The sequence below is a fragment of the Fundulus heteroclitus genome, unplaced genomic scaffold, assembly GCF_011125445.2.
Source record: "Fundulus heteroclitus isolate FHET01 unplaced genomic scaffold, MU-UCD_Fhet_4.1 scaffold_367, whole genome shotgun sequence".
Taxonomy (NCBI): Eukaryota; Metazoa; Chordata; class Actinopteri; order Cyprinodontiformes; family Fundulidae; genus Fundulus; species Fundulus heteroclitus.
The window spans coordinates 1-124,400 of NW_023396778.1; the positions used below are offsets into that span (position 1 = coordinate 1).

Genomic DNA, 124,400 nt, shown 5'->3' on the forward strand with positions numbered 1-124,400 from the left:
AGGGTCTTGTTAAAATACAATAAAAGAAATAAAAAAAACTAAAACTAAACAAATAAAAAGCATAGGGTCATATGTAAGCTGATAGAGGAAGCTAAACTACAACATTTGTCTAATAAAAAATAAAATTTCTTTTAGCCCAGCCGCTAATTACCAGCTTTTTATTTGATGCCCTGTTTTCAGCGCTGGTGATTTGTGTCTCAGGTTTATTGTCGTTCACAAACTAATATGAAAAAAAAAAAAACTTTAACCACCAAGACATCTATAGGCATCTATATGATGCAATAGGGCATCTGCATTTATTATCAAAAAGCACAACTATCAGTAAGTTTACATTATCAAGTGATGATGAAGTCCCCATAATCACAGTTTTGTCCTTCCATGGACTTTTTTGTTTTATAAAAACAGACAATATTAGACAATTTAGACAGGTATCTGCATCCCTTCATGCTGATGGAGGGCAACCGCAGTCCCAGTGGAGTTTAACTCACCACACAGTTGACGTCCATACCGGCCTCCAACAGGGTCTGGACCGTGCTGTGGTGCCCGTTTCGTGCGGCCAGGTGAAGCGGAGTGTGGAGGCGGGTGTGGCTCGTCATGAGGTTTGGGTGAGTGCTCACCAACATGCGCACCACCTGTGCAACAAAAAAAACAAAACACAAATATTCCTGCTAAAAAAAAAGCCAAACTTCTTCTTGGTTCTGAAAGAATTGTTTTAAAACCACATACCACACTGTGTTGTGTCACAACAATTACGTTACAATCACCTTGAGGTTACCGCCTATTGCACAATATCATCTCAGAATATCTAATTGCACATTGCTGTAAACGAAGCCTCAAATCATCATTGTTTAATAAGCACCTTGCTATTTGATTATCTGTTATTTGTGACTTTTATGAACGCTAAAAAAAATGTAACCCTTGTTCATTGCCTGTTTGTCACTTTTTGCCTTCATTGTGTGTAATGTGAACCAGAGTAGCCAAAGACAAATAAAATATTCTTGATTCTTGATTAGTATTTGACTGCAGTTCTGAATACTTCATGGTGCTATTGATTACCCATGTATCCAATTATAAAGAGACAAAGGGACTCACATGAAGCCCAGTTTTTTTCTCTCTTTCCTCTAAAGTAGCCTGGCCCAGTCTCTTTGTATTTCTTTGATGGAGCCACTGATGGAGCTATAAGGCGCACTTACTTTGATAACTTGGTTTTTGTGTCTTACAAATGTGTACCTGGCTCAAATTTACTGTATTTAGTGGTGCATTTCCTGGACAGAGCAAGAGGAAGGTTAGCGCTGCTTTGTTTGCGAGGAACGTGCTTACTTTTTAATTTAAATATAAATACATATGATAGTGATGTTAAAGACACGTTGCAAAAATCAAGTAGCAGAAATGAAACCCTTTCCAGGTTCATATAAAAACAAATAAAAAAAAAACAAAACCTGAAGTAAAAACCAGCTAGAACAGGCAAAGTCGTGTTCTAACTGGTTCTAACCAGTTCTAACTGGTCTAATACTTTGTAAGTTAGGAACTCACAAAGGATTACCATCCAGAGAAAGTGGCTAAGTGACCTGATCGTTCTCTATATAGACCACAGAGAAGCAGAGGGCTTTTGTTCTGTTGCTGTGCACTGCTGGTCAGCTGGCTAAAGAAATGGCTTATATAAGGATTTTTACAGATTTCCCTCTTTAATTGCTTTCGGCTCGTAGCTGACAACACCAACGATCATGTGGGAATTAGAGAAAGGGCTTGGGATGGTGACTAGTATAAAGATACCAAGGTTTTAAAACGCCATGGCTTAAAAAAAATGCTAAAACAGACCATCAAACCATTTCTACTGGCAGAAAGAAAGCTCATGCCACACATTTCCTCTCGCTTACCAGGCAGAGAAACTAGGTGTTTGAAAATATTAGCAGTCATAAAGAACAGCAGCACACTGACAGTGATGCTGCTTTAGCTATTGTACCAGCTCATTAGCTCGCTATTACTGCAACAGGTAATATTCTTTGCAAACAACAAGTAAATTAACTTCACCTTTTTACATGAACTGCAATAATCAGCATCATAAACTTTACTGGCCAAAATTCTCCTGGGACAGAGATGAGCAGGGTACAGAGACAGAAGCATAAGTTAAATCCTAGAAACCCCCTTTCATACAAGATGAAAAACTTTCTTTTTTTTTGCGTTATCAGCTCAAACACACTGAACTTTGATGTGGATGTGGTTCACTGTTCTTGCATTAAATGTCAGATCAAAATCATCTTCAGTGCTGAGAACTGCAGAACCTGAGGTTGTTTGATCAAATCTGAGGGATTTTTTTTTTATGGCTCTTGAAATGTTCACATTTAAATATGCATGTTTTTCTAAATGAGCCTGTGACAAAGAGAGAGTCTTAGACATAAATTAAACTTTTGCTCAGTGTAAGGTACATCTTCCTTCAGCAGCAAGCTTCCACCACGGGGAGCTCCCTTCATTATAATGCAGAAAGGGGACTACCACGATGCCTTCATAAATTATTATTGCACAAAAGTGCAAACCTGCGTGGCTTGACGGAAGCAACAGTTACCCTACAAAAGAACGAGTGATTGGGTTGAAAACCGCAGACTTTGTGGCAGTTTCAAAAACACACACATCAAACATTTCATTTGAATGTGTTTCTGTGTGTCGTTGCACAATAGTCAACTCACAATTGTAGAAATATTCACAAAATCCAGGTCAAACCTGCTCATACTATAAGGAGGGAGTGCCCATCTCATTCATATATATATATATAACTATTATCATATATATAATATATTATATATATATATAATATATATATATATATATATATAATATATATAATATACTATATAATATGATATATATTATTGATTTATAATTTTTGAGCAGATAAAGTTCCAGACTGGATTAGGAGATGGATGTAGCTTAACACGTGACAATAATGGAGAAAAATACTTTATAATACTTAACTGACCTGTAACAGAGGTCAGCATAGTGACCCTGAACAATTGTTAGAACTGGCTCCCAGTCAAAGCCCAGACAAAAATATAACGTAATCTGTGGCAAGACCTAATAAGAGAACTTCACAGATGCTCACCCAATTTAACTGAGCTAAGGCTATTTTACAAAGAAACAGGAAAATTAACAGTCTGCAGATGTGCAAATTTGGAACAAAGACGAACAAACTTGCAGCTGAACCTGCAGCGAAAGGAGGGTTCTTGCAAAAAATAACAAAAATCTGAAAACCATGAATCCTTTTCCTGTCAACACGGAGCGTCGCAATAATGCACAAAATCCAAAATAAAATACATTTTAGTGGTTGGGAATAAAACCTGAAACAAAAATGCTGCATGAATACTTTTTGAAAAGTGTTGCAGATGTATGGCTGACGGACCGGCCGCCTGTACCCCACCTCGTGCCCAGTGACAGCTGGAGACGGACGGATGTGTATATTTCTCTCTGCAGACCGGCAAAAGTCGGTCTTATTTTTATACAACAGATAAACGTCATTGTGACTGACCTGCAGGCGTCCATAAAGTGCAGCCAGGTCCAGAGGGGTCTCCTGACGGTTGTTTCTCATCATCGGGTCAGTCAGCTCCTGCAGAAGCACAGAGACCACCTCAGTGTGTCCGTACTGTGCTGCACAGTGGAGCGGTGTCTCCCTCTCATGGTTCTGCAGAAGAGAAGGAAAATGTTACAAGAGGGGCAGCGATGGTTATACGAATCATGGGAGCAATGATGGGTGAACAGGGAGACATAGAGGTAGTGGAGCGGATTTAGGGGTGAAAAAGAAAAAGGTCGGGGTACAAGAAATGGACCGTTGGAGGATTAATGGAGCCGGAGACAAGGTTAGAAAGAAAAGGTGCTGATGGTTTGAGAAGAACAGCAAAGAATAGAGATAGGCTTTTTGAAAGAGGACAAGAATAGTTCAGCTGTTGAGCAGGAACACAGAGGATGAAAATACGGTTAGATTTATCTGAGCCCCTATTGACAAAAGGGATTTCAGGCAGATTTTAGCCTCATTTAAGAGCACCTGTCTGCAGTTTCCAAGAAAGCTTTCAAACCATGTTGGATAATTTAGGTTCTCCCAAATGAAAGTATGTACGCCCCCTTAGGATAAAGCATGTTTTTCTTCAGATTTGGCTCAAATTCAACTTTTTCCCTTCAGGTTTGCTGCCATTCAACAGAGCTGATGTACTCTGAAGTCATTTATGATCTTAATTTTAAAAAATCTCAAACAATAAATAGTTCTTAACCAATTAAAACGCATTGTGCAGCTTCATTTAAAATAAGCTTTAAAAAAAATCTGTTTTAATATCTACTCCAAAAAATAGCTGCAACAAACAAGCTATAAAAGGTTTATGAATGGTAATAGTAAAAAGAGACCAAACTTAAACAAAAGCTTAATAGTAATTACCATGACAACCTATCATGATTTAATATTAATATTCACAAATAGATAATTTCCTTTTTTTATTGCCCAATTGTGGATTTTAAAGGTCATGGACAGTCTGAGGATGTCGGACCAAGTCCTCACTCTCTAAAAGGCATCTATCAACCACATTCTTGGTAGGCACCGCAGTGCTGCAGCCCTAAATAAAACTAGTCAGAAAGAGCAAAGGTAGCAGCAAAGTATTTCTAAAAGCATAAATAATAAACCATAAATTGCTTAAATACTGTTCCTGGAGGTTGTAGAAGCAGATGGATGTGAGCCACAGCTCTGCTGGGTTAAGGGTGGCCATGATAAAAAATTACAAACCTTCAGACCCAAATTTGACTGATAAACACAGTGCTTGTGTGTGTCAGTGGGCAAACCTTTTAATCTCGTTTAATTGTGTAGATGTGAACACTCAACACAAAGTTAAACACGTCATTGCTAACTCAGTGCCTCCATTATTACATTTTAAGTGTATAGCGTGTAATAGATAGATAATTCTCCTCTGGGATTGCACTGATGACTGACCTCAGGCCGGTTTATGTTTGTTTATGCTCTAAAGTTATAAAAATCCAGAAAGTAAGCGCAGAGACGGAACGAGCATCACAAATGGGATCCGGGAACCAGACGGACACGAACCGAAGCTATTGCTGGTGCTGCCACTGACCCGTTTGTCCCCGCAGCCTTAAATGGACAATAAAGCTTCGCGCTCGGATCCGCTGTGTCCCACGAGCTCCGCTTGGGATTGGAAAAATGTGATTTCCCCGACAGAAAGGAGAGTGACACAGAGATGAGCTCAGACTCAGCGTGACAGGACACAGATGAAGCAGAACAGGAGGTGAGGAGCGGGGGGGAAAAAAGAGAAAAATCCTCCCTGTGTGCTCTCAGATTGGGCTATATATTTCCATTACGCGCAGTCCGACAGCTTCTCAATATCATCTGGACCTCGGTTCATTGCTGCAGGTTGGCTGCTGAGCAGGAAAGCCCTCAAACGAGCGTGGCATAAATAAAGTTAACGCTGGCAAATCAAACCGGACTCAACTAGCTCTTTTAAAATCAAGAGACCATTTAGGAGAAGACGGATGTGTGGATGCACAGACAGAAATCTGACCAGAGCAGGTGGAGCAGAGAGACCATTTGTTCCAACATCGTCTGCAGTAATGCTGATGGACTGATTCACAGGATGAGCTCAGTCTCTGTAACTTCATCTCATAATCCTGGGAGCTCAGCATTTGCACTCTCACACAAAAGGAGACACGAGTTGTAGAATAAGAGGATGAGAGAAATGAGCATAATTGCTTAAATCCCTTTCCCTCTTGACGCATTTTTGGATTAAAATGGCAAAATGTGAGGGGAAAAAAAAGCTGAAAATCTGTGGCGATTGAGAAGCTGCAGTTAATAAGTGAAAACAACCGTGGGAAATGCAATGTAATATTTTAGATTTTACCTTAAATAAAATAGCCGGTCAGTGCTGGGAAGGTCCCATGTTATCGCAGAACAGGACCTCTAACCATTATGAGGACAGATGGTTTAAGTAAGAATAACTTTTTTATTTTTTATTAAAATATTTTATAGGTATTGTTATTACACACCACAAAACCCAACCTAGCTGTTACAAGAGAGCCTCAAAAATGCATCAATGAAATAAAATGAAATAAATCAAAGTAGAGGGGGAAATAAAATGATAGACAGAAATGTACTTCCATGTATTTTTTTTTTTTTTGCCGTTTTTGCATTTTTGTCGCTCCTAAACGTTTCAGATCAGACAAATTGTTAATCTCAGACCTAAATCCTGCAAAAAAACTGCAGCCTGGGCTGAAGAGAGCATAAATGAGGACTCTGGGCACCCGGCTCTGGAGAGATTACACAAAGACTCTGATGTCCTGCTGGCTAAAACGGCCTGGATAAAGCAGGAACAACAGAGATGCCAAAAGGCACGCGGAGCGTTGCATTAGCATATCGCAGTCCTTCGCTTAACATAAATTAATGCGAACTCCTTTTCAAGAAATCTCCTCGTCTTTGAGCCATTGATTTTAATGTTTATCACCTATTTAGGAAAAAAAAAACGTTTCAAAAACGTACTCAAAGTCTGACTTTGTTTGGATATTAATAATAAGGATTCAGACATCAGAGGGATTTGATTAATGTTGACTGCAGAAAACAAACCATTAATTGTTCTGTCTGGTGAGCAGCTTGCACTTTTAACACTGACCTTCCTGCAGAGTTAAACACAGCTCTGGGTTTAATTACTCAACTGCAAAGTAAATCCAACCACAAATTTTTCTTTTATTAGTTCCTACATAACAGCTCAATTATACCCCTCGACACACACACATAATCTGCTCTCATGTCGCAATAATCACTTAGGGTGGTAATTTGTTTGGATTCACGCGGAGATTAACCCGTTCTTGTTAGCCGAACTTTAATTAGAAAGCCCGCCGCCTTCGGAGCCAGGCTGTGGAGAGCCATATGACTGCCCCCCCTCTTTTTCTTTTAACAGATTACTCATAAGAAAACATCCAACAGCTCAGTGTGACTGTGTGCTTTGGCAGCCGGCGGCGTGGCGGAGGCCTTGCGAAGGAAGGACTTTCCCAGGGTGGGTTTCTCGCAGCAGTAGCATGTGTTCTCAGAGAGTTCACATGTTGATCGTCGGGAAACATATGGTTTCATTTTTGCTGTGTGGTAGCAACATGTGTGCAGGATGGAGCATTGAGTTACCAAGAATGTAAGGTGAATGCATACAAAACAAAAAAAACATTTGGAGAAAAACTAAGCATGGCGCAGTTTAAGACTTCATAAAACGTCACAGAGAGTTGAAACAAAGCTTTACGAATGTGTCCAGAAATGTCAATCACGTCCTGTATGAAACATGGGGTCAAAGGCAGCAAGTTGCAGTTTGCAAACACACTCAGGGACAACATTAAAAAGTCCTAAATAAAATATTTTAAAACCCAATTAAACCTTTTCAACTTGTTCAGAAACTACAAACATGAATAAGTTCATCTGATCTTGGACCAGCCAGAGGTTTGTTCACTGACAGGAGATTCTTTTAACTTTAACTTCAGAACATTCACATAAACATAAACACAACTGTAAACGAAAAGGCAGAGCAGGAAAAGAAGGGATTTGCAGGAAACTCAACTGATTTTCAGCTTGATTCGGATCGATTTGAATGGTGCTAAGCTGGTGGGAAACTCACAAATCACAACACTTATCGGTGCAGATGCTGCTTCAGAGTGAAGACGACACAAAGTTAGCCGTTCTCAGAATCAGTGTGGCGTCTAAAAATTAAGTCAGACAAGGCACAGAAATATAAGACGCTTTTTTTTTTTTTTTCATTTTTACATGTCAAGTATGTCTGCAGTTTTTTCTGGCTGCGAGAGAGAGGAGAGAGCAAGCCGCTCAGCAGATAACAGGAAGGTTAGACAGAGGACAGCAGAGTTACCACCTTTTCTCTTTTTAAGCGTTCATTCTTTGCTGATACGGAAACATTGGCAACCTTTTGGAAATCTCAGAATAGGGTAAGAATCTATATTCTCTAAGGAATAGACACACCCACTGTCGCTTTAGCTATACTATTCTCACTATGCACACTAATTGTCAATGTAAGTTGCTAAACAGTTTAAATGTTACCTACTTACTCATTATAAAACAGCAAAACACAGTTTTACTGCAACTCAGACTCGTGTCCTCTGTTCCAAGTATAAATATTTAATATCCAATCACAGGGTGATGGCAAGAAAAAAAAGTTTTATGGTTGTATTCCTTCCTATTTTCTACTTACTAAATAGGAATTTGGGAAAAAAAATATAGCATTTTTTTTAAATAAATAATTCCTGTATTTTCAACAAGGTTATAATATGAAAGGGATGAAAAGTTTTTCAGCTATTCCAGTTTACTTATCAGGTTTTAAGACACATCCTTCAGACAAGAGACATGAGGTCACATCAAGATGAATTAAAAAAAATCTGATGTGGGGGAAAAAATATAAATATTGAAGTCCCGGCTTGAGCTGTTTTACGCTTAAAAAAAGAAAAATCACAGCAAGTAACTTGTCAGCCTTCAAAACATCCACTTGGCCTCCACAAGCAGAGTGCAAGCCTTCAGTAAACAAGCGATCCGTCGCTATCAATCACTGTCTCTCATGCATATACACTCAGCGTATAGCTAATCCCATTTTCTAGTCAGGCAGCCAGACGCCACCTCTTGCACTCACATGCTCCTGCGATAAACAAAAGCAAGCTGTCAATGGAAACTCCTGGGACCAATTAGGCAATAAGCAGTGAGTTGGAACTGGTCTACCACTAACGCATGACACCCACCAACTTCCAATAACCATGTATTGATTACAGAGTGGAATTAACCTACTTACACAATGCGTTTCCACCATTTTTCATCTACTTCCCCTCCCTTGCATGTAATTCTCCACATTCGTCACATTTGTCTCTCCACAAAGACAAATAAAGTCAAATGTACGACGTGCAAACAAACCTTAAAGGAAAGAAAAAAAAACTATTTTTACTCTCAATATCTGACAACTAAAGTCTAGATGGGTAGGTCATTGCAAACAGGGTAATGCTCTGCCAGTGACTTGCAAACTTTTCATTCTCAATGACGGCTGTGACTGAAAACAAGTATGAACCCAGGCCTGCTCAGGACTGCACACATGACAGGCAGAGAGGAAATGCAGGGCGACGTAAACAAACAAACAGCCCATCAATCATCCTCACTGATTCACACCTACAGACAACATCCTCACAGCAGTACCTGCAACAGCAAGGTCCCTATACATGCATGCACAAACAAAAATACAGGTATTCCAGTTTTAAGAGAAAAAAAAAAAATCACAATTTTAAGACAATTAAACTTCAGGATAGTGATGTACGCAAAGGAAACCTGTGGCTCCAGAGTCAGATGTGGCTCTTTAGAACCTCCGCTATTGCTCTTAATAACTTTCGCCAAAAACGCTAAATAATTGACCAGAGTTTTAGAGTCATTACAAAATGCTAGCTTCAGTAGTGTTTGCTTGTCGTTTTCATGCAATATATGTATAAGATGTCTGCAAAGAATGACACTAATAGTTTAAGGAATATTTATTTTATACAGCTATTTTTTGTCAATAAGATGCAAATGGAGTTTTTTTTTTTTACATATAAAATGTTATTGTCCCATTGCAGAAAATGAAAACAATGTTTTTCTTCAACATAAAAGTCTAGATAAACTTCCAATAATAGGAATTACAAAACAAGCTTTTTTATTTGTGTTTTTTAATGTTGCTTTATGCCTCTAAACCAATTTTGTTTAGCTAGACCAAAAGGATAAAGAGCTCTTAATAGCTTTGTACTTTCCTCTCATGCCTTTTTTTTAATTTATAGTGTAATAAACGTTTTTTCCTGTGTGTCTTGTTTTCTTTAGAGATGCAACGATCCAGTTTTTTTCCGATCCAATCCGATACGGATACCTTAAATGAGCGTATTGGCCGATATCGATACAATCTGATACTACTGTTGAATGAATGAACTGCATACCTTGCCATGTGAGTGAAGGCATCAGGCTTCACATAAACATTGATAAAAAAAAAAAGGTCCGCGTGCTCGTTAGCATGGTGCTTTTGGAGGTGCTCATTTATGTTTGTGGTGTTGGATTCACCAAATTTACCACCGCCCCTCACAACTTTCACGTTGCAGATGTTGCATGTCGCAGTCGGGCTTGCTGGCGTTTCAAGTTTTCAATGTTTCGAAATAGCAGACTTGGCTCGTTTCGGCGCTTGCTGCATGCTGCTGTGTTTGCTCATCGCAAGCTGCTGTGTGCGCGCTCCGTGATGATGTAACCGGCGTTGCAAACATAAAACTGAAGTGGCTAGATCATTGTAACGGTTTTGCTTTGTATGATATTAACAGAATAAAAAGAAACAATGAAAAATGGCTTGGAATGTTGAATCGGCACCATATTTATATCCGATCCAGCTAATTAGTCAATATCGGAGCTGATGTCTGAGCCGGGTATCAGATGGGAACATCTGTAGTTTTATACACTGAAGGTACTCTCGGTCCAGTGGTTCGAATCTTTGCTGCGTCTCTTTCCTAAATGCAATCATTGAATGAACTACTGCTTCCAGTGACTCGTAGAAGGTGCTCCTTACTCAGCGCTTCTGTGTCCGTCTCCTTCCTGGACATAATCACTGACATAGCCACTCCCACCACCAACTTTGTGTACTCTGCTGTTTGTGTCTTTCCTGGAGGGGGCCTCTGATGCCGTCCTATGTGCCTTTGGCTTTCTCTCCAATATGCAGAAATCTGCAAAACTTTAAAACAGCCTTTTTTCCACTATGGGGTCTTGTGCTTAGAGTCTTGACAAAGAGTTATGCAAAGAAAGAACAAAGGAAGGAAAGAAAATTGAAGGCCATGAAATTTAGACAATGGAAAAGGGATTGGAGTTTAGGAATACGACTTTTCTATCCCAGACCTGAAAAATACTAAAATCAAAATCCAGACATTGTGGTTGAATCCATCAAGAGAAATTATTCACTCACGAAACAAAAAAAATAATACACTTTGACAAGAAGGTTTTGCACCGTGTACCACAAACAAGCAGAAATAAAGACAGCGAAAGCCGCAGAGGTCATAGTGGCCGTTTGTTTTGCCTCAGCAGCTTTTACTTGGTGTGGGTCGCATACACAACCACTCTCTCTGCTCTTTGAATCATTGAGTTGGTTAAAAAAAACAACCTAAATTACCCGTGTTCACTTGCTGACAACCCTCTTCATTTCAGGGGCAAGGTGCATCGTTTCTCATTGCAAACAATTACAGCAACAGCTCTCAGAGGAAAACGATTTGGCTAATGGTGACAGAGGAAACCGGGGTCATTAGTTAGGGTAAATAACCCCCCCAATAACCTACAGGGTTCATTACTGCTTTACACTGTCGTCACACACACACACACACACATCCATTTAATGTTTTCCACAACGGTTCTGATTCAGTGCAACTTCTTGCACCAGTGATCCGTGCCGCCGTCAATATGCTGCAAGCGAAGACTGACAGGAAGAGCGCCGGGGAGGAGAAGAAGGTCGTTTTTACGGATAAGGAACGACAGCAGCGGTAGGCTGAGCGCTCCCAGCCGCCTGTCAGAGCGGGATCGCTGGAAGCTGGAAGTGATCAGCTCGCACGGACAGAGGCCACGATAACAGAACCTGCAGCGGCATCGGTTTGCACGCGCCACGAAATACAGCAGAGGAGCTTTATCCGACAGGATAAGACAGTCCCTGTTCCCCCCGAAGCAAGGGCAGAGATAGAACGCAAACGGTGTGGACCGCAGCAGGATAAGGCAGAGAGCAAATGTGCAGCTACTGCAAAAACCAGGACTTACAGAGTCACCGGTGACCTCATGTTTAAAGTGCATGACAAAAAAAATGCAAGAACCAGTGCAGAAACCTAGCAGGCCTTTAGAGTTAAAACCACTGAGACACAAAAAATCTGAACCCCAAACTGAGAAGAGATTCTTATTTGGCCTCCTCAGGAGGGTTGACTTCTGAAAATGTTGACTCAGACCGCCTCCAAAGTCAGCTGTTCCCTTTCTTTATCCAAATAGCACTAACTGGACTTTTAGCTACTGAATTCAGGTTTTTTTTGGGGGGATTACCTGCTGGTTGACACGGCAGTGTGAAGGACGGTGGTGAATGAGGATGCGGACAATGTCCACGTCGCCGCGCCATGCAGCAAGGTGCAGCGGGAAGCAGCCCTTGCTGTCGGCTAGGTTTGCCGACGCCTCGTACTGGAGTAGCTTCAGCACCACGTCCCTGAAGGAACAGACATGATTAACAGATGGCAGAACACAAAGTATTTACATGTGTACGATTTAAAGCATCCTTTTGTAATTTGACTCCCTAATCCCAAAACAAATTTTTTTCTACATGCTTTCAATGATGATAAAATACCTAAAAAAAAAAGCAACAGATTTATAACAATGTTTGTGTTTTTAATGTAGCCTAGATTAGCAACTCTTCTTCCCTAGCTGTTAGTACAAGCTGTCAGTCAAGCTGTATTTCATGGCCAAATTAAAGAAAAACCTTCTTAGTGTTTAAATCTTAGTGTTTAAATCTTAGTGTTTAAAGTCAAATTTAACTCCTTGTTGCATTTCTTCTTTTTAGAAACAGCAACTTAAGAGTTTTAGCAGCATGATATGCTAAAATATTTACGCCCCTTTACCACATTTGGATGCTTTATGACCTTACATAATGTGTTTAATACTTTAGTATGTACAAAGCAATGTTTTGTTGTGTGAGGATCGATTTATCACACAAAATTTTAGCTCCATTCTTTCTACAGACCCTCGGTAGTTTTAGCGTGTTTAAAATGTCACATCCCAAAAGACCCATTTTAAAAGAATAATCTGGTCTTTAAGTATATTTAGTTTGACCAGATCATCCTAGACATATACATCCTATACATGAAGCAATCAAGAAAGTGGCTCAATTTTCTAATAATACTGCTTTTTGCAACAACTACAACAACAAAAAACAGAAATTTTATTTGGTAACTTTTTGAGCTCCTAAGTGGCACTTTCTGCGATTGAGTTTCATATTAATGGGGATCTGGCTGCATTCTTCCCCGATCATCCAAAGAGGATGTGGAGAAATTCTGCGGAGCCTCATTTGCATTGAAAATGTCAGGAGGGAGACAAAAGGGCAAGGCCTCTCCCAGGAGATGCTGAGCGCTTTAATGAACTGCTTGGTTCATTTCTATGTTATTATATTCCCAGATTATTCACTCTGATCGTAGTGACAGGTAAAGAGCAGAATTGCATGTGGAGAAGGTCAGGGTTTTGATGTTTGCATTTAAGCCGCGAGATCCACTAAAAGCCACTTCAATTATCTAAAACAGTTGTAATGACAAATAGAAAAGCTCATTGTATTTTCAAGTCTTAAATCCACTTTATTCTTACAGGAAATTATTTTTTTACACTAGCCAAATGTAAAAAAACAAAAAAAAAAACATCTGCAGCTTTTTGCTGGCAGCCTAGCTTTCATTATGTCTGCAGTTTTACTTCTATCCTTCCCCAGCTGATGTAAAGGAGCGGACAGCCTCACAGCTAATCCAAACTGTGTTTTCTGAGCAATCCCAACTAGATTGTGCACACAGGCCAATTTACCAGGAATGATGTTGACTTAAAGGAGCAGGGGAATTTGCTACTCTTTAAACCAGATATATATATGTACCGTGTATTAAAAAAACAGGGCCTTTGTTTGGGCAGTAGTATAAAGCTTGGTACTCATCATTACTCTAGACCTTTTGAATTGAGAAAGCTTCCTGGAGAGGAAGCGAAACAAGTCCAGTTGCTTTGTTTTTTACTTTTTTTGGAATGACCATGACCTGGATGACTGAGAATCTTCACCAGCTTAAAAAAAACACACCAATTTCTCACTGTTTAAGGTTAGATCAGGAGTAATTAAACATCTCAAACACACTGGTCCCTAATGCGATACCACAGGAAAATCAGGAGAAATCTGAGGACCTCTACAGATCTGGTTCAATCTTGGTTATCCCAGATGCCTGAAGGGCCGATGTCCATCTGTTCAAACAATAGAGACGTATAAACAACATAGGGACATCCAGGCTGTGTGGTTCAGGAAGGGGATGGGCTGTGTGTCCCAGAGATGAGAGCCTCTCGGTGTGAAACGTGTGGATCTCCTGCAGAGCAAAAGCCAAAGACGACGAGGAGATGCTTGATGAAGCTGGGAAGAGAGTGCCATCGCCCACTGTGCAACAAGTCCTGGTCCGACATGGGCAGAAAGGCCATTTGGAGAGGAAGAAGCCATTACTCCATAATAACAAGAAAAGCCAGACTCCAGTTTGCAAATGAGCACAGGAACAATGACCTGAGTGTTTGGCCATAATGACTGTTACTGTTTGGAGGGAAAAGGAGTACAACTTTAATATACAGAGGTGGCAGCATCATGTTGTGGGGGTGCTTTTGCTCTAGGAGGGACTGGTGCACTTCACCAAGTATATGGCGTAATGTACGAAGAACATCATGTTGAAACAATAAAGCAAAAATCTCAAAACACGAGGCAGAAGGTTAAAGCTTGCGCACAAATAGGTCGTCCAAATGGTCAATAACCCTAATTACACAGGCAAATTTATTTATAACATGGCTTAAGGACAGTAAGGTCAGTGTTTTAAGGTGGGAATCACAAACCCCAGAGTCTCAGTCGTATTTGTGGAAACACAGCCCACAAACCCGACCCCGTTTCCCCAGGTCTCTCAGCAGGAATGAGCTGAAATCCCAACAAACTACTTTGGGAAGCTTGTAGAAGAATGCCAAAAACGTTTCACCAATTCTATATGGCTTAAAAACAAAACTACTGAGGAAATGTAAGTAAACTTCTGAATTTGCAAAAAGCCCCAATAATTCTCTAATTAATCTAGAATTTAGCAAATAGTAATAATTTAGCTAATTCCAACTAACCTAAAATTGTAAATGTTACGTCGGGCTTAAAGTCGAACAATAGGAACAAAAAACAAAAAAACACAGTCAGTAACTTTTATACATATATCGTTCCTTGGTTTCAAGTACACAGGTACAACTAAAATAATTTAATATTGTGAATCTCATTAAGATTCATAACAGAGTGAAATATTTCAACCCTTTAGTTTTTGTGATTTCAAATGTTAAGTCTCACATATAACGAAAACCAGAATTCAGCACCCCAGATGATTCTCCAATATACAGAAGATTTGAATAGTGTGCAAAAGCTAAATATTGGAAACTCATGGTGTCAGTCTGGGTCAGTAGGCGACACGATCCGTGAGAAAACGGCGTACTTGACTGAAGTTCAACAGACCGTCACTGACCCCGCCATAAGGAGAGCAGGCCACAGCTAAACAAGCTGGCTCTTCCCAAAGTGCTGTCTCCAAGCACGTTCACAGAAGGTTGAGTGGAAGGAAAAAGTGTGGTGGGAACAGGGGCACCAGCAACAGGGATAATCCAACATGTGGACTACAAGCCACTCCTGAACCAGCGACAATGTCAGAAGCATCTAACATGGGCTTGGAGGAAAAAGAATTGGACTGTTTCTCAGTGATCTAAAGTTTCCTTCAGGATGAAAATGGTGAAAGTGAAATCAAGGTCCCAAAGTCTGGAGGGAGAGTGGAGAAGCACAGGATCCACGTTGCTTCAAGTCCAGAGCAAACTGGTGTGACCAGAACCCCGCAGAGAATCTATGAAGCTTTGTCAGGAGGAAGATGAGAAACACCAGAACCAACAATGCAGACGACCCCAATGCTGCTTTCAAAGCAACCTGGACACCTCAGCAGAACTCAGCAGAACCACCGGCGGATCTCCTCCATTCATTCTAGTTTTTGGATACACTGAATGTTGAGTTTTTATTATTGGTAAATCATAATCATCAAAATTACAAGAAGTTTCACTTTCTGAAATGGGTGAATCAAAAACATTGAGCCTTTGCTTGTCATCCAAACTTTCTTTTATTAAACTGTTTATTAGTTTTATTAGTTGACGTTCTGCTTCTGCACCCGTCTGACTAACACCCAACATAAAGCAGATAAAGAAGCAGAATGCAGGCCTCATCAATTTATCTTTCCTTACGCTGTCCCTGTCTGACAGGAAAAAAAAAAAATCTAAAATCTTGTCTCTTCAGACGATCGAAGAAGAGAAAATGTCTTTCTTACCTGTGTCCGTTGAGCGAAGCGTGATGTAAAGGTGTGTATCCTGAGCTGTCTGTGCAGTTCACGTTTACGCCCTTCCACATGCTGCAGGGGACACAAATGCATCGCAGTTAATAACAAACCAGAGTGACATTTGGATTGCAGACAAACTACAGGTGGACAGTTTCAGGTCTTGGCTCAAAACAAGAACCAGGAAGGAATGAAGAAAGGAAGAGGGAAGGACAAGGATAGAAAGGAGACAAGGGCCGTTTCTCAATTCACGAGAACGCGAGTCCGTACTCGCGTTCTCGTCAAGTCTGTTCTCGGTAAGAACACAGGAAGATCGGACTTGACGAGAACGCGAGCACGCAGCACGCACTGTGTATTGGAACAGAAGCGTACTCGTGACGTTGTGAGACGCACAATTCTTTAGCATTTCATTTGCATTCCAAACCATTTATACACTACACCACAATAAATCTTATTGATTTTTTTTTCAAAAACATTTCTAATTTTTAAAACGCCTAAAAAAATCTATTTTTTTTTAACAGAACTGTGGGTATAAAAGCAGCAGTCGCGGGAATTTCTTTGTTGGGAGTTGTGCTGCTCGTAGTTGGAGCGTCGATTAAGACTTGCAAATAAATCATTCCTTTGTGGAAATAAAATGAGCAATAGGCGCGCTATTGCTGTTGCTTTGGCCGTTAGTCACATTTACCAGCAGGCTGCACAACGGGCGGCGCAGTTGAGGAGGCAAATACGAACCAGGAGGAGATTGATGCGGCAGAGGAGGCTCAAAAGGCAGGCTTTGCTCGCCCACCTGTTCTAACTGGTAGGCATTTTAAGATTGACAGCCTGTTTTCAACTTTTATCTTTACAAAAACAAACAAAAAAAAACATTGAGGATTGTATTAAACACGTGAGCAGGTTGTAATTGTGACTATTGCTCAATGAAGAAAAAGACAATTTTAACATTAGTAAAAGTATGTCAGTAGTGTTAAGCCATTTCATTTGCACTTATTGACCATTCCAGCATTGAATATTTAGAAAGGACGAGTCATTTCTATGTCTGCCCACCCTTACAGTGATTAATCTTTAAATTATGTGCAGTAAGTTCAGCTCATTCTTTAAGTGAAATGTTAAAAATACCAGAGAAGGGAAGCGAGTTGTTACATTTACTATATATGACTAGTTTTACAGCACTGTACATTTTACTTTTTATTTCTTGAGAACTATATTAATCTGCATGTTAAGCAGGTATAGTTTTATGGTGTGAAAAGGTGAGAACTAAAAAAAACAAACAAATTTGGTAACATTTGGACTTTTTTATTTACAGGAAGAAAAAGCAACAAAATATGTGAGGATAAACACCTCGGTACCAATCCTCCAACTATTTTTTAATGAAGGAGACCTGAGACCAGCCTTCAGGCTAAACAGGTCCACCATCGTCCTCCTCCTTCAGCTGCTGCCCATCCAGAAGGTCCATGGATGGCCACAGGAGATAGAGGTGCTGGTGACCCTCTGCTGGCTGGCCGACGTTTGCCCCAAAAGTAATCGCCGCCTGCTGCATCCTTCACAATATTAGTATAAAGGCAGGGGACCAGCTGGACATGGAGGACGAGGAGGTTGATCCAGAGGAGGATGGCCATCCAGCGGCTCCAGCTGGCTGCATGTTTAAGTGAACATGACTACACCTGACCTAATGTAGATCAGTTGGAGTCCTGTTCACATGCTGCTTCATTTCTTTTTTTTTTCACCACCTGGAAAAATACATAAAATAATGCATAAATTAATTTCTATTCCAACTATTTTTAATTGTAAGTTTATAGGCATTGTCTATTTGTATAAGATCTTAATGAGTTATTTCTTTGTTTTAAACCATGTTAGTAACTGTTAATAATTTGTTGAATATATTACACCTTCATTCTTTTCCAAAGATTAAACATTTGTATAAAATAAATGTCTGGTTTTTCATATACTATTATTACTATTATTTTCTTTCCCTCTTTCTCCTCTCAATTATTCGTGTCCTGACTCAGAATAAACTCACTTAGATAGGAAAACATTTGTAGAATGTATTTATTTATTTATTTTATATGCTGCTGCCGTCCTAGGGAGACAATTACAATTTATTCCAGCAAGTATTGAGTTAATAAAGCAACACACGTCAGTCAGATAAACACAAAACAAATAAATCATAACCAGCGATATTATGCACACTACTTTTTTTAATTACGCACTAACTCTGTAAACAGGACACATAGGGAAGCTTAAAAGTATAATGTTCTCGCCTCAAACGATCTGAAAAGGTACTTTTGAACAACAATAGCAGCAGAAAAGGGAATTTTTAACTTACCGCTGTGAGCTCTGTTTGCGCTGTCTTGAATCAAGCTGCGGCCGCGGTGCATTCTGGGCAAGCGGTCAGTCTGAAGAACGCACAAGTCTGCTCTGATGCATGCTCGATAAAGAGGGCGGGCGAGAACAACATCCGGGGAATTCGGCGCGTTCTCGATTTGGCGTTCTCATCATTGGAACAGTCCTCGGGCTGAGGCTGATGACGTGTCACGAGTACACGAGTACACGAGAACGCTCAAGAACGCATATTGAGAAACGGCCAAGGTACGAAAACAAGGAAGGAAGGTGTTAAGGTTGGTAGGAAGGAGGAGTCAATGAAAAAAAGAATGGGGGCAAGGAAGGACAGAAGGATGGGAGACAGAACGCAAGGATACTAGGACAAAAGGAAAAGTGTATCAGGAAGAAAGGAAAGATGGAGCAAAGCAAAGAAGGAAGACAGATGAGGAAGGAAGGATCCAAGGAAGGACACAAGAAGGGGGGAAAGTGCATAAGGGAGTAAGGAAGAAAAGAATAAAGGAGTAAAGGGGGGAAATATATATTGGGAAAATTATCGTTTTTATATATTTATCCAGACCTTACAAAACACACAAATCACATTCCAAAGATTTCCATACTCTAAATATACCCTGACTATAATTCATAAAAATAAATCATAGAAGCAGCTAACATTTTTTGTTGAAATATACATATTTCTCAGCATAAACCAATTTCTGCAAACTGTTTGTTTCTAAATATATCAAAGTTAGATGTGTACTTGGACACTAAAAAGTGACAATTTCTCACCTTCCCACGTTTTTTTTTGGGGGGGGGGGGGGTTTGTCAATAAGGAGTTTATTGCATTACTTTGTGTATTTAAAAAAAACTTGATAGCAACTCTGTATGGAGTCTTTATATATTCTTTTAATGTAAGGGTTGCGACACAAGCGTTTTTACTACTTCGACAGCTTGAGCATGCAGATAAAACCTAACCTGACAACAGCCAGGTTAGATAAAACCCCCACCAAACATAATCTGATCCCATTCACTGGAGACGTACTTGTGTCATGATAAACGGCTGAAGGAGCTACGAGCAGGAACCCCTGGAGCAGCAGGAGGTGCTGTAATCCAAATTCTGATTTAAAATCAACAGATGCAGACAGGCGTCTGCGATAAACACAGAAGACTCAAACCCTGGAACTGCTTGGCGGACAATTACAAACGAGGAGCAGCTGCGAGGCAATCAGAACAGGGCTGTGAAGCAGGAAGTCAAGCAGGAGGATCCGGATTTCAAAATAAAACACAATCTCCCTTTACAACACGACGTTCTCCAAACAGAGAACCAGGAAATTTGGATTAGCTAATTTGCTGCCAGAGCAGCTGCTGGGCTGTGTTGCCAGTTTGCTACCTGTCAAAGAAAGCAGCAGAAAAAGCTCCTGAAACTGAGAAATAGCCTCAGAAACAGAAAGCAAATACATGAATAAATGTATTTACATACAGCCCAGGATCAAATACTAAAGCTGGATTTTTACATTTTTAAAATACTTATAAAATCTGTGGCTATCTGGGGCTGAAAGCCAATAATATGAAAAATATTTATATCTGTAATAATTTCAATAAAATAAAACAAGACATAGACACAATAAACAAACAAAATGTGTTTAATGATATTTAAATATGTAAAAAAAAATGCCATAAAAAATTATAATATTAAACAAATTTGTATCACTGTCTAACTAGAATATATATATATATAATTGCTTAAGTCTTTGTTTTATTTAGTAATGTCATAATTTTGCTGTGCATCATGTATTTATCTCCAGCCTCGAGAATCAAAGTCAGTGGGAGGAGCTATCTCTGCTACAGGCCGCGTGATTGGTCTGCAGGTTGCAGCAGTTAACCAATAACAAGTCAGGGTCTCAATGACAGAAATAATATACAAATAAATAATTTATTGACGGATTGTTTTAAATATTTAAATCCACAATATATATATATATATATATATATATATATATATATATATATATATATATATATATATATATATATATATATATATATATATATGTGTGTGTGTGTGTGTGTGTGTGTGTGTGTGTATACACTATTTTTAATGTTACCAAAGAATGAAATAAAAAATGTATTTACTAATTTAATAACTTCATAACGAATACTATAAGATTCATGACTCCACCATCTGATTGATGGAGTGGAAACCAAACACCTGCTTTATCTAAAAGATAAACCCTCAGGAAAAAGACATTTTTACTCACTTCGTGTTAACAAATGTAATTTTAAACTCTGAATTCAGATTCCCACACAGATTCTATTTTTAGTGGGTAAAATATGTTTCTTTCAAGGCAGAAACTAAAGCAGCCAGAGATTAGTTTAATAGCAGAACATTGTTTACAGCTATCTATGCCCTCCTATTTACGCTTTTCTTTGCTGCCCAGCTTTTTGGATGCTTTCACAGATATTTTCATGCTTTATCTTTGGAGATGAGCTCAAAGTATTTGAGGTTAGAAGGCCTCCTTGCCATCACCCTAATCTTCAGCTCCACAGATTCTAGATCAGATCCAAGTCCGGACTCCGACTGCGTCACTGCTTATCACTTCCCGACAGAGGAAACATTTTGTTCTATTAAGAAATTACTTTAAACCGAAATCTGACAGGGAAATGGATCATTTTGAGCTAAACTGCTTTTAATTTATCAACTGAGAACTTCAACTTCTGAGGCCCTGAGCGCCATCAGGACTGATTTGCTTCTGTTGGTATTTCTTGGACTAATGGTAAAATAAGTGTTGTGAAAAAAAAAACAGTTCTGGCATTTCTTCAGACAGAAAATCCTTTTACAGCTGAATTTATGTTTTCCTGTTTTTCTGTCAAATCTTAATGCAATCTGTGAAAAAGCGGTTCTATCCCTGACTCCACCTCTTAGTTTCTGTTCAATACGCTCTCAGTGAGCATATTTTTTTTACCATTTATTGACACCACAGAGCCACTCTTTGTGTGTGTGTGTTGATTTTAAGCCAGCAGGATAAAGAAAAGCTTATTTGAAGGAGGTCATTTATTGGGTTTACAACAAAGGAGGCAGCTGAAGCCGGCAGTACTGTTTGTCACTCTGGACAGTTTCTATTTTTATTGGATATTTCTACTGTGTTTATCTCTATATCCATCCATTAGGGACAAATAAAGGATTATTCTATTCTACTGTGAAACTAAGCAAAATAAAATATTCCAAAACTTGCTGATTGGTTTAGTTTAGGCTGAATTTAACCCGCATTTATACAGACAAATATGCCGATTAATCGTCAAATGAAAGGATAATTTGGATTAAAAGCAGGGGATAGAACAGGTGCAGCATTCCTGAGTGAGTTGCCCCTCACACAAAAAGCTGGATTCAGAGGTATTTAATGTTCAGATTAATCAATGCTGCTCCGCCCAATCCTTTCAGCTCTCACCTACAGTACGGTCATGATGGAGCCGACGCAGACTCCAGGGGAGAAGGAAGGAAAACAAGACGGGAGATAAAAATAAAGAAAAAATCTGTTCTAAAAATGTCCGCAGCCAAATAAAAAAACTCAATGTGTCATCGTTCATGAGCATGGTTGTATTGTTTTTGTGAAAAAGAGGGGCAACAAAATGGACTTTAGGGGTTTTGTTATGTTGCAGCTGCTGTCTATAACTTATGGCCTTGAGCAGCCAGTCAGCAACCAGCCTGTGCAGCAGTTCATCAGCCTCTCCCTCACACCTCACCGACAGACGAGCGCAGCAGTCACACCCTGATCTGTTGCACAGCCGCGCTTTGTGAGAACAAGTCTGAACCTTGTTTGCAGGCCCCGGAGAAAAAGGCAGCGCTCACCGATGTGTTTTGTTGACAAACCACTCCCGTGTGGTGGAGGCTGCTGGGAATGTGGGACATAACATTAGCTGGTAGATATTTATTCCAGTCATTTAGACTTTTTTTTTTTCCTGATAGACTGCAAGTAGATATGTGAAAAAGTTGTGTTATACTGACTATACTTTGGTGCTTCCACACTTGACCAGCAGTCTGATACATTAGATCAGGGGTGTCAAAATCATTTCTATATTGGGCCACTTTGGTGTCATTAAGTCATTAAAAGGGCCGGTTGCACGTGTATAGATGATGCTTTTGATTTAATAATTTCATTCCAGTTAAAAGATGTAAAAGAAAGTTACAGTAATCTAAACATAGCACCATTAGGCCCAGTTTAACAGATTATCTGCAAAAGAAAAGTAGATTTTAGGGGTAGTTCATCATTTTTTCTCTTTTTGGACATTTATGGGTTGTTTTAATGTGTTGTGGAAAAACTGACATCTAGTGGCAGCATGCTGTTACTACACAGTTAAGAAAAAAATATCAACATTTGCTATAGGAGGGACAGCTTTAGTCACTTTAAACAATTTAAAAGGATATATGCCTCTACTTTATGACGATATGCCGTTTTGGCTCTTGAGGGCCGGAAAAATGTCCTTGACGGACCGGATTCGGTCGCGGGCCTTGAGTTTGACACACGTGCATTAGAGGCATGACGGTGACAAACATGGATCGGATACAATTCCTGTGTTTTGATTTAACTGCTGGTGATTGGCTGAAAGATATAAAGGAAATAACTATTTAAAGACATGTACCAATCAATCTGATAGATTTCCTCAATTGGCTTAAAAATCAATGGCATTTGCGCAACCTCTTATTTATTCCCTAGGGAAGCAGAACATCAAAGTTTCATATTTAAAAGTGTCTAAGGAAAAATATAAAAACTAAAGTGTAAAATAGAATGATGCCACAGTTGCATTTAATATATAGGAATTCTGGCACCAGGGATTTTTTAAGGAAATTACAGATGGTGCAGAAACCTTTGGAGAGGTCAAATAAAAATGTCTGACCACCCTAGATCCTGCTGAGAGAAGAAAAGAATCCAAAACACAACTAACTGTCCACGTCATAAAGTAAAATATCACATTGACTGTATAACAGCTCGATGAGTCACTTCCTGATCAATCTGGCTCTCTTATCTCACTCGCTCTGCTCGGCTCCTTTATGTTCCACCTCCAGCAACTCCCATATGCCCTTTGAGACCCTGTCGCCTCTGCATTTTCAGTGGAACCGTGAACCCGAGCAGCCGAGTTTAAACGGAAATAGAAGATTAATCCGAGAGGTTGCTGCAGAGTCTTTTTGGGTTAGTCAGACATGCAGACATAATCCTTCCTAATTAACCTGAGAAATGAGACGGAAAGTCCTTGCTGGTCACCAAACTTTACATTTCTATAACAACTTCAGCAATGACTCTTGTATTAAACCTTGCATATTTCTTAACTCTTTCTTAACTTTTACCAGAGGTTTTTTTTGACTCCATCTTCCAGTCGTTCATCTTTTTATCATGATCACTGAAAGGTAGAAAGGTCAAATACCATAAAAGGCGTCCCAGCAGGTAGAGCAATGCTGCCCTCTGTATGAACCCGTCTTAAGTTGCACTCTGACCGTTTCCCCCCTTTTAACTTGGAACGGCTCTACAATGGTATGGACAAGAAAAAAGATATATAAATGAAAGACTTCACGGTGTGCAATTGAATATCAGAGGGGAGAGAGAAGTTAAGGGTATTCCCATACTGCCATGTTATGAAAAATATATATCATGTATTTTATGGGGATTATATTCTATGGAAATGGATAAAAAAATACACTTTTTCTAGAAAGCACATCCATACCCGCCATGACTTAACCCTTTATACAGCTGCAGCTCATTAGGGGTATTTCTCTGCCCACTTTTCACATCTAGTCGCCAACATTTTTGCCCATTCTCCTTTCAAAATAGCTCAACCTCAGTCAGGTTTGATTGAGAGCATCCGTGTAATGAACACCAGCGTTCAGGTCTTACTACAGATTCACAATTGGATGACTGCCTGGACTTTGACTAGGACATCTTAACACATGAATACGCTTTGATCTAAAAAAAAAAAAAACATCCTGCTGTAGCTCTGGCTGTACACTAACAGGCCAAAAAAAAAACAAGTTTCCGTTCACAATGCCGTTCTTAAAAATTAAACATGAGTTATGTGAATTTAGGATATTTATTGCATGATTAGGCTTTACCTTGAATGATATGCAGCATTTTTTTCAATTTACTTTTAGGTATAGACCACTGCGGAGTAAATATTAAGGAAAAGGAAGAGCTTAAGGTTGAAAGACACCAAACCATCCGATCCTTCTGACCCAACGTTCGTATAGATTTCTTTCCTTTACCTATTGATGGCTTAGAGGCTCCACCTCCCTCTCTGGACCACAGGACTCATGAGATCAAGTATTCACACAATAGTTTGTGCCGCAAAGTCTGCCAGCATAGAACAAGCCGGGCAGTCAACATAAAGCTGCAGTTGCTGCACCTCAAAGAAGACGGCTGTTTAATGTTCTTATCTGTTTGTTGTACTTCTGAGCTCCAACCATGGTTAAGCACACTCTTCATTGAAATGTTTTGTTGATCATTTATTGATGTATGCTTTCTGTGACGGACCTGGTTGGACATTGCGTTCCGTTTACCTTGCGGTTTGGAAGTTTTGTTTTTTATTTTCCCCAAAGCGGATGTGTTTTAGTTTTGCCAACGTGTCTCTCTACCTGTCAGACTCGTGGATTTCCCGTCAAAATGCTGCGTAGCTCCGACCAGGACAGAGCAGCGGGTCTACCTTTGTCGGCGCTACGCTGTACAGCTGCAGAAAACCGCAAGCCTGTCTTTCCCAGTCACTTGGAGCAGATCTAATCGCTGCGCCGTGATTTTCTGTCACATCAGACAGATCGGGGGGTTTGAATGTTTTATGGTTCAAAAGATTTGCGACGATCAAAATCTGAGTTTTGATAGTCAAGTTTGCATACCACAAAAACATGTCATGCTGTTTTTAGAGAGCTACTTTAAAGAAACCAAACTAAGCATGAAAACTCAAGCACCTGATAGTTATGGTCAAAATTAATCTTAAATCGTAACTACACTAGTGGCCCTTTTTTGCAGTATCTAGACAGGAAATGGCCAGGGAGAGAAAGGGAGAAGACATGCAGCAAAGACCCCAAGGTCAGGAATTGAACCCCAGATGACTAATAGCCCTGCATGTGTGGGGCGCCTGCTCTACTTCTACACCACGCGGCCAGAGCCGCCTCAATGAACGGGCTTACCTGGGCTGATGCCCAGGGGCCTTCGTCGTCAGGGGGCGAACCGTTTTAAGGTCACATGATGAGCTAAAAAAAAAAATCAATGTTTGTAACTTGTCAGGCTCTCTGTCTGTCAATCACTAGACATATGTCTAGTGACATGTCTCACTAATTCATGATCCATGAGTTGACCAATCACAACGCGAAGAGCTCGTTTTTAAGCTTTGTACGTCCGCAGTGAATGAGTGACGGTTGTCAACACGTCGGGAAAGAAACGTGAGAGCAGTGCTCGGTAAAAAATTAAAAATAAACTCCTTCGGAGTTTCAAGAATTACTAGAAACTAAACCAAAGCTTACAGAGTTTTTTTTTTTTTTTAAATTGCCCGTGAAGATGATGCTGATGAAGGACAGCCGGTGCAGGTGGAGTCTAAGTTCATGGGAATAGTCGAAATGGGGGAAAAATATTCTTTTCCCTTGTCTAACTTGAGTGAGGAAAGTGCTTCTAATCTAGAGGAATAGTTGCGCATGATGGAGAAATTCTGTTACTTCATTATTAAATATGCTGTAGATTCAGCCTCTCCATCTTTTCCACTGTGGACTCCTGACTGCAGGAGAACAGATTATTTCAGAAGATCTGAATTTCACACAAATTAAAGGGAGAAATAAAGGGACAAATTGACCGTGATCAGGCATGCAGCAAGAAAGAGTCAGATCCCTCCGATTGATAAAATATATATATTCATGGCTTTTTCTGCAAAGAAGACCAGAGAAAAAGCACTTCTAAAAAGGTAAGAGCGCAACCTGAACAGGGTTCAGGTTGTTAAACGTTTTAGTGGTGCACTGATTTAATAGGAATATGCATTTGTTTGTTCCTTTACCCAGAAGATAATGCAAATCTAGTAAAAAGTGAAAAATATTGATGTGCTGGTGGCACAGGGGCAGCACATACAGCCCAGGTACAGAAGCCTTAGTCCACGATGCGGCTGAGCCAGGTTCAACGTAGGTCTGCGGTTCTTAGCCGCATATTTTCCCTCTCCTGTTGTCGCTGTAACAGTGCTGTTACATATGTCTTTTCACATGCATGTAATCTTGTAACCAGATCTCAGGGTATGTGGAGAAAAAGCTTCTACTTTTAAACTGTGTATGGTTTTTCTTCGCAGTTTCTGTTTTATTGGTTGGTTTATTAAATCGTTTAAATTATTCAACACTGATGGTTTGCTGCCATCATCACAGTTTGTGATGCGGTAAACAGGGAAGGTTTTTATGGCAGGGCCTGCCAGACCCTTTAGCCCCGGGGCCTACCAGCAGGTTAAGTAGCCCTAGCCCCATGACGCTGCACATTTCTGCAAAGATTTGACCGCGTTTGCTGTGTCTAGACTGTGGCAGATGAGTGGAGGGATTGTTCTGATTGGAGCTGAATCTCTATTCCAGTTCCTAATGTTTTGCAGGCTGCAAAAGGGTTTATTCAACATTGCCTGCTATTCAGCTTCCCTGTCCCTGCTTAAGAAACTCATTCCCACAGCATAATGCATCCACCAAAAAAAAAGGTTTACTGCGCTCCAGAGGCCTCCATTCATACTGATAAACTCCATACAGTGAGCCATTTAATAATTTGTTGACTTTAAAAGGCAACCGGCTCAATTTTATAAAGGAAATTCCTTTTCACAATAATGTGCTGCTCTGTGTTGGTTTGACGCTTCAAATCACTGTAAAATACGTCAAAGTCTGCAGATGAAACGTGTCAAAATGTGAAGCAGTGTAAATGCAATGAACGCTTTAATGGGGGCACTGTAGCAGTGAATTTCCTCCAACTCTGAGGATGCAAAAGACTCAGCTAAACAAAAAAGGCACAAGTGAGGGTAAACGCATTCAGAAATCAGCAGGAAGGAGCTACAGTAAATGTACTCCTTTAATCTTTAAAAGTGCCATTTCAAAAGACAATCTTTGACGCCTTTCAAGCCTTTCTTATTTTGGTTCGCGCTCCTCATTTAGCGTTTGAGAAGCAACGCTTTTATTCGCAGGTTGTCATTACGGATAGCAAAGCAGGGCCTGTGCTGCAGAAAAGTTCAAGCGACATCAAAGGGGAGAATTCCCATCAAAGGAGGAGGGGGGGGAAAAAATAAGTTGGAACCCTTTGTTGTCGGGCTTCTTTTCAGAAGACGACAAGGTAAGTCAAATTAACCCGTGAACGTGCCGAGGTTCGTGCTTCTGAATAAAAAGGAAATTAAAAGGCACTTTAGGGGGAACAGCGAAATCAAAAAGGGGAACAGATGTGAAACGAGGTGTGTGCCTGTTATCAGAGCACAACAAGGCACGCAGGAAGTGCACTTGCTTCATATCCTGTTTTGAGCGAAAAGCAGAAGAGATACCTGCTGATTAAAAGCAGCGTAGCTAAAGCTCCTAGCTTTGATATGAGCAAACAAGGTGCACACAGACAAGACGTGCGGTTTTCTGTGGAGGGGGCTCTTTGATGTTTGACCCCTCCTCCTCCACCACCGCTCCCACAGAGCCGGTCTGGCCTTAGCGACGCTTCAGGCCACGATCAGGTTAACGCAGGCATGCAAGAGTGTTTTCAGAGCCGGGATCAGCTCAGTCACTGGGAGCCAATCACAGAGCAGCGTGTGAAGACACTCAGATATTTAATTATGTCCTCAAAAGAAAAACTGAATAGATCTAAGTTCCATTTGGCTAAATGTATTAGACACCCTTGCTTTTTGGACAAGTCAGCTGCTTCAAATAAGTTATTAACATTCCCGTCTTATTTTATATAGTCATATTTTCTTTTCTGGTGGCACAAACACATCATGTTTGCACTAAATACTGAAAGTATTTCTTCCAAGGAATATATAACTCAAGAACACCGATACATGTTGGTGTAAAACAGCAAAATCTGCAAAAAAAAATAAAACCTCAATTCAAAACAGTGCAAAGCAAGGCTGCGTTTTTGCATTGTATCCTGTTTTCTATACTGATGTTGGAAAAACAGATGTAATAAGCATACAATGTAGAAAACTGACCAGTAAGCGCTTAGGAACAAAGATGAGCATTAAAGCAATCACTTCCCTAATAGTTGTTTTTCAAAACTGGCTTACAAAAGTGGTGGAAACACAGCTGTCTAAATATTCTGTCAACCACTTATGAAATAAAATACTCATGTAATACAAAAATTTGCAGAACTTGGGTTTATGATTTAAATTCTCAAATAATTACACCTACATTTCAGTGTCTGAGGCACTGTGTCAAAATGGAAAACTAAAAAAAGACAGTTACTTGAACATTTAGTTTGCAGCGCAAGTTTCCTTTCATCCAAAGTGATGTATATATGGTTTGGACTTTGATGTCAACTCAAAACAGTCTATTCTAATGGACCTACTTTAAATATGTGTGCAGATTAGAAAGACGGCATCCTGCCATGAGATGGAAAGATTTATAGGTATAACTAAAGGATGAGCACAACTCTCAAAATAATGCTTCTGTTTCTTCTATTTTTAATCGTGTTTTAGTGTTTTGTTTATATAACTGAAAAAACATTAGAAACATATTTGTTTTTAAACTGAACATAGTTGAAAAGCCTGCATTGTGAATGATTTCTTTGACCTACCAATGTTGATTTGAGCTGCTTTAAATTACTCTAACAACATAAAGCAGAGCGGTAAAGGTTTTCACACCATATGACAAAATGAGTAGAGTTCACATTGGAGCCTCTTTACTATCTATTATCGACTATTATATTAGTAAATAGCATAGCTAGCATTACTTAAACAGCAGTGTCCTTGTGTATAATCTAAAGAATGTAACCAAGATCCAAACTGCTCAATGACAGAAGAAAAACAGAGAGCGACTTCTCTGTACTCTTGTTCAGCCTTCCTGTTATCTGCTTATCATCTTTAGGCGCCCATATTCTTGCAGCAACTTGAGTCGGTAGAGAAAAGCTACATATTTCATGTATTTTCGTGTCATGCCAAGACGGTTTGTTAATCAGGGCGATTGGGCGACGCACTACCAACGAGAGAAAGAGAGAGGAGGGAATTTATAAATTAAACCAATCAATCTGCGTTAGATTGTACGTAGATCTGCTGGATTACTGTCAGGTGTGAGAAGAAGAATGTCCGAGTATGAATAAAGTTTGATATAAAAAAAAAGTTTGAGAAATGTACTGGAGCATTTAAAACCACACCTACAGCAGCAATAGAAGTAGAAATGGGAGAAATGCCATTAGATTTAAGAAGAACAAAACTAGAAATAAATTATTGGCTGAATTTAAAAGGTAATAACTCAGATCATCCAACTTGGGAAATTTTAAATCCATGTTGGGAAAAAGAAAAGAAAGAAATGAGGAGTTTTGGATGGACAATTGAAAACAAAATAAAAGAATTTAAAATAAATGATTTAGAAATTACTCAAACAACACCAATATCAATTCTACCACCATGAATTTTACCAGAAGTGACAGTAGATATGACAATAATGGAAAAGAAACAAGATAAATCCTACATAATGTTAATTGTAAGTCCAAACTCACAAAGCACTGACGGTAAACAGGGTTTACGTAGCTGTCAGTTTACCCATTAGACGGGTCACTTTAGATATCACTGCAACTATTGCCCCCCCTGACACATTTGGCAGGAGCCGCCACTGTGTCACGCTATAAACTGCTTGGCGGGAGGAAGTCTTTACGTCGAGCTGTTTTATATACCGAGCTGATACGTCGAGCCGACAGTCACGAGGACGTATGGCGTCACAGCGATTATCTGCGCTGCAGTGACAGCCGTGTGCCCGGTGAAGAAGAAACGCCACTAGTCGCTCCAACTAGCTCATCGAACTCGTTACTGTCCATTCGCCCGCTTTCGTCCCGCTGCCGGGAGAAGTAGGAACTTGTCACAAGAAATTTAGGCAATAAATGCGCCCAACTATGAAGGCGAAAACGTCCAGAAAGCCTTTCTTGTTTTCTTGCTGCCTAGTTAAACAGTCACAGAAAATACTGCTTCGTTTTTAATAGCTTCCTCTGGCTTGATTTTTAACAACTCACTAAAACTAATAAAAGATACAGTAACTGAGTCAGTCGGTTAGTAGTAGTGTCCACAACAAAGAGTATTACTGAGAGTCTTTCAATGTCCTCCTGCAGCTTCCATCAGTGTAGCCGTGATTGGTGGACTCTAAAAATTGGACCAATTCTTTCCTCTGCAAAAAAATGTATAGTCCCGGCTTTCTTGCAAACTTTGGTTAGGCAACTGCATAAATGAGAAACTATATTTACAGGAAAATGGTTTGTTTTTGCTCAACAGCACTCATCAGCATCTGCTGCTGCATCGTCAGAAAAACTGAAGAGAAAAAACTTTGGTCCTTTTTAAAGCAGAGAATCCTGCCTACTAATTTGGGACTTTAAAGCAAATTTTTTATACTTAGAAGAAAACATTCTTACACTTTCAGACCTGGCTGAGTTTTTATAGTACTTTCTGTGGAGTGAAAAAGCTCAAAGTCAGTATTCCTTTACATAGGGTTCAAAAAGACGTAACTGCCGCTGTTTGTTTCCCATCTTTCTTTTTAGAAACTGGGGAAGGTGCTTTGTAAAATTTCCCAAACAAAGTGGTGCATAATGATGTTAATTTGTTGGAAAAATATTAAAAGATTGCAAATAATAATACCTATGAGGATTTCCTGCACAATTTATAAAGTTCTTTTGTTTATTACTTGTAGAATTAGGCTTGCAAATTGTTTTAACCTTTCAAAGGTCAAAGTGTAGCAGTAAAGCTGCACAAATACACACAGTCCTATTTTTCCTTTCCAGATAAATACAAATTTAATATTAAATTAATTGAAACCATTTTAAGTTACAGATCTAAACAAATTAAACTATTATTATATAATTATTTTCGGAATATCGTTTTTCAAATCTGTATTCCACACATTATTTTTTTATATGATTACAGACGATATTTGGCCCATTACTCTTTGATTCAATTCAGCCACATTGGATTTTTAAATATTTGTTATATTTTTAAGGTTCACCACAGCATCTCAATCAGACTTCAGCCAGGACTCTGACTAGGCTACACTAAAACCTTCAGTTCATTAATTAGTCATTCATTCAGAAGTGGATTTGTGGAGGGCCTTCTGGATTAGTTGTCAATAAAATCTTGGTTTAATTTTGGTATGCCGACCACTCTAGAGAACGGCTCTCGCTGTGGATAACTCTCCCAGAACCGTATAAATGGATTTTAAAAACCCCTTCTAGATAATGGATGCCTATGGGTTTTTTTAATATGTTCTTCAATTTTTTTTTTTGTTATCAGAAAATGATGAGTTGCTTTTTTTTTTTTTATCCTTAGCCTACTTCGTGTTGTCAGGTGGGTCCTGTTTAAGTAATTTTTTTACTCTTACAGGCCTGGCTATAATCAGGGCTGAGTGTGGCTAAATTCTTAACAAAGTAAATTCATAAATTAATGTTATATTTTCAAACAGGGACAAGTTTGCTTTGATAGCCAGCCTCCCCCCACCAAATACATGAAATAATTTTTTGAAAAAGCCTATTTTCTATGTACTCTTTGTTTGATATCAATAAACGATTGATCCTAAACATTTACAAAAAAAAGGCTCTAAAAACCTTATCCAGCTCAGGGAACTCCTCAGGTGTTGCCTTCAGAATGACACCGACCTCCATTTCACGGCCTATTCCCACAACGTCAGAAAGAAAATCCCATTCACACCTTTTCACTGCTGCAGGCAATCCTGCCCTGCTTTCACACGTAGAGGTGTTTCCCCCATCTCCCCAATCTGTCACTGTCTACTGCTCTATTTTTACACCAATTACACTGAGTGAGATAAAAAGGGTGAATTCCTCACTCAGTATTAGACTATAAATTATCCATTCTGAAGAATATTTGCTGAAATTTCACAGACAACACAAAAATCTATATCAAATTGCCATATACTCCTGTTTTACAGTTATTTTCCATATCCATTTCCATCTCTTCAGACATTGATCTCGTGCTCCTGATCTCATTCTGGTGAATCCCATATTTTTCAAACTCATCCTTGCATTACTGCCTCATTTTGTGCTCGACTGCAGCTTGTATCCTTTATACTTCTCTTCAGTTTTGACCCTTTGTTTCCATCTAAGTTGCAAATCTGGTGTGCTGTGTAATAAGGATAACAAAAGATTTCACTTAGATGGGAAAATTGGAAAACAGATTGATTTACTTGTATTTTTAAATTGCAGTGTTCTTATTATTGCAACCCAGGCAGACTTCGAAAAAACATTTGAATGGAAACAGAAGTGAGAGCTAGCTGAGCGAGGCGAAACTAGCCTTAACCTTAAAAGTGAGAAAATAACCTAAATGGTTATATACACTTTTACTGATATTAGACACTTTTGCTAGGGTCGGCGATTTTTCCTGAAGTTTCCCCAACTCTCTTTTTGAATAACTGTATATGCAAGACGGTCTTACCTTGCTCTTCCGCTCTTTAGGGGGATCACTTGAAAAAAATCTCCCAGATACACTCTGGTCTTATTTCTTTCTACTGAGACCTTCATCTTTCTCTCATAAACATGAACAGAGTTTGCTTCCTGCGACTCTCAGCCATGTTCAAAGTATACAGTGAGAGCAGAAGAGCTACAATGAACGGCTAACACTGAAGCTAACTGCTAAGCTAATTGCTAAGCTGACTGGATACATAAACACTGGAAGTGTGTATGTGCAGCCAGCAAGCAGAAATTATCAATGGGTGGATGGATCACAATTCCCTCCAGCTTGGTGCAGGCAACTCAAAAAACTAATTTTTGGTCCTGAAAATCAAAGGCTCAAGATCAGAGCTCAACTTGACTCAGTGGGGTTTAAGGCAACAGAGCATGCAAGGAACCTGAGTGTAGTTTTGGATGTGCATCAAAATTCTGACAACCACGTAAATATTTTTTAGAAAATCCACTTAAAATCATCTTTAAAACTTTGCTAGAACAAAGGATTTCATATGTAAACTGGACACAGATAAATGGTGAATGCTGGCTTAGAGTCCTTATCTACATCTGGAAAACTGATAATTTCAGACTAGTCCTTAAATAACTGATCTGGCTGCCCATTTGTCAAAAATAATCATTTTAACACTATGCCGTTTGTCTATAAAGCAATAAATAGTCTTGGTTCAAAATACTATATATATATATATCTCTGACCTATTGCTACTACTCCAGTGCAATGTGTTTGCCTCTGCAATGCTTTTCCTGTCTCTGAAATGCTATGTTTTCTTCGTTTATTTGTGTATGTACAGCACTTTGAATTGCCTTATTATTGAAAAGTGCTTTATAAATAAACTTGCCTTGCCTTGCCTGAAGGCCTGAGATGTGCAGAAACTGGGACTGAAACCGTTTTGTTTACTGCAGCTTTTTATCAAGCAATATGACTAATAAACAATTTGAGACTTTCAGATCTGGATGTTAACATCTTTTTCTTTCAGTCAATATTTTTATGCTGATGCTTTGTAATTTCTGTCCACTCTTCTTGATCTTTCTTGTAAAGCATAGTTAATTCTATTTTATTGTGTGTGAATGGAACTATATAAATAAACTGGCCTTGCCTTATGGTTTAATGTAATTTTAATGACATCCCAGAGAAAGTGTCCAAGAGTGACTACGGACTTCCCTACCTGTAACAATCACAGCATAATGAAGAACTACCCCTGTTGGTGTACATTGCAAGACAGCTGGCAGAAATAATTATATAATAATTGTGTTTCAGATAGTGAACTTTAAAGTCATTCCAATCAGCTCAAAACAGACTCAAAAATTAATAAATTGAGAGCAATCCAATTTTTGGAATCAGCCACAGTCTAGCTGATGCCTTTACCAATCACATTGCTAAGTCAAAGCACAGGATTAGACCAATCTAAAACATTAAATCAGCCACAAAGTCGGCCCCCTGCTACCAGTGTGGTTATTTAGCTTATGTTGGAGACTCAACTTCAAACTCCAATGAGGATGGCTTTTTCCCCCGTTCAACATATTTGGAATAAACCATTTTTTCTTCTTTTATTAAAGTATCAATAGTATCAGTACGGCAGCCTCGCCTCTGTCAGTCTGCCCCAGGGCAGCTGTAGCTACCAACATAGCTCACCACCGTCAAGGTGTGAATGTGTGTGTGAATGTGTGTGTGAATGGGTGAATGACTGCAGTGTAAAGCGCTTTGGAGGTGGTCAAGACTAGTTAAAGCGCTATACAAGTACAAGCCATTTACCATTTATCATACCATTTCTCAATATTTATTACTTTTGAGCAGTGGTCCAAAACTAAAGTCACTGTAATATGTCCTTAAAAACTAGAAATGCAGTGAATTAGGGGGAAAAAAGAAATGGCTATCAATTTATTTAAAAAAAACAGTAAAAATAACTGACTTTGATAAGGAAAATCATGGCAAATCAAATGTGAGCACACCTCCTAACTGCTTGGAAAAACCTGACCCTGATGACGTATTTGTATGAAATGTTCAATAGGTCAAAAATAAATAATAAATATAAATTAAAAAAAAAAAAGTAAGGTAAATCACTAATCTTTGGGTCAAAATGACTCAAGACATAAAACCTGGAGGGCTATAGGAAAATCCTGCATGGTGTGGAGGTCATAGAATCATTTTGTAAGGGTGTTTTGCTGCAGGAGGGACTGGTGCGCTTCATGAAATAGAAAGCATTATTATTAAAGAAGATTAAGTGCAAACTATGAAGCGTCTCTAAACATCACCCATTGGTTGCAAATGGGTCGTCCAAGTGGACAATGTTGATGAAGTAATGTTAGACACAGCTAGACAAACAATATTCTACATTGTCTTGTTATCCAGTCAATGTGTGTAAATATCTGGGGTTACGCTTTTGCTGGAATGCACCATTATCTATAATTAGATCGGATTCTTCAGCAAGATTATAACCAATCGATGAATCCTAACACAACTTGTAGTTTGGTATCTATTAGCCTGACATAAGACATTTCATATAAGGGGTTGAATAAAAGGGAAGGAAATGAGAGGCAGCAAAACTATGATGCCTCAAATGTGACAAAGTTCTTATCATACAGCATATCAAAGAGCGGAAGAGACATTAAGAGAGCATTAAAACAAAAAGTACAGTCAGTGGAACAGAAAGCACTGCAATGCTTTCATCTAAAGACAGCTGAACACAGTTTCCATGCTTCTGGGTCTTAAACAGTAAGTCACACTGTGTCTCCCCCACCTCCTTAAATAGAGATGGAAACATCCCTCCTCTGCTCTCGGCTGACCTCCTACAGTCTGCACAGCTTCATTTAAATACACAAACCAGCAACAGTGGTTGTGTATGCAGATTTTATTTATTTATTTTAATGAATAAGGGCCTCTGTGAGTAGAACTAGATTATAAATAGCCTTTTTTTGTCCCTCAGTGGGGGAAATCCAGGTCTACCCACAGCAAAGTGAAAAGCCAAGTGGAAGCATGCAGATACACAAAAGTATAAAATATTAAAACAAAAAATGAGGAGAATATAGGACATAAGAAAAAAATACTGTAGATTTATCAAAATTTGCATACTCAGATGTACCACTGAGTAGAGTGTTTAAAACCTGTATTTAAGTATAAAATCAACATTACAACCATTACTGCTCCAAACAAACTCAGTGTTTACATCCCTGTTGGTTTTACGAAGTGTAACGGCTGCTGGGAGGAAGGATCTGCGATAACGTTCCTTTGGGGATCCAGGATGATCTGAGACCCCCATAGTATTACTTTTTTTGTGCATGAGTTTAGTTTCATGGTTATAAATGCTGGTAGACCCAGTAGTAATGCATTCTTAATTTAATACCTTCTTTACAGAAGCTGAATTTTGATTTGAAACACTGCAGAGTACCTATATTGGCAAATATTAGAGATGTCTTCAGGGGAACCAGTTAGTGTGTTTTAATGTTAAACTTTGTGACGTTTATCATCACAGGACAGGTTCTACATAAAATTAATTACTTTTACTATAGTCTGACAATACAATTTGTCATTTTTAAAAGCCGTAATTAAATAGGGGGGAAAAATGTATGGCAACTTTAACCAGTTTATTTTATTGTAACTTAAAAGGAAACTTTTGATTAAATATATGTTGCTTTGGATTTTTTTCTAATTAACACTGTGTAGCACAGTTTATTCCCCCAAAAACAGCTGTATTGCATCCGACTTTTGCAACAACAAAAGAAAAACAGTTACTCTGAACAAATAAAGGTGGTGGATTAGGAGAAAAAGCACCGTATATGCAAGGTTTCACAGAAGGGTCACTCCTCTCGAATTAATCGAACCGGAGAGGAGTTTCAGAAAGAACCACTGCCATTACCGATTTATGCTACAGCTTTCCTAATCAGCCAAAACCTCGAGGAGCGACAAACAATCTTTAAAGGCGTGTGTTTGAGAAGCATGTGTGTCTTCCAGAAGCTATTTTCTTCACAGTAAGTAAGTGACAGAAAGCCTTAGATCTCCACTTAACCGCAGCCAGCCACAAATCCATTTGGCCCGATGTCAACTCAGCATCAGAAGGGGGGGGGGGGTCATCTACTCTAGACGGCTGTCCAAATGGGATCTATACAGTGGACTGAGTCAGTCGATGCACTTATACTGCAGCTCTCCTAGCAAAGTCCCTCTAAATTGACTCAAATAATCTGTCTGTATGGGTAATGAATACATTCAGAGGCGCCTGAACAGCAGCTGCTACCCACTTTTTAAAAGTGGAGGAGCAAACCTATATTTCTACTCCCCTATTTTTTTGATTCAAGGAAATCTGATCACTGCCTGCATTACGACAAATTTACATACTTTGTTATTTCTCATTGTCCTTTCTCCATCCAGAAGCTATTGGTAAATTTCAGGCTCACGCTACTTCAACACTGAGTTGGTTTGATTGATCCAGCTCGCATAAAATTACATTTGACTTAACAGGATCTGGGTGGTAATCTCAAAGATAAAATGAACAAACTATGAATCCAATATTTCAGTGTTTCAAACTTCATGAGGATTCGGGACCTAGTCTTAAAGTCACAGAAGAAGATCACTGTGCCATTGGAGGATGGGTGGATGGGGGGGTTGGATGCTCTGTATTTTCTGAAAATCAGCTCATCCATTATGAAACAAACTAAAAATAATAAAAATAATCTGAAATCTTGGTCTTAATGTTAGGTTTTCTCTGGAATATGCAGAGCCCAGAACTTATAAAATGTGTTTGATTGATCAGTCTCCATTGTGCCCATTTTATTCTTCCCCTTACATGCCCATTTAGAAGACGAGTAGCCAGACATGTGAAAATACATGTGAACACAAAAAAAAAAAGTCCATTCACCCACCCTTTCCCATCTGATTTAGGGGGGAACCGGATCTTCTCTGTCCGGCTCATTCTGAAGGATTCAGTCGTTGTCACTGCAGAGAGGATATATAGTTCCCCTGAGTTCTGGGTCTGCCTGGGAGTTTCCTCCAAGTGGGAGAAACATCCAAGAGGCCTGAACTGACTCCTTTTGACACAAAGAAGCTGTTCTCCAACGTCCTTGCCCTATCTCTAACCCCCAGATTCCCCTTTGCGACTGCTCTGTTTTGTTCACATACAGGACGTCCGACCGACAGAGCAACTACGTTGTTATTTTGATTATTGAGAACGGTTCCACATTCTCTACGACTACTCCCAACGTCTCCGTCAGCGGACCCGCTCTCCGTCGTTCACCGCCATGATACGGAACAAGTCCAATTTTCTCCTCTGTTCTGGTCTGTCTGGCTCCGGACTGGTAAAGCTCCACAATTGTAATTGCAAACAGGAAAAAGAACGTCAACAACCTTCAGTTTGTCTAATTTAAATGGTGTAAATAGAGATCAGCAACCACAAAGTAAATACATTACTTTTATTTTCACAATAAAATTATCCGTTTTAATCACATATCAGATGCAAACCACTGTTTTTGCACCGTATAAGGAAGCAGATTTGTCTTTTCAACATTTAATTTGATGCCCTTCAGCAGTGGAGCACCAGATTCAACCACTTTTATTAGAATATAGGCAGAATATCTCCATTGTGCAACTATACGATGTTACTTGAAATATATCTCTATTTAATATTGGCCAGTCCTATATTAAGCCCTCATTTCCAATCCAAATTTTACCCAAACAAAGATGTTGAAAGCCAGACCTTTTGATAAACCTCTGCTTATTTGCAACCATATTTAGATATCAAAAAACTTCTTCATGTAGCGATTTCTTCACATTTAACTCTTTTTTTTTTACTATATGTTTATCTTGTTTAGACAAGAGATTATTTTCCAATTTTACTAACCCTCCACATCCATCTAGAACAGGATAAAAATAAAAAAGAGTCAACTGAGATGTTTTAAACTCATGACGCCTTCTGAATTTCTTTATATAGGTGTTTTTTTAGTTATGCCCCGCAGGAAGGAGAACCCTGTAAATGCCCTAAGCTTACTGGGGGGACTTCTGTCCTGGGGAAAACCTTGGGTTCTCCTGAATGAGCTAGAGAGTCTCACTGGGGAGACCAATGTCTAGGTTTGTCTTCTGCTGGTACATTCCCAATCTAGCCATGGACAAGTGAAAAACAATGGATGGATCTACTGATTGGTCCGCCAATTGTCAAAAGATAAGAGTTAGGCAAGTTGTTTTGTCCATTTATACATGCAGATACTCTCCAGCAGCAAATAATCAGTTAAAAAGATGGGAAATGTTGTTTTTAAACCTTAGTATATCATTAAGTAAGTCATTTTTGGTTCAATTCCCAAAGTGTCACAGAGGCAAACAAATTGATTTAATATTCTAGATTACATAGTTCCCCCCCCCGGACCTTAACTCCCACTTTAGTCACACGCTTTTCTTTCTTTGGATGTCCCCAGACAAATCTAGCTCTGGATCATCATTTTACAAATTACATACAAGATCATCTTGGCAAATGCATTTTAACACCAGGCTCCTTTTCTGAAATGCACGACACGTAACCGGGTGACCGAGTTGAAGCCAAATATCGCGTGGCAAATTATCAGCGTAGTTACAGTCCTCCACACTCCCATCAGAGAACACAAATTAGCCATGCAGATGCAATGAAAACCACGATAAGACGTGGCCGCTGGGAAAGTCATTATGGTAAAAGTAGGGAGGGAGTGAAACCCAACGCAAAAGCTCCCAGAGACGCATTAAGGAAACAAACGGCTTCAGTAGCAAGTCAAACATTTATTCTCCTGTTTAACTGTTAATAAGAGCTCTGTTGGGTGACGAGCAGATATCCAAGGGAGGTGTTTCTGGCTGCTCTGTGTGTATGTGTGCAACATCAGAGCAGTAGCAGGCAGTCATGGCTATAAAAGGGCTCCTTGAAGACTTTAGCTTACCCAAAAGGCATTTTAAAGCTTCTTTCTGCCACGAGCGCTTCTCAAAATGTCTAAACACAGAGCAGCCGGATCCACGGAGGTCCTCTCAAGGGAGAGATGATCAGTGACACTGGATCATTGCAACAATGCAAGGAAACCCTTCAGTTTCACTCATTGAATCTGGATTATTTAAGAACATTTTAAGGCGATATTAAACCAAAATGAAGCCCTAATTGGAATGTTAAGCATATGATTACACTGTTATACAGATGAAGACGTGTTCTAATAGTTAATCAGTTCATATCATTTTATTTATGCTAAAGAACAGAAATTATGTTATGCTAAAATGTTGAATACAATTATTCATTATAAGAGTTGTGTATTTGTGATATTATCCTTGATAGTGCTACGAAAAAAAGCATTTGCCTTTTTCCAAATTTTCTTCTGTTTTCACTTAAATGTTTAAGATCGTCAAACAAATCCAAACCAAACCCACATGGAGCTGCGTGAAAATCTAATTTCTTACCTTTCCTCTAAATTCTTTGCTTAGATTTAACAAGTCACACCCGTGCCTGAAAACTGCCTGACCAGCAGTGGAAAACAAAAAGCGATAAAGTTAAAACATCTCAATGCAATGCATCATGTCCTGATCTAAAGAAATTCAAGGACAGAGAAACAAAGTCCTTGACATCTATCAGCCTTTGATAAGGGTTGCAAAGACATTTTTAAAGCTTTGGGACTTCAGTGAACCACAGTGAGACATACAGAGAAAACATAGAACAGGGGTGAAACGTTCCAGAAGTGCCCAGCCTAGCAAAATTACTCTAAGAGGTCACAAAAGAACCCAGAACAACATCTAAAGCTCTGCAGGTCTCATTTACCTCAGTTAAGGTCAGAGATAATAATTCAACAATAGAAGGGAGTCTGGGCATAAATGACTTGTGCTATGGGAGCAACATTCCTGAAACTTTGGGGAAATATTCTGTGAAGAAGGGACAAAACTGGATAACTTTAGAGGGTGTGAATCCCACTGCATTTGTTGTTAAAACTATTAAAGTATTGTTAAAGTAATACGGCAAAGAAGAGTAGACCAAAAGTGCACAACATTATGGTCGCTAGCACTGCCACAGGGCATTACGTTTAACGGGCAATTACTTTTGTAACATAGGGGCAGGTCTTACAGATAAAATAAAATTATTTAACATCAAGTGTATTTTTTCATTGTACTGTATAAATCAAAGAGTTCAAAAGACAATGTTAAAAAATAAAACATAAACATCCGCTCACTTGTCCTTGGATTGTGTTTAGCCATGGCAACAGAGCTGTCAAACAGTTGTCCTGGGATGATTCGACAGCGACTGCTGATTCATGCTTTTTTCTTATATTTTCATATCAATGGTAAAAGGACGTGTAAGCAGCGTGCTTGCATGTCAGACAGCTGTGTTTCCTTAAAGCGAAGAGGCGTGGATCATGTTGCCTCCTCTTTACACTGCAGAGACCAGAGGATCACATCTGCAGCAGCAGGAACGTGCAGGTAAACATGAGTCAAGCACACGCCTCAGTCAACTACAGGCACAGTTTCCGGTGTTTTTTCACTCACAGGTTTAAAAAAGAAACAAGAAACATTTACACATTTTGATTTAGGGTCTTGTGTTGTGTTTCTAAATGTCTGGAGGACATTCTGATCACGCTGGTGCAGCATCAGTCTGCAGCTCTGAGTGCAGAGGAGAAACGAGGCAGTGCAATCTTCCCTTGACGTCCAGGACTCCGTGTTATATAATTTCAGCAATCATGCTCGTGTTTCTTTTATGTATGTGGAGATCAATATTAACCTTGGTTTGAAGCAATAAACCCTCTGAATAGCAGTCAGCTGCTGAAGTGCAAAGGAAAAATCTCAAAGTAAGCTGAACCACCAGCAATTTAAATTTAAAACGGTTACTGTTTTAACCTCATTAATACCGGTTCCCCCTACAGCATCTGGACCTCTAGTAATAGAGAAGTCTATATATTTTCTATGACTAAGGACAGACACCAAAAAAATAGTACTGACTAATTTTGAGACTGTTTACAATGGGTTCACAATCTACTTTTGCTAAATTGTATATATTAACGCTAAAAGCAATAGCAGCACTGAAAAAGTTAGTATTTTTGCTTCATAAAAGACATAATTGGACAGCAGACGTGTTCATCAATTACCAAATTAAACACCAATATTTAAAAAACTATATACTAGTATTAGAAACGGGTTATACAGATGGTTGTATGGCCTTTTTCTTCCTTTTCACAAGCCTGTTTACCCAATTTTACAGCAACAATATCAGAAACCTAATACAAATAACTGAACACAGTCCCTAAGCTAAAAGCTAACAGTTTTGCAAACAACTTTGCTAACAAAAAAGGCTATTTTATTAGTTGGTGCTTGTTCAAAGTTATTTAAACTTGTAAATCAATTAGATAAAACAGAGTTGAGAAATAGCGTCGTCCAGCTTTGAACTTGTGATCATTTCACAGGATGGGAAACTGTAAAAATCCGTCATGTTCAAAGAACTAGACGTGACCCGAAGGACTATCAGCAACACATACGCAACGGTAGTAAGATGTTAACAATCCATGGGTTCAAAATATTACTTTGAATGAAGGATTTACTACTTTCACCACAGATGGCTCTAAAGAGACTAGCCTCGTGAGACCATCCTGATCTCGCGAGCTTTCAAGGTTTCACTCGCAGATCAGTCTGGATACTCTCCGTTGAAGAAAATTTGGAGCCGTTCACCAAACGAACGTCCAATCAGCGTTGGCTTTGAGGCGGGTTGAGGTGTGACGCAACGGGAAGCGCGTCAGTTCAGTCTTAACAGCATGGCGGCTTCAGCCGATGAAACTAGCGTTAGCGTGGCTATCGAGCAAGTTTTATCGGAATTACAGAGTATTTCTTTGCTGAGCTAACGAGCCTTTACCTGCAGCAGCAAGAGTAGCTTGGCTTGTGGTTGTGTTTTCGTCGTCGCTCTGTTACGAGCGACGACGAATCTGATTGGTTCATTTGGCCCGTCTATCACCAACATAGGCCAATCAGCTAACTTGTATTTTCGCCCCTTCCCAAAATTACTTCAACGGAAGGTTTCCAGATGGATATGCGGAGCAAATCTATCTGGCGGAGTCAGGTAATAAAGAGACCTCAGTGCCTTCAAACCTACTACAGAAAAAGCTGACCAGAAAAATGGAGACTATTTTTACCTTGTATGACTGAATTATAATGCTGAAAAAGTGTGATTAAAAACGTGACGGCTTACTCTCTGCATAAGATAAGATAAGATAGACTTTATTGATCTCACAGTGAAGAAATTCACTTGTCACATTGGCTCAATAATCAAAGGAAGGTGGCAAAAGGAGGAAAAGGTGCATCATGTATATGCAGCGTGTCCACATATATACAGTGGCTCGAAAAAAAATATATATAAAAAAAGGAAATAAAACACAGATTTAAGATGACTTATGTACATTCAAGGTGACTTATATATAAAAGTAAACTTAAAAAGTGGCTGGTAAATTAAAAAGTATTGCCTCAGTACCAAATTGCTACCCTGACTTTTGTAGACAGTTGCAATAGACGTGGTCTTCAGAAACTAGCTGCTAAACACAATCACTGTAAGCAGGTTCATCAGTTTTTGTCTTTGAATACAAAGTTAAAAGAATGTTAGAATAGAATTAAACTTTATTGCCATTGCACATGTCACAAGTACAAGTAAGGAAATGCAGCTTGCATCCTTCCAGAAGTGCTTCAGTAGTGCACAATAACATTCTAATGATAGTGCTATAGTTGTAAATATAAATGAATAATTATAGGCAGGCTATTAATGTACTATAACTGTATGTATAAATATATACAGGCTATGGGTACAAACTATGAACAGGTACTGAGTAATAAAGGTTATAAACAGACGATAGAGAATAATAAGTATATGAAGAGAATTTACAAACAGGGGTAGATTACCAATACAAAGCAGATAATCTATACAGTATTTACAGTAGTAGTGAGCTAACAGGTAGAAGTGCAGGCGTTTGTAAGTGGTGGTTCAATCTATGTGTTATTGTTCTGTGTATGAGAATACAGTCTCAGGTTAGCGGTTGGTTTAGCGGTTAGCCGTTCATTGTAGCTCCAATGCTCTCACTGTATACTTTGAATATGGCTAACAATCACAAGAAGTCTTACTTCTCTCTACTGAGGCCTTCCTTTTCTTCTCATAAACATAAATGTGGTTTATGTTTATGAGAAGAAAAGGAAGGCCTCAGTAAAAAGAAATAAGACCAGAGTGAATTTGGGAGATATTTTGATGTGAACCCAAGAACAGCATTATATCAATCTTAAACTTTTGAATGGAATTTAATGAAATTGTAACAGATTTCATGATATCAGCATTTATATCGTCATCCAAACGAATCCATATAACATCATATCATGATAAAGCGGGTGATTTACATCTTTATTAATTAGTAGTAGTAGGCAACATATGAAAAAATAATCAGATTACTACAAAAAAATAATCGGAATTGAGCATCAAGACCTGCAGTGTAAATGTAGCCTTACTTTATGTCTGCAAAGCATTAAAAATGTACCGTCTCCAATCAGGCTCAGTCTACGCCCGTTTTGTTTCCGGGACTTAAAAGGTAACTAGGATTGCCGTGTGTGATCAACAAGAAATAGAAACAGGTTAGTTGCAGGTATCAGGGTTTCAGACTTGCTCTAACTTTCAATCACACTGCTCCTTTGGTTTAAAGCCTTCTCCCCAAGATACTAGAGAAATCGCAGAGTAGCCCCTCCTTCGTGTATTGTTGCACACTGTCTGTTAGCTGGATGAGAGGGCAAGAAAGACAAATTGGGATGTTTACGAATTATTTTGTTTAGGCTACTGTCTTTAAAACTACAGTTGGCAAGATGATACGGGCATGTCTGTTTCACAATTTACTGCAAGTTACCTACCCAAGCAGATACACTGACTAATTACCCCAACAATAATGCGGTCAATATATTTTGTTTTTATTCCATTTCTGTGCAATTCTGTGTTTCAAATCAATATGACAACCAATGTACAAATAAGTTTCATATTAAATGTTTTAAAAGCTACCTATCTAAATTACATTTGTTAATAGTTATCTTTCTGTCCTTTCTAGTGACCCGTCGTTTAGATATTGAGGCACTTGTAGTGCTTTTTCAGCATTGCTACTTTAAGGGGGATTTAAGGAGGTTGAATCCTCAGAGATATTCCCCCTTTTAAGTTCAAGATGAAACAAACTGTGCCTGAAGCCACAGCAGAAACGCTTTTTCTCCAGCCATCCCCCTGACAAGCTGTCCCATTGTGACAGCTCATTACTTTGGCCTTATGCACGTGTAAATACCTTCGCAACCTGCAGACGCAGACTTCCACATCTCCTTCAGCTGCTGCTCTCCAACTCCCTTTCATACGTTTCTTTTTATTTTAAATTTAAACAGCAATTCTGTCTTCGGTTGCCAATCACACAAACAGCCAAAAAAGAGCTCATACAGACAAATTAAGGAGTCCGCTGCCAAGTTGTGTTCACACACAGCTGCATGCAATTACCCGCCACAAGAAGGTATTTAAAACATGAGACTCTCTGGCCTGCGTTATTTATCGGATCTATCAAAATAGCTCTTCCATGCATGTCTACAAACCCGCCGAGAGCGGGAGCGTGCGTGTGCGTATGAATCGACGGAGGGTTCGAAGCTCCCATGACTCTGACACAGATAAATACTTGTTTCCTTTCTTCTCGACACCGTCTGGAATCTGAAATCCAGGGAGAGAACCTGAAAAACACGACTCTAAGTGGACAACATCCATCTTCAGCAGCCTTCGCTAAAACCCAGACTCTGGTCCAGATTCGAAAAGAAACGCAAGTCGATCTGGATCCATTCCACGATGGCGATAAGGCCGAAAGAAAAACTTGGTCATCGAGGATTTGAGCTAAGAAATATGGGGCTTTCCAACAATCTAAGTGACGCCTTAATCGGTGCTGCTCTCCGTCTGCCGGTCTGCGGGATGTGAGCAGGTCAGCCGAGGCTTAGCTGTCCCTCAGACCCAAAGCCGTCTGGGGGAGACCTGACCGCAGTGTAGTATGCTGCTTTAACTTGAGTCATTAAAACTTACAGCCTTCAAAGCAAATCCCTTCATTTAGAATCTATGAAAAGCAACCCTTTCTGGGCGTTTTGTCAGCACATGATTAACTGGAACACTGAATAAAATGTTATGAGCCAAATTAAACACGGCATATCAAAAAACAGGGAGGACCAACGTTAGCCTTGCACCTCCCTGTGCAAAGATTCAATTCAATTCAATTTTATTTATATAGCGCCAAATCATGAAACATGTCATCTCAAGGCACTTTACAAAATCAAGTTCAATCATATTATACAGATTGGGTCAGATTATACAGATTGGTCAAAAATGTCCTATATAAGGAAACCAGTTGATTGCTTCAAAGTCCTGACAAGCAGCATTCACTCCTGGGGAAGCGTAGAGCCACAGGAAGAGTCGTCTGCATTGTCCATGGCTTTGCTGCAATCCCTCATACTGAGCAAGCATGAAGCGACAGTGGGAAGAAAAACTCCCCATTAACGGGAAGGAAAACCTCCGGCAGAACCGGGCTCAGTATGAACGGTCATCTGCCTCGACCCACTGGGGTTACAGAAGACAGAGCAGAGACACAACGAGAGAGACAAAAAAGCACAGAAGCAAAGAAGCAAAGATCCTGCGCAGAGTAAGATGTGTTTCACTAAAGACTTTTAAGCAGCTCAAATCAAATACTCTTTAAAGGGACAGTGTGCAACTAATTTGGCTTTTTTACATAGCACAAATCAAGTACTGCTTTTGTAAGTACATATTCTGGCAAAGTCTAATAACATCACATATACTGAAGAAATAATATACGGTGTAACAGCTTGCTTCCACTGTCTGGAACTTGGTATTTCTGGAAGATGAATATCAGCAACGCTCTGATAACATATCTTGCCAGACGTTTTCAGGACAAAAGACATGCCTGAATAAACTCTTTCACAGTACATTGCTTACAACTCTTTTATAAGGATAAGGTTTTATACAGGCACATTTTGTTACACCTGTAGTTGTTTTTTTTATTGATAAAAAAGTCAAATGCCGTTACCTTTTAAAGATTTATTTTTATTTGAAAAAAGGGAATTAGGATAAGCACACAAAGTAAAACAGGAAAGGCAGCTACAGGGACAGCAATGTGTCCAAAACAAATTTCTCCAAGAAAGACATTATTATTATTTTGTAAATAAATTACCTAATATCCTTATGATGTGCAGAGCCATTGTCTCCAGTCTTTATGTTGTTGTAGTCTGACTCATTTTTGAGTGGCATTCGAGCCTTGGCCTGACTTTGATTAACGTATGATCAATTCATTGGATTGGATGAATTACGACACCAAAAGCACTGAATGGCTACAGGCGAAGAGAGCTGAACCTAGAGGAGAATCTTCAGGTTACCAATTAGAAACCAGCATGGAAGCCAAAAGGTTACAGAGACCCACACACATTAATTTACCCAGCGCTCCTGTCTGCTGAAAGAAACTGTGAAGCCCTAAGGGTTTTAGGATAAATCTCTGCCTGAAATTACACATCGGACATAAATCAGGTACAGCTCCATGGTTATAAAGTATAAATGCAAACGTTTGTCCCCTGTGTAACGGTAAGACTTTAAAGAATATTTTTCCCGGTGGAACCACTATTGCACCTGTTACTAAGCCTGATTTATTGGTAATGGAAAAAAAATTCCCAATGTTTCTTTTAAATAAACATTACAACATATCATGAAAACCCTTTTGAAAACCTAGGAAAAGCATCAGATGTCATAGATCCACATCTTGACTATTACTGCAGCAAATCTGGACTGAATCAGTCCAAGTATATATGTTTCTGTTGAAAGGTTGTAGTGGACAATGTGCCAAGCGGAGCTGTAATATTGGCTCAATTTCGCCAAATGTGCCAAAACTGTGCCAAATGCATTTTTCACCTTATAAACTGCAATCTGGTCAAACAAAAGTGCTGGTTTCCATTTCTAGGACTCTTCCTGCATATGGAATAGTCTTTTGTCAACACATTTAGCCCTTTTATCATCAAAATGTACCATTGTGCACAGCATAGTAATAATAAGCACAATTATGCACCTAAACTCTGACTCTTCTAGTTCAAAGATCAGCACTGGTAGCCCTTCATATGACAACACCAATGAAGTGGCTCTCAGTTTCAAAAAGGTTGGTGACCCCTGCATTAAAACCTCCTCGTGTGTGCCGATTAAAAAAACAAAAGTGGTGTTTCATGTTGTTTAGAGGCCGAATTTAAACAAGTCAGGCACCAAAAACAATAACCCAAAAAAAGAAAACAAAACTTACGGATTGAGAACGCTGAAAAATCAAAAGTCTGGCACATTTTATGAGAGAACCGATATATTTACTTTTATTTGATAATTTATGTTTACTGTATTTATGCCTTTTTCTGCTATTCTGTAGGGGGCGGCACCAAGTTCCCCTTACCGACAAGCTGCCACTGCTGGTAAACCAGCCAATACATCAGGAAGAAAAGAGTGGACCTCCGTAATTCCTATTCATCCTTGAGTACAGTTTCCAGTTTTCACACAGAGCTCCTCGTAATCTCAGCCCCTCTCTAAGTCACAATGCTGGAACAGAGCACTGTGTAATTTAGAGTGTGCAGGGTCGTTTAAAAAGCAAAAACAAGGAAGCAGCCCAGTCGTAATGATCACTTCTTGGTCTCTCAGAACTGTGCGCGAGGCATCGAGCGAGCGAGCGAGCGCGGGAAACGCACCGAGCCGGCTGCTCCATCATTTAACTAATCTCCTAACTCACAGAGAGCGAGAGACGCCTCCAAAAAAAGGGGCAGACAAACAAGGGGCAATTACAGGCCGCCGAATAACTCTACGGCCAGCCACACCGATGCAGACTGGAGACAGCGCACACTCAGCACGAGCACGCTGTGTCATTATATATGCAAACAACCCTGCAGTTTTTACACATGCTATAAATACTGTGCATGGAAGACAACGGGGACGTGCAGAGAAGTAACCAGTGAAATGCTGATTGTTTAGGGTTCATAAACATCCAACAACCTCAATAGGTAATTTCTGTACTCCTTCAGCATTTCAACAGCATAAAACCAAAGCAACGTTTTACTTAACACTTCTGCATTAAGACTGCGGTCGTCTGTGCAGACGGTTATGTAATAAAAACAAGAAGAAGAGACAAAGCACGAAGGCTCATGTTTCTCTTGCTAATATCAGTCCCTGAGCGTCAGAAGATTTAGATAGGAGGAGAAATGTACAAGGCCTAAAAAGGTATTTATTGGGCATGCTGACTAACCAGAGCTGGATGTTATCTGCTCTAATATGCAAAGAATGAGTGAAAATCGGCCGTGCGTGAAGAGAAAACCCCAAAGATATGCTTAAAACACACTTTTTAAACAAGTTGCATGTCCCCTCTGATTTTTTTTGTAAACTCTTTCTCATATAAACACAGGCACAGACTAGACCACGTTATGGGAAATGCCCACCCAGGCCCAGTTAGGAGGAAAGAAACAGATGGCAGCATGGGAAACTCCCACAGTGATGTTCTTCTAAAACGATGTACTTTCAAAGTTACTCTTCCACAAGCTTAAGTACTACGGCTGACCTACAGAGAAGAACCCTCAGTATGCAGGAACTGGTTGGCGTGCATGTGTCATTTCTTCCCCTGAAATTTGCATTTTTTTAAAAACTGAAAACCTCTGATCTGTGTAACTGATCCATCTGATATCTTATTCATTACTGACTTCCTGTCCCCTACTTTGTACCCTTTATCTAGCTTTATATCAAAATACTGTTTTAAATGTTTTATGATGGATGAAGTACTCAGTTTTTTTTAATCCAGAAATTCTATTAAATGACAATATTTGATTCATTAGAAAATGTAAAATGACTTACACATTTATGTGTATATAAAAAACATAAATCATCAAAATAACATTAGGGCGGAACTCTAATACCACTGCAGCTTCCTCATAAATACATCGCATTACGATCAGCCTCAACACGCTGGTGATGTTGTTTTATGTAATTTAGCCCTTGAACTCTTAACACCAACCACAAACTTTAATAGATATTTGCAATTTCAAGCAACATAACTAGGTAAAATAGTGCATGATTATGAAAGGGAAAGAAAAACATTGATGGTTTTTAACATTTTCTTTCCCATTAATGATGTAAAAGGAGTGCAACATAATGTATTTAGCCCACTTTGATACCCAAAATAAAATGCAGTGCAACCAATCACCATTGGAAGTCACCTAATTAGCCAACAGAATCCATCTGTATATTTATTTACTCACAGTACAAACACAGCTGTTCTGAGAAGAATCAGCTAGTCGACACATAGTAGGCTTCAAAAAAAAAAAAAAAAATCTCCCTACACCATTTTTAAAAATAATACCATACACACGAGGTTTTTTTAGAAAAGTTTTCATCCACACCAACCCGCAGAAATATGCCACTGACCGTTTTTTTAAATAAGGCAGACGCATAGGGGGCCACGTACCGTAACACTAAAACTTAAAAATACACAAAGACTTTCCCTTTGAGCTAGCTGCTTGACCCTCACTGCCGACTTCAACTTCTTCCAATCGGATTGCCCAAAGTCAACCGAATGGACACGGAGGCAGAGGTTTGGCAGAAATGACAGAGAAAGTCAAGATGGGATTAATCGTTTTAAATGTTTTTGGGTTTTTTTACTGTGTTTGGGCCAAGCTACCCTTTAGTGACCTTTAAAACAATGATATACAGATTTGTTTTGGATGTGTTTTACAGTTATGGCAATAATTTTTTTCATAATGGATTTGTACATCGATGGGACATTAATGTTTGTGTTAGCCGCTATTAGCCTCCATTAATAACCTGCTAGTAACTCCAGTAAATGTGACTACGGCTTGTTTAAACATAATGCTTGTTTTTGTTTCGTTCTGCCATCGTCCGATGGTGCTACGAGCATTAGTACATCATTAATAGGAACACTAATGTTTTGTGTAACTTCAGATTGACTCATCAAGCTAATGTAGACATGGCCGGGACATGCATAGACATAATATAAGAGTAGACGCGTCATTGGGCGGGTTCTGCCTATGCTGCGATGCGTCAGAGCGTCCGCCATCTTAAATGTGGCAAATCTGCAGTTACTCAGTCACTTAAACAGTATCGGAGGGACTTTAATCTCTGAATATACTTTGTATTCATAGTATTTTTTTTTTTTTGTAATATTACAAGTTTATTTTCGTATCCCTTTAGCTTCATTCTCCTGAATTTATTCTCCTAAAGAATACAAATATTTAAAATAATCTAACCTGGCCCTATTACTCCAGGAGTAAAATAATTCTGCAAACTGTGTGTATTCTGGAAATGTTCCCCCTTAATTCTCATGATATGACGTTTTTATCATAACATTATCACTTTTGTGTTTGTTTGTTTATTTTTACTTTATTGACCTAGGACTTTTTTCTCTCATTTTATTAATTTTACCTCTTTAATACTCACCCAAAAAGTCTGTTCCTAAAGGTTCACATGTGACACGGTTTTATGAAATAATGAAGACAACAATGTTTAGATTTAACAAATCGATCCTCATAACATATACACACACAAATATAATATATATATATATATATATATATATATATATATATATATATATATATATATATATATATATATATATATATATATGTGTGTGTGTGTGTGTGTGTGTGTGTGTGTGTGTGTGTGTGTGTGTGTGTATTTATTGCAGCACAGGAATGAGGCATCTTCTCTGATCCACATTCACAATAACAGAACTGAACTTTTTTCTGCCACATACAATATGGCGGTGACGTTGACGTGCGAACCTGCGCCCTATGACGCGTCTACGTATATGATGTCTGTGGGGACATGTGCCTAACATACGTCCGCTACAGCGCCCTCTAGCTTCGAATCTGAATTATTTCCAGGAGAAATGAGTACATTAATAAGAATCTAGTGTCCTAAATTATTGTAAATTATAAATTATTTACTTTAATTTATCAAATTATTCTTTAAAATGTTTTTAACTCAAATAATGTTTTATCTAACCTGGAGTTGCATTGTCAATGGGTTGGACACAGACCAAAGGCTGTTCTAAATTAGTTAAGCTACTTTTACCTCATTCCATATTTTTTTAGATGAACTTTTAGTTCTCTTAGAGCTGCATTTTGTTTTTGTTAATAATTTCTTAAACTTCAAGAGAAGTTGTCACTCATTTATACCATACGTGTGCAGAGTTTACTGTTAAAAGAATGCCAGAGCTGAAATCACCCTTTCAACTATTGTCCTAATATCAGCTGTTTGGGCTGATATTCACTGGACAATACCTACCAGACCAAGAGTTATTTAATAAACATTAAATACCTTAAAACATGCATAATGGCACAACACTACACCCTGCTCTGAGATATCCCCTCCTGTCATGTGGCTGTGTTTATGCCTCCAGGAATGCTGCAAATCACGTAAACAGGCTAATTTTAACTAAAATATGCCCAAAGACAAAGGTCCAATTGAGTCCCTACAGCTAACCCACCCTGCATGATTACAACCCGCTCTCCAGCAACACTTTCACCTCATTAGGAGTTACAAACTGAGAAAATAGGGGGCTAAAAAAAAACTGCACATGCACAACAACAGTTTAAAGAGCACTACTTCACAGCGTTTATAAGCATTAACTGAACACAAGACATGCACTTCTGACCCAGTTGGCTCTAAGTATCGCGCTTCAGAGATCATCTCTAACCCTGTAAACAGTTTGAACACAAAGCTCATTCATGGTGGCAGCTGCTGTTCTCTAGTACAGTTTGCATCGCTCCAGAACATAAAAATAAATGCGTCGTAACATCTTTATATCATATCCTGGAAACAGCCATATGCCTGTAAGCTCCAAACAGTCACCCTCCACAGTACTAAAAGCTAAAATCAGTAAAGTAATTCAGTAAAAAGAATTATGAGAATCAATTCAATTTAGGCAAGGCAAGGCAAATTTATTTATATAGCACAATTCAGTACAAAGACAATGCAAAGTGCTTTACATGATTAAAATATAGCAAAATAAAACAGAATAAGAGCAAGTAGGAATAAAATATAGAAAGAAAATAGAACAAAAAAGTGGTGATTCAGTTAACTAGGACAGTTGAAGGCAATTTTAAACAAATGTGTTTTTAATCTTGATTTAAAAGAACTCAGGCTTTCCGCACTTTTACAGTTTTCTGGAAGTTTGTTCCAGATAAGTGGAGCATAGGAACTAAATGCTGCTTCTCCGTGTTTAGTTCTGGTTCTAGGTATGCAGAGTAGGCTGGAGCCAGAAGACCTTAATGGTCTGGATGGTTTATACGCTGATAACAAGTCTGTGATGTATTTAGGAGCTAAGCCATTTAAGGATTTATAGACTAACAGAAGTATTTTAAAGTCTATTCTCTGAGATATAGGGAGCCAGTGTAAGGACTTTAGAACTGGGGTTATGTGCTCTACTTTCTTAGTCTTAGTGAGGACGCGGGCAGCAGCGTTCTGGATCAGCTGCAGCTGTCTGATCCACTTTTTAGGCAGACCTGTGAAAACACACCGTTGCAGTAATCAATTCGACTAAAAATAAATGCATGGATTAGTTTTTCTAGATCCTGCTGAGACATCAGTCCTTTAATCCTAGAAATGTTCTTCAAGTGATAGAAAGCCGACCTTGTAACTGTCTTTAGATGCTTTTGAAGGTTCAGGTCTGAGTCCATCACTACTCCCAGGTTGCGGGCCTGATTAGTGGTTTTTAGCTGAAGCGACTGAAGCTGTGTGCTAACTTTTGATCTCTCCTCTATTGGTCCAAATATTATTACTTCAGTTTTGTTTTTATTCAATTGGAGAAAATTTTGGCACATCCATGCATTGATTTCTTCTAGGCATTTACTCAGTGCCTGAACTGGTCCATAGTCACCTGGTGACATGGTGATGTAGAGCTGTGTGTCGTCTGCATAGTTATGGTAACTGATGTTGTTATTTTTTATTATCTGGGCTAGAGGGAGCATGTAGATATTGAAGAGGAGGGGACCCAGAATGGACCCTTGGGGAACCCCAAATGGGATTTTTGTCATCTCTGATGTAAAGTTACCTACTGATACAAAAAAGTCCCTGTCCTTTAAGTAGGATTTAAACCAGTGGAGAGCTGTACCAGAGAGGCCGACCCAGTTCTCCAGGCGTTCTAACAGGATGGAGTAATCGACAGTATCAAATGCTGCACTGAGGTCCAATAGTACCAGCACGGTGGTTCTTCCACAGTCTGTATTTATATGGATGTCATTAAACACCTTGATCAGGGCGGTCTCTGTACTGTGGTGAGCACGGAAACCTGACTGGAAAACGTCAAATCGGCTGGTCGTTGTTAAGAAGGTGTTTAATTGTTGAAATACAGCTTTTTCAATAATCTTACTGATAAAGGGGAGGTTTGAGATGGGCCTGTAGTTCTGGAGTAGAAGTTTGTCTAAATTATTTAGTAATAATTTACTACAATGATTTTTCTTTGTCAAACATAAAATACTTTTCAAAGTATGCTATGGATGCTTACTGAGTTTAGTTGATTTTTCGGTCAAGGACAGATCAGTTTAAGCCAAATGTTTACCCATTTTAAATAAGTTTTGTTACACAGAGGTTTCTAAAATATGTCCGTCATAAATATGAATTATATTTCACAGCTAATAGACCTGTGCACATCTTTCTTCTCTTTCATGTAGTTTTAGTAGTAAATTATGTTGCCTTAGGAACTAGTTCGGCAACTCCTTTCCTCACATCTGATAATGTAGCCAATGTTTTCAGAATTACCGCAAATGATACTCAAATGTAGCAGTAATAATCCAATAATAACAATATTTGATCTCATATTTCTATATGCAGATGTTCTGTCTGCACTGACAAAGATGCATTCAATTCAGCATGCCAAATACATGACATGGCATGGGGACTTGGACCTTTGTCTGACTAATCAGGCCAATGAGTTGTCCAAGTGCTCATATGGCAAAAAATAAATAAATAAGTAAATAACCCAAGCAGTGAAATCTCTGCAAAATTAACAAACCCCATTCTGTGGCTTCAAAACTACTAAGATTCAATGCGCTTCATTTCAATACACATGCACCATGGCACAAACAGACACATCTCCACCTCTACAAATATGCATTTCTCACATTCTCCAAATACAGACAGTTTATTCAAGTTCACCTTATTTCTCTCACTCCTTGCACATACAGTATTATGGCTGCCACTGCCTCTGTCATTGAGATTTACAGTGCCTGAGGTTTCAGCCATTCTCCTCACCATTGAGGCTTGAAAGGTATTTACCAAGTGACAATTTTTGATTATGCATCACGTGGTTCAAAATATATGGATTTTAGCTGTAGTATCTGGCAAATGAGGTTGTGTCGCACATGTTTCATCTTGCGGAATTGGTTTTAAAAACCGTGAAACTGGGCATATAGGGAGTAGAATTAGAGCAAAGAGACAGGTCATATTTGTGGAGGAGTTGCAATGCTTGATTGGTGAAGGAAGAAGTAGAACAATGAAAAAGGTATAGGGACTCAGAAAATTTGCAAAAAATTACAAAAATGGTAAATTTGTAAATAGTAGTTAAATTTGCATGAACTCCTTGTAGACCACTGTTTTCGATTAACCTCAAATCCCTTCAGGTCTAAATGGTCACCAATGCATCTTTATTCTACGCAAACCAATACTTGTATTGGAAGCAATTTGCCTCATTGTGTGATCAGTTTTTCCAATTAGCATACTACATAACTACTTTTATAGTTATTTTATATGCTATATTTAAAAGAAAAAATTACCTAACTGTAAGTGAATTGAAGAAGTAAATCTATAATAGTAGCAACAGCAAAAGTCACAACCTTTTGAAGGGACTAGAAATTCACAGATGTGACCGCAAAGTGTATCACAGATCGCATATTCCCTTTAGCCAAGTTTGGGCCAACATAAAACAGATTTTTTTTACATAAAGCAACACATGTTGCTGGGTAAGGAGCAATGTGACAGCTGGTTCAGACTCAGCCACACCCAAAAGATTTAAATACTCATGAGAAGTTCACAATTTTTTTTTTTTTTTTGGCACTAGAGACTTTTATTTGACAGTGAGCTGACAGGAAATGGGGGTTGAGAGAGAAGAGGAAGACATGCAGCAAAGGTCCACAGACTCGAACCTGAGACGGCTCCATCGAGGACTGAAGCCTCCAAACATGGGTCAGGTACTCGAGCTCTGTGATGCCGCCTCACCCCACATATAAATTAAATTAACAGAGTTATTTCAACAGCCCATGCCAAGTTTATTGGATATTTTATCAGTATTTTATATATTTGCCATGTGTTTTTGTCACCTAAACTAATTGTTAAAAGCTCTTCCGGTCACCCATCTACTTAATTATTTTGCAATCACTCCACAAAGACACAATTAAAGTGTCCTACTATGCCCAATTAAAAGCCATTCTCCAGCTTCCACTTCCAGATTCAGTTTCTTTAACTCTTTAACCTTCAGATATTTTAATAATTTCCCTCAGACAGACCAACTTCATCTGCATGTTTCCCCCTACCCATCCACTCCTTTTAAATCCCTTCAACTCTCTCCACCTCAGCTCAAACTATCCCCTCTTCCCTTCTCATTTAAATCCCACAGTCGTCCTCCCTCTGGGTTTCAGCGGCCCTGCAGGGCCTCCAAACCTTCTCCGGTCCGGTCCCTTCTCTTGCTGCCCTTTAAATTAACAACAGAAGGATCGAAGCACAGGGAGCGATTTCCAGCCGAGGCGTCCCTCCTCCACACTGCAGCACACCGATCTCTCCGCACTTACAAAGTGAGATAATGAAAAATGCATACACACACACACACACACGTGCATACTGTACTTTCACAGAATATACAGCATGACCTAGTTTATATGCAGCTCAGGAGAAGACCAGAGAGAAGTGTATGCAGAGGACAAAAGGAAACACTGAGCAGGAATTTCACACACAAAAAAAAAAAAAAACACATAAATCTGAACATGTGAAGTTTTGAACCAACTGCTCTCATATCCCAGGTTCACAATCCATATTAGTGACTGACATGAAACGGCTAAACTAAATACACCCATGTAACTATTAATCGATCACTGGCTGCAGATCTGTCCTCCACAGGGACGGTTAATATCAAGACTGCAGAGGGGTCAACTGGGGTTTAAAAGGTTTTGTACTAAACAGTATAAATACATTAATGGTTAAGATAGTTTTGATTGAATTTTACTGGAAACCTTTGTTGTTGTTTTTTTTAACCAAAGTTTAAAAAGAAAAGTGCAACGCAATGAATTTCAATCTGTAAGTTCTGTGAAATTGGGTTTTGGTTGACTAAGGGGCCCAGAATAAATCGAACAGTCACACGTATTTTCACAGATTGATTTGTTAAAATTTTGAAAACTATTCATCCTTTTCATGCCCTTTCTTAATTATGCACTGCTTGTTGATTTACCACATAAAATCCCAAACAAGTAATTTGACCTAACGTGAAAAAGGTTCACATGTGTGAATATTTTTTCCCCAACTATAAATGATATCTGTGGAAAATTGTCACATATGGCATATATTTCATGTCGACAATCTGAAATTTCAAAGATTCAGGGACATGATAAATTTCTGGCCTGTATCAGCAGAAGCGTGTACATCAGCACTAACTCTTTGCACCAGTGTGTGACACCAGAACTGTTTATCTTAGTATGACATATTTTGACTTTTCCCAGGAAATGTCAAGGAAAAGCACCAGGGGTGCGGACCTGCAGCCGACCTCACTCAAACTGGTTCACTTGCAACAAGATAACAGTGAACAGATCGCCCCTGTAACAGGCGGGAAGTAATTTATGAATTCTGAGTCACTTTTAACCATAGATAACATGATTATTTTCTTGCTCCAACTTTTAACACTTAAGAATTATTGAAGTGATGGCTTATATCCTTTTAAATATGCGCACACTGTCAATTATATTAGGTTAAAACAAACATTTTAAAGGGGACTTAGTGTAATATATTGTGTGAGTTTGGGTCAGTGAGTGTGTACAGGTGGGAAAGTTGAGTAAACATGCACATTTACTCCCATTTTATGACAAGCAATATTATAATATACAACTGTTCTGTTGCTTAGCATGATGTACATTTAGAAATATGTTGTTAAGATGTCTTATTTGTCAAAGATTAAACATCATGGATGGAGCAAGAGGTAGTTGGAAACAAGTTTTAGGCCCCAACAAGGAGAGAGATTGTTTTTGGTTTAAATCTTAACCGTAACGTTGGGACAGAGAAAGGTACCAAGCTCTGGTAAGTAAAACATAAACACTCAAGATGTCCTTTATGAAGCAAAAAACATTTTAATAAACTATACTAAACTAAAATAGACAAAAACATTGATTAAGCAGCAGGAAACCATTCAGTAGGCAATGAATGAGAGAGTAAAATCAGTATCTTGAGCTCATAATGAAATGTAAATAATAAATATTTGAATAAAAATCTAAAGGGAGCAATTAAGAACCCAGAAGAGATCAAACGGTGCCATGTAAAAAATATTTGAAGACTTTGTTGAAAATATTGGAGTAATAAGAGAAGCTCAACTTTTTGGCCGTACAACTAGCAGCATTTCATAAAAAGAACATCACACTGACAGTCAGAAGTGGTGGGTGGCAGCGAGATGGTCTGGGGCTCTCTGCTTCCTTTAAAACCTGGATGATTTCTAATATTTGATAGAACCTTCAATTCTGCTCTCTACCCAAAAAAATAAATAAATAAAAATCCTAAGCTTTTCAAGCCCACACGATCCATGCAGCAGGAGAACGGTCTGAAGCCCACAACACTTTGGACTCAAAGTTTAGACTTAAATTCCATTAAGAAGCTCATGCATGACCTGAAACAGGCTTTTAATGATTAAAACCCCTCCCATATTGCCGAATTAAACGATTCTACAAAGACAAGTGGCCCAAAAATCTGATGAAAAGAAGAGAAACACTCAGTTGATGCCAAACGGGATAATACCACTTATTATAGGGGGACAGGGGGCCTTAACTCTTTCCCTCTGGGCCAGGTTTGTCTGAACGGCTTTTTTTCCCCCCTTGATGGAAATCCTCATTTAAAAACAGTGTTATGTAATGCTTAAGTTATATTTGACTGGTAATATGTTTAGTTTGATGATCTGAAACAAGGAAGCATGACAAAAAAGTCAGGAAAGAAACGAACATGTTTTCACTTATCAAACGGGAACACGACGTTCCTCATCTGATTTGCAATAGTTTTTCTCCCTTGGCTGCAAATCTTGTCTCCAAGCAGCAAATCGGACTTGTACCTAAAATCCCAAACAATAAAAAAATTGGTATTTTGAGGTGTGTGCTGTGTCAAAAATCTGCCGTACAAACCAGCTCAGCCTAATTTGATGCCGACATACACCCCCCCCCCTCTCCAAATAGGGAGTCATGCAGCTGGAAGATCGATGTGTTATTCTCAAGATCATATGCTACACCTCCATTTGCTGCACGTTTGTGACGGCAGACCTCAGCTGCATGCATTAGATTACTTTGTGGTTTCCAGCATAAAGAAGATTCAAACAGGGAATCTGCTGCCTTAAGACAATGTGAGAAATAAACCCTGCTTTACAGCTTTGGGTCATTTAAAGTGGCCAGCGGACGCAGACACGCTCTCTGAAGGACGCCAGCATGCACTAAAAACTGCAACGTCACCATGCAATCTAACACCAGGTCGCAGAAAAAGGTGCATGGCCGAACTATTTATCTGTAACCTCTATAATATTCCAATAAACCAACTTGTACTCTTTACATACTACCAGCCCATTCATTTTAAAGACATTTAACTGTATGATCTCTTAACTATTTAAGAGGAGAAAAATAATCAATACACGGGGGCAGACTTCTTTACCAATGCATTAATTTAAATAAAGTAGAAAGTACTCCTGGGATAGTGGTCATCTGCCTACAGACAGAGCTAACTACCATTCAGTTTGTGTTAATGTCTTTGTTTTCTGCTCCAAAAAAAAAAATCCCCCTGCTTAGATGCTTCTATGTGTAGCTGCTTCGGTGAGGCTGAAGATTTACCCCGGGCTCACATTGAATGCGGTGTGGGTCGCGGTCCTGATCCAGTTCTGGTTTTCCGCAAACACCGACTCACATTGCTCCTATGGAAACAGCGGCCAGCTGCGGCTCAATTGGCGGAAAACGGCGATCGCAAGAACAGAAGTATATGTGATCCTTTCTTTTGCTATCCCTCATAAATTATTAAAAAACAGCCATGGTTTTCAATTTTTAGGGCAGAATTCATTTTTTGTGCGCTTAAATATCCCATTTCATCCTCCAAAAGTCCCTCTGTGACACTAGTCAAGCAAGTTAAGTTGGTGCGGTGATTTTATTCTGAAATTCACCGGAACTTTATCCCATCTAGCGTCCAACGTTTCCTGTTTAGCTTCAGGAGCTTGCATTTGGTGCAGGTACAGCAGCAACTGTACCTGCACCAAATTCAATGTGAGCCCGGTGCTAGTGTGATCTCTTATTTTATTTCCCATAGAAAGTACACCTACCCCACATTAGATGGCTTTGTTTCTTCTAAGGATAAAGGCGTTGCTGCTGTTCTACATTTTCCAACGCCTCTTGTGTTTGGCTGTGTCTCTTTCAAATACGTCTTTATTGCTTTTGAAACTTTTTTTTCCCCTCCTTCCCAAAGAAAATACCTCTGGTATAGTTCTTTTGTGAGTAGCAGCGTTTATTTCCTGGATAAAGGCTTGACAGGGATATTGCCGCCATTAAGTTTTGAGTACTCTTGTGGTTTTTTAAATGTGGGTGTTTTTTTGATATCATGAAGATGAAATAATCAGAGCAGCGATATCACCCCAGTCAACACTGAAGTTTCATCAAAAGGCTCACCACCCATGGAGCAGCAGTTCAGAGTTAAACAACATCTAAATAACACTAAAGGGGTCCACTGATGCGTTGGCTAAAATCTGTCTAAATTCAGAGCAGCAGCGGGAGGATTTATTGGCAGTTTAAAAGCAGTTTAATAAAAGGATTTTTTTTTTATTATGAATATTTACTCACCTCTGTTGTTTACGATCTACCAGAAGAAACCCTGATGTTCTGGTTTATTACAAGCAACTCAGAATGTGTGTCAAAGAGGAAGCTGACATTTTCCTTCAGTGCAATAATCCTGGCGTTTTTAATCACGATTTACAGAATCGAGCTGCTCTTCATAAAACCTTTCCACCACTTGTGTGTTTAGCAGGAAATATTCAGGACTAAATGTGGCCTGGTACAAGACTCAACCTTAAAATTGGGCATCAATGTTTTTTTCTAGCACTCTTTAGGACTACAAGAGTACAAGAAAGCGATCATGAACCATTTGTACTCAGTCAAACAGAGCTTCCACTGTTCTGTGTGGATTCTTTCCATATTAGCAACAAAACAACCCCTAAGCCCACATTCACATGTCCCTCTCCCCCTCTCCATGCCCGATCTCTCTGAACCCGCTACTTCGCCCCCCCCGACGTTGTTTGGGGAGACGAAACGGGCCGTCCAACCTGTCCATGTGCCAGGCTCCGGACTGGCCAGGCAGTCCCATCCGATGCCAAAGATCTGTCAAGCAGAAAGAATGGGATACACAAACACGGTGTATACACATTCATCTGCATGCACTCTATCGCACACACACTAGAGTCCTGGAATATGTGACTCAGCAAGACCCACGTGAGTGCCAAACACTGAAGACGGATGGTATCGCTTAAGTACGCTCTCTCGTTGCCTCTGTAGTCCAATTAGGGCCAATCGTGATTTTCAACACAGACATCGCTTTAAAAAAAAAAAAAATTATGTAAGACTTTTAAGATGTTAGACAAACAGGTCACATCCTAAAGTGAGACTGAGCCAAAACAAATCCTCATCTAGCCAAAAAAAAAACACTTTAGGAAAAACATTAATGTGGAGCAAATCCAACATCTGCAAAGATGGCAGAACAGAGGAACTGGGGCTAAAAACCCTTAAGGGGAAAAAGAAGAATGAACAAAAATGTATAAAATTGATATTTCATGATGGTTAGAGATGCACACAGAAAGTAGGTGGTGTGCAGATTTAAAGGGTACATATGCAAAATCCACCTTTTTTTAGCCCTTAAATACATTTTGTTGAGTACTTTGAGTCTCTAGGAATGTAGAAAATTTTTATTTAGTATGTCCAGGAGCTGCGTAGATATCTTTATATTCTTTTTGGGTTATATTTTTCCAGGCGTTCAGTTTTCTCTGTTGTCTATTAAATATTTTTAACAATTAGGTCACAGTATTTGCAGTGGAGCTGCTAAACAAGGTCATGAACCCCTGGCTTACAGAGTTCAGTTTTTTTCATTTTTTGCTACGATTTTGTAGTCCAAGCTGAACGATGTCGAAGCCACAAGTGGATAAGTCAAAATGTTCGGTTGTTGGGTGTATTTAACCGACAACTTATTACACTGTCGCCCAGCATACTGCAAAAATGGCCGAACAGGGTGAAGTGGAATGCTCTGCGACTTGGATGGGGGCGGGGTGTGAAGTGCCTCCTTTAGATTTAAAGAGACGGCACCAAAACAAGTTGCTCTCAGATGGAGAACAGGGGTTAAAGAAAGTCCACTTTATATAGACCACAATTGAATGATTTCAATTTCTAACGGATTTTATGTTTGACCAGCCCTTGCGAGTTGGAAATTTGCATGATAAATTTGTGGTGGACGCAGTTACTAACTAAAAAGAATACTGAAAATAGCTAATTTTCAGAATTTTTTCTTAATCACTGATGTGTTTTAAGTAGTGTTGCACCAATACCGATACCAGTATCGAACGGGGCCCCGATCCAGCACTAAAATGGTGGTATCGGTATCGGCGAGTACCAACAAATAGGGCACCGATACCATTTTGATGTTTGTATGTCACTTCAACGCAGCCTTCTCTCTCACTAGTATTATACATGTTATATAAGTTCATGAAAGTTGCACTATTTTGGCATTTGAGAGCCAGAACTCAGGTTTTAAAAGACATTATTCGGGGTACCGCGCGCGAGCTATTTTTAGAAACACAACGTCACGATGACGTCACATCACGTGGTACGCAGTGGGGCAAACTCCGGAAACCTGCCGCTGTTTCGCTGTAAAAGAGACGTGCGTTAGCCTAGGTTTTACTCGGTAAACGACTGCTTTTTCCAAATCTAAGACCATGGTTTTTAAACATTGTTGCTATGGAACGTGCAACAGCGACTCGAGGTACGCTGATCGGCCGCATATGAAGGATGTTTTCTTCAAGACTGCCAAGGAGAAATGTGTGCGCTGGGACCGGGGCGGTCGCCCTACACAACAGTTCAACCCGGAAAAAGTTACCAAATTCACGTACATATGTAGCAAGCATTTTGTCGGAGGAAAGGGCACAACCGAAGAACATCCTGACCCAATTCCAGCGACATCAAGTAGTGAACAGGTAAGAGTATTTTGGTGGCCGACATGTTAATAATGAAGCGCCTGCTACCATGACAGCATATAGGCTATCATGGTAGCAGGCGCTAACATGATAGCCTGCTACCAGGATAGCTTACTCAAAAACATTTCAAATGAGACAAACATTAAACATATACCGATTCCTGGACGGTGATTACAAACAAAAAAACGGCCGACGCTGCCATGATCGCCGCGCAGGAAAAAAAAACAAAGCTTACCGTTCATCAACTCGGCCAGTTTTCCAGTCTTTTTAAACCCTCGACACTCAAGCCATCGTTTGAGCTGAAGGTTGGTGTGTTCTTCGACAGTGCGACCAGTAAACCGTGTGCCTGGGACATCGTCTTGCGAAAGTTTAACGGCTGCAAAGTCGGTCATATCCGTTATCCGTGCGTTCTCTCCTGTATGCCCTACCTAAGCGGCAAAAGGGGCGTTGCTCTTGAGACTGTGACGTCACGTGCGCGGTACCGCATTATTAATGTAATTTTTCTGTCTTAGTGTTGCACTAGTATTGTACATGTTATAATTTCACGAATGCTGCACTATTTTGGCCTTTGAGAGCCAAAAGTTTATTCAACTATTGTCACCCATTCCAGGTAGGTAATAAAAAGTTATACTACCCTAAGTAGTATGCAGTTCTTCATATATACACACACATCAATTTCTAACAGATGGTATCGGTATGGTATCGGTATCGGCCAATACTGCACAGCCAGGTATCGGTATGGTATCGGGGCCAAAAAATGTCATCGGCGCAACACTAGTTTTAAGTATAAAGTCAGAAGAATTGGAAACTTTATTTTCTTTGTTATGTTGTGATGTATCTGCTGTTCATTCAGGCAGCAAAACAGCCTGAGAGAGCAAGACTTTGAGTAGATAACAGGAAGTACAGCACAATCCCTGCTTCTTTTTGAACATGCTAGATTTATACATTTTGGCAGCTTAGAAATCTAGGTAAGAAATCTAAATTCTCTATTGAATAAACACAGTGACTGCCATTTTAGTTAAGCTAAAATAACCATGGCTGACATAAGATAAAGTTTGTAATGATTTTGCTTTTGTTCAAAAATATGTTTTTTGTACTGACACTATATAACATCACCTTTGCTCTTATGTGACTAATCACTGCTCACCGCAGGATGGCTAAAAAATAATTATCCGACATTCTTATGTCTTATAGTTCTTAAAATAAAGATCCACCATCACATTCTTATCGGTCTATCTCTGAAAGTGGGTGGATCTTCATCCATCAAACTCCAAAATCAAATTGGGATCGTTTCCTCTCTCCTTTCCGCTCTCATCTTCCTCTTCCTTTCTCACTCCCACTTCATGTTGACCCATGCATTGTGACTAACTCGTCGGCTCTGTAAGGCCTACACTGAGCAGGCGAATGTTCAGCTCTCCCACAATAAACAGCTCAGGGAGCAAGTTTTGTCATTTGATCGGGGTTGTGTTGCTGCTGCATTGAAAGTGTGCCTGTATTAAATGAGTCCCCTCTGTATAGGTGTGCGTTTTGTTGATACGGACGACCTATAATCACAACAGGTATTCAAAGAGCATTGGTGCATAAGTGAAAGATTAGGAATGTAGTTGAAATATGGTGCAATGTTGCATAATGCTGCCATCCATTTAGTTCAAGTGCAACCGTCCTTTAAGTAATATTCTGGATATGTATAAAAAAATTATTTGGAATTCATTGTTGACTTTATTACTAAACATCCTTAAACGAATTAAGTTTTACATAGATTTTTACTTGGACCACGTAGTTTGATTCTTCCATCTACAATCTCAAAACACACTTTTGTCAAATTCATTGATCCTTTTGGAATTCAATTCAATTCAACTTTATATACATAGCGTCAATTCATGATACGTGTCATCTCAAGGCACTTTCCAAAGCCAAATTAAATCAGATTATACAGATTGGTTAAAAAAATACTATCTAAGGTAACCCAACAGATTGCATCAAGTCTTGACAAGCAGCATTCATTCCTCCTCAAGGAGCATAGAGCCACAAGGGGAGTCGTCTGCATTGTTGATGGCTTTGCAGCAATCCCTCATAATGAGCAAGCATGAAGCGACAGTGGAAAGGAAAACTCCCCTTTAACGGGAAGGAAAAACCTCCAGCAGAACCAATCTGAGTAACAGAAAAAAACTAAACTAAAATCTTTTTTATCAGTTTTCATTATCATCATATGCTGTATATAAAGTGCACCTGTTGTCATCACATGTTGGATGGTGTATTTTAAGTATCTGACAGGTAAAACCTTCTCTGTAATCATTAATAATTTTACCTCCTCTGGTGCTTCTCTTTTAATTGGAATCCCACAAGGCTCCAGTTTTGGCCCTCTTGCATTTTTTATGAATTAATAATATTAAATATTTAAAAAAAGTATTTTTGTTTTTCAATGAGCAAAAGACTTAATGCATTTTTCTTTGACGGCAAGGCCAGTTCAGATCTCAGTGCTTTTACTTTTAACCAAAGAATAGTTTAAAAAATTAAGGGTAATAAAGGAAAAGGATAAAGGATTTTACGACTCTGTTCAGGACAAGGTTGTTCAGCTCTGTCTTTTAGCTGAAATTAAGCCTTTTTTTATTATTATTATTATTATCTTGACCTGAAGAAGGCTCTTCATGCTTTTATTAGCTCCGGAGTCAACTATCGTAATGCTCTCTCATCGGTGTCTCCCAGTCACACCTAAATCTCCTGCAACTTGTCCAGAATGCAGCGCCCGTCTTTTAACTAACTCCTCCCGATGTTTGCACATGAAGCCTGTGTTATATTCAGTAAAATGGCTTCCTGTTCCTTTTGAGAATTGATTTTAAACTTTTGCTGTTGACTTTTAAATTTCTTAACAGCCTCACGTCATGCAGGTGTCTACGTTCCTAGGACTAAGCTTACACGCTGGGGTGTCGGTGCCTCTTTGGTGGTGGCATCCACACTCTGGAACCAGCTACCTTTGGACCTTCGTAGCCTTCATAAACCGTGCCTTTATAAACTACATGCATCTTGCACTACTCATCATGACTGTATATTGATTTGCACTCCTGACTGTTACTATTGTAACAACTGTTTACATGCATCTTGCACCACTAACTATGACTCAATATTGATTTGCACTGCTGACTGTTTATTCACAGTACCAATTGTTTACATATACATTTGCAATACCGTACTTTAACTGTAATATGCAATTACCTTCCACTGCACTTAAATAGCTTCTGTCCAAACTTTATTTATTCATTTTATAGTAATAGCTACCTGTATATCATGCTCACAAATCTGCCTATAGTAATAGCCATCTGTACATATATTCATAGTACATGTAAACTGTTATAATAACAATCATCTGTATATTATGCTATTATACATATCTGTAAAACTCTATTCATAGTAATATCCACCTGTATATTATATTTGGTACATATCCAGCTGTAAATTTAGTTCACAATACTAGTTATCTATATATTATACTCATAGGAATAATCTATCAGTAAAATTCTGTTTATAATAGTATCCATCTCTATATTTATTCAGTACATATCCATATCCTGTACTTATGGAACAATTGTTTATCCTGCACTTGCTGCTATTGCACTTCTGGTTAGGCCTAAACTGCATTTCGTTGCCTTGTATCTGTACCTGTGTAATGACAACAAAGTTGAATCTAATCTAATCTAAATTCAAGACACATTTGTTCAAAAAGGATTTTAATGGTCCTTACCACATTCTTTGAAGTTAACTATTTTTGCTTTTTGAATGTTTTTATGATTTTATTGTTATACGCTTTGGTCTCCTCATTTGCATGTTTTAAAGCACTTTATAAACCAATAAATCAACACACATACAGCACGTACAAGTGCAACAAAAATACTGCTGAGGAAGTAAAAAAAAACACTCATCTCAATACTAACTTCCATTCTGACAGCTATAAAGTCACTGGTTTGCGTCTCTTTTGTGCAATTAAACAATCATTCATTCACAACCGGTTTCAGTTTATCTCCAGTGCCTGAATGATCCTCTCAGCTCTTCCTCATTGTTAAATGTTATGGGATAGAATGAGGAAATTACAGTTGTTATCACTTCTTCTGTGACCCAAATTATTAGCTGCTATTGTGCCAACCACAAGAGTAATTATTCATGTTCGACACAACAGCGAGGACCCAAAAGAGGAGGGTGAAAATGTATGATGGAGGGAGGCTATTTGGTGGAAAACTCCATGTTTCATTTTTCCAAGCACAACTGTTACCCAGATGATTCATAATCAACAACAAGAGCTGGCAGAGAAGACTCCTCCATAGCGGATCGATGAAACCCTGAGCTGAGCGGTGATTTTACTCCCACGTGGCCATCAGCACAGTAGGAGGACAGGGAGTGCCCTTTGGTTTGTGAAAGAAGTGCTAAGGACTGTAAGCCTTCTCTTCTGCTATGTACGACCAAGTTTCCTTTTTATATTTACAGATGTAACTAAAGCCTTAATTCAAAATCTTAATCTGGCTTTTTTTTGTCTGGTTAGGGCTTTTTTAAAGCAAATTTCTAACCTTTAGCTTTTAACTGGAAGTCCATTTCTCGGTTGTCAAGAATCTGAATCATCACTAGAAATAAAATAGAGTTATGTTTAAGGATTTTAAAGCAAATATTTACAAATAATAGAATAATACCATGAAAAGGGGGCCGTACATTTTGTAAAACTTAAAATACTCATCATCATAGGCATTCAGAAAGTTTTTATGGGGAAACTTGGTTTAAAATTTTAACACAAATTTATTTTGCTGACAAAACCAGAGAGAAAAAAAACTATTTTTGGTAACAAATCTCATTGCATCCTCACAAACTCAAATATTGCTTTAAAATAGAAACTTACCAATGAACTAATAGGCTATGTAAAAAAAATATATAATTAGCTTAATTACAACTATGGTTTTTAAAAAGAAAAAAATTATACTAATCATATTTTAAAACAAACACACGGAATCGACACAAATCATAGTACAGGAAAAGTTCCAACTATATTATCAGATTTCATGATGTTAGCAAAAGCTACAATATGTTTTCATACAGTTGTCATTCAAATTTTGACCAAACTTTTAAAATGTTGCAAAATATGAAAGAAACAAAGAAAGAAAATGCAAAATAGGCAGTATGTTACTCTGTTTTAGCAGAGGGAGTAATCATTTCAGATTTTTGGTTTTAAATAAAATCTATTCGATCATGTTATACATTTTTAATTTACATAGTTTTTACTGTCATAATGTAAAGCTATGTTACTTTACCACAAATCAATCACAAAAGAGGCATCTATTTAGATTCACAAATCTATTTATAGCACTCAGATTTTCTACTTTTTGCTTCCTGGTTCTTTCAACTCCAAAAGGAACAAGCGAAGCCTCTATAAGCTGTTAGAGCTTAGTTTACTAAAGGGATTAAAATAACAAATCAGCAGCTGATCCTGTTTTTAAAGCAGCAAAAATCCTTAAATTTGGACCTGAAAAACTCAGGCAGTGAAAAAAAAAAGTGTGTCTTCTAATCGGGAGCCTGAAATAAAATTCAAAACACATTTTTTTTAAATATGGAAGTGGCTGTCTAAGGCATCTATTGGTCACATTTAGTTTAGTTTAAGTGATTTTTTGACATGCAGTGGAGGTTCTACATAGAATTACTCCCCGGGCGAAAACCAGCCTTGGTTTGGACTGCAATCCTCTGAGGTTTTATATGATTCAATGCAAACACTTATTACCAACCCAGCCTTGCATCTGCACCTGCCACTGTTTTCTAGGTGGCTCCTCCTCCTCCGTCACCTCCTTCTCTTTCTCCTGTCCCTCCTCTTCACTACTATGACTGGCATTACTCTGTCCCTCTGCAACAACTCCATGACTTCCACTGGATCTGGCCTCCTCAGCTACAACTAACAATAACAGCAACAATGATAAACATTATAGAATGTACATTGTTAGAGCACAAAATAAAAAAATAAAATAAAATAAGGAAAGTGCTAAATACACCAACATAGTAAGGGAATTACTCAACTTATTTCTATTTTTCTTGGGCTTGTAAAAATAGTTAATGTAGAAACACAGGAAATCAGGAAGTAGCCTATATATACACATTTCTCTTTTAAACACAGGCCTGTAATTTCTTTATTTTCCTTGTCAGTCAGTGTAGATTAACACTCATTGTAATTGATAAAGCAGAATAATAATAATACATATAGCTATAGTGTGACCTGAACACATCCTAAACACACGTATATCTGCCAAGTCCGGGATGATACCATGTAGGGACTGTTTGCTAACCTGTAGTCATGTTGCTAGCTCCATTACTGGCCTGGCTGACTGGAATCACGCTAAACTTGGCTCGTCCAGTAGAGGACTGCGGTCCCACAGTTAAAAAGCAGCGTTAAAAAACTTAACTTGGATAATTTTGCGCACAGGCTGCATCCTGAAATACCTGCTTGCCTCTGTGCAGTGTGCATAGCTGCATCTTCTTACAGCAAGCAGGACGCCTGCAGCTGCAAGGGGCGCCAATTCCTCACACAGTGATGTGACAGAATATGGAAAACCACTTTTGGGGCGCAGATTATTTTTTATTTATTTTCTTTTTTTTTAAACTGCTCGTGCCGCCCCCTGTGTGACATACCAGTCGGCTGCCTGGTGCGCCCGTGCCAAAAACCGCTACTGCTGACATGTTAACGGTTCAATAAACGAGATTCTGATTCATCAGCCAGTTCGCTATAGTCACCATGAAACTTAAAAATATAAATAGGATGTTTTTCGTTATTAGCTGCAGCATCAATACTCGTATTCTTTTGTTCTTTTTCAGTTCTTCAAGTAGTGTGTCAAGTCTCCATTTTATTATTTAAAACAGATATGCATTTTGTTATGCAAAAAAACAAAAACAGAACGTTCTTTGCATAAAAATATTTACCATATTTTTTGCCGCACCACACATTTTTGAGAAAATTTAAGGATTTTATGTGTGCCTTATAGATAAATACGGTACACTCGACTATGGAGGGTAAAACATCCGCAGAGGGTCAGCGCTGAGTCCGCCAATCTAGAGTACGCGCCTAGAGTTAGCGCTAGCAACAATAAACCCAGTAAGTTTATTCAATATAAAAGTTACATTTATTTTGGTCTTATGTTAGAAACAGGGCAGTGTCGTCCAACTACTCTGTCCTCCCGACAGAGATGGATAGAGAGCTGTGGACCTGAAGGGACGGAGTGATATTACACACTTGGAAAGAATATTTAGTGTGCCTTATAATCTGGTGCCCCTTATGGTCCAAAACGTACGGTAATATCCACTTTATATAAAAAACAAAAAACGATGGGTCCTTTAAAAAGGGGAAAAATATACAACAAAATCATTTTTTACTGAATGATTCTTTTCATCTTTTCACTTTTTTGGGTACAAAACAATTACTACAAAAATCTGATCAGAATTAATACGTTAAAAAAAGTTCACTTGTGTCAGAGAGAGACACTTTCTCTTATTCTTTTTTACTTTTTTCCCATTGCAAATGATTGTAATGAAAATATTAAATACAAACACAGAGCGTTTAAGTGTTTTCTTCTCCTTTTCAAAAACAAATCAATCAAATCAAAATTAACATATCGGCAAATTCTTAATGCGTGAAGGCAAACGATTTCCCCTTCAGTAGATGAAGTAAAATGTAGATGGTTTTTAAACATTAAAGTAATTAATCTGAAGGGATAGCTTCACGTTTTGTTCAGAAATCCACAAGGAAGAAAGAAGAGCTTTGCAAAGCTTCCAAAATACAGCCTCAGAGGACAAACACACAAAAAAAATAAATCTTGCCTTGGGTAGCAGAGCATCAAAGCATCAAAGTCTTACCCGCAAAATAAATTAGCTGCTCATTAAAGAGGTCAAAACATTTGGGCAGCTATTACACTCTCTAAAGCTAGAAGGGCATTCAAGGAGAAGAGCATTGATCAGGGCAAGCCTGAGGTCTGCACTGCACCCATTATTACCCACCAAACCACAAGTGAAAGCCAGAAGAGTCATCACACAGTTGTTTTTTTCATTGCACAAAATAAACAAATCAAACACCTCTAAGAAGGAGCTAAGGTCCAGAAACAACTTGTTCGATCAATACAACCTCATGGGATATATTTATTTTTAAACCTTTTAATATAAACTTTGGCAGAATCAAAGTACTGCTATATACAAGCTGTGAAAGAGACAGCATTTACAAACTAAAATACTGTCTAAAACTTTTGGTTTCTCCAGTTTATTACTTGGAGCAAACTAAGTTTTTTTTTTTTTTACGTTTTAATTGGTTGGATGTTGGAGTTTTCTCTAAAGATATTTAAACTCTGTACTTTAAAATAGGAATAGCACCACACAAATATAACTATGTTCCAGTTGAAGGTTTTAAAACTAAGTGCCATTTGCTAATTGATTTCCTCCTTAATCAAGGTTGTGACTCATTAGCAACACAAATCAGTTATAAGAGATAACGTAAAAACGAACAAAGGGGCCACCACTACAGCTATAACTATGTTTTATGAACACAGCAGCCATATTGGATTTTCAAACCAGGGTTGCTGAGAAACCTGTGACCTTTTGTGTCAGAGTCAACTTCAGCCACTTAAAAGCACCGATATATGAACTTCTAAGTGCAAACAGAAGGGATCATAACATGCAGTTGGTTAGCCTGGCCTAAGGAAACCACATATTCTTCAAACAAATCTAAAGTTAATTAGATTTATTTACATAAAACATGAAATGGGCCCTTTCAGAAGATTAACTTTCTCCTTTTGGTTCTCCTCCTTCTATATTTTGTATTTCTGTAGAAGGTACCCCTGACCCAACAATTCCATGTTCAGCTGTGCCTCATTCATTCCTAGATAGAGCTGGTAATTGAGCAACTATTGCCAATAACATTGCTTTTATTTCCCAAAGAAGGTACTCCTGAGTCAGCGCTCTTGTGTTCAGCTGGATCTGTTTCCTGGATGGGGCTAAGAGCAGAGCTGCTGCTTCCACCAATGTACTATATCTTTCCTTCATTTCTAATTGAAAGCCACCCTGACCCAGGTTGTCCGTGGTTAGCTGTTTTTCTTACATGAACAAAGCAACCGGGCGAGGCTAATGCTACCATTAACCTATGAGAACCTGTTGTCTTTCTTTCCTGTAGAAAGTGTTCCTGGTACAGGGCATCTGTGTTTATCCATGTTTACTTCCTTGATAAAAATCTAAAAATCCTTAAACAGAGTTATTTCTGCCTTTAAAGTTATCCCTGCATATATTTATAGATAGATAGATAGATAGATAGATAGATAGATAGATAGATAGATAGATAGATAGATAGATAGATAGATAGATAGATAGATAGATAGATAGATAGATAGATAGATAGATAGATAGATAGATAGATAGATAGATAGATAGATAGATAGATAGATAGATAGATAGATAGATAGATAGATAGATAGATAGATAGATAGATAGATAGATAGATAGATAGATAGATAGATAGATAGATAGATAGATAGGCATTAAGTTTGTGTATTTTTTTTGTTTACAATAGAAAGTAGTAGTCCAGTGCTTTTGTGTTTTGCTTTGATTTTTTTTTCCCTGATCACTGGGCTCAGAGCTTTAGTGTTGTTTTTTTGTATAGATAATACTTCACACTGTTTAAAGATTGCTAACAATATAGGAGTGATATACAAATATAAAAAAAAACACAATTATTGTTTAAGACAAACAGGCTGATTATTAAAACAATCAACCAGTATTTGCAATCTAAATCACTAAATTGACAGTAAAAGTTGCATTTGAATGTTGAAAGGGAGACTTTCAGAACTGAGTCCTATGTTTGTGTCATTCTTTTATTAAAATGCATTTTTGTTAAAAAGCTTTTTCCACTTCTGCTCAAAAAGCAACTTATTACACATGGACAAATATGATCCAGTTAAAAATAGAGCTGGTGAGTCATTTTTATTAACAGATTTTTTTTTCCACCCCACTGTTTCCACCGTTTAATTAACTGCAAAGCTATTTAAATAATTTATAGCACATTTATAGCACAACAACGACCCCATATTTGATTAGGTGATAATAAAGGGAGGTTTACATTTAAAAAAAAAATGTACTTTTCAGCTTATAATTACTTTCTATTTTATTAAACAACAACAATAAGTCTCATTTAAAAAGGGTCATAGTCAGTGTCTCAGGCTGGGGGTCAGAAGGAACCGCAGAGGAGGCAGATTTTCTCTGCTACGCGCGAGCATTTCTGCCGCCAGACTGCGATGGGGAGCCTATACAGGGCGAGGCCCACCTGCTGACACCTGCTGGCGCCCGGTTCTGTCCCTGACAGCGACTTCCATGACAGCAACAGACGGTCAGGCGCTGCCTCGCCCGGCTAAGACGCCTCAGGAGGCAGAGCGCAGAGATCCGGGCTGACTGCTCCCGCTGAGAGGAGATGGCATACAACGGTCGCGACATTGTGTATTTGTGTGTGCGTGACCTCGTGTGTTGCAGGGGGGAAAAAAAAAAAAACGCCGCCATGGTATGAAGAACGCTGGTGGGGGGGTAGAACGAGAAAGAGATAGAGTGAAGAAGTGACGGATCATTTGTGAAAAATGGCTGGGACGTCAGTCACTATCAGCATGTCTGTGGCGGCTGTCTGAGCAGCCACAGAACCAGCGATCTGCAGCATAAATTTTAGCTTAGAAGTGAGCAGAAGGACGGGAGCGACTGACATGCTGACAGCGTCGTCTCCCCGTACCCTCTTTCATTGTTCCCTAACCCCGCTGAGACGCGAGATATTCAAAATATTCCAGGCTGAAAAACATCCCATCTTCTCGTCAACAGCAGAAACCTGAAGCCAGATAAGGAGCAACATCCTGTTTTTTTCCTGCAATATTTATAAAGTACAGAAAACCCAGGTTAATCTGCTGAGGGCAGAGTCCGTTAGACACGGCCTGGGGGTGAAGAAAGCCTCCAGGGAGGATAGCCCTTACACAAACAGGCACATCGCTCAGCAACGCAACAGCTGATTGATGGAGGATCAAGCAGAGATTCCCAAACACAACGAAACCATTTAAACCAGAACCATGCAGACAGCTGTACTGTAAAGTAAAAATAAGTAACTTTTCTTGAAATGTACGTATTTGTCCTCGATTTGAGCAGGTAAATAAGATTATCTGCCAATGGAATGACTATGTTGACCCCTAAAATAAGATAATTAGATATACTGCACTTGTTGTTCCTATTTTGAGTGCAAAAACCTCTTTCCATTGGCAGATCATCTTATTTACCTGCTCAAATCAAGGACAAATACACTAATTTCAAGAACGTTTTACTTATTTCTTTAGTTTTGTTTTTCCAGTGATCAGTAAAGATCCTTCATCTATGACTTACATGACGGAGGCATCATTTACCCAAACGACCGGGTTGGAGCGCATTTAGATGAGCTCACAAGTGGAAATGCTAAATAGCAAATATAGACTGATTAATCCGTCAGCTTCACTAACCAGGTTCAGTCCCTTGCAAAACTTAAAATGATACAAGGTTAAAAAATTTTAACAACTAAAATCTGGGAACTCCACATGTATTTGGTCACCCTGAGTCAATACTTTCTCTACTTGCACTTCGCATCTAGAGACTGAAATGGTGTGAAAAACAGCTCAAGCTCAGTGATTGGACAGAGAGTCAATCAAGATCTATTTTCAACTCTTGCCCCAACATTCTCCTGGATTTAGGTCTGGACTTTGATTGAATCCTTCTAACTCAATCTTAACCACTCTGCTGAAACAGCCAACATTTGTCCTGTAAGGCCACTCAGAAAGGAAGAAGCCGATACTCCAAATACAACGTAAAAGGCATTTATCATAACACAAGGATGAGGACCTGGTGCAAGAGGGACTGGTACACTTCACAACATAGATGGGATCATAGGAAAATTAAATAATGCAGACATGTAGAGGCACCATCTAAAGACATCAGTGAGGAAGTTGAAGCTTGGCCACAAATCTTCCAAATAAAGGAAAGCTTATCGGTGGAGCTGAAAAGGTGAGAGCAGCTTATGAAGCTGACTCAGATACAGCTGTTATTTCAGGAGACGTTCAAATACCTACAGTTTAAAAAGGGAACTCTACCAAAGAACGAGACAATTAAAATCCCTAAAAAAAACAGAGTAATATTCTGGAATACAGCAAATAGATATTAACCACCAATCCTGACCGACTTAGAACAAGAAAACTGTAGCCAGATTTATTGTAGGGGTGTGCGATTTAGCCAAAAATCTAAATTGTGATACGTTTCAACCATAATTGTGACTGCAGTTTAATTTGGACTTTTCTCTGCATTAACCACAAGCAACACAAATGGCTTGTAGATAAAGATGTTTGTAAACAAAGACAATTTAACACAAGAAATGTAGCTGTTTTTTATTAAACAGAATAATCTTATTCAAGAGAATAGTTTGTTGAGTTGGACATCAATCTTTGTTGAACATAAAATGCAACCAACCTACTATTAAACAGTTTGACCAGAACTTAATGCTATGGTGAGATTCCTGAACATTTCTGGTAAGTATGATTATTTAAAGTCTAAAACCAGTGACAAAATTATATTATCTCACTACTACAACTCAAGGCAAACCCACTTTAAACACATACCGACACCTAAACCACGTCTGATCCACTAATTGTTATGTAGCCATAAATTGCAGACCTCTGCAATTTGGAAATTGTGTTGTTGTTTTTTTAAATTGAGCTTATATTGCAAATGCGGATAATTGTCAAGGCCTAATTTATTGTCAGAGAGTAAGAACCAAAAGGTTATTTTTACAAAGCATTTGTAAATATTTGGTTTAAAATGTAAATACCAGGAAACTGTCATAGTTTTGTGGTAGCGCAGCCCTAAGGCACACAGGTTTGTTCCGATGATGCTGATGAAGGCTAAATTCATCATTTCCCAGACTTTACAACAAAGAACCACAAGTAGCAGCTTTTCCAGGGATTTTGTCCTGAAACGTCAAGTCCTGCACTCTGTATCCATATAATACTTTTAAATTGTCAGTTTTGACAGCTCTCCTCACTGACACACATCCTACACAACCCGCAGGAACCTGCTCCTCCTAAATGGTCGCAGTGACATTGAAACAGAGATCCACCGGTGGGAACGCAATTATTTAACTGACCTATATATGTTGTCGCTTCATAGGAATGATGAGGCCGTTAATTATGTTACATATGGAATATCTTAGTCATTGATTGCTGTAGGAGGAGTAATTTCTGCTTCTTTTACATGTCACATTTGCTGAATAACTCAAGTAAAATAAATGTGACCGCAGGCGTCTGTAAATATTTGACATATTTTATCTACCTCTTGGCAAAATGTCAGACTCTCAGCACTCTTGTTGCCTCCCACTCTTCCCTCCATTCTCTTCTAATTGGTACATGAAAGAGGAGTATTTGGAGACGGAGCAGAGAAGCCGCTCGAGTTTCCAGCGTGTTAAACAATACGGTAATTGGCAGGTAGCTACGGAGATGTTAAAATTGTTGGAATCTGATTACAGGAATGCAATCATCCTGCGTTCTGGCTGTCAACACTTCAAAATTATTAGCTGGAGCAGAGGGAGACATTTAAAAGAAGATTTATTAACAGCCTCGGCTCAAGTGCCCATTATGTAGAATGCAGAATAAAAGCTTTGATTCAGCCTGAAATGTGAAAAGTTTTGTAAAACTAAGGATAAAAAAATGGTACTTGGAGAATAAATCCACAACAGAAGGCAGTATTTTCTGGGATTCCCATCTAAATATAAATCGGAGATGGCGAAAGTGAAGCCACTTAATTGCTCGCAAACAGCGAGGAGGAACATCCTGCTTTGTGAGAGCCTAAAGGAGACGAGGACAGAGAGACCGGCTCTCTGGATACTGAAGGAAAAAACATCCAAACAGCATCTTTGTGCTTTTGTGAGAGCGTGTTCCTCTCTGGTTTTTCCCAGAGCTATTTAAAGCCCGGTCAGAGACTGGGGACCGTCTGGAGTTCACACGGAGCACGCTAGATTTTTAAAAACAGCAATACCAAAGACGTCTCTCAACAAAGACACAAACAGACTTTTATTCATGAGAAAAAGTAACAGCATCCCTCTCCAGGCTCTTTAGATATACAACCACACAGCAGCCGATCCAGAGGAGAAAAACTCTATAAGTTCTCTGCTGCATAAATACTTGAAGCAATTGTAGAGGATTAACCCTCCTGGGTGCCTGGTTGTTGTTTTAATAGAGCTAAAATGCCTTTTTATTCCATTTGCATTCACACAGTTTTGTATAACTGTGTGATAAGCTGTGTGAATGCAAATGGAATAAAAAGTCATTTTAGTTTCAGTCTTTCATTTCCTTTTTAAATAAAAAACAGACCAATCTGTGCCTTTGACTCCTGTTTAATATTCAAAATGGACATTTTAAATCTGGTATTTGATTTCTATATCATTTTTGGTGTCGAAATCCATGGAAAATTTCAGGTTTTGGGAAATTTATCACCTGAATCTACTAATTTCCATTTACAAGATGGAAAAAATTTAAGAGGACTTTGCACAAAATATAAAATTCATCACAATTAGTGTTTTTTTTTTCCTGACAGTCCAAGCTTTGGATAATACCCAAAATAATTTGTTTTGCAGATATTTTACAGGTTAAATTTTTTTTCCAAGAAAAAAAGGGGGGAATGAGAAGCTTTAATTGCTTAAACTGCCTTTTAAGATGTCAAAATTTTAGATTTTAATTTAATTTTGCCAATGCCAGTCATGAAGAGAACAGCAGCAATGCTAGATATACGTTTATAAAAATATATTGTCAAAATAAAAGCAGGAAACCTTTTTTACCATAATAAGAGACCCTTTAATTTTCTTATTTACTTAATTATTTAAGTTAGTTTGAAGTTACGCAAGTGAAATCTGTTCTTAGCTCATTGTGTAAAACCAATAGCACCAAACGTTCAGTTATATTTTCATTGTTTACAATGGCAGGGCCGCCATCTTGTTTTACTAGCATGTTTCACAGATTGTATTTAGTTTTTCCAAATAATTTCTTTAATTTTTTCAGTGAAATAAAAAAAAGAGGAAAAACAAAAATTTATTAAATCAAATTGGGTATATTAAATGTGAGATTTTATTTTTAAGCCATACAAAAGTTCATATTAAAAGTCATAAAAAAAATCTAAATATCCTGGAAGAAAAAAAAATTAAAAATTAATCAATTTAAATATATCTGGGAATTCTCAATACATCACTGCATCCCTTGAATGTATTTTGATCCCAGAAAGCAAAGATGGAAACCGTGCAATAACTGCGCACTATAATCCAACCCGACTGGTTGTACAGCTCATAATGAAGGAGCAAAAATCATGAATTATTAAAGAGAGTTGCAGAAACTAAATAACAACCTATTCCTAATATATTCACAGAATATCTTTCCTGATTCACAGCTGACAGGCATCTCTAAACATCTTTTTTTTAATTTTCTCTGAGAAGAATCTGATGCGCTGCTGCTGGAAAGTTAAAGAATTAATGACAGAAAACAACATGAGTGAAAACAAGAGTCGGGTTTAGGGCTGCAGGCGGGCAGAAAACATCTGACTCGACTGAGATTATTGGAGTTTATAGGAAATACGTGAAAGCTGGTGGTTATTTAAACAAACTTCATCCAACCCGAGCATTGGCATAGCCAGGCATCCATGCAAATTCAACATTAGCCTGTAACAGGGCTCTGCACCCCGCGGCTCTTTACACCTTCAGCTTTGGCTCTTAAAAACGTAGACCAAAAATGCAGGGGTGGGAAAATATTGGTCAATGTTTCTAAATGTAAAGGTAATTTAAAATTGCTAGCTTTAGGATGCATTTAGTTCTGCAATGCATGCATAACATTTCCAGAAAGAAAGCAACTAATGGTGTGTAGAATGTTTTACTATAAATAAATTAAGTATCTTTTTGTCAATAGGTTTGCAATAAAAATCAAATGTCCAATTAAAGAAAATGCATTAGACCTAAATATAAAAATACTGTTAATACTGTTTAAATAATAAAAACTGACAATCTTTAATTTAAAAAATATTTAAACAATTTTCCTATGGTATACTATAAAAACAAGCTCTTGTTTCAAAGAGATGAGTAACTTTTGTGGCTTTTGTGAACAAAATTTGTTTAGCTGCACTGAGAGCAAAAATGGCTCTGCGGGTTGTAAAGGTTGCTGACCCCTGCCCTACAATATAATGAAAATTGACTCACTTAATGTTCCTCTGCTATATTTGTGGCTTTAGGAATGCACAGTGTGCCATGTTCATGTGATTGAGACGCAGCATACATGCATCAAGTTAAACGTTGAGTGTACATTCGTCCAGGGCGCGCCGTAAAGCTGGATGAACGGGCTGTAAGATAACATTTTACTGACTGATGAGGAGGCTGACAGACCTTCCTCGGCTCCTCTTGGGAGCGCAAACGGACTGAAATATCGCCGTCACTCATGGTGATGCGTTAAACCACCAGCAGCGGCGGTTGCTGCTGAACCCAATGTCCACACTGCGGAGTGAAATTAAACCCACAACACAGGAGGGCAGGGAGGCGCAGTGCAAGTTTGAGCTGAAGCCTTTTAGAGAGGGAAGAGAAAGCAGCGGCTCTGCTAAAAAGGTTACACTATAGCGTGTGCATTCAATAATTTAAAAAGTCAGTTAATTGGGCTACATTATGCTGCCGGGGGCTAATACATTTTTCTTGGGAAAAGGTCGATCTGTTACAGAGAGCTGCTGAATTAACCGTGTTTATTCTAGAGGCTGGGGATTGTGACGCTCTTAAATTACACGGTTATGTCATGATTTAGAGAAACGTCTGGCTAAGGAGAAAGATGCAAAACTGAGGGGGAAACTCCAGATGTTTTCATTTGTGAAAGCAGCTAAAGATGATCAGGCAGCAGTTTTTTCTCGCTGTTTCTGTTCTGCTGGAAGGCTTATCTACGAAATGGTTCGTTTTCCTGTGTTCCTCAAGATGCAATCACAATGACCTCAATCAGGTCTGCCGCAGGAATAAGATGAAAGGAACGACGTCTACAATTTAAGTGGATATTCCAAAACTTATTGCCTTATGCGCCACTCACAAGGACCACGATTTTTTAACCATTTTTTTTGTTGGTTTTGCACTCGTGTAATGAGGGAAGATGCAGTGTACGGTTGTCTATGATGTGCAAAAGAAAGTTTTCAAAATGGGCTCAGGTTTTGTAAGCTGCCCTCTCGGACAGATGCAACATTTGTGAAACGGTCTCATTTTTCAGGGTTCAGTCACCAGGAAATCGACAGACTTCTCAGTAATCGCATCGCCAGGAGACTGTAAATCCAGAAAAGGTGCCAACTACAACAAAAAGAACTGAGGGAACTGAAATGTGACCAGAAATCCACTAATTTCAAGTACTTTTATGCCACTGATCTATTTATCTTGTTAAATAATCCAAGCGTGAACTATTTTAAGATAGTCAATAGATGGATAAAAGTGAGTACCTAACATAAAAGCTGCAGTCAGGATTCAGTATTTCTACTTCAGTCTCTAAAGAAGTGTGCGCACAACAATTTCCTAACGTAGGAGGGGAAAAACAAAACCTTGAGTGCAAATTCTCAGTTATTCGGGTCATTCATATATATATATATATATATATATATATATATATATATATATATATATATATATATATATATATATATATATATATATATATATATATATGACCTGAAAGTGGAAGTTGTTTTGGTAAAAGCTTGCAATGTTGAATCTATGTTTAGGAAAATATATTGTGGAAATACTCTTAAAAAGGAAACATTTTTTACCCTAAGACAAGGGCTTCCGCTACATCCTGGTGCACCAACAGGCCAAAATAAAAGCCACCACACCTTCAGAATCAGTTGAAAAATTTGTTAAAACAAAGCATATCATATAGCATAGCTACTGTATATCTGCACATGTATTCTAATCATAATCAGATTTTAAAATTAATTTAAAACTCATGAAACATTAAAATGAACTTTATTTTGAAAAACCAACTCCTCCGGCTCCTGTCTGTCTCGCTGTGAAGCTGCTAGCGTCTGAAGCCACTGGTGGCTACTGCGCTTGGTCCAGTGCTTCCTACTCAGCGACTGCTCTGTAAAGGTTTGTGAAAAAGGCAAGTTATTGCACCATTAATCACAATAAGGACACTCATCTTTGTTCAAGAGCAACCTTTTATTTATTTTTGCCTTATTTTAAGGTTTGCACTTTGCAATTCATCTTGGTTTGTTAATTTTTTTGTGTCAAATAAAAACAAAATTTATTTGAATGATTTTTTTTTTGGTTGTTTCCAGTTTGTTTTTTTAAGAAAAGAAAAACATCGATTAAAATCATAAAAAAAATATCACCCAGCCCTACCATCAATCAATCTATACACACATAAATAGTTCCTTTTGCCCATTTTTCAGTATCCATCCATCTGTCCAATACATCAATCAATCAATCACGCACAAATCCACCCATTTGTCGCTTTACTAAGTCCGATGGCGCCAAGATGAAAATCCAGATGTTTATACTACATTCACACCCTGACGGTGGTGAGCTATGTTAGTAGCCACAGCTGCCCTGGGGCAGACTGACAGAGTCGAGGCTGCCATACATCGGCGCCACCAAACCTTCTGACCACCACCACCAGGAAATTCAGGTAAGGTGTCTTCCCCAAGGACACAACTGAGCAGTCGGAGAGGGCGATCGAACCAGCAACCCGCCGTTTACAGGACGAACTCCCTCACTCCTGTGCCACTGTCGCCCCGTGTTTTGTTTGAATATTGATACGTTAATCCACGTATCAATCATTACTCTGTTTTGCAGGGTATGAGGTTTGCTAAACACGCCGGGTAGGTCGCAAATCCTTACAGAACACCCATACATCCAAGCCTAGTGTCATTTTAAAGCGACCAGTTACCTATGTGGATGTTTTTGGACTTTAAGCAGCCAAAGTACGCAGACAGAATCCACACATGCTGCAAATCAACAGCTCTAACTCAATAAATCAGAGTCTGGAAAGCTATGACATTCAGGTCTCAAAATATCTATTATTAGTGAACCTTTTAATTGCTTTAACTATGGGATATGTTCCACTGAAAGCATTATGTTTTCCACCACTGACATTTAAATCTGTGGTTCAGACCCAATTCTGGAGCAATCAGGGGAACCTAGAGCCTGAAGGAGAGGCGCATCATGACAGGCAGCGGGGGTATAGTGACAAATCGTCACGTTTCAATGGACCATCTGCAGTAGTGAATGGGACCGGGACGCACAGCCCGAATGAAAATACAAGACAACGCAGTAAAAGGAACTACACCTGAGGGTTTGTCCGTCACGTCAGCAAAGCAGTCGTAAATTAAAATTTAACTATGCGACAAGGACAGCGAGGTAGAAACAGACAGAGGCGACGGTAGCTGAATGAAAAGAGCTGCAGAAGAAGAGGCTTGGTAGAAAATCCATAGCCTGTCTGTTATCTGCACGATAATTGGTTCCCCCTCTACGCTCTGCGCCCCACTCGCATCCTCCCTCTTCCTCCTCGCCCCCCTCAACGCCATCTGATCCCCCCCCCACACACACACACTCTCTTTTATCTCCTCTTGCACATACAGATGCGCACAACCCCACATGCAGCCAAGCAGGTAACAAAGAACGCAGCAGGGAATCGCTGTACAAACATCAATTTTCAGATTAGGTGTGTCACATTTAGCATTATTTTTGGAACAATGAGCAGCCAACACAGTGGAGAAGCTTTAAAAAAAAATCCACAAATGCCCCCCTCGCTGAATAAAGGAAATATTAATGATGACACACATGCCTGCATTGTACCAGAAACCCGCTGCACGCAGACACACGCGTGCATTGTTAGCGTGAAGCGTGTAATCAGCGAATGGCCTGATTAGCAGGTTACACAGTAGTGCAAGACAAAGATTAATTTACTCATCCGCTTAATAAAAAAAAAAAGAGAGACAAAAATTAGGGGGAGTGGGGGTGGAGACGCAGGGGAGAAGCTATAAAAAAAAAACACATTTTGTGGAGGTGCCAGAGAAACAGACGCACATGCACGGTGCCAGAAACAGACAAAGAGGCACACAGAGAGGAAGAGCACTCCCCCAAAAAATACAGGAAAACTAAACAAAAGACGGGCAAGAAAAGGCAAGAAACCCACCCGCAAAGTCTGCATGAAAGAAAAGGGTTGATGCATTGGTCAAAGTCTGCAGGGGGTGGCTGCCGTTTTCATTGGTTGGAGATTTAGGAGTGCTTAGTCAGCAGATATCTCAGTTGTCTCCCAGTTACCCCCAGAATGAGTCAGGACAGCGGCAACGAGAGGGAGCCCTGAAGGTCAGATTTGCTTTAATTGTCCTTTTCAGGAGAAAACCTAAAAGGCACATTTGATGTTGCAGCTAAAGAGAACCCAAAATCAGATTCTTACAAAACTTGAACATTACACAAGACGACAAAATAACGATTTTTGACACTGGACTGTGTTACTGTCGACACAATCATGCCAGACTTCACAAACAAGGAGGATAAAAATCCTATAGCTGATCACAGCATCCTGTATATTCAGGCATACTGGTGGAAAGTTTAGTGGAAGGAAAACATGCGCGAGAACAGTCTTGCAGTCTGGTTTATTTGTTTTTGTCCAGAAAACAATACACAGGTGTGACATAGTTAAAATAAGGTCCATGGGGGAAATTTCTTTTTTTAAATCTTGCTAAATGGCTAAATGTACCTGCAGTCAGTAGTATGATTTGCCAGGGATTCTGGGTAATCCTCAGAGCATTGAGGTAGCGGAGCAGTTTTGACTTGAGGAATGGGCATAAATCCCATTCCTCAAGCTCATAGACTGCTCCAAAGCCACTTGCAGCTGTGATTCCCATAAAAATGTGGCTCTGCACAGTAATGCCTTTGGATGGGGAACAGGCTTTGTTATTTTGTCCTATTCGTTGTTTGCTTAATGAGGAAAAAACACATTTTCAAAGTTGTAGCCGTGTTCTGTAGATGAAACGGTGAAAACTCTCAAACAATTTGTTTTATTTTAAGGTTGTGAGGCAACAAAACATGAAAAATGACAAGAGTGAATACTTTCAATTTTGTAGCAGAGTGATGGAAAAACTAAGAAGAATCAAGGTGCAGCAATAGCTCAGTCAAGTGTGTTATTAATTGAATTTATAGTATCATAATTATCATATTATTCCTATATTTCCTTCCAACAAACACACTTGAATTTCGAATTATTATTCCCCCTTCCCTTTTAGGTTGAGCCCGGCATAAAAAGTTAAAATTATTCTTTTTTTAGCAGGATTGCTAAAATATTGTCCCATAATCGGTTTGAATATATAACTAAAAAGCTTCGGATTTGCCTTTTCTGTCCCAGGGACCTCCGCCTTCTTCATGAATAAAACCATTTACAGGACAATTTAACACCCAGCTGTTTTTTCACACTCGCCGCTTGTTGGGAGGATGAGTAAATTCAGAATTTGTAAATAAGTGCACGACAAACAATAGTCTCAGTTTTTCATACTGAAGTTCAGGGGCAGCTAAATATTTGATGCCTTTATGTTTAAAGAGCCGTTCATCACCGCGTAGTTCCCTCTGGCCTTAGTAGGAAAATGAAAAATTAGGTTATGACAAGAAAGACTTCATGAAGGTGCCCAGTCACCGAGGCTCATTATCAGGAAGATCGAGTGCGCTGATGTTGGACCATCATACAGGCAGAGCCTGATGCCCTGCTTAAAACCTCGAAATTTAGTTGGAAAAAAGGTGTTTAAAGTTATTTCCATTAAAAGTGGACTGCCACGATATTTGACTTTTTTAAAATTTATATCTCAGTAGCTCACTCTGGTTGCATACAAAGATTTTATTCATTCATTTTATTTGTTCTTTTCATGGTAAAGCATTTAAATTATTACACAAAACAGGGTCTCAGTTGTATACAGAAACATGTCATACAATTTAAGACATGTTTTTGACACGTTATGAGAGATTATCATGTCCTGCTGGTGTATTAGTTATTATTTTAGTGTTTACGCTTTGTTTTTGCTTAGTTGGTTAGTAAATAAAGCCTTTCTGTGTTTATTTTTAATAACAACGGAAGTACATCACTGCGCGCGTTGCAGGTGATAAAACAAAGAAGCGGCTAACGGCTATTAGCATCTCCAAGCGAAACGAAGAATGGTCCAAGATCCAGTGGGGGGAAAGAAATGGTTGATGTTCACTGAAGCGGCCGCTAAAAACCTCCTAATTGCTAAGATGTGACCGCAGAGTTGGGGAGTAAATGTTCTGATATGAGGCTCTTAAAGTTGCTGTAGATCGGTGCATTTCATTAATAACGGTTGGTCTTCGAAACTGACGCCTTATTATGAGGCATTGCAGACAGTCAAGCTCGGTCCGACATTATTTACAATTGATTTATTAATCAAGCAAACCTGCATTATGACAGTTCTTCGATACTGCCGCTAGATGGCGCCAGATCTGTTCATCACGACCACCGCTGGATTCTTATCTAGCCTCAAAATGGACCGTCATAACACTATCAAGATGGAGGCTTGGTTTATATAAGTTTATTTTATCATGATCAAACGATTTTTGTTCTTTTTTTTTATAAGCATATAACGTAATATACATGTAACACTAACATATCTGGAGCACAGCTGTTGCTCCCGAACTGTTGCTGCACGTTGCTGGTCAGCTGGCTACTTACCAGAAAAACAGGTTCAGCTAAATAATAATATTATGATTTCTTATTTACCGTTTTTTTGGGGTAAATGCTTTGATACCTTAAAGCAGTGGGTTTATATATACAGAAAGCTGCTCAGGCGGCTCCAATTAGTGGATAATTGCAAGTTTTACTCAAAAAGGGATATCAGTTTAATTCGATATTCTGGCAAATTTTTTTACGTTAATTTGTCTCCACATTAAAACTTCAGTTAAAAACGGCTGAAAAAGGCACAAACTTATACTACTTTCTGAAAAATATTCTCCAGATTATTTGACAGATGCATTTATCAAAATACATCAGAACTGAGTTGAATCTTACTTCTAAGGCTGATGATTACCTTCTAAAAAACACATAACTTTTGTCTTAGATCACAGAAAAAACAAGTTTATGTTGCATTAATTATAATAAAACTGTTAAACTTTTACTTACATTTTTAAGTCTACACCATATAAAGTAAACTGAAAGTAAAACTTCAGAGGAAAGGATACATGGTTTTAAACCTTTTTTCAGAATAGAAATATGTGCATTTGTTTTCAAGGCTGCTGAGTCAACACTTTGTTGAATCATCTTTTGCTGCAGTTAGAGCCTACAGTCTATTGGGGGATGAGTTTATACCTGCTGCTAATTTATGGACTGTGGTTTTTGGTCATAAACTAGTTCAGTCTCAGTCAGATCGGATGAAGACTGTCTGTGAATGTCAGTTTTCAAGTATTGCCACAGATCCTGAAATGAATATAGGTCTGAACTTTGACTGGGCCACTCCAACACATGAATAAGCTTTAATCTAGACCCCTCTACTAGCCGGTAGCATAAATGTAATGAATACAGTGGTCCTGAATGCATGTATGAGCCCAAAAAAAAATTAACATGTGATGGATCGACACCAGTGAGGCCTGCTGGGAAATGCGCGTCCACTGGGAAGCCGTCGGCTGATCGTAACTCACTCCCTGTTTGCTCAGCTCAATAAGTCATAAAAACTGTTGTAAACACGTCTGGGGACAAACTGTATAATAAACACCCTCCATGTATCCATACGCCAGGAGAGCATCTACATGAAGTCTGAGTTTGTGTGTAATGTTTACATGGAGTCTCTATGTTAAAGGCCCCAGAGGCAGCAGAGTCACACAGTTTAATCAGATGTGATTAGCAGCGTACAGCAGAGCAGCAGGAAAACTCCATGTCTGCAAAGCCTGGGAAGGAAAGAGTGTGAATATTTTCCATCAATTAGTGTCCAAAGCAATATAGCTGAAATCTCACTTCTTCTACTTCCTCCCTCTCTCATGTAGAGTTTTATGTGTCCTTTACTGAGAGTCTACTGTACATATTCTGTTTATACCCATGCTTAAGGCACGTTCACTTTCCCTTGCTGCTGCGGGAAGCTAACTGGGAGTGACAAGGAACAGGACAAGCCGTATGAAGAACATCTTCACTGCGTGCTACAGGTTTTATCTCGCATGTGACAGTTCATAAAAGCCAACCTTTATCCTTAAATGCTATCATGTTAATACATAAAACACTCCAACACAACGTGACAAGGCTTATATATCAATTTTTTTATTATCTCAACCTTTTCTTATTAGTTTTTCTTACTTTAAGTTGCAAATTTGGGTATGAAAAGCCACACTTATTAGCACCAGCAAGAATATCTTCCAAATCATTGTAACCAGAGCAATTACTTTTTATTAAACTTCACTTTAAGTACAACTCTGCAATTAATAACCTTTCCATTTCCCTGGGGTATAAATATCACATAGTTAGAGCTATAATTAATGCCTCAACACTGGAAAGAAAATATTGATTACAATTAAGCCACATTTTTCCTCCTTTCTTGTCCATCATCTCAATGTCCCCAAAACGCATGCTGAGCTTTAGTATCTATAATTCACTAATATCTACATGAGATGTGGGCGTTAACCGCCTTGGAAATTATCCAAACGGCTTAATATGCTTTTAGCTTAAAGAATATTATTGGATGACGCCTACGTTTGTTTATGCCATATATATCTGAACCAAGCACTCATTTATGATTGTGATATTGCATGCACTGATTTGTGATGATAATTTTGATTCAGAGTTTTGTGTAGAACATATTTCCTTAGACATAAGAACATGCTACTCAAATAAAGCAAATGTGTATTGGTAGCTGCAAGAAAATGATATTTTGAGCAAGGCAGAGCATGTAGATATTGAATTAAAGTGGCCCCAGTAAGGAGCCTTGAGGAACCTCACATGTGGACACTGTTTGTGAAGATTAGTAATTACCAAAATACATGACATACATATACAGAAATGTGAGCAATTTGGGAAAAAAAAACATTTTCTACCTAAACATGGTGTCAAATTAGACTAACAGTTTATAGGCCAACTTCTAAATCTGTATTTCCTCTTCACAAGATGTTCAGTTAGTGATATTGTGGTTTTGTGGTGATGCAGAAAATAAAGTTAAGTGTCTTCAGACAAGCAAATGTGTGGCAAGAGATGTTGGAACTCCCCATAATCTGAGCAGCGTGGCGCACAGAGGAGCTACTCGCCAAAACTGCACACATGTACTGTCCGGGTAGGGGGAAAAATGTTTAAAACAACTGGAAATGTGACAAAGAAGGCTGGAGGACAGACTCAAGTTCATCTTTCCACCATATTTCCAAAAAGTTAGAAAGGTGTGGCACCGAGTTTCCATCGCAGCAATCAGACATGCCAGGAAAAAGCATTTTCTTTCCTACCGTCACAAATGTAAATGTCAGGCTTAAGCTGGAACTGTGCGCTTTGGTCAGATTAAACCAGAGTTTGTCATCCAACAAAAAATAAAACTGTGAAAAACTACGATGTTGTGGGCCTTCTTCTCCTCCTAAAGCCAAGAAACCTTGTTAGGGCACCTGGCATAATGAGCTGTTTGACAAAACACAGAAATGTTTCCCCAGGCATGAAATCAACCTTCTTCCAGCACCGTCCCAATCCACAGACCAACATAAACAAAGTTCATTTATTTTAGGTCTTTTTACACATATTTCACTAAGACTGACTGTTGGGTAATCCAGATTTTCACTATAGGTTCCAGATATTTACCATTTCCAATCGCTGAAAATAAGAAAGCCAAAACAAACAAGAAAAACTATCCCCTGCTGGAGAAACTGGGTCAAAAACAAAACCTACTACGCAAAGTTGCTCAGATGAAGAGCGATGGCAGAAGGAATTGAGCAAAGAGTTGAACTTAAAACCGTAAACCTCTGTTTGCACAGAGGCAGCAGTTAGAGCTCGTTAGGATTTTCTGTCATTGTGGAAAGGTCAGTGTTTATTTAGGAGGATGGAAGAAAGACGGTACTACAACATTTAAAACCACATTAGAAAAATATACCGCCTTGATGCCGTTTTAAAGTGGAAAATTACACAAATCGTTTAAGCGCTTGATGTGTTTAAATTGCTTGTGCTGAGCCGTAATTAAGGAGCCATAACAGATTCCTGAGTGGAGATGCAATGTTCCTGTTCACAGAAATATCATCACAGAATGCGCCACAATATTTATCTTTAAGACGACGGCTTACAATGCCTTGCAAAACTATTCACAACCCATGAGCTTTCTCACCTTTCATCACATCACAACCAGGAGCTTTGTTGTTTTCTTGAGGTTTTTGTGATAGACCAAGCACTTAATTGTGAAGTGGAAACAAAAGAATGCATCAAATAAAATCTGAAAAGTTATGACGTGTGTTTTATATTCAGCCCTATTCTCTCTCGTACCTCTCGACAAAATTCAACCCAACCAATTCCTTCCCAAAGTCCGCAGAGTGTCATCCAACCCTCATATGAATACTGCTGTTCTGCAAAGGCATCAGAAGTTTGCTAAAAGATATTAGTGAACTAACTTCTTGATAAACAAGGTTTAGGTTAGAAAATACCCCAACCTTTGAATGTCTCGTCAAGGGCTTGTCAGTCAATCATATGAAAATGGATAGAATATGGCACAACTGTGAACCCAGCAAAACATGGCCGCCCACTATCTCCCCACACCCCACAGCTCAGGTGGGAAAATCTGTCTACAGGAAACTGTTAGTTCTGCAAAAATCTGACTATTATGCTAACAAGAAAGCCATGAAAAGCCCTTCTTAAATGTGCCACAATAAGAAAAAAGCACGCCAACTTTCAGCCTTTAATGCAAAATGGTATGTATGATAGAAATCCAACACTAAGCAGCACCCTGAACACAAACATGGTGTTGTTGGCAGCATCATGTTGTGGGGATGATTTTCTATGGCAGGAATATCATCAACCAGATTGGAGAGGAAGACTTGACATTAGCTACGTTTACATGGACAAAAATAATCTGAATAAACGGCCAATCGGAATCAAAAAGCATCATGTATACAGACCAATCGGAATATTATGATGGGATTAAGCTCAATTGGAATGAAATTGTAATCTGAATGAGAGGGATGGTTTATGCCAATTGATAAATCGATCAACGTGCAAATAAACGCTTGTCAGGCTCAAGTTATTCTAAATGTGGCAAACTGACCCGAGTGTGCATGTGTGCCCGACGTAAACGTGACGTAACTCCACGTTGGTAAATAGCAGAAATACGTCACGAACGAAACCTGTCGAAGCTAACGCTTCAACTTTTCTGTTCAAAAAAATAAAAGAGCCCAAAATTGTTGCTTGCTCAGTAATATTTCAACCGTAATTAGAACATGGTACAAGTCCAGCCTTGGTGCTCAGAAGAGAAACAAACTCGTATAGTACTGCTTTGTTTACTATTTTTTGTTGTTTAGCAAAGACGGAAGTACTTTTTCTTCTGTGTTTTGTTTTTTTAGGGGAATTTGATAACTGCATGTCAGAGTGGTTCTATTCTGAATAAAACCAGGTGCATATAAACACACATTATGATCAGATTAATTGATTGTGTGCACATATAAACGGTACAATCCAATTATTTAATCCAATACATTTCAATCTGATCGTGAAATGCTGTGCATTGTAAACATAGCTGTTGATAGCTGTTTAGTTTCCAGCAGGAAAATGACCCTGAACATATAGGCAGAGGTAAAAGCGAATTCTTCTAATTGAATGCCCTAAACCAACTAAGAATCTGTGGCAAAACTTAAAAATCTATACTCATTGAGCCTCCCCACGGACTGAGCTTGAACTATTTGGCAAATAAGAGAAGCAAAACATTTTCAAGATGTGAAAAACTGGTGAAAACTATTCAAAACTTTATAACTACTTGCTACTGTGTGTCGATCCATCCCGTAAATCCCAAAAAACAATACGTTACATTTTGTGACGGCATCATGGCAAAGCCAAATAAGGTCAAGGGGTATGTATAGTTTTGCGAGGCACTGTACCTAAGCATCCACTGTGGATAAGAGGCGAACACCTAACATGTTAGTACGGTCCTCACAGCTCCAGGATCATCATGGAAAACCTGCGGTCAGACTGCCTCCATCACAGGCCAAGAATCTGACTCAGGAGGAACAAAAAAAAACAACCCAAACTAAGTTCACACAGCTCCAAATGGCATGTTAAACCTGTTAACAACCTCTACATGCGTTACACGTGCAGCTTCACTACAGCTGGATGAGATGAGAAACAATTATATTAAGTAAAAGAGGTCAAAGCTAAAGCTAGAAACAGCTTTTTTATAACTAAGTGATACTGAACGAGGACCTGCACACATGCGCCCACAACAAAAAAAAAAAAAGTTCTGGTGGTTGGGTTTTATGATCTGAATGACAGCAGGAAGTGTGGTGAAATGCAAAAGAAATTAAAGGTTTCGATAAAAAAAAAAAAGACAGTTGGACATTAGGCCCCCAGCAAACATTTTACCCAGACTACGTAACAGCGCGAGCACTTGGAGCCCTCTTCTCTGCTGCTTTTCCCCTTCTTATCTACTACAAAAGCAGAGCTTCATTAAACGCTGCCATCCATCAGAGAGTGTGGAGCAGAGAGGAATGTGTGCGTGTGGCTCCACAACACTCGCCGTGTTATGTGGGGTCGCCGACTTGCAGATTACTCTGGCAGACTGAACGTCACACCACCCCCGCCTCCGTGTCTCCTCCACTCAGCGTCAACATGTTGGCTTCTTAAGAACCAACACGACCCGACTACAATGTGCTTGAGAGAAAGTCACAGGATTAAGACATTATGAACAAAAGGGCAACAATTCTTCCCGCTCTACAAAGAGGCGGCGATACGCTGGCTGACCGGCAAAAATCAGGTTGATCCGTCTCCTTGTAAGCATGCAGCAGTGGTATAACGATGTGGGAACAGTAGACTTGATATCTTTAAATCCTAAATCCAACTGTGATTTGCGTTTATAAAATAAAAATAAATGCACTAATTGCATTTTTAATGTTTGTGAGACCAGATTTAGATTTCCCATTAAAACTATCATTCTGTTGGAGGACATTAAGACATATTTCTCTAACTCTGCTAAATTCTCCTACTGTTCTCCAATTTTGGATTTTGCATTATTTTACTTTCAAGTTTATGCTCTTTATGTTGTATGTTGGGGTTTTTTTTTCATAGTAGAGGGGCGTCTGCGTTTACCCTCTCTAACATAGAAAGGATTCCTGGATCGATGTGTGCTCCTCTGTTCATTTTGTTCCTGTCAATCAAAGCTGGGCCGTTCACACCGAGCTTGGTTCTCCTGGAGGCTTCTTCCCGTTTAAAGGGGAGTTTTCCTCTCCACTGTCGCTTCATGCATGCTCAGTATGAGGGATTCAGAATGAGACCTGTCTTTTTTCCTCTCTTTGCATGATAATCCAGGTCGGGGGACCTTTCTAGAAGCACACTGCAAAAAGGGAACTAATAATAAGTAAACATTTCTTGAAATGGATGTATTTTTCCTTGATTTGAGCAGGTAGATAAGACTATTTGCCAATAGAATGGGTTTTTTTCACTTAAAACAGGAACAATTCATCTCTAAAATAACATAATTAGACAACCTGCACTTGAAATAAGACGATGGAGATGAATTGTTCCTATTTTAAGTGCAAAAATCTTATTCCATTGGCAAATAGTCTTATTTACCTGCTCAAATCAAGGAAAATTACAATGATTTCAAGAAAATTTCACTTCTGTTTTTGCAGTGCAGCTAGCAGTTTTGGCTCTTTTTAGACTACATTTTCAAACATCTAGCCAGTAATCCAAGTAGCTGGGTCTTCTTTACTAAGTCACAATATGGACACGGAGGACCGTTGCTGGCACAACCACATAGTACTTACATATGCAGAGTTCACTGTCCAGGAAAAGATAGTTCAATGGGCAAAAAAAATAATTGTAGATTCATCTAACTTTGAGATAAGCAGGTCGATGAGGGTCACTCAAGCTGAATATAATGTGATTCCGGTCGGTTTTTTCTTTAGCTACTCATTTGGTCCATCTTTTAAATCCTAAATCCAATCATTAGCCCCTTGTACAAATCCTAATCCACTGATGACAGCTTTGAAGCCGATTTCAGATTTTTCCATTGCTCTCATCTTCTACTTTTACATATTGGCCAGTAAGTCACTAGAAACTATAATCACTTCTCAGTCAAACTTAACCAATCATATGCTCAGTATTCTGAGGGTTTTCGGAGCAGCAAAGATGGACAGTTTGCATTGCCAGTGCAGGACGGCGACGCAGCAATAGACGTTTATGTCACATTTAAAAAAGGGGGCATCATGGTGTTTTCTGTAGTTCTGGTTGCTTTCCAATTTGTAGTTCCATGCAGTTAATTGGTTGATATGATATTCCATGTTTGCTTGGCAGCCATTTGAAGATTTCATACTTTTCCAGACTGAGATTTAAAAAAAAAAACTTCTCCAACAGTTTTTACAATTTTCTAGACACTGAGAACAAAACATGTCTCAAATTCTACTAATCATTGTTTATTCCATAATCATTGATTATGGAATCCAAAAGGTTAAATCTAACATCATAAAATCCAGCAATGCTAAAGTTGGATGACATTTTTGATGTGTGCTAGATTGTTATTTAATTGCTTCTTTTTTTTTTTTTATGGAAGGACAGGAGAGAAAACAGACAACCATCTGATTATGAGAGTCTGAAGGGACTTTCACAGAGGAGAAGAGCTGACATGCAGGTTTGTGAACCACATTTACTGCCTTTTGTAATAACGATGGTCATAAACTTTGAAATGACGATGAGAAAAGTAGAAGCACGTAAGGTTAGCTCTCAGGTTTAAAAGAAGCTCAGGCTGTCGGGAAGCGGCGCTCCAGGTCACATGACCCATTCAGTGACAGATCCTCACCTCTCAAGTTACATAGGCGAGTTTTTTCTGAAAGGCAGCTCGCACAGACCTGAAAAAATCATTTAATATATGTCAAATGTAGCTAATACATGGGTAAAAACGTAAACGGTGCTGCTTTAAATAAAGCAAGAAAACATAATCTAATCCCCCCTCTCAATGTTAGTCCGAAGATTTAATGCCAAACACAACACAGAGCGGCCGAGGAGAGCTTTTCACGAGAGAGCTACAGATTTCCTGAATTCCTGTTTTCTGCTGTCAACCGATGCCCGTGTTGAACCCAGAGGCATGATGGGTAAAAGATGCTCCACCGTGGCGATAACTGATGTAGAGCAGTGCAAGCTGGGAGACGGGGGGTAGGTGATAAGATAGGAGAAGGTGGGCTGCAGAGGGAAGGGTAAAGAAATGTGACAGCTCAGAGGCTTAGTTGCCAGAACAGGGATTAATAATAAGTGAGAATGCTATACAGCATTCTCACTTATTGTTTTCCTGTTTTTCTTTATTATTATTATTCCGTACGTTTTTGTGCGTCTAACTACTCCCGCATACTTCAACGATTTTTGTACCAAAACGTTCGGCTCGTTCTTGACATTACTGCTATATCTCTTGGTTATGGTACCTTTTATACTTTTTAAAGTATTTGTACTTTTTTTTTTGCTCCCATTGAAATTAATGCAAATTCCTTCAAATTCTTCAAATTTTTCATATTCCTTCAAATTCCTTCAAATTCTTCTTATTGTTCAAAGTGTTCAAATTGTTCAAATGATTCAAATGCTTCAAATTTTTCAAATTCTTAAAATTAAAAAAAAAATTCAAATTTTCAAATACTTTAAATCTTTCAAATTCTTTGAATTCCTTCAAATTCTTCTGATACAACTGATATTACTACTACTACAACAGATACTACTCCTACTACTACTACTGATACTACTACTACTACTACTGATACTACTACTACTACTACTACTACTACTACTACTACTACTACTACTGATACTACTACTACTACTACTACTACTACTACTACTACTACTACTACTACTACTACTACTACTACTACTACTACTACTGATACTACTACTACTATAAATTACTTCAAATTGTTCAAATACTTCAGATTTTTCTAATTCTTTAATGTTTTTTAGCTACTTTTTCTCTTCTGCATGGATCTTCTGCATCTTCTGCTCAAATCCTTCTGCAGATTAGCATTCTCACTCGCTGTTACGCAGGAACAGCTTTTTCTAGTTATTATAATATTACATCTACTGTCACAGTTGCAGAAACAATGAATCAAAATGTTTAGTAGCTCCTCACAGAGACAAAGTGCAGCATTCAGCCTATATATGGTGTTATTGCACAGGCATTGTTCACAGTTTGAAGCATCTCTGCCCAGTTATTCATTTAGGGTGTGTTTGTGGTGGAGGTGGGGGTGGGGGGGGGGGGTAGTTTTAGAGTGCTGGGTACTGCATACACCACTATCATGGTTGCATCGACCGCAATAACTGACTACCAATTGACTGATTGTTTAGGGAATGGAGTGATGGGGAGGAAACTGAAGGGATATTAACAGAGAATCCAAATCCAGGGGACCAGATGGACAAAAGAAGGGTCACAAAAAGTTTCAGCTTCAAACAGGGGGAGGGAAAAAAGCCAAGGGGGGAAACAAAAAGAGACCAAGGATAAAAAAAAAAAAAAAAGAAAAAGAGTGCAGGTCCTGGTTTCCTGGCAGGACCTGGTAAAGCTCTCCTAATGGAGATGTAAGGAGCTTGAATGCAATCAAGCATGCAAGGAAAAGCATATTCTTTGCCTCAATCTCAACGAGTCCAGTTCCAGACATCCTTGGTGTTCTGACACCAGTTTCAACAGGTTTAGCAGAAACTCCTCTGCTTAAGTTTCCTTAACACTGGCGCTCTGCTGTGTGGTCCTTTTCATGACAAAAAAAAAAGACAAATTCTTGTTTTGTTTTTTTGCCGAGGAAATTTTTAAGACAGCCTAACCTCAAATCTGAGTACAGACTAGAGCAGGCATGTCCAGTGTGGCCCGGGGACCGTTTGCGGCCCCTATGCTGGTGCAGATGGAAACCTTTTATTTTTAATTAGGGCAAATTTATACAGGCTAAAAACTGACTGTTAGGTGCAACACAAAGCATGTGTCTGTTTGTAAGCACACTTTTTACATTCGCTTTAATCTCCTAGTAAATGGAACCATATTTTTCCAACAACTTTTACTCAAATGCAGACTTTGGTGCATTAAAATCTGACTGGAATTCATTTATTGAAATTGGTTAATTAAAGCCTAATGTATTTATTTAAAATGCCCATATATTGTAAAGCAGGTTAAAAAAAAGTACAATGTTTTTGGTTATTTATTTATATTTTTGGCCCTCGACTGCTTTTGACTTGACAATTTTGGCCCACGAGCCAAAAAGTCCGGACACGCTTAGACTAGAGGTTGACTCCAACATCTCACACTTTCAGCATCTATATATGTCAGAGATGTTTGAGGCTCTTGCAAGTACAGCCCTGTTCAGGTCACCTGGAAAGGGGCTGTACTCCGTAAGATGAACATCTGGGCTTTGACTAGGCCCAGGACTTTAATTTTCCATTGCTTCATTCCAATCCTTGGTGGATTTACAAGTTTGTTTGGGTCACTTTCATGTTGGAAGGTCCAGTTCGGCTTAGGTTTATTTTGTTTCATCGGCTCACATTTCCATTAAGCACTCTATCATACATGGTAGACTTTGTAGTGGACCCAGCTGCAGCAAATCATCCCCAAACCATGACACTTCCGCCTTCACGCTTCACAGTCGGCATGACGTTGTTTCTTTTACCATATCTATAATAATAATAATTGAACTTTATTGATCTCACAATGGAGAAATTCACTTCTGCATCTTAACCCATCCCCTTGGGGAGCAGTGGGCTGCCACTGTGGGGCGCCTGGGGAGCAATTGGGGGTTAAGGGTCTTCACTGCAAAAATGGAACTAGAAATAAGTAAAATGTTCTTAAAATCGGTGTGTTTGTCCTTGATTTGAGCAGGTAAATAAGATGATTTGCCAATGGAATAAGATTTTTGCACTTAAAATAGGAACAATTCATCTTCATCATCTTATTTCAAGTGCAGGATGTCTATTTATCTTATTTTAGGGGCAAAAATACTCGTTCCATTGGCATATAGTCTTATTTACCTGCCCAAATCAAGGATAAATACATTAACTTTAAGAACATTTTACTTATTTTTAGATCTGTTTTTGCAGTGTTGCTCAGGGACCCAGAATGGCAGCTTGTGGGAGTTGAACTCAGAACCTCTGGGACCGGAGCTCTGTGCTCTAACCACTAGGCCACCACTCCCCCAATATATACCAAAAATGTGGGGATTTCTGCTGTGATAACGGTTAATTTTTTTCACCCATCTGTTGAAAACACATTATTCCAGAAGTCCTGGTCTCTGTCTAAGTTCTCCCTGGCAATTTTCAGCCATGCCTTCAAGTTTTTCTTAAACAGCAAAACAAATCTTGCAATGAAAGTTCAACTTTTTCAGTCTTTCTGAAAAACTTTTGTATTGATAGCAGCAAGAGCATGCTGTAGGTTGGTATCATAGGGTTTCTGTAGACTTCTATTAGCATCTTGCGGTCTGCTTTCAGGGTTAATTTATTATTGGACGGTCACATCTGAGCAGGCTGGCAGTGGTTTCTAGTCTCCTCCAGTGGCAGAGCTGATTTTGAATCCCTCTTTCCAGACTCCAGAGTTGCTGCAGCCTTCATGAAGACCTCAAACAGCTCTGTGGATTTTCTGTTTTTATTTTTTAAAGCATTGTGAAAATCTGTATCAAACATCCCGTGAGTTACCCTCTGACCCACTTTGGACTCCCAGCACCACACGAGGCTCCTAGATCCAGCTTTCATCCCTGACCGCTCCCCTCTCACAACACTCGCAGCCGTGGATACCCGCTGTGGTTACGCAAGGGCAGCGGTTATGTCACACGCTCGCGCGCTCACACAAAGAGGGTTAAGACCTGCCAGACGTGGGGTTTGGCCATCGCATTCCTGGTTTCCTTCAGATTGAACCCTCAGCTGCTGTGGCAAGGGAAAATAAACACTGGTTTGGAAGTCCTCATCCTTTCTGGACCACACCGAACGCCGTCACACCTCTACACTCACAGAGCACCCTCCGGGACAAAGCGGAGACAGAAATCAAATATTAAACACTCCAGAGGAGGTCTGTGAGGACGGCAAATTAAAAATGCGCCAGGACTGAGTGAGTCTGTTGGTGCCCTCCAGGAGTTACTATCTTCCACTTAAAAGGCTATTTGTTTGCAAAAGCAGAGGGAGGTAATCACAACATCATAACAGGACAGGATTCCCCCCCCCGACGTAACCGAGGGCGGGCGCGAGGAGGGATCAGCCACCATCTGTCCAATCGCAAGTCAGTTTCTTCATGCATTCCCTATCACAGTCCGTACATTATGTACAGCACACGCATTTATCCTCATTATACTAAAAGAAAGTCACAAAAATCCTCATCTCCGCTGTTAGAATCAGTCTTTGTCTACAGCTACTTAGTAGTAAAACATTTTAAAGTGTAATTATCAGTCAACAAGTCATCATTCTGCCCTTACAACTGTTGCTTTGGTAGAGACTTTGCTCTTTTAGCTGACTCAGACAGGCACCGGGCTGAGCTACTGGATTGGTGTCAGCGCCATTACTGACCTCAATAAGCAGATCAGCTGTCCACCAGTCAAAATCAATCCATACGCAGGTTTTACTTTCCTCCTAATGCCACTGCAAAGAGCAAGGGAAAGCCAGTTGCTTTCATTTCCAGCTTTCTCTGGTAAGTTTTTCCTCAGTATTTTATTACAACTTTGATCAACCTTTTTTTTTTTGCACATTAATAAAATAAACCCTATATTATCTGTTCAATATATATATAGCCTGGCGTACATAAATTAAAATTATATAAAGTTCAGTTAGACATTCAATGTGGGGGTCAATAAATAAATAATTAAATAAAAAGCAGGTTTGTTTGCTATTCTCTCACTATTTCAGTGAACACGACAAGATATTCGTGAGGGAATAAGCACATGTAAAACCCAAAAGAGAAATAATAAATATGTTATTAAGTAAATTAAATATTCCCCTAACTTCACACAACAGATGAGTGTTTTAGGATTTAGTTGTGCCTACCAAACACAGAGCCACTTGCCATGTAGAGTATAGTTCATTTACAAAGAATAAAGGCAGAGAAATAACCCATTAAACTGCAGTGAGATCATCTAGTATTGATTTTCCACTGCGCCCCACACCGCAAATCTGCAGCCGCGGATCGTCTTCCCCTCATCACGTTACCTAATACGCATGTGTTTGATTTTGCACAGAGTGTGTGCCTATGGTCGTGTCCAACTAGTGTATTTCTTTCAGCGAAACGGTGAACCTTATGACTTAGGAATGCTATCGTTGGCTCGAAGGCATTAGGATGGGAAACTGTGCATTTATTTCCACAGATCATTCCGAAAACATTTGTCAGGGTGCACACTACTCTGCTGCGACCTCTGTTGACCCACCTCAGAGAGCTCTCTAATAGGAGGCGTGTCCTCTCTAATCACATGAATGGGTGTGTGTGTGTGTTACCCACCCAGTGTTTTGGAGGTGCAAATTATATGCCATTGTCTTGACTCAATAATAGACAAGTATGTGCAAAACATTGAACATAAAAAGTCAAGTAATGGCTAAAGATGCACCAATTGGCTTTTTGTCGGCAAATTCCAATTATTGATTTTTAAAAGGTTGTCAGATTCCAACTTAGATTTTATACAATTCTTTCTAAGAGCTGTTTTTGATACTAACAAATACAAAAAGTTGATTTTCTTTTACAAAACCACTTTGAAGAGTTTTCAAATCATCCTAACTAGAAATCTAAAACTAAAGCGGTCCAGGGTACTTGACAGAGCTTAGTTAATTTATAGCTAAACAAATATTTGTCAGTGTCACGTGAGCTATGCACGGATTTTAAAAAAATAAGACAATTCCAATCACCCACCACGTAAATGGTCCATCAAAAAGTCTTTCACATTCAAAATTATTATACATAAAGTGCCTAATCTCCATTGAGCTCCAGATTACATTAACTGACTTAAAGTAAACTATTTAAATCATTTGCACCTCCAATTATAAACTAGACCATAACTCCTTAACTTTTTCATCTTATCCCCCAATGTTTAAGTTGTATAAAATGTAATTAAATTTATATTATTCAAGGATTTTTAACTGATGATGTGTTATTCTGAGGCCAATTGACATTATTGAGTAGTAAGCCACAATCATGGAGGACAATCCTGCCATAATTAAGAATAAATACAGAATACATTAATTGCTTTGTGGTTAATAAATATAATACTGTCATAATGAAAGATGAATTTGCAGTTTTATAATGGTAGAAGCAAGAAATTAAAACAACTAAATTAATAATTAGGTGTCCCTAGGTGGAGTACTAAATCAATTTTGTTTAAATGGACACCATGTTACTATGTTCTCATTTTGAGGCTAATCTATTGTATATGTAGCTAAATAACATGGCTAATAATTAGCCATAGTGGGTAATAATTGTTTAACTAAGTCTAAGAGGACCCTTACATCATTAAAACAACTATATTCAAGTAGCTTCTTATGGCTCTTGTCTTTACAATTTGCATTTATACCTCAGTAATATTATAAAAATGGGTAATTTTAGCTATTAACACAACAAAAACCTCAACACCAATGACATGTTAGCATCAAACTAGCAATATGCTAATGCTAGCTTAGCATGAATCAGCTGATTTTGAAAGGGTACTTTAAAAATTCTTTACAAAATCTACCTTTATATTAAAGTATTTACGAGATATCCTCTTATTTTCTATGGACCCATATAAAATTGGCTAATTCCAGTCCCCTGTAGGCAATCAGTGCATCAGCAACACTTTGTGCCACATTCTGTCTTCTACACTGAGTCTTACATCTCCATTGCGTTTATTTGTCAGTACTGCAAATAAACTATTTATGCAACTAAATGTAATTTGTAACACTGTTCTGCAAACTGAACATCATACGGAAAAAGTGCCTTATCAGATATAAGTGTGTTTTTCCCCTTCCCTCTAAGTATAGAAAGATACTAACACACACCATGATACTAACGCCCCTGATATCAAGGTGGGTGCAATGCGAAAGTAGCAAAGCTGTCAAATGAGGGTCTCACATCGATCTAAATGAAAAACTAGTCTAGTAACTAGTTAAAAAAAGTCTTTAGTTTTAATGTTTTGTGACACTAAAGTAACCACATAATGATCACCATAACAACAGGAAAATACATTGGTCTGTGCTGAAGGCCAAGAGACGAGTCTGATAAGGCTCAGAAAATTATCAAGGTCTACTCCTGCGTGAAACGGCTGTCTCCACGGTTACTAATATGCCAAGGAGCTCATAAAGAAGATCATGAAAGTGCTGCGATCCTGCTTTCGTCCACTCATTAGTTCCCCATGTTGAGGTTTTACTGAACATTTTGCAATAAACGATTGGACTTCATGACGCATCACTGTTGTGGTCGTGGTTTTATGTTCATTAGCCGCACCAAAATCATTGCGCCGGAGACAGCAAGCAAGAAAAGGTTATGATGATATTATGATTATTTATTGGCCTTTTTAAATCTCCAAGTTACAAATAAGAGCAGTGGGTTATTGTTATGACAATGGCCATGGGAATTTTCGCACAGAACACAGTTTAGTTACACCGTTCTGTGGAAACCCATAATTTAAAGTAATTTTCTATACACTGCAGAGTCACCTGTAAGGAAATGTGTTGGTATGATTCAAATTATATCCGCTACCAGAGGTTATTTTAGCTTGTTCGGGTCAAATCATTGGAGTCGCATGGCTCAAATATGAATACGAGTCACAATCAAAAGAAAAAATTATAAAATAAAATCATTAGGGGAAAAAAAAGACCTTTAAAGTACATTATAGTTGTGACTTCCCTCAATTCATGATTGCATATTAATAAAAATGCAAATAATTTATACATGTAGGCAATGTCTTTTAATCCTTCGAGGCCTTACACTGCAAAAATCAGAACTAAAAATAAGAGATTATTTCTTGAAATTAGAGTATTTTTTTCCTGATTTGAGTAGGTAAATAAGATTATTTACCAATGGAATATGATTTGTGCACTTACAATAGGAGCAATTCATCTCCATCATCTTATTTCAAGTGCAGTATATCTAATTATCTTATTTTAGGCGTCAAAATACTCATTACATTGGCAAATAATCTTATTTACCTGCTCAAATCAAGGGCAAATACATTCATTTCAAGACAATTTTACTTATTTTTAGGTATGTTTTTGCAGTGTACAAAGACAATCATCCCAACAAGGGCAGTTTTTTTTAATCTAATCAGATTTTGATACAATTAAAAGGCTAATCAAGTAGTCAAAGCCATCACTAAGAACAGATATTTGGCAATCTCCAGCAGCAACAGCTAATTAAAATTGGATTTTTGTGACATTTGCCACGTACAGCATGGAGGTAGCAGCAATCCTCCCCCCCTCCTCCCAACCCAAATATTAACCGTTTATCACCTCAGCATTATTGTGCAGAAAAAGGGGAACAGACTCATGAAAGCGTGTCAAGATCACACAGACTACACTGGCGACCCGCAGAGACAACCTGCAGCGTGTCACGAACTTCCCATTGATAAAAGAAAAACTTAACTACTGCTGCATTTGGGAGGAGTGCAATATTCTCCTCCAATTAACTTCCAATGCTAAAAAAAAATGAAATGCAATAAATAAAATAATGCTTTTTACCACAAACTGGATTGTTGTTGTTTTTTTTTGTTCTGCCGGCAGTAAAGAAACCACAGTGTAATGGTTAGCGCCTCTTCTTTGACCTCAGAGGAGGAGGAGGCCACAGGGGCAGAAAGAGGAGGACCATCAAAGCCACACTTACTCCTTTCACAGCCGACCTAAAGCATTCTCACGCTTTCTTCTAGAGTAACGGTCGCTTTATTAGTCATTTCATCCGTGCAATGACATTTGACTTAGACAGTTTAAGGTTGCAAAGGTGAGACCCACAGTCCCTGAGCATCAAATTGCATTTCCTCATTTCTGGACATCCTCTTTCTTCGGAACAGAAATAGAAGTGATGCTTGAAAGTGTTTCACAGAATCAGTGAGGGAGTTTAACAAATCACTTCGGTAAACAAAACACAGTTTGTTTTTTGTCCTAAGATCTAAATGTGGGCTCTCGCTCAACAGCTTGAAGACCCGGGCTTGTTGTGTCTCACAAAATGCCAGAGTGATGGAAAATCCGAGCCCCCGTGGAGTATAAGCCGCCCGCTGCATGGAGAAAAATGTTCAACAGTGGACTCAAGAGTTACAAAAGCTTCCATCATCTGAGCATCAAAGTGTGTCCCCGCACTGTAGAAGCTGTCAAAGGCCTGAAGCTAGAGGTAGCAGCTACTGTTTGTTCTCCGTGTGCAGTGGTCTCCCTGTACAACAGGGAGAGCACGCCCTGGTACCCGGGGAGAACAGGGGATGAAAAAAATGCTCCAATAATTCTACTTTCTGCAGGTCTTACAGCGACTCACACAACCGTTCATGCACATTTTGTCATTTTGCTGCCAAACTTCAATGTATTTTAATGGGAGTTTTTTATTTTTTCTTCCAGCAGACCATTAGTTGTAAAGTGGAAGCAAATTTTAAAACTTTCACACTTTTGAATGCGCTAAACCAGCGGCCCTCAAACGGGGGTCCCCGGACCCCCGGGCGCCCGCGAACCACGGGTTGGGGGTCCGTGAAATGCATGTTGTCCGGCCTGAGGAGGCACTGCTGAGGATAGGTCGAGGAAGAGCTAAGTAACTCAACGGACAAATATTTAACTTCATCAAGTAAGGTAAACGCCAAATCAGCTACAATTAGGAAGCATGACAACAGATTCCAAAAAAAAAAGTTAAAAAAAACAAAACAACTGGACTTGTTTTTCGTAGTTGAAGACGTTTCGCTTTATCTCCAGGAAGCTTTCTGGAGTAATGTGGAGTACCAAGCTTTATACTACTGCCTAACAAAGGCCTTGTAATGGCTTAGATAACATGCAAATACAACCGAAACAGGTCCACCACTTAGTAATGGGCGGTCGTTAAAGACATTAAACCAGCAGATTGAACCGAAAGCTTATTGAAAAAGCTTCCTGGAGAGGAGGCGAAACGTCTTCAACTACGAAAAACAAGTCCAGTTGTTTTGTTTTTCACTTTTGTTTTGGAATGGCCATGACCTGGATGACTGAGAATCTTCACCAGCATGACAACAGATACACCGAGTTTGGCTTTATTGAGAATGAGGATCTACTCTCCATCAAATCTCTAATATTAGATGTATTTATTTATTTATTTATTTCAAGAAACATACATAATTCCTAATGTATTTAACAATACAAAAGGCTGTTTAAAAAAAATACTATCAGCATGAGGAATCTTGTTGGAAATATTTCACCACTGCTAAGGGGTCCCTGGTCACGAAAAAGTTTGAGAACCCCTGCACTAAACTGTCTGATCCTACTTCTGAGTATATGCATGTGTTGTACATGCATATAATACATCTCTATGGTGAAAGTCTCCCAGATCGTCTAACCGTTTAGCTCCAACCCTCATTACACCAACTCAGTCCACCTTCCCTGTCCCTGCCCACAGAATGATGCGGCCACCCTCGTGTTTCGCCATTTTAGGATTGGGCGTTCAATGTACCACGTGTGGTTTGACCAACATAGAGCATGAGGTTCAGTTCTGACCTCGTGTCACAAATTCACCTGTTTCCCCTACATTGCTTTAGAGAGAAACCTGGACTTCTAAGAGCCAAGTTTGCATAAAGGCCAGATTTGTAGATGGCTCTCTGCAGCTCCTCCAAAGCTACCAAACAGCTTTGGGTGCTTCTCTGGAGATTAGAACGGCACCCAGATAGACTTCAGGTTTGGCTGCACTGTATTTCATTTGTATTTTTCACCCAGTATAGTTAATATTAAGTATGTGGTTGTGATGCATTTGTATTCAGCTCACTGCTAGGGAGACTCCTAACAAACCAACTGCTTGCTCCATGTTGTGCCATCCATCTGTGTCATAATAAGTGATTAAACGGCTTAATTATAGAGCACTGGTGATTTAAAAGGAAGATGATAAATTTGCTTAAACGTTGCAGAAAGGGAAAAGCCCACAGGATTCCCCCTGCAGCAGCCCTGGGACTCCCGGGACGCGCCGCAGAGCTCCAGCCGGAGGAGGCAGCTCACCTTAGGAGGTTGGGGAGAGGGATGGAGCCGGAACCCGAGCCCAGGATTCCCTTTTTCCCACTCAACAATTTCTCCACCAGGGCCACGTTCCCGGTGCGGGCGGCTTCCAGCAGCTCCTGCTCCTTCCCCATGCCGGACTCCTCAAGTTTGCAGCGCCGGGGCGACGGGGAAGAAAACAAAAAAACAGAGAGAATCCAACAGATCTTCCATAAAAAAATATAAAAAAAAAATAAAAAATTGCTCCTATCCTCAGCGTGTGCCGCGGGGAAGCATCCAGGGAGGGAAGCGGGTGTCACGGATGCTGCAGAGCTCCGGTCCCCCTGGCGCCCTGCAACCTCAGCTGATTCGCATCCACGGCTGCGTTTGATTTCCTCCCGGCGCGCGAGCCGCTCAACCCCCGGTGGAAACCTGCAACAAATCCTGCACCCCCTCCCTCCTCTTCCTCAGCGGAGAGGGTTTAAAAAGAAAACAAGAAAAAGAAGAAACTCCCCCCTTTGTCCTCTGGAGCTCCTGCTGGGAACAGACTGGAGGTGAAACTCCCGTCTGCAGCCACAAAAAGCTCCCTCCCTCTCTCTCTCCCTCCCTCTCTCTCTCTCTCCGGCGAGCCAACCGCACTGCTCCGCTGGTTATCAGGGTCGGCTCAGCCGCGGAAAGCTCCCCGAAACTACACCACCCACTTCCGGGCTGCGCCTTTCAAAATAAAGCCCGCGTTCTTCAATCAACTTTATTGTCAATTTCTTTATGCTCCAAACATACACAAAGAGATCGAAATTACGTTTCTTACTATCCCACGGTGAAGACAAGACATATTTACCAGACTAAGTACACAGACAACATAACGTTCAGATAAAAGTAAATAAGAGGGCACATGCAGTGAATAAATAAATAAAAGCAGCAAAATTTGGTTTTTAAATTGTACATGGACAGTCCATAAAATATCAGTGCAAAAATCAGGACAAAAAAATAAAAATAAAAAAATGAAATAAAAAAATAATAATTTTTTTTTTAGTATTAATAGGAGTCATTACGTAAGAGCAGCAGAAGTGCTGTGTTTTCTGGACAACAACAACAAGTTCCGGACAACCAGACAGAATGGGATGTCGCCAACTCCTCCGTGATCAAACAAGCGATTGGATCAAAACGTTCAGACCTGAACCTCTAAAAGCATATAAAGACAATTACAAGGTTGGCTTTCTATCACCTGAAGAACATTTCCAGCCAGGATTAAAGGACTGATGTCTCAGCAGCAGTGGCGCCACCAGGGGTTGGCCAGGGGTGGCCTTGGCCCCCCCATGCCATATCCTGGACACCCCACTGGCCAGTGTAAATTGTAGGCAGGCACTCTTCTTGACCTTCTATCACACTTTTATTTGTATCTGCCTGTATCTACTTTCCCCTAGTAACTGTTTTGTTTTCCAATAAATGAATAAATGTATACCTTATTCTAAAAATAATTACACAATATAAAAGGAATTGTTGTTCAACTCAAAATGTTAACTGTACTGTTATTGGTCTATGCACATTAGATCGTTAAAAATAAAAAAAAAAAAACATTAAAAACCAAAATATATTGGTCGGCGATTACTTAAGTATTTAAAATAGTTTTCTATTATTAGTCCTAAGGCAGCTTTACTACAACAGTAGAATAAAATACTGAATTTATGGCTTTTAGTTTCAGTGCCACCCCAAGAGTTTAATTGGCTCCATCTGGCCACCCCTATGAAACATTTCTGGAGGCGCCACTGCTCAGTAGGGTCTGGAAAAACTAATCCACGCGTTTATATTTAGTAGAATTGATTACTGCAACGGTGTTTTCACAGGTCTGCCTAAAAAGTGGATCAGACAGCTGCAGCTGATTCAGAACGCTGCTGCCAGCGTCCTCACTAAGACTAAGAAAGTAGAGCACATAACCCCAGTTCTAAAGTCCTTACACTGGCTCCCTGTACCTCAGGGAATAGACTTTAAAATCCTTCTGTTAGTCTATAAATCACTGAATAGCTTAGCACCTAAATACATCACAGACTTGTTATCAGCGTATAAACCCTCCAGACCTCTAAGGTCTTCTGGCTCCAGCCTGCTCTGCATACCCAGAACCAGAACTAAACACGGAGAAGCAGCATTTAGTTCCTATGGTCCACTTATCTGGAACAAACTTCCTGAAAACCGTAAAAGCGCTGAAAGCCTGAGTTCCTTTAAATCAAGATTAAAAACACATTTGTTTAGGATTGCCTTCGACTGTTCTAGTTAAACTGTTTTACTGAAACATCATTAGTTCAACTTTGTAGTCCAACTGTTTTTAATGTTTGCTTTTAGTTTCTATTCTCCCATGTTCTATTTTGAGTCTACATTTTTTTCCTACTTGGTTTTATTGTGTTTTATATTCCTATATTTTAATCATGTAAAGCACTTTGCACTGTCTCTGTACTGAAATGTGCTATACAAATAAATTTGACTTGCCTTGCCTTCCCTACAATGCGCTAATGACGCTGTTGCTTAACTTGCACAATGCATGACATGCCTTTAAATCTGATTGACATCATTGAAAAGTGAGTAAATGTGTTACCTAAATGTGTTTAACACCATAAATGAACTTTCTTCTGTGAATGTTTATTGGTTAGTGTCAATTCTAACTCATGAGCAGGTCGGTCCTTTCTCATTTAGCCTGTGCAAATTCTCAGTTATCCGGGTCATTGCAACAGCAAGTCTTTAATCAAGTTTTGACCGCTATATATGAGTTTGTATCAGTTCTGGTGGCTTCAGAAACCACCAGAAGTCACCAAAAGTCTGGTTGCCTCCGATTTAAGCCTTTGTGAACAAGATGAATTACTGGACTGTTGCATAAATTAATTAATAAAGCTCTTGAACGTGCACGAGTGCAGATATAAACCTCCCAGACAACATAAGCTAATGCTATCCATTATTAGCTCTCTTTGAGCTACACTACGCAACGCTCCGCTGCGAGAATGCATCGAGAGAAGCAGCAAAACGACACACCAGAACTCCGTCAGCTGTCCTGCTGAGGACCCTGTTATCCCCCTTACAGATTTCTTGTCCCACTTTAGGGTTTCTGATCGTCACACGCGCCCAATTGACTCCACATGCCTAAACACAATAGAAACCTAAGGGTGCAACGGACACTTTTAATGCAAACTGCTCGCATTGCCAGTGTCACAGAAACGTTGTCTTTTTTTCGTCTAAACTGTACAGACTGAACTGTTTCCAAACAATTATGTCATGATCATTAGAACCTAGAGACCTAAAGTAGGCTACTAGTTTCTAAAGATGGGGTCTTGCAATTCAAGAACTGAGGGCTTGATCTTCTTCGGAAATGAAACCAAACAGAAATCCATCCATCCATCCATCCATTTTCCGAACCGCTTTATCCCTCATGGGGTCGCGGGGGGTGCTGGTGCCTATCTCCAGCGTTCACTGGGCAAACAGAAATAATTATGCCATTAAGAGATATAAAGAATTCAGCAACATATTAAATACTGATCATGTTTGTGGTGCCATTGCACCTCTGTTTGATTGACTTAGTAGAAATGCTAAGCGCCATTGACTTTAAACGTGTTTCCTGCTCATTGGTCTGCTAGATAATACTTTTATTGTGGAAGTAGCTGAGTATGTTTTCCGCCATAATTTTCCGGGGTTTGATTCATGATCTCTCTGTCCAGTCTGCTTGGGGATCAACGATGCTACAACATCAGTGTTTAGCACTTTACTTTGTTTGTGGCTCTGGTTTAAAAAAAAAAAAAAAAAATTAAGAAAAGCCACACAAGCAGCCAGCAGCTCGGACTCTAGTTTCCGCTCAGAGTTAAAACTTATCCCATCGCTCCCGCGCATGCGCGCTGCATCATTCTCTGTGCCGGCATTGTTGTCTCTGTTTTTTCTCAATCGGCGCGCCGCTGCTGCCGAATGTGGTTTGGAAACAGGTGAGATCCCCCCCAAAATATCCTCCTCCTGCCCCCAGCCAGCCGTGTCAGAGCAGGGTTAGTGTGAATAATGCAGAATGAGGGCAGGAGCGGGGATTTAATGCGCTTTGACAGCCAGAAAACGCACAGACACCTTGCCCCCCACCCCCCCCTACCCCCCTTCCCAACCCACCCTACTCTGACCCTGCCTCCTTTTTGCAGGCAGGAACCAGCATGATGCATTCATGCTGCTGCTTCCTTAGAATAAAAAAGCAGCACTTGATTCTGAATTGTAAGGGGGAAAAAAAGATGCATGGTTTTCATTATTTTAAACAAATACAAATCTGAAAGGCGAAATACCTCCTTTGTTTTCATAGTTATTCCAGTCAGTGGAAAACGAGGGTCAAGCTTAGGCTTGCAGTATGAGTTCCTATTATTGTAGGAGTTAGAGAGCTACAAGTAAACCAAAGATTTTCCTCTATTTGTCTTTAGGGTGTTGCACAAAAGGTAGTCACCGAAGGTCATGCATAAATCTGAGACTTCTTGCTTTTGCGGCTGTGACTCGTCCTTTAGTTCCCTATGTAGACTTAGCTGAACAAAGAGCATCAAACAGGAATGTCTACAGGTCCTAACAGTGGAGTTTGTTTCATCAAAAGAGGGCAGCCTTTGGTTTCTGGCGGAGAACACCATGGTAGTTTGGAGGAAAGATCTCGGCTCTCAAAAGGGCCAGTGGTATCAGGAACTAACCCGAAGATGTCACATTTGAGTGACCTCCAACAAGAATCCTTATGAATCCAACACAGAGCCTAGAGAGAGGGGACTTTGAAGTTTGAAACGTTGAGCAAATTGCAAAATAACCTCCCAACACGCATCCAGAGGACTGGAAATCAGGACGCAGAGGATGAAGCGGTGAAAAGGAAGCGCTTCTGGATGCAGATGCTGCTCCTCATCCCAAGTCAAGACACAACCTGACTCCTCTCTCCAGCGCAGCGTTTATCTCCATCCAGCTGGTCCAGACATGCCGTCATGCTCCCTATTCCCTCCGGAACCCAGCGCTCAAACATGTGCACACGGCCTTCCCTGCGATGCACCATGACTTGGCTGCATCTCAGTGGCTTTAGGCTGCGGCATGTAAACAAATCGTCACATTTGCCAGTGAAAACAGCAGAGCTCTCCTTTTTTTTTTTTTTTACACACGTGCACACTTGTTTTAACGTCCTCCCGTGATTCAAAGCGCTGCAGCAGCTGGTAGATGTCATGACCATTTAAGTCCAAACACCCCCATCCAGCCGCCCAGGCTGCTCCTACATGTAGAGTTTGCCTCTCGTTTGAATTTAGAAACGCTCCATCGTAAAATTAAGGCGAGCCACAGGTCAAATACCTGTTTTGAAAATCATCCAAGGCGTTTTAAACATGCTGAACTGAAAAAAAAAAAAGCATCATGTTTTATGCTGTGGAGCTTTTTTTCCCTTTCCAGCATGTAGATTTCTTTAAAAAAGGGCATTTAAAATAAAGATTAGCTGTATACCTGCTGTGAAGGATATTAAAAGGTTAGAAGTTACTTTTGGTTTTGCTGAGTTTTTACTACATTTCTTTATTATGCTTTGAGTGTGGCACTAATTTGTTGTACAATGGTTTCAGTTCTTATATTAGTACTAAAAAGTGCAAAAACAAATGGACAGATTTCTTCTAAAACATTTGCTTGGCTAAGCTAAGAAGTAGGCCTAAACCTTGCTATTTTTGAATCAAACCAGATATAAACAACTAGGGATGCACGATATAATATAATAATATCGGCTCGATTAGTACATTTTTTTGATAAAAATGGCCGATAAATTAATTAAATCTGGTGGAATTTTATCTACCATTGATGCGCTCACCTAGAAAATAGAACACAATGGCGACAAAGACAATGATGAGTAGAAAGTGGTTAAGTTATTTAAATTTTTATTTTACTTTCTCTTATAAAGATGTCCCAAAAAACATCTCTACAATGCCTCATGCAGTCAGGCAACCTTTTGTTGATTATTCACCTCATTTTTGAGGATGCACTTTTATTGATTTTATTGAATTTTTGGAACCGAGGCTGACCTGCATTTATTAGTACATATAATTTTATGTTCGAAAATTATTTGACTTGACTCCACAAAATATCTTTGCAGATAGTCTTCTGAACATTGTTTAAGAAGTTGCACTTTTTTGACCTTTGCTGTGGTTATTTTTGAGGGTTTACTTTTTGACTTCACAAATGTCTTTGCAGTTAAGCCATAGATCTGTTCGGTAATTTTTCAAGGGATGCTCTTTGTATTCTGAATTGATTTGTGTCTTTTGTTATTTAAAGCTAATTTTTTTGTGTGATGGTATAACAAAAAATAAACATTTGAAGAGCCAAAACCTTTTGTTTGCCGTTATAAATAAGCCAGAGTTACTAAATAAGTTGTTTTTCATAGCTGCATCCAGCACAAGCTGTAATTATGCAAAAAACTATATTGAATATGAACTTATCAGTATCGGCCATGAAAAGCAGAAAATGATCGGTTATTGATATCGGTTGAAAGTTTTTATACCGTGCATCACTATAAACAACCTCCAAATTATTAATTGGGAGTCTAATTTCTGTAAAGTGGATCATTTGTTTAAAATATTGTCAAAGCAGGTAAATAAAAAACGTCTCAAAGTTGGGTTGCAGACTGATGCATGATCGGTACGTAACGTTTCACAGCAAAAAGCTTTTCATACTAAAAACTATTTTGTTACTGGACACACTCAATACCAAATTATCCCTCCATGCATCTTCAATACCCACTTTTCCGGGCTGTCGGAGGGGACTGGTGCCCTTCTCCAGCAGGTACACCGTGAACAGTTCATCATTCCCAATTATCAACAAGTCATATAAAAATAAATAAATAAAAATCCTGATTAGGACAACTCTAGTTGCTGGTTTGCAAAAGATAAAAATCAAGATTAATATGGATATTAAATCAGTCGCAGGGTTTTTAAAGTGCAAATTTTATCACTTCCTGTAGCAGCTAGCTGTGGTGAAGTGCTAATGCTAGATCGGATATGTAGAATAATAGTTTGAGAATTATCCTTTTTAAAACCCAAGAATGTGCTTTGTTCTGTACTAAATTCATAAAAGGCAAACAGAATAAACCTTTGCTAACAACCTGGGAGGGAAACATGGGTTTTCCAACCAACTGTTCAGGGACCTGCTTGGATGAGGGCAGCGGCAGGAAATCAATGCGTCTGAACCGAGGTGGGTATAAAATCAGAATAAAACACAAGAGCTCAGCAGCATGCTATGGTAAGCACAAAACAAACCGTCTCATTATGTTGTTTAGGCAAGATGACTGCTGCAAGAACAAGGAAATAAGACTTTTTTTATGCATAGCTTTGCAATATGAGCAGCTTGCAACAAATATACAATTTACAGCATAAAAAGCTGAAGTTTCTGATGATATATTTCTGCAAAAATGGAAAAAAGACTGAACTCAGACTCAAGGATGTTCTGTGCAATATTGTAGAGAGGTAGATTTATACTGACTGAAGTTTACTCTTACTTACGTGTCTAATGCTGCTGTTTGTGTGTTTTTATTCCTGCTTTCTTTGCCATGTGACATCACCAGCTATGTTTTTTTATGTATTGCTACATCTCTGTAAAAAAAAAAAAATACATAAAAAAAAGCAAGTTTCCTATCTGTGTAATTAATGCGTTAATTAGCTTTATGTCATAGTGTAATGAATTTAACAAGATGCGAGTAAATTCAAACAAGAACCTTAATAAAAAGGTGAAACCTTTAAAACGGGACCTTTATCTCAGTATTTCAGGAAAACTTTTTGTAATGGTGTCTGAATGTCGCCTTCTTCCCAGTAAGTAGGGGTGTAATGATTGCAGCAAAAATATTTTTCAAACGTTTTCAAGTGGTTTTAATTTGGTGGAACAAGACAACTTTAATTTGTTTTTTTTTTAGTAGATGTTTTGCACATGTAGCCTAAATCTATTACTGTTAAATAGCATCAGAGCTAAAACTACCTTCATTTCCCAATGTTTCTAATGTGCCGTTAGAAAAATAAGTTGATTTGTTATGAATGTAATTTAGCACACAGGGATGACAGCAGGAAATATTGTCATTGCTTTTCCATGAAAGTCATCACAATACATGGATTTTTTTTTTTTTTTTTTTTACATACAGAAACACACATGTAGTTAGGCAGCTTCAAAGTGGCCCTTTTTTCTTTTTTTTTCTCTCAACAGAACAGCGCTCCACTCATCCGCTCCTTCTCTCACAGTTGTGATTGCCGTTATTTACAGTGCCTCAGCTTTAAAAAGTGCTGCACGCGTAGAGTATTTACAGATATAAAAATAGGACAAACGTGGAGGCAGCAACTAATTCTGAGGCGTTTGGGCAGGGGGAGAAAAAAAAAAAAGTCAGGAACTGAACCGATGTTTGTCCTCTACGCCCGAAAAAAAAATTATTGTTCTGTCTGGAGTCGCGCACACACACACACACACGCACACGCACACACACACAAACTCCCACACATTCAACTGCAAACACAACAAAACCATTCAAGGTTCTGTAGAAAATACATGTTCACATTCTTGTACAATATACACTGTATACAGTCTGAATAGGAATGCACTCAATTACAATTAAGTGCAGTGCAAAATAAGTTGTCTTTTTTTTTTTTTTTTTTGGACATTCCTCTAACGATGCAACATTCAGTGTTGGTTCAGACCTACAGGTTCCTATGAAACTCATCTTAAATGAGCTGCGGTGGTTTTAATAATAACAGAAGTAGTGAGGAATTAATTACTAAAGATGCCAACGACGTCGTAGATTTCTATCCTGTTCAAACAGAATATCCCGTCTGGGTCAACTAAAAACAGAAATAGTGTAAAAATGTATTTTCTCAGTCTTCTCCAAAGTCGCGGTAGCTCCCTCAACGAAACATGCAGATGAAGCAGTTAAAGTAAAAAAACAAAAATCTCTCTTTTTGGAGGTAAGAGTCGGCGCACGTCAGCGACTCAAAACCAAGGCAGTTCTAGCTGGTGTTAATCTTCAGGTTCTTCATGCGGTGGAGCAGCGAGTCCTTCTCCATCTGAGCTTCAGCCAGCGCCATCTTGGCTCTGGACAGCTCCACCTTCAGGCATTCGTTCTCCTCCAGCAGCATCTGGAAGCAGAGCGGAGTCACCATCCCAGTGTAAACAACTCTGATTAAAATCCACAAACAGTGGTTCAGGAAAAAGCACTTATTGTGGATTTTGTCATGTTGCGACAACAAACGTTAATGTTTTTCCACAAGGTTTCAACAGAAAGTAGCACATCACGTTGAAATAGGAGGGAAAGATGCATAACTTCTGTATTGAACCTCCTTTATTTTGATATCCTTTGATTAAAAAAAACAAAGTAAAACCAATTGTTGACCACAACCACACAATCTCCAAGAACAAACATGGTGGTGGCAGCATCATGCTGTGGTCTGAAAGCAGGATGGAGCTAAATAATGGGCGCAACCTTAATCCTGAGGTTGAGGTTTGCATTCCCGCAGGACAAAGATCCTAAACATAAACAGGGTTCCTACAGCATAAGGCAAGTTAAATTCAAGACTTTTTAAGACTTTTTAATGCCACTTGAAATAAGAAGTTAAGACCAACTTTACGATAAACCTGATTGTGAAAACTTCACCCAAATGTTTATTTTAACATAAACCATTACTTTCTGGCCCGGTAGACATGTTTAAAATTTTGAAAAACATTCCATTTAGCAAGAAAGCTAAAAATATACAAATTACAGATATATTTTTAACAACTACTGAACTGAATTCACAAACTTTGTTTTGTTCCGTACTAAAATAAACTATAAATCAGTTTTAAAAACCCACAACATAACCAGTGCCAACTCTTTTTCGCAGCTATGGTCCGGCTGCAACCGTTTTTATTGGTTCTGCTATCGGGAAGGAACCAACAATGGCTACATGGAGCCGTTTGGTAAATTAAAAAATTTATAATTGTGTCAATTATTTTACTGTTTGGTAAGGATTACAAAAATAAAATCCTATTTATGACCTGGTAACAATTTTAAGACCTAAGAAAGATTGATTTAAGACATTTTAATGCCAATTAAGGCCTTAGTTTTATATTACAGAATTCAATGCCTTTTAAGACTTTTTAAGGATCTGCGGGAACCCTGATAAAGCACAGTGATGGAGAACTTTTGCAGAAGCCCTAAAGCAGGGGTGTCAAACTCATTTTGGTTTAGGGGCTTAATCTGATGTCAAGAGGGCCACACGAGTAAACTCATTGCAAGATTAAATAGAACTAATAAAAGTGGACTTCTTGTTGATTTTTATATTAAATGAATTTCACTTTTACACAATATATTATGAATAACCTCAGTGTTTTTAAGAAAAGAATGTGTAATTTCAACAATACTTTTACTCAGTTAAACATTTACTTGTGCATTATGCATAAGAACTGATCACAGTGATTGTACAATGTTGAAAAACATTTATTCAAATTTTTTGGAACTTAAAAACACTGTTCTGCATGACAAAATACATCAAACAGATAAAAATTAAGAAATGATTTAAAATAAATTTTCCACATCTGAAGCTCAGTGCTACCATCTGCTGATTAAATCACAGCGCCCCTCGTGGACAATATAGGAACTGCAGATTTTCAATTAAACGAAGTACGCGTTTTTTTTCAATAATTGTTTTATCATTCTCTTCCTTTTATCTTCTCTTTCTTTCACCTTTTCTTTTTTTCTTCTTGTTCTTCCTTTCCTCTCCTACTTTCCCATTGTAGTGTCCATATCATTTTAGATAATCCCCGCATGAATCATAATAAAACTATTCACATTCATAAATCAAGCGGAGCACTATGGCAAAAGCAGTACTGCTCCACTTGTGAAAGTCAAATCTGATGAGCTCTTTTTGCCATTAAGACAACAATTCTTATTGCCACATTGCCAGACAGGACACTGGATAAAAAAAAGTAAAAAAAGAATTGTTGAATAATGATAATGCATTTAGCCACCGGGCCGGACTAAATTGTTCGGCGGGCCGTATGTTTGACACCCCTGCCCTAAAGAAAGCCAATCCATCACCGGCTTCTGCAGAATAGAAATGCGCTGGTGCACTATGCAAATGTTACCAAACCACAGCCTGAACGAGTCTCTTGGCTTGTTTGTGTCTGACCTTTTCTCTAGTTGCTGGACCGGGGCTGGTGGGCAGCGGTTGAGTCTGCGTTGCCTTCGCTGTCCTGCAGACGGCGCTCACAGCCTCAGGAACTGGACTCAGAGAGCCGTCAGTCGGCGCTTTTTTGGATTTGCCGTCTGTGGCACCATCCACTGTGAAGAGCACGAAAGAGAACGGCGTTGGTACTTAAACTGTAGCGGGGTGACTAAGTGAGTGGATTCAGAAAGACGCTTCCTCCACCTCCTATTGAGAAGGACCCGTCGTCCTGTCTGTGTACGACGAGACTGTCCACGTGTAACGTGATCGCAGAGGGATCGCCGTCGGAGGGATTGTCGCAGGGCTCGTCTCCCTGCAGCACAGATGTACAGACGAAAGTTACATTAAAAAAAAAACGGCATTTATTAAACGTCGAGTTTCAGCGTAAACAACAAAAGTTTTCCCCACGTTTAAATTGATGTGCGTGTCCTTGATTCTGATCTCCATGGGCAGCACCTCGGAGGACGGGTCGCCCTCCATGAAAAGCGCCAGGTTGCGCAGCGAGGCCATCATGAAGCTGGCCTGGTATCCGTGGAGATGCAGTTGCAGGAAGCCGTTGTGCTCCGCCATCGGGGAGTGGGTGGCGGCATTGGGCCCGCTCTCCAGGCGAGCTCGGACCTCCGGGCTGTAAAGGGTCCGGTTGGATTCTGAGTTGGTCTCCCCACCAGCTGGGGGCAAAAAAAAAGGAACAACAGCTCCCGTTAAGAGTTAGAATCTCTGTGGAAGGTGAGCGGAGATGAAGCAGCTCCTTTTTAACCTCTGACATTGAAATACTCCGGAGCATAAAATGCTGTCAGTCTCAGCCAGAAACAAAAAGCCATTTCCTCTAATCAATATCTGAACAACAAAAAAAATAATAAAAAAAAAAAAATAAAAAAAAAAAATCAGGAAATATGCAGAGCTGAAGGCCAGATATAATAAGATAAATGGTAAACAAATACTTCTTCTATGTAGCGCTAAAGAAGATTAATTTAAAATAGTGTCACAATGAAACTGCATTGACCAGCTGATGTGTTTGTATAAAATAAATATCCTGTTTGGTTTGCCCTTCATTTGGTAAATAAATAAAGGCATCAAACCTTAAACGTGGATGGTCAAAAGTGCTGCAAGTCAAAGAAATACATTTAAAACGTGATTAAATTGCATATATTTAATTGCATATACTTGCATTTAAATAAAGAAAATGCACAAAACTAACCAGTAACTACTCAAATTTGTCAGTAACAGAATACTGAACTGTACATTAACATGATTGAAAGTAAATACGTAGTTTAATGTATTATTCATGCATTAATCACATTTTTATTAGCTCTACATTAAAACAGAACATTAAATCTGTATTTTACTTTATTACATTTCAGACCATGTTCTGCAGTTCCTTCAAAAACAAATAAAATGTGTTCATTCAGGATTAGTGAACAGCAAAGGAGTTTCTGTGAATTTAAATACAGATCATTTTGCAACTGAAGTATAATGAATGATGCATTTACTTTCAATTTCAATGGTGACTGAAATTCAACTAACAACTTAATTATTTGGTTATTTTATAGATTTTGCCACTTTTGACCTCTTAAATTATCACAAGAACTTAAATAAGATGTCTGACCTCCTAAAGATAGTTCAGATAATGGGAGATGGGGTTGTGTTGGGCTTATGAGTGGTCAATATCTTACCACTAGTCAACATTTCTTACTGAAAAAAAAAACAACAACCTAAAAACCCTGAAATTAAAAATATCAGTATTTTCACATCCTGATTTTTGATAGTTAACTATCATTTAGACTTAAATGCAAATTTTAGAATGTCATCTTTAATATTTCCCAACTGAATTGAACATGTAAACCACTTATATTTTATCCAATAACCTTATTAGGTGGTTGTTTCACCGATGCCTTAGTGAGAACATCTAAAAATGTAAGATTTCTTTTTTACAAGTAAAATAAAAACAGAAAAGTAATCTATGCCCTCTACGTTTAAGGAGTATTTTGATGTCAAGTTTAAAAGCGGCTTTGAGTGAGATATGAAACGACTGTAAAGAAGGAAGCAGGAGATCATAAAGACGAGTTAGAGACAAAGCTGGAAAAAAAAAACAAACAACAAAAGGCAAATATTACCTTACAAGGGATGTAAGAAGGAACAAAGAAAGGGACTGAGAGGCTTTTTGCAGTCCCACAGGCTCCAGCTAACAGTCATGTTTAATTATGTTTGCAGACTTTAGTTGTTCAAATAAAACTTCTGCTTTAAAAATTCATGTAGGAACAGGATAATCCAGACGCTGAGTACTAAAAACATAAGCACCAACATCTTTATCCAGAGTAGATACAAAAAAAAAGGTGAAAACAAAGAGAAAGAGGACACAATGAGATGATAAAAGCTGAGGTTGGGACATCAATTTACATATTATTGACAATAAAAACCAGCAAAGCAAGATGACACGTTGAAACAGGTAGCAAAACACATCACAGTTCACGATACATCATTCAGCAAGGCATGGAAATGAAACGTCAAAAAAGAACCAGTAAGAGGTATGTCGCTTTGGTTTTAAAACGCTCCGTGGATAAATGTACGCAGAGGGTTAATAGCGCAGGAAACGCACAGAGATCTTTTACATAAAGTGACAGAAACTATGGTCGGAGCAAAAAATAAGAAGCAAGAGGAGAAGGGAAGAAGAAATGGAGAAAAAGCCAGAAGCTAGTCAGAGGGACTGAATGAGTGAGATAAGACGGAAGAGGAGAGAGAAAAAAAAAATATGGCCCGCAGAAGAAAAGAAAAGGTGGAGACGGAGGGGTGAGCTACAGGATTAGCGAGAAGATGGAGTAGGAGGGCGAGTAAAGAGGAAAATTGGAAGGAAAGAGAGAGGGGATGAGGAGGATGGGGGGATAGAAATAGGTGGCAGGGGGGTAAAGCAGGCGTATCTCTCATTGCCTGAATCACTGAACTGAAACTGCAAAGTCTGCTGCAGTAGAGAGAGAGAGAGAGGGATGGATGGAGAGAGAGGAGGACAGGGAGGAGAACAGGAGGATTAGGGGTTAAATTGGTTTGCGAAAAATCTAGAAGTTAATTTCATGTATTTAAAGGCTGGGGGAGGGGGGGCTAATGTTGCAAATAATGGGACTCACTCAGTCCATTACAGACAAATCCATCCTTCATTAAGTGCCACTCACTCATTCACACATACAGACTGGAGTATTCCCCCTCCGCTGCTGGAAAATGAGCAAACATGCACGCCTCCTGCGCCGCAACACGCTGCCTCTGCAGAGCATGTGTGTTGTTGTTGTTTTTTTTTTTTTTTTTTGCATGTTAAGCACACGAACAGATGCGCTGAGCCAAGCATGCATGTTAAGATTCACATGGGGAATCAACACACAGCAAGTTACCTTGGCTGCTCTGAGCAGGTATTGGTACTGAACACACCATACCTGTGGGGAGGTTATGGAAGGCAAATAAAAACAGAAGCAAGGGGTGGATGTGTTAGAGTGGAAATGTGTGAAACTGAACACAACAAAACATTTTTTTTAATCTATTTATGAAAACATTTTAGACTTCGAATGTTTAAAAATCTACTGGAAACATTCTCAATACAGCATTATTAAGATAAACTCAGTTCAATTAAAATTATTATTTTTTTAATTAGCACCAACCTGCAACAACTCGAGATCATTTATAAGACAAATTGTTTCAAATTCAATTGAAATCAATTCGATTAATTTCAATATAATTTAATCATATAATCCCATTTATGTCCAGATAATTACAGTTAATTTTGATCCCAATTATAGTGCAGTATTATTGAAAATTGTAGCCTAATTAACAGATTGGATTTTTACAGCTTTTTGGATTAAAATAGCTGAGTATCATCAGCATAACAATACATTTGTCCTAAAATGTCTTATCATTTTAATAGCAGACATACATGTTATGTAATTTGACATAAGCCAATTTCTTTTTTTCCAATAAACTCTAAAAACTGTCACGTATACTTAAAGAGAGGTTTGAACGTTTTCCGCTTATTTTCTCTTCTCTGGAGATGGTGTGGCAACATTTAGTTTTTATTTTAACAATATTAAGCTCTAAATAATAATTTAATGCTCTCCAGTTTCTGATTTCTATCCAATTCAGGGCAGTTTTGGACATCAGAGTACAAACCTTGCTTTTACAGTTTTCAGCTGTCACTATTTGTTTATTATATATATATATATATATATATATATATATATATATATATATATATATATATATATATATATATATATATATATATATATATATATATATATATATATATATATATATATATATATATATATATATATATATATATATAAAAACAGAACACACAATATCACTGCTTTCTTTGGCATCTGACCTAACATTTATTAGTTCTAAACTCACAATCGAGCTTTTAAAGCACAATTTATGAAACTTTTATTCTATTTGTGGAAATTCAAAAAAGAGCCGTTTCAGTTGTTTGTTTGGCATCTTTAAAATCTTAAAAAGGGGAAATATATTGGTTTTCTGTTCTTCCTTTTCACATAGAAATCATTTAGTTGTGGTCTAAATAAAGTGGAACTGCAATGCTTTGCTTTGAATTCCTCGTTTATTTACACCCACGTGAAACTCGTTTTGAAGCCGTCTCTTTATAGAGGCGCTTTATTCCCCGGGCCTCTGCAGGTCGCAGAGCATTTCCCTCTGACCCATTTGGCCATTTGTGTAGTACGCTGGGTGACGGTGTACTTGTAACTTCAACATCCTTCAGCTTGGACTACAAAAAAAGCTCATGAGAAATAAAAACGGCAGCTTTCCAGGACTGATAAGTTGGAAGTCCATGACCTTTTTTAGCAGATCTGCAGCAAATACTGTGACGTAATTGTTCAAAGAAATGTAATAGAAAACTGAGAAAACTGAACTGTTTAAAAAAAATATGACCCAAAGAGAATATCAAGGTATCTATGCAGCAACTGGACTGACTACAATCAAATTTTCTGCATTTCTTGGGTCTCAAAGTACACAACAAAACGTATTTAAGGGCTAAAAAATGTCTTGCCTGATATGTCCCCTTTAAAACTATGATTTAAAGTGGTAAATGTATAAAATTGAATTGCCTTTTTAATGGAATCTGCCCATATCACTGCTTCTATTTCAAACTAAAATTAAACTGCCATGCCAAAAATGATATATGTCATTATTTTAAATAAAACTCATGTAATGCTCCGCTGCTTTCTTAATGATATTTACTCTTTAATGATGACCGTTTTACCTGTATGGAAACTAAAGATGTTTCATATCGTAATTTTTAATTCTCTCAAACTTCCCTTAATCTAGAAAATAATACAAGTTAAAACTGTATAAGCCCAAGAAAGCCTTTTATTTAAATTTTATTTTCAGCTATATCATCCCGCAGCTTCTTACTCTTGGATAAAACAGACATTGTGACTTTGTTGCTGGTTTCTCTGTATGTCTCTCATCCTTATCTTTGAACGGTTAACACATCATTTCATGGCCTGCTGTTAAAAATCACTAACCACAGTTTTAAGTGTGTTTAACAACCTTTCTCACAGACACATCCTCTCTTGGTCTCTCTGTTTCCCTTCTCATGTCCAAATAATTCAAAAATTCATTCTTTTAAGTCTTTGAACACAAAATGCTCTCCTCGTGTGATTGAACCCCCAGATGTCCTTTACTTTAATAATTTTTTTTTACTCTTATTATGAATAATAGATTGTAACCATTCCTGCTGAAGTCTGCTTCCATCTGCTTGTTTTGCCTAATTAATAGCTTAAAATTGACATTTTTTTTCTTGTTTTCTTTAATATCTAAAGATGTTCCGCACAAAACAGGGAAAAAAAATGATTACAGACTACATGTAAAATATACAAAAACATACATATTAGTCAGTGAATTGTGAGTGCGATGCGGAAAGCATGCCGAACACTGTAAAAGAGCCCATCTACGTCTGATGCACCAGCATGAACTGAAATCCAACATGCTGACCGTTGGTTCTTACCCAGGCTGCGGTTGCTGAGGTACTCTCTGAGGCTGATGTTGCCCAGCTGGTTAGGGATGATCCGACCCACCTCTAGAGCCACGGCCGAGCTCTCGCCCACCGCCTCCATGCCCACGCACACCGACCGCACCTTCAGCACCAGCACAGACACCTGGAGGAGAGGACGGCGGCATCATCGTCTGGCTCCCTTCTTAATTTTGACCTTATACTGACTTTTTTTGTTTGTGATTTAAACATTCAGACTTCCCCGAGTGTCTTACCGTATCTTTCGTGGTCTCGTCGATGCTCTGTGAGGCGGCGCTGACGCTGTCCGGGGACCCGCCCCCCTCCTTCTCCTGAACACTTACTGCCTCGGCGGCGCTCTCCGGGACATTTTGCTCACTCGTGGCGTCCTTGAAGCCAGAGATGGACACATCGTCTGCAACGTAGAAGAAGATGAATAAAAATATGAATTCATTTGGCTTTAAAGTCACTCAAGGTTTCCTGCAAAACTGATGAACATAAAACAAGCACAATGCCGCCACCTGCTGTTTATGTCCACATCTTACAAATACAGCTGTACTAGTTATTGCTCTCTTTGTGGGCTTTTTTTGCAAAATAGTTAAAAGTTAAGAGGAAAAGCAACATATATAAGGTTTATTATAGCTATCAGGCTAAGGATAGCTAAAGATGCAAACGTATTAATGCGCCCAGAGCCTTTTGTCAGAATACAACCATAAACCTTGAATCATTTACCCTCAACTTCACAATTATGCAAAAATTTCTATTGTTCTGTCACATTAAATAAAAAAAAAAATAAAACAATAAATCAAAGTTAGTGGTCCAAATGTGACAAAATTTGAAAACCTTTTAAGAGGTATAAATAGTTTTGCAAGAAGCTGTACAGTTGAAACAAAATAATTTGTGATATGTATATTTGTTTTAAAAGGTCTACAACATTTTCTGACATTAAATCAGACCAAACTTCTACCATTTTGGTTCAGTTAGGAAAATCCTAATCAATTCTGTTTGTGAATTTGAAGAAGCGTTGAAAATACCTTTCATTATTCTTGGATTTTGCAAATTTAAATGTGTTTTTTTTTTTTTTTTTAGGCATTTGGCTAGAACTGCTTTTTTGGGTCAAATATTCCGGGTATCCTTCCTACACCCTCGTAACCTGACTCTAGCCAGACGTATGTCGCTCCGCCTAGCTTCACTTACATCCATCTACATCTCCCATAGAGAGTGATTTCTCCAACCAATTTTATTGTCTAGCCAATCAGGACGCAGGGCTGGAGTTTCGTAGATGTGACGTAGTGGAGAAGCGACCGTGACGTGAGACTGTTCTGATTCAGACAACAATGACGGCTCGCATCGAGGAAGCAAGCGTTAACATTGATGCTGC

General features: G+C 38.9%; 2 protein-coding genes across 3 annotated transcripts; both read right to left on the bottom strand.

The window, feature by feature from the left end:
* Positions 1 to 488: 488 nt before the first annotated feature.
* Positions 489 to 106,542, bottom strand: LOC118559936 (ankyrin repeat and sterile alpha motif domain-containing protein 1B-like; the record flags this gene model as incomplete). Its single annotated transcript, XM_036130611.1, has 5 exons — positions 105,863 to 106,542; positions 16,126 to 16,206; positions 12,077 to 12,233; positions 3,521 to 3,673; positions 489 to 632 (listed from the first exon to the last, which is right to left on the bottom strand). Coding segments are annotated over exons 1-5 (666 nt in total), but the record flags the coding sequence as incomplete, so codon positions are not given.
* Positions 106,543 to 113,686: 7,144 nt separating this feature from the next.
* Positions 113,687 to 123,434, bottom strand: LOC118559935 (UHRF1-binding protein 1-like; the record flags this gene model as incomplete). 2 transcript variants are annotated; one of them, XM_036130608.1, is given in 7 exon segments in its annotated part: positions 113,687 to 114,948; positions 116,977 to 117,128; positions 117,217 to 117,325; positions 117,421 to 117,680; positions 120,390 to 120,431; positions 123,017 to 123,167; positions 123,277 to 123,434. In XM_036130608.1, coding segments are annotated over 7 exon segments (1,001 nt in total), but the record flags the coding sequence as incomplete, so codon positions are not given.
* Between the last annotated feature and the right edge of the window lie 966 nt (positions 123,435 to 124,400).